Below are 144,179 nucleotides of genomic sequence, written 5' to 3' on the forward strand. Positions count from 1 at the left end.
CTAGTGCAGTGACCAGGACACATACCCACATTCGGCTTCCCACCCACAGACACAGCCAATTGTGTCTGTAGGGGCACCCGACCAAGCCGGAGGTAACATGGGGATTCGAACCAGCGATCCTCCATGTTGGTAGGCAACGAACGGAATAGACCACTATGCTACTCGCACACCCATATTATTATTTTTTTTTGTTGACAATGATATATCCCTCTGCATTTCACAGGGCTAGTTATAATAGATATTCTGGCCACGGTGTGCAATATAGTGACAATGTCAGTGACACCCGCTGAGTGACGATGAAAGGCCAACACAGGAGAGGAGACAGTTCATAAAACAATAAATCATCAATCATCAGTTTCACATCTGGACAGCATGACAGCTGAAAGCCCCTTCAATTCCACTCATAAATTAATATACTATGAACTCTGTAAACATCCAATCCTTTATTTTGACAATTTGATGGGACTTGACAAAAAAGAAAAAAAAATCACTGTCATTACACTAAAAGTTTTTCATTTACAGATAGTAAGGAGATCTTAGAGGACTTCAGTGCAGACATGTAGGACCTCCAAGTTGTCTTTATAAATAGAATTTATAGACTATGTTAATTTCTCCCATTCACACATTTTAAGCTTCAGTCTGGTTGTGGTGACTTGCAATATCTATTTAAGATGATCTAAAAGAGCTAGGACTTCAAAAAAAAATCCAGCTTGGGGAGGAGGGACTTCTGGGTTAGTACTGGGTTAATGTGTGGGATTATTGTTAAAAAAATCTTACAGATTTTGTTTGGATGTGCCTAGACTCCAAAGTGGATGGTTGTTGAAACTCTGCAGCTTTGAGAGTTTGAGAAAAAAATCTGAATGTCTACCAGGGTCCATGACAAGTTCAGTTAATTACAGAATCCAACTTGAGTGGATTTTATCAGCAGTCTTAAGCTCCAGCTCTATTCACAATGCAAGGCGGAGAGCTGCCATGTTGGCTCCGAGTGTTTGTGTAAAAGGAGGCAAGAGAAATGGTGTGGTCAGGGGCATCTAGGACATGGTGATCTGCATGGACTCCAGCATCTCCTCCACAGCCTTCACAGAACATTTGTTATCCTTGGTCCCACGACCAGCCAGCTGCAAAGATAGAGAAGGTATAAGAGGCAGGGACATACAGGGTGGCATCAATTCATTAAGTCTCCAAGTAAAGACATGGTGATCCAAACACATTTGGACACACACATACCCTCACAGGCCAGGATAACCTCATGCACCCATACCACACTTCAAACTGAGCAAAGACATCTCTGTACAGGCTAGACTATGCAAAACAGTATCAATATTCGGAGGTTTTTGACCATTGCCTAAATACCATTTCAGTCTAAAAAATGTTGTGTGTGTATGCCGTCTAACACAGGATGTGCACATGATGAGTCTGTTCATGGCCTCTAGTACCGTGCCTCTAGAACGCATATTATTCCACTAATTTCAGCACTCTGTCCACAGGGCCTCATAGGATTTGCCAGAGTATGAGACAGCAGCACACACAAGAATACCATTACTATCACACACGCACGCGTGCACACACACACTGCTCCCATCAAACTTTTCAAAATTGATACATAGGCATCCTCTTTGACCTTTTCTAGAGCTGAGACAAACTGCCCAGTGTTAGATAATAAGAAAAACCAGAGTTCAAGTTTTTGATCTCAGTATAGTCACCTGCCAGAAAAAATTGAAAGCCAAAAATCTTATATCAGTTCTTTGCCAAAGCCACTACAGATATCAGACCACAGCGTAAAGTGGACTATATTTCTAAACTTAGTGTCTCTGGTCTCTTATGTCATTAGGGCAGGAGACATAATTTCTTCAACTACTTTCATAACAAAGTTGAGAGCCCATTCATATTTTTAAGACTGAAGTATTCACAGCCATATAAGAATCAAACTGTGGTATTTCTTTCCTGTCTATCAATTTTCTTTGTGAGAACTCTTATTTAGGGCTAACTGAAATCTTGTATCCATGAGAAATTGCTATTTGAACAGAAAGCAAGAGGAAGCGCATCAAGAACAAGTATTAAAATACTGGATCAGGGAAGGAGGTAGCCAAGCAACATCTGCTGCTCTGCAGGGGCCTGTGGAGCAACTGCAGACCAACAAGGACCCTTCTGAGCACCACAAGGGGAGGCGGATTTGTGGGAGCATTCCAATTAAATCATTAAGAAAACAGGGCTTCACCCACATGGCTGGTAAGGGGGAGCAAATCTACATGTCCTACGAGGTGAGAGATGAAACTCCTGAGAGAGTAGTCAGTAGTTGCACAGCGAGACAGACATACATGTGCACATGAACACGCAAGGCCATACACATACATGCATACACATTCTCACTACAAGTTACAGACTAATGACTGGAAAAAAAAAATCAAGACAAAAATCATTCATGCCCCCTGCCACTAGCAAGACCACCGAAACTTCTTTCAAAAACCCCACATCAACATTCTCTACAACCAAAAGGACAGAAGCAAACTTAAAAATAAAATTTTCAAGGTAAAACAGCGTCCTTGCTCAAAAGTTGTGTTGTTTTTTGTTTTTTTTTTGGACCCAATGTATCTGCTCAGGCTTGTACATACAAGGTAAATACAGGAACTGACTATAAATGTAACCTATACTGAATTTCCATGGCAAAACGTTTTTCCAACTTTTTTGCCAAACTGCGACAGAGAGGGTAGTTGGCTAAGGTGTACAATTGGCTATGTTATTTCCAAGTGTGACTCATCCGTCCAGAGGAGGGAGGGAGGGTGTGTGTGTGTGTTTGTGTGTGTTTGTGTGCATGAGTGTTGGGGCAGCTATGATGATCGGTGTGTTTCACTGCACTGCCTAATGTGCCATTACCCCAGGCCTTGTAGTCAATTATCTCCTCAGCCTGAGGTGAGACCACCACATTAACTCCTGCCCTGCTTTACAAGAGTAGGAGCAGAGCAGACAACTCCACATCTATTTAGAGCCTATGATAACAGGGCTGTGACGCAGGGGGAACAGACTGTCCGTGACAGAGAAGGTAATCAGGGAATCTGCACAATGACGTGGGACAGAATGGCAGGCAATGTGGGGCCACTTTGGAGTCCCCTGCCTCTACTAACCACTCATCTTTCAGTCTTTTACATGTCAGTGAACCCCGCAGAGGGCATTTTTTTTTTCTTCCTCTGAATGGGCCTCAATCAGCTGTGACCTCTCACTGGTGTCTGCTCCCACTTGCACTCACCTGCCCACCACTTCTCATACTAAGGCATGACAATCACCAGGTACCAGGGCCCTAATAAAAGCGGACGACTGACACAAGCAATGCTTTAAAGGGGCCATCAATCAAGCAACACAAGCTCACAGCAACCTGCAGCTGCCTAGCAGAGGTCTACAATACCGTTCCGTTTCAAAGAACACACAGGCCATTTAATTAAGAGGTAGGGAGGGGGGAAAAAATGAAGGAGCAACCTTACACCTTGTCATTTTACCTTCTCTCACACAGCAATGACAAAACACATTTGTGTTCACACATACTACACACGCACACCAGAGCTGAGGTCCTGGTACAAGCCCTACCATTACTACACAAATCAAACACATGCGAGGTTGAGGACAAGGGACAGAAGCAAAGAGGCGGGACAGAAGTCATATCCTGTTCCCTGGATGATAAAGGTTGGACTATCTGAGGGTGTCGTCATCAGCGAGGGGATTTTATGCAAACCTTTTTCATTTTTAACTCAGGGGCTATTCTTCTGTCCCAGCCTGTGTTCTACGCAATCAGAATCAGTTTTATTTGGCCACGTATGTGTCGGCCTACTTATACAACTTATATATCTATATATAAAACTTTGTTAAAAGAAACACACAACGGAAGGGAAAGTATAGATATACATACATAATCCAGCGATTCATGTAAATTCTTTATGAGACAGTAACCGCAATCATCAGCTGTCAATAAAGCTTTATTGACAGCTGATGATTCCTTATGGCATGAAACAGGCTTGTACTGTCTCATAAAGAATTTACTTGACTCAATGGATTATATATATATAAAGTGGGGTTTTTTTGGAAACTGTCAATGGTGTTGATAAGAGTGCTCAACAATATATATTGTATATATAAGAACATCAGCTGTCAATAAAGTTACATGGGGAAGAACACGTTCTTTCTCGCGTAACTTTACTGACAGCTGATGATTGCTTATGGCATGAAACAGGTTTGTACTGTCTCATAAAGAATTTATTTGAATCACTGGATTACTTTGCTCCTTATTTGTTGAGCACTATCCCTACCAACACTCAACGGTAGGGATGGTGCTCAACAAATAAGGAGTAAATTAATCCAGTTATTTACTTGACTAACTGGATATTATATATATATATATATATATATATATATATACATTGTTTTTTTTCGGGTGGTTTGTGTCTTCCTCAGGCTCGGGTCCTCTACCTGCGCAGTATCTTAGCTGTACCTAGGACTGCACTCTTCTGGACAGAGACCTTGGATGTTGTTCCTGGAATCTGCTAGAGCCACGCTACCAGTTTGGGGGGTCACAGCCCCTAGTGCTCTTACACCCACTGGGACTACTGTGGATTCCACATCTGATCTAGTTCTTCCTTCAGCCCTTGGTTGCTTTTTTTTTGTGGAAATTTCTCCCTTTTTCTCCCCAATTTTTACCCGGTCAATTACCCCACTCTTCCGAGCCGCCCCGGTCACTGCTCCACCCCCTCTGCTGACCAGTGGAGGGCTGCAGACTACTACATGCCTCTTCCGATACATGTGGAGTCGCTAGCCGTGTCTTTTCACCTGACAGTTAGGACTTTTGCTAGGGGGACGTAGTGTGTGGGAGAATCACCCTGTTCCCTCGTTCCCCCTCCTCCCAGAACAGGCACCCCGACCAACCAGAAGAGGCGCTAGTGCAGGGACCCACTTCCCACATACCCACACCCAGCTTCCCACCCACAAACACGGCCAATTGTGTCTGTAGGGATGCCCGACTAAGCCGGAGGTAACACGGGGATTCGAACCGGCAATCCCCGTATTGGTAGGCAACAGAATAGACCACTACGCTACTCGGACGCCCACAGCCCTTGGTATTTCTCTAGCTGCTCACAGTCTTTCTTCCTGATGTTGCAGTCACTCGGGACTGCTACATCGATCACTACTGCTGTCTTCTGTTCCTTGACAACCACCACAATGTCTGGTTGGTTAGCCAGAACCTGCTTGTCAGTCTGGAATTTGAAGTCCCACAGGATCTTAGCTCTGCCATTCTCAGCACCTTTGGCGGTGTTCTTCCATTTGGACTTGGGGACTTCCAGTCTGTATTCAGTACAGATATTCCTGTACACTATCCCAGCCACTTGGTTTTGCCTTTCAGTGTACGCTTTCCCAGCTAGCATTTTACACCCTGTTACTAAGTACTGGACTGTCTCAGACACGTTTTTGCACAGTCTGCATCTTGGGTCTTCTCTGGTGTGGTAGACCCCTGCCTCAACCGATATAGTGCCGAGTGCCTCTTCTTATGCTGCTATAATCAGAGCCTCTGTGCAGTTTTTTCTAGCCACAGGTAGGATTTCTCTATCAGCCACGTCTTCTATCTATTGTTGGTACATCCCATGGAGGGGGCTTACTCATCCATGATACCGCCTCTTCTTCTTCTTCCCCACTCTCTGTCTTCTGCTGCCTGAGGTACTCACTCAGTAATTTGTCCTGGGGGGCCCTCTTTCTGATGTATTTGTGGATATTCCTTGTTTCATCCTAGTTAGTGGCTCTGACACTCACTAACTCTCAGCCCCAATCTTTTCGCTTATCGTACAGTCTCAGGCTGCTGGACTTCGGGTGGAACCCTCCGTGCATTGTGAGGAGTTTCCGTGTCCTGATAGATGTGGCCTTTAACTCCTCCTTTGGCTAGCTTATTATTCCAGCTAGGTATCTAATGACTGGTAGAGGATATGTGTAATGGCTTGGATCTTATTCTTCCCATTGAGATGGCTCCTCAGGACCTGCCTCACTCTCTGGAGGTACTTGGCTATAGCTGACCTCCTTGCTGTCTGCTCGTTGTTTCCATTTGCATGTGGAATACCCAGGTACTTGTAACTGTCCTGTATGTCTGTTATCCTGCCATCTGGTAATTCAACCCCTTCAGTCCTCACCACCTTTTTGTGTCAGTGAGTTTGTGTATGGTCTGGGTAGATTGTAAAACTAAATTGCCCTTCTGAGTTAAGTAAAGGTATCTGAATCAGAAACCTTTCCCTGTTTTTCCACCATTCAACCGCACTTTTCTAGTCTGAATATCACGATGTCGTCACTGTAGATCCTGGTGAGGTGGCTCAGCGAGTCAATGTCTCACCAATTTCTGGCATACAGCTTGATGTAATCCATGTATAGGAGGTGGCTGGTCGTAACTTCACTTCTGAACCTGTATCCATATGTACAGTGGATGTTCAATGTTTCTGGTATATTGCATGGGGACTGTTTCTGACACTATATGACTGTTTTAAGTGTTCATTTGAGTGATGGCCTGTGTAAAGGAACTGTTCTTGTGTCTGGTTGCTTTGGCATACAGTAGTCTGTAGTGCCTACCAGAGGGGAGGAGTTGAAACAGGTCAACGGGCTGTGATCAGGGTGTGATGGGTCTGCAATGATGTCTGTCCGTTTCCTGACTCTGGAGATGTACAAGTCCTGAATGGAGGGCAGGTTGGCACCAATGACTTTCTCTGCAGTTCTGACTGTCCATTGTCTTCCTGTCCTGTTTGGTGATCGATCCAAACCAGACAGTGATGGATGTGTAGGAAAAGACTGGATTATTGCAGAGTAGAGCTGAATCAGCAACTCCTGAGGTAGGTTGAACTTCCTGCGTTGGTGCAGAAAGGACATTCTCTGCTGGGCCTTTTTGATGATTTTGTCTGTGTTGGACACCCACTTTAGGTCCTGGGAGACTGTAGATCCCAGAAACCTAAAGGTTTCCACAGCAGACACAGTGCTATTGAGTATGGTGGTGGTAGTGTTGGGGGGGGGGGGGGGGGCTCCTCCTTAAGTCCAGTGTCATCTCCAAAGTTTTGAACGTGTTCAGCTCCAGGTTGTTATGACCGCACCAGAGGGCCAGCTGTTCAATGTCCCGTCTGTATGCAGACTAGTCACCTTCCTGGATGAGGCCAATGATTGTTGTTGTCTGCAAACTTCAGGAGTTTAACAGACGGGTCTCCATTCCACTTCCGCTGTGGGAAGATGGTGGTGCGAATTCAGATTTGCAGCTGCCTCACCCAAACCGGTGTGGGAAGATGGCAACGCGAATTAATGGTTGCAGCAGCCTCACCCAGTACCGTGCATGCAGTGTCTTTGTCCACGTCTGCGTTTAAGTTTGTGTCTTCATTTGATGGCTGGGAGAGCTGGATCGGCTGGGAGAGCTTGGTCTGCTGCATCCTGTGGGCCCAGGGACCATGGCCTTGCCTGGAGCTGCGCCCGAAGAGGTAACACCGAGGGTAGTCTGACAGGACGCAGAAGTGGGGCAGGCTAAGCTAACTGCTAGCCCATGCAGACTGGCAGTTCCGATAACACTGAGGGCGGTCTGGTGGCGACCTCGCCTAGTTTTGACTGTGTTTTATTGTCACCGTGTGGAGTGTGGGGAGATATGTCAAAGGTGTCTGGCTGGGGGAGCTAGTGTTGGATTGGCTGGGGGAGTCTGGTCTGCTGCATCCAGTGGGCCCAAGGACCACAGCCCTGCCCAGAGCTGCGCCTGAAGAGGAAACACCGAGGGTAGTCTGACAGGACGCAGAAGTGGGGCAGGATAAGCTAACTGCTAGCCCACGCAGACCGGCAGTTCAGACAGTCATCGGCTGGCGTTCGTTCTCCTGCACAGTGATTTTTTTTTGTTTAGTTTGATATTTGTGTTAAGTTTAGATATATGTGTTCTTGTAGTTCTTGTAGTTTTTGGATATGTGTTTTTGTCTTTGTGTTGCACTGCCGTGGGCAGTGTGTCCGGGTGCTGGATGTGATTTTCCCCAGCCTCACCCGCTGCCTCCTGTCTGTCAGGAAGTTTGTGATCCACTGACAGGTGGGGGCTGCTACAGTGAGCTGAGTGAGTTTGGAGTGGAGGATGTCTGGGATGATGGTGTTGAACGCTGAGCTGAAGTCCACAGACAGGACCCTTGCATATGTCCCTGTGGAGTCGAGGTGTTGCAAGATGTAGTGCAGTCCCTCAAACCACACAATGAACAACCATTAGTCAAAATTTTAAGAGCTGTTCCCTGACCTTTGTGAAAACCACCTAAAGATGAGAAAAGATGCTCATGTATAGAGTCACTCTCTCAAAGTGTCAACACACCCTTCATTCTCTTCTAAGAAGTGACAGTGTGCGGCAAAGAAGCTCGTCTTATCTCTCCAGAAGGAGAAGAAATGGAAAGTTGTGAGATGTAGGCTTGGTGGTACAAAAGTGAGCCACTCTCTCAACACGTCCTACCAAAGCTGGGCAAGAAGCCACTAATATAATACACTTAACTGTTTTAATATCCAAATAAAGTGCACATATGGCCCTTATGGCAGTAAAGATTTCTATTAAATATGCCTTTACACTCATGTTGCCAGGGCAACAACATAAACCATTTTAGCAGCCTGAGCTATTTCCTCTGTTTGCCTCCCCCAATTTATGACTCTCTTTCATTCTCCCCCTTTACTACACTTTCAGTTTCACTGTATTGTTGGTGACAGGGGAAGTGGAAGAGGACCCCTTGTTTCTGGGTAGAGTCTTGGATGCTAGGTCTAAGGGGTTTGTTACACAAGGGAGTTAAAGAGAATCCTCCAGTGCTGCATGACATTCAGGAAACATTGGGTGGTGGTGAAATTTTTCCACAGCCTTAGGAGAAAAAGGATAAGTCCTGAATGTAGATACAAGTAGCTTTCACATCTAAGGGAAAAGGAAAAGATGGAGTGCTACTAGTAGTTTCTAACCTAAGGTGAAAGGAGAAATGAGAGATAAAAAGGGGGCAAAGTAGAACGTTCCACTGTAGGAGATAGAGAGACACTTTGTATAAAGGTTATGGGGCAAAGCATTCAGGAAAGTACTGAGGATGGTAGGAGGAATGAACTAGCGGTGAAACAGGGGAAAAATAAATTTTTAAGTCAAAGCTAATGAACATCCATGTGTTACTCACCTTATAGGCTCTGTTTATTTGATTGGCAGCCCAGGCAGCATACTTCATATTGTCCTTCTTCAACTTGGCACCGACTTTAGGACTAGCAGCGATATGGCTTGCAGACTAAAAATGGAAAATGGAGAAGGGACAGGCTGGGAGTGAACAGGTATATTTTATCAAAACTTGATGAAAAAGCAATGAAAGTGAAACAGATGATCGCACAACCACTCTCAGTTGTGCCACTCTACCACTCACTGCAGCAAGGCAAAAAAAGAAAGAAAAAAAAAGAAAAAAAAAGTTTCTTTGGCCTGTTTCACAGGAGAAATCTGTTTATGGGGAGGAAAAAGTGAGTGTTTTAATACTCCACACGTAAAACCTCTTCCCTCCCCACCCCAATGTAAAGTGTCACTTAATGGTCCCTAATTTCTCTAACACCATTGACTGCTGGTGATGAAAGAACCTTGCATGGCTTGGAAAAGCCCAGCGCAAGGCCAAAGGAGCACCATGTGAATCATGCTCTCCGCCTTCCCAAACAGCTCCCCTCTGAACCACAAATCCCATGTCTTTCCCATGTTCCTACCATCATCTCCACACAGTAAACCCCAGAGGGCTTACCCAGCCTGCACTTCAAAGCCATCCCTGCCAACGTGCTGAAACTTTAACTACACACCAATCAACCTGGCCCTGTTTCTCTATAAAAATCATTTGGCCTCTGGATTTTTGGTAGACATCTTTCAAATTTTTTTAGCAAAAGAAACCTCAATTTAGATGTTAACTGAACCAGGCCATCCCTGAACACTGGTGTGCATGATCATGAAGGGGAATCCCAGTGAAAGTGTTGGAACTATCCCACAAGGCAACTGTGGTCAGTGCTACCAGGTCCTCTGTCAGACTGCAAGCAATCAAAAATACAGTGGCCACTCTGTCTGAGGAGTTGGGACCAGAATACTGTTACTGTTGTTGGAGATGTTTAAATTGGCCTGTCCCTTCACTGAACTCCCTGCACCTGTCAAGCTTTCCACCACCGAAAATAGCTGATGATCTGCAAAACACACACAGACAGAACTTTCACTGATAAAGATTCAACTTCCACCTGAATTTTCCATTAAAGACCTAAGTGCTAGTGGATGGCTTGTCAGGAAACCATATAGGGCCTGCTCTGTCTCCAGACGAACTTGAGAGTTAACAGAACCAAATGTCTCTATTTGACCCGCCCTGCTTCGGCTATACTATACATGCTGCCTACACCTATAAGCACTGTGAGTGGTTTCAGGGGGTTTTGTGCTCTCTCTGGGTATGAGGTGTTTGGACTACCTGAAGACTCCCAGCACAGCAGAGAGGAAACAGTGGGGTTCTCTGTGCTAGAGCGGCTTCCCTTTGGGCTATCCCGACTCCACCCTTTATTCCCTGTCCCACTCAAGTTTGTGTTCTTATGTCAGGGCTAACTCGATATGATGCAGTGGTGCTAATGAACAACATCCTGTTCAAACAAATATATGCAGATGAAAGAGCCAGTCAGCATATACTAAAAAGATCAAACTGGCATCCGGCTGTTTCAGTTGACACTGACAAAACTCTTGTAGCAGAAGCAGTCCTTTTCTCTCTTGCACTCTCTCACTCCATGACTACTTTATTTATTCAAGTCATAAACATAAAAAGGTCCCACCAAAAGGGTATTATTACTAAAATAGAGAGGTCCAGAGGGGCAGACTTTTCCAACGCTGGAGTTCACCATCTGAGTCAGCAGTGAGCTGACCTGTCTAAGAGCCCCTTTTTTGCTCCACACCAACACCAACACACACACACACACACACACACACACACACACACACACACACACACACACACACACGGTCTCATTCCACATACTCAGTAGCAAGCCTCAACCTTGACAAACCACAGGGTTAAAAAAAAAAAAGCTTTACTGCAGTACTTGTACATTTCTTTCCTACTCTCTACTTTTTTCTTGTCAAGCAACACACTACTCACCATGTACAGACCAAACAATGCCCTCATGTTTCGGTTGTTCAGCCTCAGTGCTTGGGCAAAATACTTTCTGGATAGCTCCAGGTTTTCCAGCCCCCCTTGAGTGTACTTCACCTGTGTGAGAAAGCATTAAATGCAGAAATAAAGCTATGCTGAAAGGCAGCTCAGCAATGACAGCATGACATCTGAATAAGCACTGCATGACAACCCGTATAAACATTTCTCTATTAATTTGCCTATATTGCCAGTGACGTTAAGTGTGGGGCCGCATCTCTTGGGTCAGAGAGAGGGACCTTTCACAGCGAGGTAACATTTATTCCACAGTTTGCCCCCCTTCCATGATGACGGACATCCAGACGGGTGCCTACCTCAGCGTACTGCTCACAGTACAAGTGATTGTGAGGATTGGTCATCATCAGCTCCTCCAGACAAAACGCAGCTTTTCCATAGCTGTGGAAATCACAATGTAAAACAGTGAGCAGTGTTAACATTCTTCAGCTTACCATGGGTGCAAATTTGAACTTTGTTCAGTTGTGAGGCAGTGGTTGAATGTACAGGTATACATAAATCTTTAGATACACATTTATATGGAAACCTACAGTGACTAAGGTTCAGTTGACTTTAAAAGTATATATTGCAGGGATCTGTGATGCTCCACCACATGACATTAAGTGTATTTACAGGCCTACAGAGAGGTTGTTGGGTCCAGACAGTTGGCATTGGGTAAGAGCCTATCAAGTGTGGGCATTCTCTTCCTTTTGGGGACGTTGGAGAGGAATAGAGGAGAGCAGACAGTGAGGATAAATCTTGTCTGTCTGTGTGTATTTTTCAGCCTTTAATGTGTAGTTAACAACCTTCTTGAGGTCAGCACTACAGTAAGGGCTGGCACACTATGCCCATACTCAGATGAGATCACTTCTCAGCAGACTGCTGAGCTGTTGACCTCACACTAATCTGCTGCCACTCCACTTCTAATACACAATTTCCCCTCCAGGGGACAAGTTTCAGAGAAGGAGAGATAAATCACTAAACAACAAAGCAATAAATTTCTGTACACCTAGCAAAGAGAGCTAGCTTTCCACCAACACTGCCTAATAAACACATCTAAGGTTAAAGGCCTTCCCTAACAGTAAGACCAGCAGTCGACACTTTGAGGACACTGTGATGTCCTTGATCTTTTTTTTTCTCCCCTTTGATTTTTTCCCGTTTTTCTTCCCAATTGTATTTTCTGGCCAATTTACCCCACTCTTCCAAGCTGTCCCGCTCTCTGCTCCACCCCCCCTGCCGATCCAGGGAGGACTGCGGACTACCACATGCCTCCTCCGATACATGTGGAGTCGCCAGCCGCTTCTTTTTGCCCGACAGTGAGGAGTTTCACCGGGGGGGCGTAGCGTGTGGGAAGATCACACTATTCTCCCCAGTTCCCCCTCCCCCCCGAGCAGGCACCCCGACTGACCAGAGGAGGCACTAGTGCAGAGACCAGGACACATACCCACATCCAGCTTCCCACCCGCAGACACGGCCAATTGTGTCTGTAGGGACGCCCGACCAAGCCAGAGGTAAATGTCCTTGATAATTTCATTGGTGATTTCTGGGGGTACTCTGAAACTAGGCTGGGTGTTTTTGCGAGAAGAAAGTTGGCCAAACACTACCTAACACAATAAGGAACCTATCAGCTAATTTAGAGTCTGCTGTTTTTGTCAGTTTAAGTACATTTACAGTGTTATGAGCTCAGGGAAGGTGGAACAAAGAAAGAAAATGAGATAAAAGTCCCTCTCCCCTATTATAAAGACTATCAGATGTGTGCAAGCGGAAACCTCAGCTGGCAACAGAGCCACTTCCACCAGCCACAAACAAGAGTCCTGTGTCTGAGCCCTACCTATTCTTCCAGCCGTCTAAGCACCCTGACTCCACTGCCACTGCCCTACATTACACGTGTTCCTTGAGCTTCCTCTTTACCATGGTAGTTTGAGGCAGTTGTAGCTACTACTGTGTCAGACTGTGTGAATTACATTTGTTTCTTTTGGAATTTGAAGGGGGGAAAAAAACCCTTCAAACCCCCCCCATTCCAATAACAAAGTCTAACTGCGTACAAGACAAAAATGGACTCAGAGCCCACAAATTATAAATAAATAGCATTTCTGGCTATTTATCTTGCAATCTTGAATGACTAGTCTCATTTTTGAATAGCATAATATAATAGGTATGATTACATTAACAGCTCATTCAGACATTTTTCTAATGTAGGGTGACACGTCTTAGCTGCTCCGTGCAAAGAAAACAAAGAGGGCAAACAATAGCCTTTCTAACCACCACTGGCATTCAGATTGTTTTAAAAGTATCACCTTAGAGGCTATTAATTACAGTCCTAATGTCAGCGCTGATGTTTGCCATAGCCTAACAATGGCTAACCAGACCTAGAGAGTGGTTTGTTTATTTTTGGCTCCCAGGGTGCTGCACAGTGAGGGAGGAGAGTTTATTTCTTCTTCTCCATCAGCCTCTGTTTTCTCTGGCTGAGGAGAGAAAAAGTGCCACCACCTTCTCCTGGGAATTAAGTAGCAGCCACTCCCTCTCTCCCCCTGTGGAAAAGAGAAGCGATAATGCCATGCTATCCGGAAGAGGAGGAGGGGGAAAGGGAGTTTGTAACCCTAAATAAAGAAAACAAAGAAAAGAAATTGACACGCCTGAATATAAGGGGCTGTGGGAGTGAATGGTGTGATATTAGAAGCGTTGGGTTAAGCTGGAAGATAATCCGCTCACCCCTGGATTTCCTCTGGCTGCTACAGCAATAAAGCCTCCCAGACAAAAGCATGAAATATCCAATAAGTAGCCTTCTCACTGTGTTAAACATTCCTGCTGCCAGTACCGTCATACCAGGGCAACCGGAGCCAGCAGGCACATATGCACAGCAACACACACACAACCAAAGTTCAACTAGAGATGCTGCTTCACTGACTCCAAAGCCTCAGACAATTAAGGCAGGATAAAAGGTGACACATACAAAATTATTTTTTCTCATAACGCTCCTCTGACTGACAATTCTCCCTGGCAACAGAGATATCAGTAGGGGGGCCAGGGGCTTTTCTCCTGCTCACATGTAGGAGAGGGGGCTTAAGACTGAAATCCTATTAAACTGCTCTGTGACAAACATGGACAGGGGTCCATTCAGACCCATGGAGGAGTTCGGCATTTTGCCTCCATCCATTGTGACCATCCAAGGGCCTTGTGTAGATCAAGCCATCAGTCTGATGTGAGCCCATTTACATCAAAGAGTAGCTAGTTGTGCTGCTTCACTGGTCAAGAAGATGTCTGAGAAGGTTTTTAGATATAGTGACCATCTATGATCAACTCGGGGTTAAACATTGAATCCATAGTGGAAATGTGATTACTCATGCTCGTTGATGTACAGTTCTGACAGTTCATGCCATGCTTCCTGGTCCCCGACAAACCTGTAAATAAAGAAGAAAAACATTGTTTGTTTTTTTTTTAAACTAAAAAGTTAAGTACTGTAAGTATTGATAAGATATTTTTTTTTGCGACACATACTGCCAAAATCCTAATCTAGCATATTTTATAATTCTTTTTGTTATAATGATATCAGAACACCAGCCTAGAGATTGTTTGCTGGCTATTTGAGGTACAGCTTGTACCAGCTCAATCCAAGGCAAACCCATCCTTAATTACTAAAAGAGTGCACTCAGTAGAGTGCAGATCTCTGCCAGGCTTATCTCCCCTTCTCCGGTGTTCGGACTTTGGCAAAAAAACAGCTGACGAGTTAGCACTCAAATGCGGTATACAACAGGTTTTTCAAAAGTTTTGAATTACCACAACCACAAGAGTTGGAGAGAGCACAAAAATGATTAGGCTGACAGGCCAAGTAGTATGCGAGATTAGCAGCGAACAGATTCATGCACATTATGAATGGAAAAAACAAGTGTTTTTCCTGCCATTATAAGACTTTTTCGCAGTGCCCACGTTGATTGAATGGGAAATATGGGGGAAAAATTTTTAATATGCAGCGCTCAAGCTAAAAAATATACCTAATAACAACATTTTGCCTGTCAGTCTGTGGATGAGCAGCCTCCTATGCAGACCCTCGCACGAATGCAACCAAGTCTAATATGAACTTGCACTTTCCAAAAATGCTATGTGACCATTTTAGTCCAACTCTAACTCTGTCTTTATTTTCATAATATAATAAAGCTGGGTAATTTGTTTATGCTTGCGCATGCGTGACTCACATCGCAACACTTCGTTTTGACTGCAACCTAGAGGAAGTTGTTCCTTTATAACTTTCACATTTTTTGGATTATCAAAATTCTTTTAATAAGTTTCGATCATGTCGCTGCATGATCGAGTTAACCGTAGCTTATGAAAATAAAGACAAGAGGTTATTATTGGTTCATCTAGTGCTCCTCCAGTTCTCCTGTGCTGAGGTAAATGATTTGCTGACTTGCGAAATAGGATCAACTTCTCGTTTACTTTCAAGACTCATACCTGAATACATAATGTTTTGACATTGTCGCCCGATCTAAGTCAACTGGAGATGTGAGCACACGGTTGACTTAGATCGGGCAGCAACAGAGTGCAGCACTGGTCAAGCAAGCATGAAGAGAGGGTGCGGCAGTAGCGAGAAGAAATGTTATTCAAAGGTTTTGAATCACTGCAACTACAAGAGGTTCTTGATCATACAGTCATAACTGCAAAAAAACAAATTTAGGCTGACAGGCCCAGTAGTACACGACATTAGCCGTGGCCTGGTGGGGATGAAAATAAGCTAGTAGAGGTACAGAGCGGGAGGCTCCAAACCCTGCTTGTAAAACACTCACTGCTCCAAATACTCATTAAGCTCGCGGATGGCCTCAGTGCTCTTTCCTTGTGCCTTCAGGATGGAGATCTTGCGTTTCCTTGCAGCCTGTGGAGCAACAACAACAGAAAAATAGGGACTCAGCTCTTCAAGTGAAGAGGAATGGTGTGGACATGCATGTGTGAGTGTCTATTTGGTGGGCAAAGCTGGAGAGGGGTGTAAAGATGCTGAGGTATTTTCTTTGCATCCAACATTAAGTATGACACAAAATCATCTCTGAATTTTAATAGAGGGACTGAGCACTTTGCTGCAGTGGTGGTGAAGGGTGGGGTCAGTTCTCTTAAAATCCCTTACGTGGAGTTTATTGATGTTGAAATTAAGAACTTTAAATCTATACAAGACCACCAGCACATTATCATTTATTGTTAACAGAAGCACTAGCAGAATTGGACACATATGAGTTGGTTTGTGAAAGCTGGAGTGAGCTTCCCAGCTGAGAGAGATGGGTTAGTCATTCACCATCTTAAGGGAAAAATAGTACACTACCCCAAATCAAATGCCTGCCTGCCTGCCTGCCTTGCATGCATAGAGAGCTGTACCAGCCTAACTGACATCAGCTGAAAATTGCTTTCCGTTTCGTTTTGATGTTGGAGTGACCTTAAGGTGGATTAGATTCTCATCAATCTGAATCAGAGTATTATTCTTGCTCCTCCAACTTTTCCAGACTTCCCCCGCCCCCTTCATCTTCTGGTAGTGGGTGAAAACCTAAGAGGAGGCCACTGCTTCATTGGAACTGCACTGCCTCTGCCACAGCCCATTTTATTTATGGACTGGCACTTGATTGAGTGAGGCTTCCTCTCTCCCACACTCATAACCAAAGCCATTGAGGGCTGTGCATGAGTCATGTCTAGGGGGCTGTAAATCTGGTAGTCCTATGACACCACCATCGCAAGAAATCCACTTATCCATCACAATCGGGACAAACCTGCTGGAGCACTGCCGCCTGGACTGATCACAGACTGAGCTACTTGCTGCCACCGCTGAGGAATACACACATGCAACAGAACATTTTCACTTTCTAATAATCTGCTTGAGCCAAATTATGTTGCACCTAATTCTGAAATAAATACATGAAGATAATGAAGAAAAAGAAGGAGATGAAGGAGAAAAGATTAAGAAGGAGGACGAGGAGGAGGGGTAACGTTTGAATTCAGTATGAGGGTGGTCTTTAGGCTACTTATCAGGGCATTACTAAAATGTGTTAAGTTATTATCAAGCAACAGGGAACATGAGAAGGTCAATTCATTACTTCCTTTTTTGTTACCCCTGGTTATAAAATGCAGATCCAGTCATTTTACAATGATGTTTTTCAACAGGACTCAATGCTATGTGAGATTCTGGAAGTTATATTCACTTCTTATTAAATTACAAGCATGTGGGTCCTTTCCTCATCCAATACCAAAAAGGGGGAAGGGAAAAAAGTGAGTCGAGATGAGCACTACAGTTATGTTGAATGTCGATATTTGCACTTGTGCACTCCCACAGTCAACCCTCCCGCCTCTTCACTCAGTTCTTTTTCCCAGATAAAGAACCAATTGGAGCTCAAAGCAACATATGGAAGTTGGTAGCCCCGGAGAGTCACACGGCACTTTATTAAACAAGGAGCAACTCCAAACCGCTCCCCTCGCTCTCTCTCCTCTTTTCTCTAACTAATGATCCAGAAAAACCTGGCAGTGGGTCTGATCCCTCTGTTGTAGTGATTCTTTTTTAATTAGCATCCTAAGGAGCCTTCAGAGTGAAGATTGGATTATTTACATCATCACTGGCTCTATGCTACGACCTAACACAACTTTCCTTTAGAATATAGGCCATCACATCAAGGCCCATTTCGGAGACATCTGAATTAGAAAGTGGAAGGAGACTTTTGGAATCAAAGCTCTATCTATTAATATTCAACTCCGTTTGGTGCTGGAACAACCCAACATTGTAGGATAATGGTTTAACTAAATTTGGGACTACATGCAAATGTATTTTGCCCTAAAATTTTAAATGGTAAATGCTTATAATTCTAGGTCAAGATTAGGATTCTCACTTACCTGTGAACTATTGAAGAAATGCTGGCTTTTTATAAAACCAATTGGAATAAAATGAGATGATTTGAATTCAATATCAAATAAATCACTGAGTTACTTAAAATCATTACTTCCTTTTAAGCAAATGTTGTGGACACTGCTAAATTCAAGCCTTGAAGAAGAAATAAAGGGGGGGGTGCATTTACGCAGGCAGATGAGAATTTCGCCAGATCATTGCTGTAGGTATTGGAACATAGCAAGCGATGGAAGGGCTAAGAGTTTGAAACATTTTTTGGACACCACTATGGCAAAGAAACCTTGAGCAATTTTTGTTGATTCAACAATTTTGGTTAATGGGTACCACATCTATTCCACAGCCTGTAATTACAACAGCTCAGTTTCCAATCTCTGCTCCACATGCTGGGATGCCTCACAAGCCCTCCTTGTGGTCGCCAATTTTCCGCCATTTTTCGGGCCCATCCCTGGCCCCGATCTAAAGAACATGCTGGCAGTCAAACTGGGAGGAGGTGTCCCAGTCTCACACAGGTGACCTAAATGATGTCACCACATCTTCACTCCATAACTACACCCACATGAGCCTGGACAGGGACTGTGAGGAAAAAGGTTGTCTATATGACACCCCACAGACATTTGACCTATTTGTTTTGCCCTACTGCCACTCCCAGGTTTGATGGACAGCCTCTTGTCTGGTGGGTGGGTTGAAGCCAACCTCCAGACACCGGAAATGGACCATTCCCTTTCCATAAACCTTCATGAAAACCTCATTTTGCCTGGCAACAACCTGGGCTTCACTAAAATTGCAACTCCAAGATTGCATGTGGACAGATTATTTGTGATACTGAACTCCAAGTCTCTATAAACTTGGTTTCAAATTACAAAAAGTTGAATCAGTTCAGCTGGACACAACGTTTAGTTGAGAGAAACGTTTCATCACTTGTCTAAGTGACTTCTTCAGTCTCAACTGACTGCAGGTATCCCCACCCTTATAAACAGCAGTTTGAATGGGGAATCAAAGAGGCCATCTATCTGAACAAGGAACGACCATCCCTGAACCGGGGGGGGGGGGGTTGCAACTATTCCCTAATCCTCTGTGAATAGTACACATGGACATTGTAACTCTAGTTAATGGTCATGGTAATTTGCATACGAAACTGATCGTTGGTTTCGGTCATTATGCCACTGTATTGTTTATAAGGGTGGGGATACCTGCAGTCAGTTGAGACCGAAGGAGTCACTTAAATGATTGATGAAACGCTTCTCTCAAAAAAACGTGTCCAGATCAACTGATTCAACTTTCTGTGGTTTCCTTACCTGGATTATTGAGCATACATAGACACTTGGTTTAAAATATCCAAACTATCCACCTGATTACTGGATATGCGTTACTTGAAATGCATTAGCCAAAAAAAAAAAACCCATTAATAATAACAACTAAATAAACTTGAAAAAATACAACTTTTCTGCCTGATCAGGAAATAACTCAACTAATCTGTCATCTTCCCAACAGCAACATTAACAGCCCAACATCGAAGTGGACAATAACAGCTAACAATCTAAGAGCAATAGCAGCATCAAGTAGAATTCAGCCATGTATGTTCAAACGGGCCACAGTTTCCAGTTTTCTTGAGGTTCAACCAGAGACTCTGCTGCCAGAAAACAGACAACTTCGCTCTGCTCAACCAGTCACTGACTGGCGAGTTAAAAGGCAGAAAGTACATGTGAGCTCAGGTTACATTGGCTAGTAAAAATACATAACTCTGAGCTGCACCTTCATTTCATCTTTTGATATCTAAGGTTTCCACTGTTTTATGATGCTTGCACATTTATCACAAACTTTCTCAGCATATCAAATATGCAAGTATTGGTAACAAACTGTCTTGCTGGAGTCTGGTAAAGACATCACTGACGCGGGTGTCTTCCTAATTCCTAACATAATGCAATGTGTGCAAGCAAGTGAGCTATCATTGAATCACTGTGGGTACTTAAATTCAATGTGTTCTCCATGCATCAGCGAAGAGGGCGATCGATGCTTCACTTGGTTGAGAAATTGCTTGCTTCAAATACATTTTTGCGACGTTTCCCATCATGATTTCCTTGCTTTGCACTCCAGTAGTCGTGCAACTCCAGGTGTCTTGAAGCGGACTCTGATTCTGACCAATGGACTCAAATGAGTCGAGTGCTCAACTCCATGTAATCTTAATTATGACAGGGCTAGGACAATAGATACAGGAAAGCAGTAGAATATCCATCCATCCATCCATTATCCAAACCGCTTATCCTACTCAGGGTCACGGGGATGCTGGAGACTATCCCAGCAGTTATTGAGCGGCAGGCAGGGAGACACCCTGGACAGGCCGCCAGTCCATCACAGGGCTGCCCCACACACACACACACACACACACACACACACACACACACACACACACACACACACACACACACACACACACACACACACACACACACACACACACACACACACACACACACACAAGGACAATTTAGTACAGCCAATTCACCTGACCTACATGTCTTTGGACTGTGGGAGGAAACCGGAGCACCCGGAGGAAACCCACACAGACACAGGAAGAACATGCAAACTCCACACAGAGGACGACCCCCAAGGTTGGACTACCCCAGGGCTGTAACCCAGGAGAATATAGCAGAGATAAAACCCATCAATGGGTTTTTCTACAGTTTAATTCCCCTTTTCAGTTGGTACCCAACTCATAGTGATATGATACGAACTTAACATGACTCGGGAAGCTCTCAGCCAGACATTTCTCCATTCTCAGCTGAGATGGATGACATAGCGCTGCAAACATATATTTTTCAGTTTAATTAAAGGCATTGATTTTTAAGGATTCTATTATTGTACAGTATTGTTGTGTGTATTGTTGTCTGTATTAATAACAAACATTTTCCAAAAGGTTTGGTGTGTTTTATGCATGTTTTTAATGCATATTCTATGCATGTTTATAATCCCGAGGGGTTGGGTTGAATGAGGTCTTATTTATGCACTTTTTGTGACATAACAGCTTGTGACAAATTTTTTTTATCATGGATAAACTATAGACCTACATAAATGCTCATAATATGCTCCAAATCCAAGACAAGGCCCGACAAAAGGCTGTGAAACATAAGTGCAGAAACAGAATACTAGCTCCAACAAATTTAAGATCTGAGATTTACATTTATAAGATTTATATTTATTTATACTTTCTTCCCTGTCATTTCTCAGTACTCTCATTCATTGAAACGAAATCTGCCTTCTGTATTCAACCCATCCTATAGACTAGAAGGAGTGGGCAGCCCAGTGCAGGGCCCAGGGACCAACTCTGGTTCCAAATTCCGTCAGCTATTAGCCCAATTCTATAACATTTTAAGATAACCTTTACTCATCCCCGAAGGGAAACCCAGGTTTTACAACTTGAACCTAACAAGAGTCAAACAAAGATACGTGAAAACACACATATGGCACACTGCCTTGTCATTGCTCAATTTAAAGTGTTCCCACACAGCTGAGGTCTTCAGCATTTTGTCTTCTCTTTAACGGCCTATGTGAACTGAAGCATGACGTTCACTGCTGTGAGTGAGAGGGATGTCAGGCGCCCAAGCTGAGATTGTATATCATACATCCACATTTTAACAGTGCAATTAAAAAGTATAAATATACAGCAAAAATATGCTGACAAAGTTTATTTTGCAGTTCCCCTTTATTGATAGCCTACATTTATTTAGCATAGCCTACATTTAGCATAGGGGAAGAAGAAGGGGAAAAAAACAAAACAAAAAAAAAACAGCACGACTATACAAATCCCAAAATTGAAAACTGAATACATACCCAATGAACGAATACCCGAATTGTCGAGTATACAGGTCCGGCCCTAACCCTTAACCACTCCAAACCTAAACTGCCTTAACGTAACTATCTCTAACCTAAAACCTAAATGTAACCAGCGATAACACCTGTGACATTATGCATCGTCCTGCAAACTGATCTATTCTAAATGGGAAATGACTCAAATGGAACAGGAAGCAAGAACCAGAAGTCCTTTAAAATAGGCACACAAGGCTATTGGCTGATGAGAAGTGGCTGCTCACTTGATCATATTACATCAGGTGCTTACTCATGACAAGCATCAGGGCACCGTCGAATTCTTCACATGGTAAGTGATCAAGTAGATGCATCTGCATGGAAGCTCAACTGGTAGTAGAGCGGGAACATATAAACAAACAATACAACTTCACCGTCCAGTATAAAACATTAGCTATGCAACGTACCTGAATACTTGAGACTACTTTACTACAGCAAATAACTATGTAATATAAATAATTATAGTCATCGAATAACTTTACATAAATCCACAAACCTAATAGCCCCATCTGACCATGGACACAGTGTCAAGCATCATTTTTTTTACTATCTGATGACAAGATTTGAATGTGGTGTTACACAGTTTGAGGAACTCAAAAGACACAAATAAAATATTTTTCTTCCATTTTGATCAGATCTAGCAACACCTGTATCACTTTGTCACGCCGTAAAACCATTTGTTGTGCTTTGAAAGGTCATCACTAAACAGGGCCGAAGTTCAAACTAGTTGAATTTTAAGCAGGGTACTGCAGCCTCTAGTTTGAGCCCTGTGTGTTGCTGGAGGGTAGCACTGACTGAAATGCTCTCCACATAGGGAAAAAAAACAGCTTAACCAGCGCCGAGGGATTTTGCCACTTATGTGTAAGCACCTTTAAACCATACTTTATATGCTAGCAAGTTGGGATGCCCTTGTGGATTATCTTCCAATGCCACAGCCATCTGCAGCAGTACTGTCACTGGCTTTGAGAATACTGTTTCACTTCCTTGAGCCAATCACCCCACTTTGTTTAAAGAAAAGAAAAAGCAGAGTTCACAGAGTTGAACAGTCAACTCCAAGCAAAGTCGACTCATCATTGTTGGGCAAGAGTCGACTCCGATTCCTTGACTTTTTGGAGTAAAAGAATTGCCTCTTTTGGAGTCAATTCCCCACCACTTCACTCCAGACTCCAGCATGGACAAAGACTTGTTAGGTTGGTCTATGTCATCAACTAAGTGTGTACTGTTGTCAGAACTGAGCATACGAAGAACAACCTTTAATTCAATAAATAAAATATTTTCTGCAATAAGATTTACTAATTTTCATCAGGAAAAGAATGGCAAAAGGAAGGGGATAAGCTCAAAATAAGGTGAACACAAGAGATTTAAACCTGCATTAAGTGATATTTCTGACTTTTACAGGTCAGATGGCAGTGCTACGGATATTCCATATACACTCACAGCTAAGCAGCCCCTCACCCCTCCCTTTCTGTCTCTTACAGTGGCTCAAGTGTAACAAACAATGTGCTCATGATAATGTTTGCAGAGGATTCAAAAATCGATGCCAATTTTGCTCCATTTCTACTGGATGTGTAAGTACACAGTTGCTTGCCAACATGTTTGCCTAAGAACTTGCTAACTTCATACATATTTCTATGTTATCCTGCTTGCTTTCTGTCCTCTCTGTGAGCTTCAACCAAGACTGCATTATGAACTTCTGAGTTGTGAGCACCGATTTATAACATGAGGAGATGCCAATTTTCAGGCTGGATAATGTCAACAATGAGCAGAAAATGGAGGTTAAGCCTGTCCCAGGATAAGGAAAGCTGTAGAATGGGGTGTCGATTCTTAGAGCGATAGGCAGTACAAGCAATCCTTTCACATTACAGGGAGTCATTTGATTGACTTTTATGTCAAAAATATCTCTGAATGCAGCTTTATGACCGTGTACACTTCCTGTTTACCATCGGAGCACTCTGTTATTGTCAAATACAGCATATCAATAGATGGAGAGTTAGCAACACACCAAAAACCCAAATAATAGAGTGTATGTATTAAAACTATTCTGTGTTTTAGGTTTTGGCCTAGTTTTCCATATTTTAATTGTTTATCAAGCTTCTTTGTTTCAGCATAAAAACCTTCATCAGAATTATGTCAAAATGTGTAAGTTTGAAAATCAGATAGGCCTAAAATATGGTAAACTCTGGCCACATTCTAACTCTCATTAATTATTTTTTTTCAGTTGCTGGTATCTCTATTAATAAAGTGACTGCCCCCTCGGCAAGATTATTGGTTCCCATTTTGCAACATTGTTGAATTCTGTCAGGATAATTTACCAAGCAAAATCGCAACACAATTCTGTCAAACTCAAACCAGTGAGGAGAACAGAGAAAACCCATTATGGAGAAATCTCTCATTTGGGATGACTAAAATGTACCTTCTTTTTTACAGTAAATAATATTTTCATGCAGGATTCTTCATCTTATAGTAAGAAGCTGATTAAGTTAATACAACCGAGGGCAACCTCAAAACTATGATCTGTATTTTAACGTTAACCTTTTTTTGTATTCAATTGTTTGATTAAGTCAAAGACTAATCTAAATTTGATGTATATCCATCCCAAAGTCTCATTCCTTTGTCAGCCAAAGACACTGTAAGAGGCACTGTAAGAAAGCTGACATAGCATGGCACTGCATGGGCCCATAGCACAATTTAACAAAGGTAACAATCAAAGAATTACTGAAAAACTATTAATCTTCACATATGTTGCCAGGTTGTGTCCAAGCAATCCTCTTTAAAAAAAAAATCTTTAAAATAATATCCATTGACTGGAATGTAGCCGAGTGAAAAGACTGAGGAGGTCTAGTCTAGAAAAACAAACAGCCCAATCCCTTTAATGGCTGATTCACCTATGCAGGTCAGTTTCAACAGCAATAGGAGGGCAAAATGAAAAGGCAGCCATTGCAAAGTGATTAAAAGACTGAAGCAGCATCAAGGAAGCAGTAGCTGCCATAAACTTATATACATAGGCGCTGCATTGTCTGCTTAGCCACATTGCTGTGATATATCAACATCACCACCATATTAGACCGGGCAAGATCCGCTAGTAAACAAATCAACCCAGTATCATGTTTTTCCGTGCTCATAGTCATGAAAATTAATCTACTGAATTGTGTCACGGAGAGAGTGACAGGCATGGGTGCAAGTCCATGAATACTGGGATGGCATCCAGCACTTTACCTGTGCCCCCATCCCCAATGTAAAATTTTGCCAAATCAGTATGCAGATTGACAAGATCATACCGGATTGGTCGAGGCCCGCTTTAACAACGGCTGCTATTGGTGCTGTGCCCTCACAGGGTACAGATGAAAACTATAAAATGTGCGGTGGCGACCCTTGAGAAACAGGGAAAATGTTGTGGTTCAGCCCTCTGGCTCCACCGTGAGGTCATGAAGCACATCTCCATCATCTGTCTCTGAAACACCAGGCACGTCTGCGTACGCTCTGAGAGCGTGGCGTAGACACAATCTACGACAATGTACCTGTCTACAATCTACAACCGCCACACCTGCTAGTGATCAGCTCATCACCAATCTACAAGACCCCAGCCAAGCCATTGTGTCGTCACCAGAACGTGCCTAAGCGACAGTCAGAAACGTTGTCTAGCCTACCTAGTTTACTCGTGCCTTCTAGTCTAATTGTCAACCCAAGTTTTTCTTCGTGTTTCCTTCATGTCTTCTGGTGTCTTGTTTAATCCTGTTTTCCCTGTCTCCTCAAGAACCCCTCAAGTTCTGCCCTCTCCCATAGACTCTAACCTCTCACTTGGAACTCCCAGCTTTTGTTTTGGCCCTCTAAAGGACTCACTCTTACCTCTTGGATCATGGACACCTTTGCCTGCAGGCACATTTCATACATTGGACACGCCATTTACATACCCCACCACATGTAGAGTAAATACTTACACATAGTCTAGACACACAACCCGCTGGTCATCACACATAGTTAGATACACATCCTACAAACAAGATGAACGCACCATACGCAATACACTTTAGTATTCTTATGTGTTTTCTTGTTTCATTTTGTTAATAAATCCGCCCTTCCGGCAAAAGATTCTGTTGCCTCTGAACTGCCTCTTTTGGTTCCACTCCAGCCGTTGCCATAACAGTATGTTCTTGCCATGATGGAACCTGGCAGTTCAGACGATTCAACGAGACCCAAGGTCCCCGCTATGATCACGACGGTCCAGCAACATGAAACTATCCTGACCGGCCTAACAGCTCAGCTCGAGACAGCCTTTGCCAAGGTTACAGCGAAGCTCAACCAGCTGGACAGAGCTGTAGCCTCCCTCAACATCAACGCCTCAGCTCAAGCTCCCGCACCTGCCCTCCAGTCCCCGTCAGGTGGCGCCTCCCCATAGCTCCGGCTCCTGATCACGACCCTCAGTCATGTGATGTATTCCCTGTAGCCCCCAGTTCTTCGGCAGCTCCAGATAGCAGGGAACCCAATCTAGCTAGTCTTAAGTCTTTCAAGGGAGATTTCAATTTATGTCGTGGGTTTATTGTTCAGTGTGAATTAGCATTTACTCACCAGCCTAGTCACTTCAGATCAGAAGGAGCCAAGGTAGCATTTATTACGTCACTGTTGTCTGGTAGGGTTGTTAAATGGGCCACCGCTGTGGTAGACCAGAATAGTGTGCTAGCCACTGACTATGTAGCTTTCTGTAGGGAGTTTAAGTATGTCTTTGATCACCTGCAGATGGCCAGGATGCCGCCACATGCCTTCATAGTATCCAACAGGGTTTTTGTTCAGTTGCTGACTATACTGTTGAATTCCGTATTTTCACCGCTGATAGTGGGTGGGGGGATAAGGCACTTCTGAGCGCGTATAGGCGAGGGCTTAGTGAGGCAGTCAAGGATAGGATTATGAGAGACAGACCCGATTCCTATAATGGCTTAGTCGATCTGGCTCTTATGATGGATCAGCGTCTGCACGAGCGGTTTAGTGAGCATAGTCAGCATTCCTCCGTCCCTCCTCAGAAGTCAGCCTCTGTGTTAGGTAGGTCCAGTAGCAGCCCTTATTCCCGTTTCCCGTGAACGCTCTCCAAATGTATCCCGTAGTCTCCCAGAGCTGCCTCCTGTCCCCTCTGTGTCCAGGGCTGAGGAGGAGCCCATGCAGGTGGGCTGGTCGCGTCTCTCCCTCGAAAAACACGACCAGCGGTTCGGGGACTGCCTCTGCTTGTAATGTGGAAAGTCTGGTTACTACATCCGGGGTTGTCCTACGCGCCCAAAAAGACAGGGCTTACTAGCTAGGGGAGTCTTAGTAAGCCTGACGACACTCCCCCAGAACAGGCCTACTCACAACAGGCTCTTCCCCGCTCTCCTCTCATGGCACCAACAAACTCTCACTGTCAGCACTCTCCTGGACTCTGGGGCGGATGAGTGTTTCATCAACGCCACTCTGGTCTGGCAGGCTGGTATCCCTCTCGTTCCCCTGAACATGCCCCTTACCGCTTATGCCTTGGATGGTCACTCCCTTGGGGCTATCACTCACAGTACTGACTCTCTCCGGCAATCATGTCAAGACTGCCCGGCTCTTTGTGTTACACGCTCCCATGTCGAGACTGCCCGGCTCCTTGTGTTACACGCTCCCACAGCCCCTCTTATGTTAGGTAGACCCTGGCTTGAAAGACATAACCCCCTGGTCTGCTGGGCTACTGGATCCTGGGGTGGAGTGTTGCATGCCATGCCAACTGCCTCCGGTCAGCTCCCTATGTCCAGTGGTCCCGAGCCTTCTCCCCCTGACCTCACTGGAGTCCCCTCCATCTACCACGACCTGGCCAGCATGTTCAGTAAGGAACACCCCCCCCCCCCCCACGGGTTCTCAGGCGCCGCGGAGCCCAGGTTGGGAACCACTGCTCTAAAAGACTCACTCTTCTCTCTTGGATCGCGGACCATGGACACCTTTGCCTGCACACACATTTCATACATTGGGCACACCATGTACATACCGCACCACATGTAGAGTAAATACTTACATATAGCCTAGACACACAACCTGCTGGTCATCACACATAGTTTAGACACACATCCCACAAACAACGCACTATACACAATACACTTCATTCTTGTGTTTTTCCTTGTTTAATTTTGTTAATAAATCCACCCTCCCGGCGGCTAAAGATTCCGCTGCCTCTGAACTGCCTCTTTTGGTTCCGGTCCAGCTGTTGGCATAACAGAAAAAGTGAAAAGAAGAAGAAGAACCGTGTCATGGAGCACGATTGTCCAACTTTTTTCATGCTACACAGAACTAAAAGTAAACCCATGCATTTTAAATGGAAGCATTTCTTAAGACTTTTTTTGTGCTAGACTGAACAACCTTTTAACCAATGCCTTTCAATTGGGAGATTTTCTTCAACTTTCGAAGGGGAAGCAACCCCCTTGATTCTACGTAACTGGCAACAAAACTTTTTTGTACTCCACGTAGCTCATAAACCCTTAAATATAAAAACAACTCATTGAAATCGGTTTAGAAATGTAAATGTTATAGTGATTTTTATCCAGAAAAACCGCAGCTCCCCCATTTACTTGTATTTGTTTACTAGCGGATCTTGCTCGGTCCAATGTGACAGTAAAATGACGTACGATCCAGTGGCCACTGCGGCGTCTATGTATATATATTTGTCTATGGTAGCTGCTGCCATCCACAGATCAAGATAAAGATGAGGGTTCATTCTTCTAGTCCACAGGAACAACAGGAGGATGGAGGGCATCAGAGCGAACTAAGGTTTATTGATTTTGCCAGCAAGGCCTCCTCTTGTTTGAAACAGACAGTTGACAATGTGCGGAATCTTCACATGGCATCCCACGAACAAATGTCTATGCTTTTGCTTCAAGCAGTTTGCCAGCTGAGAGAAAATGTTTAACATATCTAAAACAAGTCCATCTGTCAGGCCAGTGGAGGAAACTTGTGGTACATTGTCAGGGGAGGGACACTGCCAAAACAAATAGTGTCATGGTTTCTTTTGAAAACCCTTTAAAGTATTTATTTTCTTACATGGCCACATGTCCTTATGGAAACAATTAACATCAGGTACTTAAGTTTTAGGTTAATGGTATGGGATTGGCAAAACACTGGATAGGTATGGTTCTTCAAGTTATTTCACAGAAATGTTACCTAAATAGAGAGAAAGATACTGAGGAACACAAGGGAGATATTTAAGCAGTAAATGTTATTTGGGATAGTCTCTCTCACCTGCGGTAGGTAGGCTTTGTACCTGGAGCAGATATAGACAATAATGGAGGCGAAAAACCCTGTTCACTTAGAAAGAGGCATCCTAAATCACTGTCTTCGAAGACCAGATCTTTATTTATACTTTAGTTCCACCAAACATTTCTTCCCCCCCAGGATTTCTCCCCCTTTTTACTCCCCAATTGTACTTGGCCAATTACCCCACTCTTTGGAGCCATCCTAGTCGCTGCTCCACCCCCTCTGCCGATCCAGGGAGGGTTGCAGACTACCACATGCCTCCTCCGATACATGTGGACTCGCCAGCCGCTTCTTTTCACTTGACAGTGAAGAATTTCACCAGGGGAATGTAGCAAGTGGGAGGATCACGCTATTCCCCCCCAGTTCCATCTCCCCCCTGAACAGGTGCCCGACCGACCAGAGGAGGTGCTTGTGCAGCGACCAGGACACATACCCACATCTGGCTTCCCACCTGCAGACACGGCTATTGTGTCTGTAGGGACACCCAACTAAGCCGAAAGCAACACGGGGATTCGAACTGAGATCCCCGTGTTGGTAGGCAATGGAATAGACTGCTATGCCCCCTGGATGCCCAAAAGGAGTGTAACTTAACAAACACATTGCTAACACGTGTCTCAGCATATTTAAACTCTTCAAAAAGACAAGATCACAAATTGAAAGCAAGCTCAACCCCCCCCCCCATTTCTTACCGTATTGGTAGGGTCGTCTTGAAGAATTGCATCATAGTGCTTGTTGGCCTCATCATACCTTCAGAGACAAAAGAGAATACTAATTTGTTTTTTAACAATTATCATCACCAGTTGCGCAAAAAATGGTAAGGGGGAAATCAAGCAAGAGGACCGGGCAATGAAGTATCTGTATACAACACGGCAGGTTCCTACAATTACAGGGGAAATCAGCAGTGATCTAAAGGAAGAAATAAACAGTCATTACAGTTTAAGCTGCTGAAGAAACGGCCAACTCTGTGACGGGGTTTTACATATATATTTTTCCACTTCACAACGACTCATGAAATCAATACAAACAAAGCACTAAGATCAAAGAGTGTACATTCACTTGATTGTATCCACTCTGATTCACCTTTAAACAAATCAAAATGCTGTTTTTAACATTTGTCCAGCTCTGCAAGTTAGTGGTTGAGCTGCCCGTTTTTTGGCTTATAGAGAATAACCCCTACAACATATGAACCTGATAAGCAACTATAGCCAGCAGTGTGTTTTAAACTGTTGGAGTGAGCCCACATGATTCTGTTTAAATGGGAAGAGTTATGAGCTCTACATATCAAATCATAGGCGAACGAAGTCTGTGAAATAGGAGGCATATATACACTCACCGGCCACTTTATTAGGCACACCTGTCCAACTGCTCGTTAATGCAAATTTCTAATCAGCCAATCACATGGCAGCAACTCAATGCATTTAGGCATGTAGACATGGTCAAGACGATCTGCTGCAGTTCAAACCGAGCATCAGAATGGGGGAGAAAGGTGATTTAAGTGACTTTGAACGTGGCATGGTTGTTGGTGCCAGACGGGCTGGTCTGAGTATTTCAGAAACTGCTGATCTACTGGGATTTTCACGCACAACCATCTCTAGGGTTTACAGAGAATGGTCCGAAAAAGAGAAAATATCCAGTGAGCGGCAGTTCTGTGGGCAAAAATGCCTTGTTGATGCCAGAGGTCAGAGGAGACTGGCCAGACTGGTTCGAGCTGATAGAAAGGCAACAGTAACTCAAATAACCACTCATTACAACCAAGGTATGCAGAAGAGCATCTCTGAACGCACAACACGTTGAAACTTGAGGCAGATGGGCTACAGCAGCAGAAGACCACACCGGGTGCCACTCCTGTCAGCTAAGAACAGGAATCTGAGGCTACAATTCGCACAGGCTCACCAAAATTGGACAATAGAAGATTGGAAAAACGTTGCCTGGTCTGATGAGTCTCGATTTCTGCTGCGACATTCGGATGGTAGGGTCAGAATTTGGCGTCAACAACATGAAAGCATGGATCCATCCTGCCTTGTATCAACGGTTCAGGCTGGTGGTAGTGGTGTAATGGTGTGGGGGATATTTTCTTGGCACACTTTGGGCCCCTTAGTACCAATTGAGCATCGTGTCAACGCCACAGCCTACCTGAGTATTGTTGCTGACCATGTCCATCCCTTTATGACCACAGTGTTCCCATCTTCTGATGGCTACTTCCAGCAGGATAACGTGCCATGTCATAAAGCTCGAATCATCTCAGACTGGTTTCTTGAACATGACAATGAGTTCACTGTACTCAAATGGCCTCCACAGTCACCAGATCTCAATCCAATAGAGCACCTTTGGGATGTGGTGGACCGGGAGATTCGCATCATGGATGTGCAGCCGACAAATCTGCAGCAACTGCGTGATGCTATCATGTCAATATGGACCAAACTCTCTGAGGAATGTTTCCAGTACCTTGTTGAATCTATGCCACGAAGGATTAAGGCAGTTCTGAAGGCAAAAGGGGGTCCAACCCGGTACTAGCAAGGTGTACCTAATAAAGTGGCCAGTGAGTGTACATCACTTGTCATGTTAAATTAGGGGCTGGAGGAAGACTAAAAACTTTTCTATTAGGAGCACTCTGCAATGATGACAATTTAGTAGCCAAAACACAATGTCCCACCCATAACCTACAACAGACAGAAGCAACGCTGGTTTCTATTAACACTGTGCAGCCACACTTGCAGCACTGCCACTTCCCTCACATTCACTTTATTACTCAGCCACACTCTGGGAGATTTCAGATGGCACCAGGCAACCACTCATGGGACACTTTGATTTGCTTCATTTACTTAGAGATACGAGTATGTGCACATGTGTGTGCGTGCTTATGTGTACATCCACGCTCATCAGAGGATGAGAGGAACAGGTCCAGTTGTTTTATGTTGTGGCATTCAAGTAGACATCTATATACTACCAATTAAAATTCAACGTGCCATTTATTTAATAACAGTGCTGAAGCAATCGCCCTCAATTATTACATAAACTCTGACAGGACCGATAAACTAGTGATCATGATCTGGGTAAGAATGCCAGAAAAGCAATAAACCGATTGAATTACCATTACTTCAGCTTGGTAGTATACCCCTGTTTACCTTCCTTTCTCACGCCCTCATTCTAGGAACTTTTTATGAAGTGCAGACTTAAAAATAAAACACCCATGAGGTAAACCAAAAGAAGGGTTGAAATTGCAACCGCATGTCAATATTTACTGGGCTGAAAGACATACTTACAATGCAGGGACAAAAACAAAACAGGGGAAAGCATGGGTGGGTGAGAGAGAGAGAGAGAGAGAGAGAGAGAGAGAGAGAGAGAGAGAGAGAGAGAGAGAGAGAGAGAGAGAGAGAGAGAGAGTAAAAAAGGACATAGAAACCAGAAATGATTGAGGCACCCCCAGAATAACAGTGTGATCCAACCACTTCCTTCCCGGGAATCCCTCACTCAGGCTGAAGGGCCACAGGGCTACCCACTCTGAACCCTTCCCCTCTGCTTCCCCCAGTTTTCCAAAGGAACGGTGGGTGATCCAGTATAAACATACCCTGCCCCCTCCACACATACACACGCATGCATGCACACTCTACACCACACACAAAAACCATTGAGCTATTTAGGATCTGCTAACAGCCCCCCCCCCCCCCCACACTCCAGCTTCCAAAAGTCAAATGCATAAAATATTAAGGCTGTGCTTTTTCTCCCCTCACTTCCAGCTTTTGTACCATGAGGGCCCCGATGCTTACCTTTCCAAAGCTTCCAGCCGCATGCCCGATAATCGCTTCACTCTGTGGCTATCTGGAAACTGCTTCCTCAGTTCCTGTAGACAGGTCTGAAAGGATGTGGGCAGAGGAAGGCTAATTATAGTTGGCTTTAACTGACTTTTTCTTGTAGTGAGTTCTTACACACCTCTTAAAGCACCCACTATCCAAACAATTCACCTGCCTCAAGAATCCTACACACTAGCGTAACTATGCAATAATAAACTGACTCATCTGTTAGCCCAAATTATTAAAAACATGCATATATGTTTTCTGTTCAAGAGATATGATTAAAGGTCAAAACTATGGTTCTAAGCTAAGGATGTAGAAATCTGTAGTTACCATGGTACCCATGTTGGCACCCAACCCTGTTAATATAAGAATGATGGGGTGGATACTCCATCCAGCATGTTTTCTTAAATAATATTTTTATTGAACTTTGCATATATTTCACACATACAGACAAATAACAGCAATAACAACAATTAAACTAAACAATGAAACATGTAGTTACATTTTTCAAAATCATCAAAGGTAAAGAAACAACATTTCACATACTTCACATATTTAACAAGGAAATAAAACAAAAACACACCAGACAAAAAGACGGGAAAAAGTATAAGCACTCAACAACACACAGCAATTTCAAAATGGCCATGCACCTTGAAATCCAAGAAACTCCTACAATGGTTTCCACACTTTTTCAAATTCTCCTGTCCTTCCTCTGGTTATGTGTGAGTCAGTTCTCCAATACAATACAAGATGCCTTTCACCCATATATGTATCAAAGGTATTTCCATTTTTCTCTGAGACAAACCTTTAATTCTCCTGGTCTGCAGGAGTTCAGAGTCAATTAAAGTTTACTGTTTTGAACAAGCAATTAAGTTCTTTGGATGTTTAACTAAAACACACATTTTTGCTTGGTGAGGCAATTTCACTCCAACAATCTCAGATATAGTCTGACCAACGTTTTCCAGTATTTTCTTAATTTTGAACAGTCCCATACAGACTAAAGAGAGTACCCTTTTCTTCTAAACATGGAATAGAAGTATCTGGGAGGTCAGGGGACCAACGGTTCAGTCTGACCAGGGTCATCTAAGTTCTCCTTAACCATTTGTATTGTAATAGCTTCATTCTTGTATATCCTCTTAGAAGCATGTTTTTTTTATCATCTACAGTGAGCTCGAGTTAGCCTTTTTCCACACACACTTCAGAAAAAAACTGAGATGCTGGTCATTGGCCCTGCTAGACAGAGACGCCAATTTGATCATGTAACAATAACAATCAACATCTCTGTGATTTCACAAAGTGTAGCAGTCAAATTCTTGGTGTTACGTTTGATCCCAGCCTTTCCTTCGATAAGCACACCGGGATTTTACTCCTACCTAAAACGACCATGAGCAGTCAAAATGACGGCCAGTTTTGAAACTCCATATTCTGTCAAGATAAATACCCAGTTGAGATATTAATGCATTGCATATGTTAGTATGTCTGTTAGGAAACTACGGACGCCAAAATGAACATTTTAACAACTATAATATTATGTTTCAACAATTTAAACTTCAGAGAGACATGGTCGAACTTGAATAGCAAAATTGAAAAAGTGAAAATATTACCTGAAAAACAAAACGCAAAACACATATCTAACAAACATAACAAGGCCTATAATCAGGAACAATTTATTTGTCATTTCATATCATGTACTACGTACACAAAAGAAACGAAATTCTGTTTCCCCCAGCCAACAGCAGTGCAACAAACACAAAAAACACATATCCAAAATCCTCCAAAAACACCACCACCAAAAACATACAAAACAGCAATAAAACAAACAAACAAACAAAAAAGCCAGCAACACAGTCCACCCAGTGCAACACAGTCCAAAAACTCCACCGTCCAGAGAACGAACTCCAGCCAGGATGACTGTCGGAACTGCCAGTCTGCATGGGCTGGCAGTTAGCTTAGCCTGCCCCGCTTCCACGTTCCGTCAGACCACCCTCGGTGTTTCGCCCTCAGGCACAGCTCCAGGCAGGGCCGTGGTCCCTGGGCCTATCAGATGCAGCAGACCAGGCTCCTCCAGCCGATCCAACACCAGCTCTCCAGCCAGACACCCTCGACACACCTCTCCCGCACTCCACACGATGACACAAACGCAGACAAAAACACTGCAGTCGATGCTAGGGGAGGCCGCCATCAGATTGCCTGTGTTTCTCTCGAGCAGGGCCGTGGACTAGCAGTTAGCTTAGCCTGCCCTGCTTCCACGTCCTGTCAGAATGCCCTCGGTGTTTCCTCTTCGGGCCCACAGGACGCAGCAGACCAAGCTCTCAGCCGATCCAGCGCCAGCTCTCCCAGCCAAATGTGTATAAAACGTGTATAAAACATGAAATGTAAAAAAAGAACTGAAAATAACCATTGAAACAGTCCCAAAAAACGACCGGAACTTAAAAACTACTTGAACGACCGCGGACCGCCAAAATGACCGCCCACAGTTTTAAACTTTATATTCTGTCAAGATAAATACCCAACTGAGATATTAATGCACTGCATATATTATTATGTCTATTAAGAAACGACTGACACCAAACTTAAAATTTTAACAACTTTAATACTATTTTTCAAACAATTTAAAATGGCCGCTGTCCAACGCCTGTGGTAGTCATGGTACGTCTGAAATGACATCTGTAACCAGATGTGTTGGAAATAATAAAAAATCAAGTTTAGACTATTACTGTGCACTGGAGAACACTAGTGTGTTTCTAGGACAGAGCAACGAACTTCGCGAAGGAAATTATGTGACCAGCACACGTCATAAATAGTGACATGACGTGCACGATGATGCTCAAATTACACGTGGTCATTTTGACCGGTCATCAGTTTTAGGTAGCTCTTATCATACTTTTTTTGTGCAATTGATCTAAAACTAATTTTAATGCAAATATATGCAATTTTAGGACCATTCAGTGAGTGGCAGGTCTGTATCTTCCTTTTTTTTTTTCACGAACTTATTTAACTTTGAAAATCCAAAACGGTCAAAGTGACCGGCTTGGCCATTCTAGTGTTAAAGAAATCACCAAGAGTGCCTTTTTTCACTTGCATAACACAGCTAAAATTCTGTCTTTCTGTACATATCTGATGCAGAGACTCTAATACATTTTGTTTCATCCAGACTTGATTATTATTAATGTTCTGTTTTCAGATCTGCCACATGCTAGTACTAAGGGTCTTCAGATGGTTCAGAATGCTGCTGCTAGAATCCTAACTAAATCTAGAAAATTTGACAAAATCTTGAGAATTTGAATCCTAAATGGGCTTGCCACCCCATCAAAATTGTCTGATCTCCTTAAACTATACATTCCATCTCCAGCTCTTCGTTCTCAAAATGCAGGGCTCCTGTGTGTACCCAAAGCTAAAAAGAAGTCCGCTGGTGGCAGGGCCTTTTCCTATTGGGCCCTGTTCTTGTGGAATAACCTGTCTGCCACCATCAGACAATCAGAGTCTGTTGAGTCCTTTAAATCCAAACTTAAAACTCATCTTTTTGTCACAGCCTACAATTAATTGTCTTTAAGTTGAGTACTTCACGGTGGGTACGGCATGGTGGGTCGGTTTCTGTCTCAATTAATTTACCCCAAGCACTGTTCTGCCAATGAGATTATAGTGTATAGATTATTGAATATTACAAACTCTTCTCTTCTCTCACGTCTTTACTCTCTCTCTGAATGATGTCTTCTTCTTTTTCTTCTCCTGTGTGTGTGAATGGTGTGATGTGAGTCTCTCCCATGTGCACATGCAGTCTATCCTCCTCCCAGGTCTCCATGGTGAGGATGGTCATCACCTGGACACTGCTTGGCATCCTCTTCATCACATTTTTTATATATCTTATAAATCCATATAATTTTGTTATCCTGTTTCAATGTTATATCCTCCTCTCACTAAGATGTATATATATATATATATATATATATATATATATATATATATATATATATATATATATATATATATATATATATATATATATATATATATATATATATATATATTGGTCTCTTCTCCTGTGTATGTGAATGGTGTGATGTGAGTCTCCCCTGTGTGCATGTATAGTCTGTCCTCCTGTCAGGTCTATACATGGTGATGGTGGTCACATAGCTCAGATCCTGGGCTGTTCCAGTGGCATCTAGACGCTGCTTGACATCCTCCTCACCATATTCTTCATATATTTTATAATTCCATTTTAATTTTGTTATCCTCTTTCAATTGTTGTATTCTGGAAATTGTGTACACACAACATCCATTGCACATTGTCCGTCTTGGGAGAGAGATCCCTCCTCTGTTGCTCTCCCTGAGGTTTCTTCCTATTTTTTCTCCCTGTTAAAGGGTTTTTTAGGGAGCTGTTCCTTATCCGACACGAGGGTCTAAAGACAGGATGTTGTATTGCTGTAAAGCCCCCTGAGACAAATAAAATTGACTTGACCTGACAAATAGAAGAGATGTGAGGAGGGATTATCATCACACCCTCTCCTTTTCTGGCTTAGATGCAAAGTGAGCAGTGCGGTTCAAACCTCATGGCTAAAGACTGTTTTTTCAACAGCTAGACTAGCAGTAATTTGTTTTTCTCTGTACTCAGTGAGACTCTGTAAGTAGAATTAGAAGTAGAATAACAATATAAATTAGAGGTGAACAATTTATAATCACAATCCATTTTCTTCCTACTGAAATGAACACTTTAGTTTTCCAAACTTTTAATGCTGTAAATCTTGAACTCAAGCTATACCAAAGCAAATTAATTGCGAGAATAGTGCAGTTTAAATCAAATAAAATTCAAGCCCAACTGACATTTAAAGCATCCTTCTCTACTCGTTTTTACATTGTCTTCTTTACTAACATTTGGTACAGGGTGTCATAACATGGGGATGGTTGTGATGGGTAAAAATGGTTTCCAACACTGTTGAGCACATACGGCATTTCATGATAGGGACTTACCAAGGCCAAGTCATCCCGGCTGCAGTCCAGTGCTGCAATCATCACCTGCTCATAGATAATCCATACTGGGCAATGGTGACACAGAGAAAGGGGAAAAATATTTTCACAACTTTGGAAAAAATATATTGACCAGTAGATTTGTACCATCATATGTTTTTACCATAACAGCAGCACATCATGTTTTCTATTCTGAAACAAATCCTATGTGATGTACCAAAACAATAAAGAAAATACATTTCACCAAAGGTCAGTGGTAGCTCACATCTAAATTGTATACATTTCTGATAGGCCTATTACTTTAAATATTTTATTCATCAGGTCATCAGAAGGGTCAAATTATATTAGGTCTGCTATAAAGAATAAGGTAAGCAGTTCTATTAAAAAAAAAAATATATATATATATGCTTAGTGGAACCAAAAAAGCAGAACCAATGTTGCAGTTAATGTCGCATATGGTCTTTTTTTGGGGGGGATTCTTTTCCCCCTTTTTCTTCCCAGTTGTACTTGGCTAATTACCCCACTCTGCTGAGATACATATAAACCAAGATGCTTTCTTGATTATCACAGCAAATCAGACTATATTGGACTAAACACATGAACATACAGTTTAAAGAGTAACATCTGGGTCCGCGGTGGTGTAGTGGTCTGAGCATCGGCTTTGTGTCAATGCAGTTGCCCACTGGGGACCGGGGTTCGCGCCCCGGTCTCATCAGATCTGACTATGGCCGGATTCGATGAAGCAGCAATAATTGGCAACGTTGTCTTCGGGAGGGGGGGCGGAGTCGGCTTGTGTTCGTCATATGAATGCGTCTCTGTGTGTGTCGGAAAAAGCAGTTATTCAGCCTGGATTTGCCTTGTCACGGAAGTGGCGAGGCGTCTCCTTTGAGACTGCCGGCCGGAGACATGCAGTTGGCGAACACATGCAATACGAAGGTGGGTGCTTGAACTAAGAATAGGGAGCGATTGGCCACTAAATTGGAGGGAGAAAAAAAAGGGGGGGGGAATCAGAAATATTTTTTTAAAGAAAAAAAGAGTAACATAATAGCCAAGCTCAGACAACCCTTCCTCCGATCAAACACATATTCAGAGTCAGTAATTAATTGACTGTGGTCTGAAACAAAGATCTGATCCATGAATTAATTAGACCTATGCCATCAAGTTACTTCTATAGCTTATTTAAAGGCACAATTAGTAGGATTTGTCATTTGTAAACACAACATTCAAATTTAGCCCCTTCTCCCCAGTTCAACGTCACCAGAAGGCCACGCCCCTTGACCACAGTGTCAAGAACAGATCCCAGTGTACAGGCCAACTCCGTGTCACTTTTCATCGCCATCCTCTCTTTCAGTGCTCGCCAGCAGGTGAAAGCAAACCCCAGATTCACTCTAGTTTTGGAACGAGCTTTGTCCGCTTAGCATTTCACCTCACTAGATTTCAATTTTTTCGGTACTTGTTGTAGCTTCCTCTAGAATGCATGTTTACGATCTTGATGTGGCACCTGGTCACTACATTTTTATAGAGTCCCGCTGCCCAAAGATTAATGGCCAGAAACATGTCATACACAGCAAAATAAGACAAATAAGAAAATACAGGCAGTGGACAGGGTCTCTGCAGAAACAGACATTGCCACACATGTCTAGTGGTTCATAAGTGATGACTGAGAGGGATCATTTTTGTATGAGTCTATACACTGATTTTTAAGAAAATCCTACTCGTTCTGCCTTTAAGTGACAATCAAGCTTGCAATAATTCAGTCAATGCTAAATCCACTTGTGGTTTAAAGATTTTTTAATAAAGGTGCAAAGTAGACAGCATTGTTAGCTTAGCCTTCAACTGCAATAGCCTAGCTCTACACCAAATTAAGGATTAATTTGCCAATGCTCAAATAAAAAATGGTAATAAAAAGTTAATTATCATGGCAAAAATGATATTACCTTGCATCCTATAAATCATTGGCTGACCACTCATCACTAAATACACACACTAAACGATACTGCTGGAAGAGTATAGAGAGTTAATAAGAATTAGAGTGAGAAATGTTTCAAATATATAAAAGAAAAACATGTGGGCATACATTTATTGTAAGCTGTATTTCTGCTAATTTCATTTAACATGCTTGGTATTCATTGTTATTCAGGGAACAAGCCCTTAAATGAGGCTCAAGTTTCTAGTTCCTTTTTCTAGTTACTGAGACACACATTAGCTTAAATGCCACAGAAATGTTAGCTGACCATTATGTTCTAATTGGTTTATTGCTAATACAGCTAATTACAAATTTACTTCTTTTTAGATAGGCTAATAGTTTGGAAGTTTGGGACACAACCTAATTAAGTAGCTCCTGGCTTTTCAGAAGACCACTACTCTGACACGTTGGCACTGATTCAAAAAGAAAGAGCACAGACAATTTTACAATTACCCAAGCACATCTAAAGAGAAGCAAGGTAAGTATCATTCATTCATTTCTGGCGCTGATGAGCACGGGGCGTGCAGAAGGACTTAGAATCTATGGAGAGCAGCCCCCAGAACAGCACTCTACACCATTTTTTTACATTTTTTTTATTATCCACATAATCATGGATAATTAATTAATTTTGGACAATTAATAGCTGATTTTCAAACAAATAAATGTAGTTACAATATATTTTTTCCTTAATATGAAAATAAAACGAGTTAAAAAGATGAAGAGGACAGCCTTGCATAATATAACTTATTTCAGAATAATGTCTTGCATGTCTTTCACGTTCTACTGGATTTGAGCTCAACAAATCTTTAAGCTCAACAATGGACATTTGACTGTTTTGTGCATACAAACTTAACTGCAAATAAGTATTGCAATTGTGTGTACAAGCAAGCGTGAGCCCCTTTCATTGACGTCTTTGCACATTTCACTGGTACTTTGTGAACACCTGGGTTTACGTCTAATGATTTTTTTATTCAGTCGACTATAGGAGTGAGAGTAATTTATTGACTAATAACTTGGCTTCTGAAGTCAATTGTGATTCATACTGAAATTCAAACATGTCGGTTTTGACAACCAAGTCAGACCTAAACTGCCAAATAATTCATTAAAAAAAAGCACAATAAAACTCTAACCCCACCAAAAAACGAGGGGTTCTGCCAAAACAAACAAATGCCTCCAGTTTTTAATGACATTTTATGATACCAACTCTTGTTTTGATAATTGCCGTCTTGTTTCACAGCCAGTTTAACGGCTGGTTTCAATAAAACCATGGCATGTTAAGTGTTTATCTTCCTCTTTAACAACTGTATGAATCATAATGACCAGCCAAAGAAAGACAGTTTTACTGGGTAATTCATATAGGCAGCCCATTTACAAAGGAAACCTAAACCTTTGATTTGTTTATGCTCCATAAAACTGACTATTCCAATGCAAAAATCTTACAGCCGAGTAAAAACAGCTTAACACAATTAAAAATATTACTCTGCAACTTGCTAATTCGATTTTCAGTGTCTGTCATTATATCATGCTTACAATAGGTCTATAGCATTTTTGTCTTTCAATCTTTATTTCAGTATTTACTGAGCACACGTTCAGGTACAGATTATTGTCTTATGGCCTTTTAAGATCCTTATTTTTGGTTTTCAACTCATAAGGACCTGTGACTTGTCTGTCTGTCTGTCAGTCTGCATGCCTTTATTAAATAGACTGGCAACAAGGCTACAAGTGGTAGGACAAAAAAGCTTGGTGTTAATTTGACCTCACTCTGCTGCCAACACCCTCTGCAAGGCTGGTGCCTAATAACTTTCTACTTTTGTTACTTTGTATTGTTAACCCTGTACTGTTTTCATTGTTCCAAACGTCATCACTGCACACTGACTACACACCCCTTAACTTGATTTTTGTTGTTAATATTTTGTTGACCAGATCTTTTGTCATGGCTCCAATGAGCAGTAATAACAGCCCTATGTGACAACACTTTCTATTCAAAAGTTTAAAACAAATAAATAAATAAACACAAGAAGCTGCAATCACAATTTTAAGTGTTTTCTATGTATATGCTGTGGGGTTAACACTCCCGTTAGCATCCATAATATTGAACAATCTTCTTTGTCTCTGAAACAGCACCAAAATTGTCTCTATCGGTAGAACAATTTTGTGATGTCACTGGCGGAAACAATTACTGAATCACCATCTTTATGTGGCATTCCGTGGCATTTGCTGCAACAGCTCTATGTGGCATTGTTGTTTGCACTTTCTTTTATAATGTAGCTTATTTTAATGTAATTCAGCACAAGTAGCAATACAACAGAAAGTGTCAGCACTTTTGCACTTTTCTGCACATCCAAAGGAGTTGAATCAAGTGCAACTGGACTTGGTATATATCCGTGAAGACGTTTCGCCTCTCATCCAAGAGGCTTCCTCAGTTCGTGCCTTTCTGACTAGACAAAGCTAGTCTGACTGGCTGGTGATGAGACTCAGAATTTATCCTCTTTGGAATCGTTGTCAGAGCTATAGATGTCCATGGCTCTTTGTGTTCCGATGTTTACCAACGCCCGTCGCTAACAGAGCTATAGATATGAGTGGCTCTTTTGTGTACCGATGTTTAGCCGTGCCCGTCGTTATCAGAGCTATTGATATGCGTGGCTTTCCTGTGCTCTAATGTGCAGCCGCGCCCGTGGCCATCGGAGCTATTGATTTGCATTTGTTTAGCAGTGACGGTCGTTGGGGGTGTTAGTTTCGACTTCATTATTCAGTGGTCATGAGAGTCGTTGCAGCCGTTAGTGACCGACTGTTGTTCTTGGAGGCTAGGCTTCTTGAGTCTCCTGGGTAGAGATGAAAGGACGGCATTGTAAGCTGGAGATAGGTGGTGTCAGAGACCTCCTCCTCTGTTGAGGGATGGTTTTTCCCATTTCACATAGATGGCTTCCTTCACCCATCTTTCAAACCACCTATCTTCTCTGTCGACAATGTGTACATTGTTGTCCTCGAAGGCGTGTGTCTTCTCCTTTAGGTGTAGATAGACTGCTGAGTCTTGTCCTGAGGAGTTTGGCCTTCTGTGTTGGGCCATCCGTTTGTGTAGTGGTTGTTTGGTTTCTCCTATGTATAGGTCAGTGCAATCCTCATTGCATTGTACAGCATACACCAGATGGCTTTTTGGGTGTGTGGTACACGGTCTTTGGGATGAACCAGTCTTTGTCGGGGTGTGTTGATGGGTTTGAAGTATACCGGGATGCGGTGTTTGTTGAAAATTCTCCTGAGTTTCTCAGAGACCCCAGAAACATACGGGATGACTGTGCTCTTCCTTCTGTTCCTTTTCTCCTCGTTGCTCACCTGGTTGGTCTTTTCGGAATGTGTTGCAGTTTTCAAAAAGGTCCAACTGGGCCACATATCTGAACCAGTGGCTCTACGGTGTTCCTCTGAAGGAGTTCAGGGCCCTGTGTTCTACCTCTTCCATATATAAGTTGGCCACAATGGGCGATACTGGGGAGCCCATTGCACAGCCGTGTTTCTGTCTGTAGAACTGGCCCCTGAATTGGAAATATGTAGTGTTCAGGCAAAGGTCCAGTAGTTGGTTCAGATAAGTGGACGACACATGGGTCAAAATCCAAACACAAGAGGTGCAAGTGTTTACCAAACACATCAACTCAGTGGACAAGAACATTAAGTTCACAAGGGAAGACGTAAAGAACAACAGTTTGCCCTTCCTGGACTGTGACGTCCACATTGGGGTTTACAGGAAACCTACACACACAGACCAATATCTACTTTTCGACTCACACCACCCTCTGGAACACAAACTGGGCATCATCAGAACTCTGCAACACAGAGCTGACAATGTGCCCAGCAGCACTCAGGCCCAACGAGAAGAACACAAACACCTGAGGGGAGCTTTAAAAAACTACGGCTACCCCAGTTGGACCTTTGTGAAAACTGCAACAATGTGGAGGCTCCTGTCTTCCCCAATGTGGATGTCACAGTCCAGGAAGGGCGAACTGTTGTTCTTTACGTCTTCCCTTGTGAACTTAATGTTCTTGTCCACTGAGTTGATGTGTTTGGTAAACGCTTGCACCTCTTGTGTTTGGATTTTGACCCATGTGTCGTCCACATATCTGAACCAACTACTGGACCTTTGCCTGAACACTACATATTTCCAATTCAGGGGCCAGTTCTACAGACAGAAACACGGCTGTGCAATGGGCTCCCCAGTATCGCCCATTATGGCCAACTTATATATGGAAGAGGTAGAACACAGGGCCCTGAACTCCTTCAGAGGAACACCTCCGAGCCACTGGTTCAGATATGTGGCCCAGTTGGACCTTTGTGAAAACTGCAACACATTCCGAAAAGACCAACCAGGTGAGCGACGAGGAGAAAAGGAACAGAAGGAAGAGCACAGTCATCCCGTATGTTTCTGGGGTCTCCGAGAAACTCAGGAGAATTTTCAACAAACACCGCATCCCGGTATACTTCAAACCCATCAACACACCCCGACAAAGACATGTTCATCCCAAAGACCGTGTACCACACACCCAAAAAAGCAATCTGGTGTATGCTGTACAATGCAATGAGGATTGCACTGACCTATACATAGGAGAAACCAAACAACCACTACACAAACGGATGGCCCAACACAGAAGGCCAAACTCCTCAGGACAAGACTCAGCAGTCTATCTACACCTAAAGGAGAAGACACACCTTCGAGGACAGCAACGTACACATTTTGGACAGAGAAGATAAATGGTTTGAAAGAGGGGTGAAGGAAGCCATCTATGTGAAATGGGAAAAACCATCCCTCAACAGAGGAGGAGGTCTGCGACACCACCTATCTCCCGCTTACAATGCCGTCCTTTCATCTCTACCCAGGAGACTCAAGAAGCCTAGCCTCCGAGAACAACAGTCGGTCACTAATGGCTCCAACGACTCTCATGACCACTGAATAATGAAGTCGAAACTAACACCCCCAACGACCGTCACTGCTAAACAAATGCAAATCAATATCTCCGATGGTGACGGGCACGGCCAAACATCCGTACACAAAAGAGCCACTCATATCTATGGCTCTGTTAGTGACGGGCGTTGGTAAACATCGGAACACAAAGAGCCATGGACATCTATAGCTCTGACAACAACTCCAAAGAGGATAAATTCTGAGTCTCATCACCAGCCAGTCAGACTAGCTTTGTCTAGTCAGAAAGGCACGAATTGAGGAAGCCTCTTGGATGAGAGGCAAAACGTCTTCAAGGATATATACCAAGTCCAGTTGCACTTGATTCAACTCCTTTGGATAACCATGACCTGGATGAATGAGAACATTCACAGACACTTTTCTGCACAATTCTGATAGTCTCAGATATGCATAGCAGATGGTTAATAGAATGAGAGAATGCCCTATGACAGACAGACAGACAGACAGACAGACACATACATATATATATATATATATATATATATATATATATATATATATATATATATATATATATATATATATATATATATAAAGATAGTGCAGAACCCTCAAACCCCCAGGCCTCTGGTAGAGGAACCAAGCTCAAGGAAGACACACACCACCCGAAAAACGGTGAGAGGGAGACACAAATATATACATTTTTTTCGGAGGCCGCAAAGTTTGCCCAATCTTCACCAAACCAGACATAGATGATCTTCAGCCCAAGCCTCACAAAGGTTAGCAGATGGATTTTTGGTTTTTGAAACCATTCCTCCATCACTGCCAATCGAAATCAGCAGCAAACCCGCCCAACAGGAAGTGTTGGTGTAAATACATCAAAGCAACTCTTTGATGTATATGGACTCAGGACAACTTCCTGAGTGTGTGCAACAAATTTTGTGTCATTGTGGGGTCATTGGTGGGCGTTGCAATTAGCAAAAACAAATGTTTGCTATCAATGCTTACAGCCACGTGTTAAACATGAGCAGATCAAGTTTCATGGTGACTCTGCCATGGTGACTCTGCCCTGGTGAACTGCTTGGCCCCTTCATCGCTGCCTGCAGCTATATTTAAAAATTGTAGATGTTAGCATTTAGTTTTTAGTATTACTGAGAATCTCAGAATTTCTTAAGATTCCCAGTAATCTAAAAAATAAGCTCTTAGATGGTCTATAATAATATGTTGATTAATTTTCAGTTAGGCATACTTACTGTCATCTCCAAGTTTAGATCCATGTTCACTTATGAGCTCTTCACCAACATCCACAATTTGTTCACTGTTTCTGCAATTATCTTCCCTCCACTTACGAAGTTTGTCTCTCATCTCTGTGAACAAAATCAGAAAGCCATAAGAAAACTCTGTATCTCTACATAAAGTAAAGTTTAAAACCTTTCTGCTGGCACTCCAGGCAGTTCAAGGAAATATAATCTGCAAAACTACACTAACATGTACACTTCTGCTTACTTCACTTCTACCTCTGGTAGACTACTATCTATGCCCGCTCCAAAAGCAACAAGCTTTAGTCATGGATCTCTCTGACTTGACCCCAAAATGGTGGAACAAACTCCCTGCTTTCGTCAGAGCTACAGACTCGTTTGAATCCTTCAAGAAAGACCCAAAACCTTTCCACTTTCAGGCATACTATAATCCTTAAGTGGGTTCTAAGCAAGACTCTTTACATCCGACTTGCAAGTTGTTTATTGCTCAATAAACAACGCAGATGGGACCTAAGTGGCACTCAAAAAGAGGGGAAAAAAAGAACCATGCTAGTTAGAATGGTAGGTACATATGGTGATAAGGTACATACACCACTGTCAGCCAACTCACTGCCTACTATTTGATCAAGTTGGACAACAAATTGTTGCTGTTTTTTTTTTACTTTTTATTTCTGGGCATTTTCTTCATTACAGGAACAAGAAAAAAACAAACAACAAACAGAAAAAAAGAACGGAAAAAAATGGAACAGTTGTGTTTGTCTAGGTTATTCAGATTTGTGCCCTTCTGGGTATAGCATACACATAACAACAAAGCAAAGCAGCCCAGCTTTCAAAGCTTGGCTGAATTTTGTCCAATCTTAAAGAAACCTCAGTCCAGGGGTAACACTCAATTCTATGTGGGGCACACTTCATAAATGAGACCTTATGGAGCATCTGATGGGATTTAGGACTTCGGACTGAGTTAGACTTTTGCCATCAATTCATTCAATATACATTACTGCCTAACACTGCCTAATGCCAGATATAAGCAAAAGATCATCAGCTGCGTTTCAACTACTGGAAATTGTTTGGTAAGAGGATGAGCTAACTGGCTAATATTAGATGCTAATGCTTGCTTAAAGATGCTTGCAAGTAAAAAACATTAGGAATCAAAAACATCAGGAATAATTCAATGTAAACAGAAAAAAGCATGCTGTTTACATCGCAGATCTTGATACCCACTTCTGATATTTTGCCTACATTTGATTTTTTTTTTTTCTAAAATTACCCGTATCCAATTCCTGTGTTTACGCCATAACCCTCTGGTATGCACTTGAAACAACTCGCATATGTAGGCCTACACAAGAGTTGGGTCATAGATGTAGAAAGTAAATGACCACATGTGTAAACGTCAATCAAATGTTTAAATAACATGCAATTCGCAATGACCTGAAAAATTATTTGCAAATATCAGGGTGGTCAAAATCAGATCTGAAAATTTCTGATTCATTGTGATTTTTTTTTCCTGGTTCCTTCCACAGTCATATAATAAGTCATATAACACATATTTGATCTGTGCCACATGTAAGCAAAAAAATTATATATATATATATATATATATATATATATATATACACTCACTGGCCACTTTATTAGGTACACCTTGCTAGTACCGGGTTGGACCCCCTTTTGCCTTCAGAACTGCCTTAATCCTTCGTGGCATAGATTCAACAAGGTACTGGAAACATTCCTCAGAGAGTTTGGTCCATACTGACATGATAGCATCACGCAGTTGCTGCAGATTTGTCGGCTGCACATCCATGATGCGAATCTCCCGGTCCACCACATCCCAAAGGTGCTCTATTGGATTGAGATCTGGTGACTGTGGAGGCCATTTGAGTACAGTGAACTCATTGTCATGTTCAAGAAACCAGTCTGAGATGATTCGAGCTTTATGACATGGCGCGTTATCCTGCTGGAAGTAGCCATCAGAAGATGGGAACACTGTGGTCATAAAGGGATGGACATGGTCAGCAACAATACTCAGGTAGGCTGTGGTGTTGCCAAGAAAATATCCCCCACACCATTACACCACCACCAGCAGCCTGAACCGTTGATACAAGGCAGGATGGATCCATGCTTTCATGTTGTTGACGCCAAATTCTGACCCTACCATCTGAATGCCGCAGCAGGAATCAAGACTCATCAGACCAGGCAATGTTTTTCCAATCTTCTATTGTCCAATTTTGGTGAGCCTGTGCGAATTGTAGCCTCAGTTTCCTGTTCTTAGCTGACAGGAGTGGTACCCGGTGTGGTCTTCTGCTGCTGTAGCCCATCTGCCTCAAGGGTCGACGTGTCGTGCGTTCAGAGATGCTCTTCTGCATACCTCGGTTGTAAAGAGTGGTTATTTGAGTTACTGTTGCCTTTCTATCAGCTCGAACCAGTCTGGCCATTCTCCTCTGACCTCTGGCATCAACAAGGCATTTTCGCCCACAGAACTGCCGCTCACTGGATATTTTCTCTTTTTCGGACCATTCTCTGTAAACCCTAGAGATGGTTGTGCGTGAAAATCCCAGTAGATCAGCAGTTTCTGAAATACTCAGACCAGCCCGTCTGGCACCAACAATCATGCCACGTTCAAAGTCACTTAAATCACCTTTCTTCCCCATTCTGATGCTCGGTTTGAACTGCAGCAGATCGTCTTGACCGTGTCTACATGCCTAAATGCATTGAGTTGCTGCCATGTGATTGGCTGATTAGAAATTTGCGTTAACGAGCAGTTGGACAGGTGTGCCTAATAAAGTGGCCGGTGAGTGTATATATCGATAATTTTATTTATATAGCACCTTTCTAAAACAATGTTACAAGTGCTTCACAAAAAAAAACAAAAAAAAAACAGATAAAACCAGACAAGGCATGAATAAGAGCAAGATCAAATAAGAGTGAAAATAAAAACAGTAAAAATAAAAACAAATATCAAACATTTGTAAAAGCTGTAAATATTGAACTTGGGTCACTTGTACCGGGTGATCGAAAAGTACCCTTGGACTAACGTTGGGTAATGGAAATAGATCTATATTTCCGTATTTCAATTTGGTTTCACTCATGGATGAAAACTATATTTCCCTGCTTGGTGATGTTGGGCAGTTAAATAACTAATTTTGTTGCTTACTATGAACACAAATCCCCTTTGGTGTGGCTTATTATCTTCATCTTCTTTATAAACTAATGAGTCAAGAAAGTGGGCAACACGTAAGCCAGGTCTACTTGGTTTATAAACCTTCTAGCCTACAAGTAAGTATATCAAGCTAGACAAGATTTTAAGATATGGTGGAAGGATTAACTATCAATTCCTTAACTACATATTAATTTCATTTTTTACACAATAGTCTTTTTTTTTTCTTCTGGGTCAAAAAACAGCTGCCCCAACAGTTTAAACCTAATGCAACAGTTATAAATGTGCAGACTCAACCATCTTACCCTTTAATGGGTAAGATGGTTACTAGGGCTGGGTAAAAAAAAAATCGATTCATCAGTGCATTGCAATATATTTTTTCCCAATTCAATATCGATTCAGAAAATCTTGAAATCGATGATTTCCGTTGTAATGAAGCCCCACTCCATTCTGGGCGTAGTGTGATTTGTGTTGTACGGAGGCCCCACGGTCAAGTGGGGCCTCCCTACAACGCAAATCCCACTTGTTTATTCAACAAAATGGCGGCAGAAACGGGCAGTAGTAACGCTTTAAAGTCGGCGCCTACAACTTTAAAATCCGACGTTTGGACACATTTTGGATTCAGATGTAAAACCGGAACAGAGTTAGTCGATAGAAATCATGTCGTGTGTAAGCTTTGCGAGTCAGTATTAAAATACCGCAACAATACGACTAACCTACGCAACCATTTGAGCTGACACCACGCAGAAGTTTTGCAACCTGCAGCTAAAGCTAAACCTGTGGATTGCAAACAAATGCAGCTAGACAAATCCTTTGTCTGCAAACTACAGTCAAGCTTTGTGCGCGCACAGAAGATAACAGAGTCTGTGGCGATCTTCATCTGTAAGGACCTACGCCCGTACAGTGTCGTGGAAAACGAGAGCTTTAAGAAGATGGTACACACACTGGAACCACGCTACGCTACGCCATACCAACACGAAAACATACGACAGAAGTCGCCATTCCAAAGCTGTACACGGAGGTGAAGGAAGCCTTCGTCGAGTCGTTAAAGTCAGCAGAGAGAGTAGCACTTAGCACATTGTGTGCCTTTGTTTACATTTCAATTCAAACTAAGAGGAAAGAGTATTTTTAGTTTACATGCACTTTACTTTTTTCCATGTAATTACAGCACAGTTATGTATATTACTTTTGTGCTGCAAGTTCAGCTCAGGTACAATACTGTACTACTAATGTTTTATTTTCTATTCATTAAAGCACAATGAAATGGTAAAATACATTTTGGGGTCAGTTCGTTCTAAAACAATACAAATAATGCACACATTATTATATAACAAATATCAGAAGGTACTCAATGAATAATTTGGGTATTTTTGTCATCTACAAGTATTATTGAATCGATATCGAAGCATATTGGATCAATATCGAATTGAATCGATATCGAATCGAATCGTAGCCTTAAGAATCGAAATTGAATTGAATTGTGGGGTTCTTGACAATACCCAGTCCTAACGGTTACCTTATCCTTTAATGGGTTTTCAAACTATGGTAGATGTTTGAAGCATAGTTTAGCATTTGTAAGTTAAGTATAGCTGCCTATAGGGAACTACAGCAATACTAGGATGGCAATGGGAGGGGAATAGGTAACTGTGACATCACTGGTGTACATGCGTAAAGAGGACTGTGTTTCATGTTATGTTCAAATCAGCTGTTAACGCTAAACAAAGAAACTTGCTATTTACAATCTCATTTGAAAGAGAATGTATGTGCATAGTTGTACAATGCACAGCACCTCATTTACTACTCAACAGCTGGCCAGTATAGTCAGAGTCTACTAGCTATGGCATGAACACAGTCAGTAACGCACTGTAAGTCACAGTGCTTATTTTCCTTAATGTTAGTTTGGTTGTGTCGAGTTATGTGAAGTGATGCGCAACGCAGTCTGAAGAAAGTGGGGCTGATTAAAAGAGGGATGGGTGGAGGCCTGGAGGTGCAACACATTCTCATTCCTGTCCTATACCAACACCTTGTGAAAAGCTTCAGCATTTATACATCTTTATGAGGTAACACTGGGCATTCAGTAGACTCCAATATTAAAGATCCTGCAGCAGCGTGGGACGCCTGGAGCTTTTTTATCCAGTGGCAGGAAGCTTTTTCCTGGGATGGTTCAGGGCAATGTATTAATATTAATTACATACAGGTTTGGCAGAGTTAAGTTTAGGGTTAAGGTAAGGTGGTGGTTAAGCATCAAGAGTAAGGGTCATGTCCTGAGCTGTAGTAATTGCAAATGTATAAAGTTGATCAGCCACAGCATCAAGATGTGGGAAAAAGAAGTGGAAGCTAGGTTAAAAGGAGAGGTCATGATTAATAAGCAGCAGTATAGTTTCGTGCCACAAAAGAACACTATAGATGTGATGTTTGCTTTGAGAATGCTGATGGATAAGTATAGAGAAGGTCAGAAGGAGTTACATTGTGTCTTTGTGGGATTAGAAACCATATGACAGGGTGCCAAGAGAGAGGGTTTGGTATTCTATGAGGAAATTGGGAGTGGCAGAGAAGTATGTAAGAGTGGTGCAGGATAGGTATGAAGACAGTGGCAAGGTGTGTGGTTGGAATGACAGATGGGTTCAAGGTGGAGGTGGGACTACATCAAGGATTGGCTCTGAACCCTTTCTTGTTTTCAATGGTGATGGACGCAAACAGGCAGGAGTCTCCGTGGACTATGATGTTTGCAGACGACACTGATCTGTAGTGAGAGTAGGGAGCAGGTTGAGGAGAGCCTGGAGAGATGGAGGTATGCACTGGAGAAAAGGAATGAAAGCCAGTAGGAGCAAGATGGAATATGAATGAGATGAATGATGAGATGCATTAATGAGAGGGAGGATAACAGAATTGTGAGGATGCAAGGAGTACAGCTGATGAAGGCGTATGAGTTTAAATACTTGGGGTCAACTGTTCAAAGTAATGGGGAGTACAGAAGAGAGGTGAAGAAGACCGTACTGCCAGGGTGGAGAAGAGTGTCAGGAGTGATTTGAAACACAAGGTTACCAGCAAGAGTAAAAGGGAAGGTTTATTAAATGGTAGTGAGACCAGCTATGCTGTATAGTTTGGAGACGGTGGCACTGACTAAAAGACAGGAGGCATAGCTGGAGGTGGCAGAGTTGGGAGTGATGAAGATGGACAAGATTAGGAATGAGTATATCAGAGGGACAGTTCAGGTTGGACGGTTTTGCGACAAAGCAAGAGAGGTAAGATTGAGATGGTTTGGATATGTGTGGAGGAGGGATGATGGGTATATTGGAAGAAGGATGCTGAATATGGAGCTGCCAGACAAGAGGAAAAGAGGCAAGCCAAAGAGGAGGTTTATGAATGTGGTGAGGGAGGACATGCAGGGTGGCTGGCATGACAGAGGAAGAATAAGAGGACAGGAAGAGATGGAAACGGATGATCCACTGTGATGACTCCTAACAGGAGCAGCTGAAAGTAGTAGCAGTAGAGGTTAAACTTTCAATGAACCCCACACCATTTTTCAACCATCTTCGTGTCCACTGCTCAAAGGGTTTCCATGTCTGTAATGTCCAGCATTGGGATTGAGATCCCGCGGTTCTCAATGTAAATTTCGAAGGGAGCAGGCACTTTAAACTTTGTAGCGGATGGGAAGAGGAGGACAAATAATAAACTGTGGGTCCAAGGATTTAGCTAGCGCTAACCAGAAGCATGAAGACAACAAATGAAGTTGAAAAGAAGATAAAAGGTCATAGGGTGTCCAGGTAGCATTGCGGTCTATTCCGTTGCCTACCAACACGGGGATCGGCGGTTCGAATCCCCGTGTTACCTAAGGCTTGGTGGGGCGTCCCTACAAACACAATTGACCATGACTGCAGGCGGGAAGCCGGATGTGGGTATGTTTCCTGGTCGCTGCACTAGCGCCTCCTCTGGTCGGTCAGGGCACCTGTTCAGGGGGGAGGGGGAACCGGGGGGAATAGCGTGATCCTCCAACGCACTACGACCCCTTGGCGAAACTCCTAACTGTCAGGTGAAAAGAAGCAGTTGGCGACTCCACATGTATCGGAGGAGACGTGGTAGTCTGCAGCCCTCTCCGGATCAGCAGAGGGGGTGGAACAACGACTGGGATGGCTCGGAAGAGTGGGTTAATTGACCAAGTACAATTGGGGAGAAAAATGGTGGTAGGAAAAGAAAAAAAACACAAAAAAGCAGGTCATTACAAAACAAAAGCAAAGCAAGGAAAATCTGACATTTGCAAAAATAAATTCAGTTGTTACCGACAAAGATGGAAATGAACTGGACTGGACTGGACTGTTAGTTTTGACAAATGTGCAAAAATATTGATCTACAATGGCCACAAATCTGGCACTTTTGGGTCGAAGCAACATACCTGCTCCATTCTCTCTGGTTAAAGTAAGCCCTCCTTCAAAGATAATGCACTTCTTCATGCTCATATTGAACAAGATACTATCAAGCAATGTGTCACACTTTGCTGTAGAGACATTCGGCCGTATAACTTCATTGCTGGGAAAGGCTTTGTGGACATAGTTCAACGCCTTAATGCAGCCACTAAATATGGCAAATCTGGTGTAGGATGTTCTGCATCACCCACTTAAAGACACAGAAACAAAATAAAACCCCAGCAAAACAAACAACCAAAGCCAACAACACATGATCTAAAACAATAAGTAAAATAAATACTATGTAATTTTGCCCTAGAATAGGTGTACTTATTGTACTAGATAACTGTAATTATTGCACTAGTATGAATATAATTATGCACTAGAATGTAATTTCACTACGTTATTACCATAACGTACATTATGCACGTACCATGCATAACGTTCTTACATTATGCATCTCTTCATTTCTTTATTAATACTACAAAGTAAAATAATGTGTGTTCCCTGCGGGATGGGAGAGAACACAAAATCAATGAAACTTTATTGTGCAGGCATGAATGGTCAGAATTTTTTGCAGGAGCAAGCACCAGTGTAAAGGTCTGTTTAACCTACTGCAAAGCGAAATTTATGAGCGGCGCGAATGCATGAAAAGTCAGTGAGGCAAATGGGTGGATTTTATCACGGCAAAACTTGAAGCGTTACAAAATGGGTGAAATAAGCGTTCAGTTGAGTTAAAAAAAATTTCAGCTCGTGCGAACTAACACCAATCAACTTCAAGTAGGGCTAGAAGCCCCCCCCCCCTTACAGGCATCTTGTCAGTCAAGATGGAGGAGAAGTTGATCATGTCTCTGGTTGATACTATACATCCCAACTAACCGCCGATGCTGAGTCCAGAGGGACTTCTAAACACAGCCATGGCACTGACCCATGATCACAAGATAAGATTGAAAGATAACTTATAATGAACTTATGACTTACTTTTTAGTAGCGATGTGTTGGTGTGTTGGGGTGTTAATTCCGAACGAGTTAGCTCAATGAGCCGGCTCCTTTAAGTGAATGATGGGAGCCGGCTCCCGTCAAGCTGCTTTTTTTTTTTTTGTAAATTAATACAAGACAGAATAATAGGATGATCCTATAACATATTTGTTAAATACGATCCAGAAACATCTCACTTTGGTAATAACATTAAGATCCAAGCATGGTGAGACTTGTATGTTGCACCGGTCACCAAGAAACATAATTCCATTTAAATAAAACCTTGAACACAAGTGTAATAGTGTTTGATGTTTTTACATTAGTTATCATACATCATTTATTATACATAATTTGGCTCTTATTTCTGAGCCAAATGATCTGACTCATTAAAGAGAGCTGGAATTCCCATCATCATAATTTGTGTTGCGGTCCAGACGCAAGGCACTTCTCTGCCTGAGTCTGCCGGCAGGGTTCAATCAGCGCACTCGTTGAGAGCGCAGCCACGCACCAGAGGCTCATCGGAGATCAGCGCATCTGAAGCCAATCTGCAGCCAGCTATAAGAGAAGACACTGACGTGCAATTGGTGCCAGATTGTGCCATTTAGTACGGTAGTTACCCAGTAGATCGCTAGACACTTTGGCTGTGTTTTTCTCCTGCAATTCCTGCGTTGTGATTCCTGAGTCTAATTCCGTGTCTCTCTCCCGTTCTCCCAGAACCCCCGGTGCTTCTCGGGCTCCGTCTTCCTCACGTCCCGTGTGTTCCTCGGACCCCTCCCTTGTGCTCCCATACTGCCTCCCACCGAACCCCTTCTCCTGGACTTGCGCATCACCAGCGCGCACAAACACTCTCCAGTCATTTACATTCCTGCACACGCACCACACTCGCCCTGCACACAAACAGTCTTTTACACACCCCACATCCAGGACTCTAGTTGCACCACACACATCCCGCATTTCCCTTCCCTGAATATAAAGAAACGTGCCTACAGGCTTGACCCTGCCGGACCCCTGCACTGGTTCCTTTCCGACGCACAACAATTTGGCTATCTTCTATCGGGTCTAGCAAACTTGCTAGCTGGCAGCATTGGTGTAATAAAAAATTCTTATTGTGACATGGCATGACTTTGTTTGTTCATTTTTCAGGCAAGCAATCAGAACCGCACGAGGAAAGTGCATTCAGTTAAAACACACAGTAATACACAAATTGCAGAGACTCCTGCCTGATCTCGTTTGTCAACCTGTCTATCACCACTGCAAACAAGGGCTCAGAGCCGATCCTTGATGTAACCCCACCTCCATCTTGAACCCATCTGTCATTCCTACCACACACCTCATCACTGTCACACTGCCCTCATACATATCTTGCACCTCTTACATACTACTCTGCAACTCCCAACTTTCTCATACAATACCACACATCCTCTCCTATCACAGGGTTTCTCTAATTCCACAAAGACATAATGCAACTCCTTCTGACCTTCTCTATACTTCTCCATCAAGATTCTCAAAGCACACATTGCATCTGTAGTTCTCTTTCGTGGCATAAACAATACTGCTGCTTGCTAATTATCACCCCTCCTCTTAACCTATAGCTTTTACTTTTCTTTCCCATATCTTCATGCTGTGGCTGATCAACTTTACACCTCCGCAGTTACTACAGGTCAGGACATCACACTTATTCTTGAAAATCAGTACCACTATACTTCTTCCCCACTCCTCAGGCATCCTCTAAATTTACAAGATCGTGCTAAACAATCTAGTTAAGAACTCCATGCCATCTCTCCAAAACCACTCCATGCCTATCGACTGAGGATGCACAAGCCAATGCATTCTTTGTGCCGGTCCCAAGCCCGGATAAATAGGGAGGGTTACATCAGAAACGGCATCCTGCGTAAAACCTCTGCCAAATCAAATATGCATATCATAAATCTGATTTCGATACCAGATCGGGCAAGGCCCGGGTTACCAACAACTGCTACCAATACTGTTGGCCAGCAGGGTGCCAGTGGAAACTATACTACTGTTGGATGAAAGAAAAGGAGTGTTAAGGTTTGTAGAACGAACCCAATAGCGACAACACAAGACAAAGTAAAGCACCAACCTGGCAGGACTCGTAGAGGAGAGCCGGCCGGGCCTGGACAGAAGGGGGAGGCGCTTCAGGCGGAACTTGAGAATAGCTTCTTAAAAATGGGAAAACGTAAACTGCCCCCTTAATCCGAAAAGGAAAAAACGTAAACTGCTCCCTTAAAGTCCGAAAGGGAAAAAAACGTAAACTGCTCCTTTAAAGTCCGAAAGGGAAAAAACGTAAACTGCTCCCTTAAAGTCCGAAAGGGAAAAAAACACAAACTGCTCCTTTAAAGTCCGAAAGGGAAAAAAACACAAACTGCTCCTTTAAGGTAGAAGTCCAACCGAGTAATAAGATCCACAGTGAGAGAGGAGAAATTAGAATATCAAAAACTTGATCTCAACTAGGAAATCACGATGGGAAAATCCAATGGGGAAAACACAAAGAGAGTTCTTCTCCGAACAAGCTCTCAAGGAGAACTGACACAAGGGAATAATCAAACAAGCAAAAACACGGAGAATACTACAATCTGTACTCCACCGGGAGACACAGAAATGTCACAAAACTCGAGACGAAGAATTTACTCACGGGACTGTTCAGGACGAACTCGCGACGAGTTCTGGAAAGCAAACAAACTTATACTAGAGTGGTTAACGAGTAGGTAGGCTGCAGGTGTTTCAGACGCGCCCTTCCCCCGCTCTCATTGCTGGTTGCCAGGTTGGTCAACAGACCGAGCCCTAACAGTACCCCCCCCTCTACGGGAGCCACCAGGCGACCTGCCAGGCTTGTCAGGGTGACGGCGATAGAACTCAGCGAGCAGACCAGGGTCCATGATGAGCTGGCGGGATACCCAGCTTCGTTCCTCCACCCCATAGCCCTCCCAGTCAACCAAATACTGGAACCCCCGTCCCCTGCGTCGGACGTCCATCAGCCGACGGACCTTCCACTGTGGATGCCCATCCACAATCTCAGGGGGAGGCGGAGCTGGGGCCGGAGGCATAAGGGGGCTCTTGGAGACAGGCTTTACTCGGGACACATGAAAAACCGGATGGATCTTCATGGAGGCCGGGAGCTTAAGACGCACAACTGCAGGACTGGGTACTTCCTGGATCTCGAAGGGTCCAACGAACTGGGGATTCAGCTTCTTGGCAGAGGACTGAAGGGGGAGATCCTTGGTGGACAGCCAGACTCTCTGTCCGGGTTGGTAAGCTGGTGCTGTGGATCGGCGACGGTTAGCTCCTCGTCTGGCACGTTCCGTAGCACGGAGCAGCGCAGCCCTGGTGATCTCCCAGACACGACGACAGCGGTCCAGATGAGTCTGCACGGAGGGAACCTCCACTTCGGACTCCTGTGCAGAGAAGACGGGCGGCTGGTAACCCAGGGATGCCTCAAAGGGCGAGAGGCCGGTGGCGGAGCTGACCAGGGAGTTGACCGCATACTCGACCCAGGGGAGAAACTGACTCCAGGAGGTTGGCTTCTTGGCAGCGACGCAACGGAGAGCAGATTCCACACTCTGGTTCATCCTCTCAGTCTGTCCGTTAGTCTGCGGATGATATCCCGACGAAAGGCTGACCGAGGCGCCCAACCCCTTGCAGAAAGCACGCCACACACGGGAAACAAACTGGGGCCCTCTGTCTGACACAATGTCCTTGGGAAGTCCATGCAAACGGAAGACGTGGCTCATCAGGAGGTCAGCGGTTTCTGAAGCAGAAGGAAGCTTAGGCAAAGCCACCAGGTGAACACCCTTGCTGAAGCGATCCACCACCGTCAGGATCACTGTGTTGCCCTGAGACGGAGGAAGTCCAGAGACAAAATCCAACGCCACATGGGACCAGGGCCGACTGGGAATAGGAAGGGGCTGCAGCAGACCAGCCGGTGCCTGGTGAGAGGCCTTGCTGCGGGCACAGATGGTGCAGGCCATGACAAACTCCTTGACGTCCCTCCTCATAGTGGGCCACCAGAACCGTCGAGCTATGAAAGTGAAAGTGCGGTGGACTCCAGGGTGGCAAGCGAGCTGACTGGTGTGGCCCCATTTGAGGACCCGAGACCTCACTGAGTCCGGAACAAACAGTCGGCGAGGCGGCACGTTGCTCAGGGCTGGACTGGAGCGCAAGGCGCGCTTGACCACCGTTTCAAGGCCCCAGGTCACCACGCCAACGACCTTGGTCTCAGGGAGGACGGGACTTGGCTCCACCGTTACAGGTTCCTTAAGGTGTTGATGAGACAGAGCATCTGCCTTGGTGTTGCGAGAGCCAGGACGATAAGTCAGTGTGAAGTCGAACCGACTGAGGAAACTGGCCCACCGTGCCTGCCGACCATTGAGACGTTTGGTTGCCCGGATGAACGTCAGGTTCTTATGATCAGTCCAGATGGTAAATGGATGCTCTGCCCCCTCCAGCCAATGGCGCCATTCCTCAAGTGCAGCCACTACAGCGAGAAGCTCCCGATTACCAACATCGTAGTTCTCCTCGGCGGGAAGGAACCGGCGGGAGAAGAACGCGCAAGGATGAACCTTCTGGTCGGTCTCTGATCGTTGGGAGAGCACAGCCCCCAATCCGGTGTCCGAAGCGTCCACCTCAACTATGAACTGCCTCTTGGGATCGGGATGGAGTAGGACGGGGGCACTGGTGAACCTCTCCTTGAGCGACAGAAATGCAGAGCGAGCAGCTGGGGACCAGACGAACGGCTGAGAGGGGGAGGTTAGACGGGGGAGGGGTTCTGCTACAGAGCTGTAGTTTCGGACGAACCTCCTGTAAAAGTTCGCGAACCCGAGGAAGCTCTGCAGTTCCTTACGTGACTTAGGATCCGGCCATTCCACCACCGCTTTGATCTTGCGAGGATCAGCTCGAGTCTTGCCTCCCTCCACGATAAAACCTAAGTAGTCCACTGACTCAGAATGGAACAGGCATTTCTCAGCCTTGACGAACAGCCGGTTACGAAGGAGGCGTTCGAGAACCTGCCGCACGTGCTGGACATGCTCCTCGAGGGACCTGGAGAAGATGAGGATGTCATCAAGGTAGACGACAACGAATTGGTCGAGCACGTCGCGAAGGATGTCATTCATGAGTGCCTGGAACACCGCCGGGGCGTTGGTGAGGCCGAACGGCATTACCAGGTACTCATAATGACCACGGGGAGTCTTAAAGGCTGTCTTCCACTCGTCCCCTTTCCGGATCCGAACGAGATGGTAGGCGTTCCGGAGATCCAGCTTAGTGAAGACAGTCGCCTGGGTCAGGGGTTCGAGGGTGGAGCTCATCAGAGGCAGGGGGTATTTATTCTTGATGGTGATGTCGTTGAGTTGGCGATAATCAATGCAGGGTCGGAGACCACCATCCTTCTTCTTAACGAAAAAGAAACCAGCTGCCACCTGGGAGGATGAGGGTCGGATGAGCCCTGCCGCCAACGATTCTGAAATGTAATCGTCCATAGCAGCCTTCTCGGGAATGGAAAGGCTGTAAAGACGACTGCTAGGGAGAGAGGCCCCAGGACGGAGGTTGATAGCACAATCATATGGCCGATGCGGAGGGAGAGACTGAGCCCGCGTCTTGCTGAAGACCTCCCCGAGATCATGATACTCGGGAGGAACAGAGGAAAGATCGGGAGGAGGGGCAATCGGAACAGTCTGGACTGCTGGACCAGGTGCGGCCTGAAGACACCGGGCGTGACAGGAGGAGCTCCACTCCAAAATGTTACCAGACGACCAAGCAATGTGTGGCTCATGCTGAGCCAACCAGGGACGCCCCAAGATCACAGGAACTAAGGGAGACTGGATGACGAAGAACTGAAGGCTCTCCACATGGTTTCCAGCAATAGTGAGAGACACGGGACAGGACTGTCGGGTAACACTGGCCAGGCGGCGCTCATCCAGAGCAAAGGCCTCTATTGGCCTCTCCAATTCCTCACATGGAATGTTAGCTTGAGCAGCAAACGTAGAGTCCAAGAAACACCCATCAGCTCCCGAATCGATGAGTGCGCCTACAGTGAGCCGCTGGTCTGCCCAAGCCAGGGTAACGCTCACAAGATGGTTAGCCGGAGCAGGATGGCGGGAACAGGAAAGACGGCTCACTAGGATCTCCCGGGGTCCCAGTGAGCCTAATCTTTTGGCCGCGTAGGACACTCGCTGATCCGGTGTCCCTTAAGACCGCAGTAAAGACAGAGACCTGCCTTGAACCGGGCCTCACGTTCAGCGGGAGTCAGTCGTGTACGCCCAAGCTGCATAGGTTCCTCCTCTGTCACTGTCTGGGAGGAGGACAGGCTTGCCACAGGGGAAGTGGAGTGCGACGAAGAAGAGCCCCCTTCGGAAGCTCTGGATGGCTGAGAGGTAGAAACGGTTCCCCGTAGACCTCGCTCGCGCCTTCTCTCGCGGAGACGTCCATCGATGCGGATGGCAAGGCTGATAAGGTCGTCGAGAGAGGTAGGATCCTCCCGGGTGGCTAGCTGATCCCTGACGGCATCGCTGAGGCCCCTACGGAAGGTTACCCGAAGTGACTGGTCGTTCCAGCCACTCTCAGCCGCAGCCAGCCTGAACTCGACTGAGTAGTCAGTGACACTGCCACTGCCCTGCTGGATCCTGCTCAATCGGACACCCGGATCCTGACCGTACACTGGATGATGGAATACCTTCCGAAGCTCAGCCACAAAGTCATCGTAGGAAGAGCAGAAACTGGCCCCCATGGACCAGGAAGCAGTGGCCCACTGAGCAGCGCGGCCAGTCAGCAGGTTAGTCACGTAAGCAACTCTTGCAGCATCTGTGGTGAACCCCCTGGAATGGTGGGCGAAGACAAGCTCACACTGCATGATGAACGTGGCACAGGTCTCAAAGTTGCCATCAAAAGGCTTGGGATTGGAGATACTGGGCTCCCGGAAATCCGAAACATAAACGGTAGGATTGTCTAAGGCAACGGCTGCGGGCACTGCTGGAGGAGGGGCGGCCGGAACTGGTGGGACAGCTGGCTGGATGGTGATAGCCGCTGTGAGAGTTTGCAACTGCTTAAGAACCTCCTCTTGTTGGCTCGCGAGCGCCGCTTGCTGGGCCGAAAGAGAATCCACCGAAGCCTGGAGGGGTTGCACCTGAGCCCGGAGGCCCTGCATGGCAACAGCGGCCTCTTGTAGTTGCTGGCCGTGGGAGGCTGTAAGCTGAATCTGCTTATAGAGAGCAGCCTGGACAGGATTGGCGTCTAGGTTGTCTGGGTTCATAGTGAGGGCGAGTTCGTACTGTTAAGGTTTGTAGAACGAACCCAATAGCGACAACACAAGACAAAGTAAAGCACCAACCTGGCAGGACTCGTAGAGGAGAGCCGGCCGGGCCTGGACAGAAGGGGGAGGCGCTTCAGGCGGAACTTGAGAATAGCTTCTTAAAAATGGGAAAACGTAAACTGCCCCCTTAATCCGAAAAGGAAAAAACGTAAACTGCTCCCTTAAAGTCCGAAAGGGAAAAAAACGTAAACTGCTCCTTTAAAGTCCGAAAGGGAAAAAACGTAAACTGCTCCCTTAAAGTCCGAAAGGGAAAAAAACACAAACTGCTCCTTTAAAGTCCGAAAGGGAAAAAAACACAAACTGCTCCTTTAAGGTAGAAGTCCAACCGAGTAATAAGATCCACAGTGAGAGAGGAGAAATTAGAATATCAAAAACTTGATCTCAACTAGGAAATCACGATGGGAAAATCCAATGGGGAAAACACAAAGAGAGTTCTTCTCCGAACAAGCTCTCAAGGAGAACTGACACAAGGGAATAATCAAACAAGCAAAAACACGGAGAATACTACAATCTGTACTCCACCGGGAGACACAGAAATGTCACAAAACTCGAGACGAAGAATTTACTCACGGGACTGTTCAGGACGAACTCGCGACGAGTTCTGGAAAGCAAACAAACTTATACTAGAGTGGTTAACGAGTAGGTAGGCTGCAGGTGTTTCAGACGCGCCCTTCCCCCGCTCTCATTGCTGGTTGCCAGGTTGGTCAACAGACCGAGCCCTAACAAGGAGAGGGGGAAGGATTATCCAGAGGCAGCGGGAGAAGAGGAAGGGTAGGAGTATGGAGGTGGGAATTTGAACTTCGAATGTTGGCACTATGACTGGTAAAGGGAGAGAGCTGGCTGATATGATGGAGAGAAGGATGGAAGAAGAAATGGGGTGGGGGGTAATCCTGAAGGAAGTGTATGTCAAGAGTGTGCTGGAGGTGAAGAGAGTGTCAGACAGAGTGATGAGTATGAAGCTAGAAATTAAAGATGTGATGATGAATGTTATCAGTGCATATGCCACATAAGTTGGGTGGGAGATGGAAGAGAAAGAATTCTGGAGTGAGTTGAATGAAGTGGTGGAGAGTGTACCCAAGGAAGAGAGCATGATGACTGGGGCAGACTTCAATGGGCATGTCGGTGAAGGGAGAGGAGGGAATAAGGAGGCAATGGGTTGGTATGGTGTCAAGGAGAGGAATGTGGAAGAACAGATGGTGGTGGATTTGGCAAAAAGGATGGAAATGGCTGTGGTGAATACAAATTTCAAATTTAAGACAGGCACTGGGTGGTAGTGAAGAGTTAATAATAATAATAATGCATTTTATTTATATAGCGCTTTTCATCGAACTCAAAGACGCTTTACATAAATTAGAATAAACTTAAAAGCCAACACCAAAAACATGCAACACAACATAAATCAGACATGAAAGCAAGTCTGAAGAGGTGAGTCCTGATTAATTACTTGAATATTGGCAGATCGTAGCAGTGTCTAACGCGCTTGGGGAGGGAGTTCCAAGAGGAGGGGGCAGCAGGTCGAGTGCTTGGTCCTTAGTCTGCCTCAGATTAGAGGTGGATAAGAGGGCGGGGGGGGCATGAGAAGGCAATGGAGAAGAGGTGTGTCTTGAGACGGGATTGGAAGAGTGGGAGGGATTCTGAGTCTCTAATGATTTGGGGGAGTGAGTTCCAGAAACTGGGAGCTGCCCTGGAGAAGGCTCGGTCACCAAAGCCGTGGAGGTTGGACCTGGGGATGGAGAGAAGGGAGGCTGATGTGGAGCTGAGGGACCAAGAGGGTTGGTAGGGGGAGAGGGGGTCAGTGAGGTATGGGGGAGCCAATTGGTGAAGGGCTTTATAAGTGAGAACCAGGATTTTGTAATTGATCCGGTGGGAGTTGGGTAGCCAGTGGCGGTCTTTTTGGACTGGGGTGATGTGATGCCAGGATTTGGTGAAAGTTAAAAGTTGGGCGGATGCGTTCTGGACCAATTTGAGTCTCTTGATAGAGCTAGCACTGATGCCATAGAGGAGTCAGTTGCAGTAATCAAGGTGGGAGGAGATGAAGTCATGGATCAGTGTCTCTGCAGCAGGATGTGTGAGAAAGGATTTTATTTTCGCAATGTTGCGAAGGTGGTAGAAGACGGATTTACAATTTGGTGAATATAGGGCACAAGGGAGAGGGTGGGATCAAGGATCACACCAAGGTTGCATGCCTGGGAGGAAGGGGAGACAGTACTGCCATCGATGGTGAGTGTGAGGTTGATGATTTGGCTGAGAGTGGACTTGGAGTTCAGTTTTGTCACTGTTGAGTTTGAGGAGGTTTTGCTGCATCCAGACTTTAATTGCAGACAGACAGGAATCGATGTAAGGGAGGGGTGGATTGTGAGGGGATTTGGTGCCGAGGTATATCTGGGTGTCATCAGCATAACAGTGGAAGTTCAGGTTGAAATGGCAGAGAATCTGACCAAGAGGGAGGACACATATGATGAAAAGGAGTGGGCCGAGTACAGAACCTTGGGGAACATCTTGTGTGACTGTGGATGGAACAGAGGAGAGGTTGTGAAGTCAAATGAAGTGTGACCTGCTGGAGAGGTAGGACTGGAGCCAGCTGAGTATGATGCCTTCAATACCTATATCTTTCAATCTGGTGAGCAGGATGTTGTGGCTCACAGTATCGAAGGCTGCACTCAGGTCGAGGAGAATGAGGATGTTAAGGGCTCCAGTATCAGCAGAGGTGAGGAGGTCAGAGTACTTTCAGGAGTGCAGTTTCAGTGCTGTGGAGTGGGCGAAAACCGGATTGGAGGGGTTCAAGTAGGTTGTTGGAGTGTAGGTAGGTTTGGAGTTGTGTGGCGACAATGCGTTCCAGTGTTTTTGAGAGGAAGGGGAGGCTGGAGATTGGCCGGTAGTGGTTGAGGCAGGATGGATCAAGACTGGGTTTCTTAAGAAATGGGGCGACAGCGGCAGTTTTGAAGGCAGAGAGGACAATTCCATGGGACAGTGAGAAATTGAAAAGGTTGGTGAGGTAGGGGCATATGGCAGGGAGGCATTTCTTCAGTAGGGGGGTGGGCAGGGGATCAAGGGAGCAGTTTGTGGATTTTGATGAGCTGATGAGTTCACAGATAGTGGGGGGTGGGGGTTTGAGAGAGAGTGTGGGCGTATTAGAAGCATAATGGCTATAGCAGTGTGTCTAGATGGTTGCATCCTTGTGCAATGCTTGCTGGTACATAGAGTAGCTGTGAGACAGGCTCTCTGAAGAGGGAAAAAAACGTTTTCTTTGTAAATATGAGATACACCACAGCAGTTCAAGTTTTGAAAGACAATATAATCCATAAGTGCTTTCTGTATGTGCACACTGAGTGGCAAACATTCCCTATAAGATTTGGCAGTGGTTAAGTTTAAGGTTACTGGTGGACGGTGGTTAGCAAGGGCTGCCCTACACAGGTGCATAAGGGTAGCTTGTGCATACACATGCCGACGCCATGGAATTTAGCAAAGCTCTGATAGAGGACTCCCTGGGAATGAGAATGGGCTCAGAGGAGAGAACATGCTCTGTGTTTTCATGTAGATCCCTTATTGCCTGCAACTTCAGGGGCTGGGTTAACATCTGACAAAGACCACCAACACAGTGCAAATCAATTGCAGTGACATCTTGATGATGTTCCAGTCATTGCTCTCTAGCTGACTTACCTAAAGTTAAGCCCTTAGAAGATTATTATGAGAGTCTGACAGTCTTTTGCATTTACAGCATATCAGACTGTGCAATGGGATGAAAGAAAAATAAACATATCAGACAGCACTAACAGACTGTGGGACATGAAGCCGAGGAAGTCGTATAAAATGTTGAAGTAATATAGCTGTTGCTTCCCCATTCATTTTCCATGTGCGGTCTCAGTGGTGCTAAAAAGCCAGTTTAGGGGGACTGCTAATTATTGAAATTATCCCATACTGAACACCAAGCAATGCATCCTGGAATTAAAATGTTGTCACTGAAACAATAAGAATCACAGGAGGCGCTTGCACAATCTCCTTGGCATGAGACAAATGAACAAATGCTATGAATGTTAGTATGGCGTCCTCTTCTGGTTAGCTGAGGTAAATGCCTTGGCACACTAAAATTTGAGTCTGTTAAGGCGTGTTTGCGGGGGCGGGGGGAAACTCTACATGGAAGTTCTGTACAAGAGAAAATAATGTTTCACCATATAAGTGCTACTGCTTTAATGCTATCAGTGCTATCATTTGCGATCAAGAATTTTTTTTTTTTGGATTTCCACCCATTTTTCTCCCCAATTACATTTGGCCAATTATCCTACTCTTCCGAGCCATCCTGGTCGCTGCTCCACCCCATCTGCCGAGCTCGGGAGGGCTGCAGACTACCACATGCCTCCTCCGATACATGTGGAGTCGCCAGCTGCTTCTTTTCACCCGACAGTGAGGAGTTTCGCCAGGGGGATGTAGCGCTTGGGAGGATCACGCTATTCACCCCAATTCCCCCCCCCTGAACAGGCACCACAACCAACCAGCAGGGTTGGGTAACGATTGAATTTTATCGATTCCGATTCTGCTTAACGATTCCAGTTCTTATCGACTCCAAGTTCCGATTCCAATATGGTAAAAAAAAGAGGTCAGATGTTTAGATAACAAAAATATCTTTATTTTTTTAAGCATTAACTGAACATTAACAATTTAAATACATATAAGTAAACACCTCATCAAAGGAAAATACTGGTGTCCAAGCAACATATTTGTAGATATTTAGTAGTGGAAAATTCTCTAATCTCTCATATATTCCACCTGACAATGACAGTGGAAAGCAGTAACGGTTGAACCATTTGTGGATCATAACATTTTGAGCTTCTTGTTGCCTGTAAGATGTATGTATGTATGACTGCAAGAAATAACTCAACAGTTTTTCTTCAGAAAGATAAGCATATCAGCCTTTTCAGGTAGTACGTGGGATCTTTCTGGACAAATAGTGTCTCCAGCACTGGAGAAAACCCTCTCACTTGGGGGTGAGGAGGCCTGCACGCACAAATACGAAAATGTCACCTCTGATAGCAAAGGATATGTGATTCTGTTGTTCCACCACCAGGCAGCAGCGTCATCAGATGTCACGGTTGGTGGCTTCTCTTGGTATATCTGCAGCTCTCTTGTCAGTCTGCTGTTGGATGGATGTGGTGTTGTTCGATAATGATATTTTCATCTTCAGGTCATCTTCAGCAGCAAAAAGCTCCTCCAGTGGAGACATTATAGCCCTCTTGCAGGGAGGTGGCTGCTCCTCCTCTTCCTCACTCTCCTCAATTTCTCTTTGCTGTCTTTTCTCCTCTGACTGCACTGTTACACCATCTTCTCCATGGGCATGGTCTGTTGGCTGCTTGGACTCAGTCAGCTTTCCTGTCATCAACTTTTCCTTGACCCGGTCCCAGACAGTGCTGTCCTCCACTTTGTGCTTGAAACGTGGGTCTAGTGCAGTGGCCTCTTGAAGGAAGAGTCCGATGTCATCACCCTGGTACTGCTTGGAGAGGTTTTACCAGACAGCCTGCTTCAAGCTGGATACAAACACTGTGTCTCTCTCTTCTACAGTGATGTGCTTCTCCAGCTTCTGAAGAATTGGAAGGACCTGGCTACATGTGGAGCTCTTTTCAGATGAAATAGAGAGTGTGGATGTGAATAACACTCATCAGCTGGATGAACTCCTCTGCCTTTCAGAAATCTTCATACGTGAGTCGAGCAAGGCGGTCCCTCTCCATCCATGGGCTTTCTCAGACGCTGGTCTAAGCTGGCTGCTTGGATTACAGGATTCTGCTCAAGGAATCGTTCCAGCATCATCTTGAGGGAATTCCAACGAGTTCGAACATCCGGGATTAAAGAGTGTTGAGGCGGATCTATGAAACAAAGAAAATCACACATGGACTTAAAGTTGATAATGGACAGGAAATTAGATTAGTTTTTTATTTTAATTTTAACAGTTATTGTCCCATTCTGTGTGTGTGTGTGTGTGTGTGTGTGTGTGTGTGTATTTAAATGCATTAAAATTAATTAAATGAATTGCTGTTGCTTTGTGACAGACAATAAAGTTATCTTATCAATATGAGATCCAGTTTTTTTTTGGTGTAGTTAACTACATAGTAAGACATGACATGTATGTTATGTTACTTGCATTGTGTTGACAAATGTATTATTTCCTGCAAAATTTACGTAATAGTTCAGTTTAAATGAGCTGTCCTGTAAAAAGGTTAAATGAAGTGAACTGAGGGACGCTTACTTAGGACTTGTTGCTTCTCCCGGAGCACAGGCTTTGCCATGGATGTCCGCTTCATCCAGATTACAACATCCGTGATCTTGGCGGTCCGTTTTGCCACGGATTCCAGATAGTAAACACTTTGTGCAGCAAGATTTAGTGTGTCGGCAAAACAGCCTAGCTTTATGAATTGTAGCCTTTTTATTGCCACATCCATGTTTGTGGCATTGTCAAGAGTGGCAGCCACTATTTTATCCAACATGCCAAATCCTTGCAAGATGTCACTAATTTCTTGAGCCACTACTGGTCTGCTGGGATAGGCTCCAGCATCCCCGCGACCCTGACAGCAGGATAAGTGGCTTCGATAAAGGATGGATAGATAGACTGCCTTTGTTTAGAGTACTTTTTGTCTCATCTTTCCCTCAGTGAAATAGTGTGCTGTCACTGTAAGATAATGACCTTGAGAAATGCTTGTCCAGCTGTCGCTGGTTAAGGCAACTTTGCTAACATCACTGAGCTCAGATATAATGTTAAGACTTTTCCACTTTGTACCATGCAGGAATCAGTTGATTGCTCAAACTATCTCTGGAGGGAGGAGTATATTTTGAATTTAGGGCCCTGGTCATCTCTCTGCAAATAAAAATTCAACATGACAGTAACTGTTACTGCACAAGTAACCTATCATCATCAAACGTTTTTTCCGACTTTTTTTTTAAACCTTTCTTATCTAAATGAAGGGGATTTGACAACTGAGAACGGGTGTAGCCCTTTTACCACAAAAGCCGTTACCGCTCTGTGGAACTCCTCAGTTTTCTCTTTGGTCATACTTCCTTTTATTGCCAAAGAGAACAGTGTCTCACAGCTTGCTGTCTGAGTCTGACACACTCACAGTCGGGGACTGCAGGATGTCAAACACTGTACATTCTTTCAAAGATGCTGTGCGGCCTTAACTGCTTGGTCATATTTGAGGTGCAACCTGCCTTGCAGCTAATAAACTTCCCACATTTACTGCACTTAGCCTTACTGTCGCTTTCTTTGGCAAAGTACAGCCACACTTTGGCCCGTTTACCGCGGTCCATCTTTCAACCGGCTGCCGTGATGCTAGTCAAACATGCTAACCGCAAGCTCGTATCAAACAAATGGACATGGACACGCAGGCACAGTTGCGTTGATGCATAAGGTAGACAGGTCCTGACAGATACATAAAAAAAAGCCGGCAAGTCCTTACAGACATTACATTACATTACAGTCATTTAGCCGATGCTTTTATCCAAAGCGACTTACAATAAGTGCATTTAACGTAGGAAATCAGGAGAACTACTAGTCATCAGAGGTCATAAGTGCATCTAAACAAGCATCTAAGAGCAAAACCAGTGCTAAAGTAAAAGTGCAAGAAAGAGTTTTTTTTTAAATGAGTGAATACAATAAGTGCTAAGAATAAGTAACAGGGTAGTTCTTGAAGAGGTGAGTTTTCAACCTACGCCGAAAGATGGGCAGTGACTCCGCTGTCCTGACATCAGTGGGGAGTTCATTCCACCACTGTGGGGCCAGGACAGAAAAGAGCCCTGACCGGGTCGATCAGCAGCAAGGGCCTCTGAGCGACGGGGCAACCAGGCGTCCCGAGGCAGCAGAGCAAAGTGGTCGGGCGGGGGTGTAGGGCTTGACCATGGCCTGGAGATAGGAAGGAGCTGTTCCTGTCATTGCCCTGTAGGCTAGCACCAGTCTTAAACTGGATTTGAGCAGCTACTGGGAGCCAGTGTAGGGACATGAGAAGGGGACATATGTAGCTGTTGTTAGAGCTAAAAATTGTGTTTCATCATGGTTATAAATATGTACATATGATTTGATTTATTCATATATCATTTTGCAATACCTCTAATTAGATGGTGCTTAGTTGTTTACTTAACATTTGTAGTTGTAAATAACATTTGGCACAAGTGTGTCCTTGTAAGCAATCCCTTAAAGATACAGGTCTGCAAGGTCTTAAAGGTGTATGTGGCCAGAGAACAAACAGTTTTTGGTCACAGTGTGTTAAAAATAAGGTAAATATAATGTTTTCACTCCAAAAACTAATAGACTTTTTTGTGCTATATAAAAAGGAGCACAAGAAATTGTCTAATTGAGAAATGTTGTTTTGTTCAATAACCATTTAATTTAGACTTTAAAATTCATCGATAAGTAACCTTACACAGCAGAAATTAATCCTACAATTAGTCAAAAACTCTCAACATGAGGGATTATATGACCATTAATTTATTTGATGATAATTGATAAGATTTCTGTTGGTTGAATCAAATAAAGCATTGCTGGAGAGCACAGCACAGCCTTGGATTAAAAGGCCGATACTGTGGTTACCAATACATATATCAAAATATCTGCTTACACATGCAAAAATATGTTTAATTCAATTGAGGCTCATAATAATGATTTATTTGGTAAACTATAATACCAAGCCAAAACTAGTTTTTAAATAATGCTCCCTAAAATATGCCAGCATTTTGCTTGAAATTAAATTTTGGTAAATAGATTCTTGTAACTGTTAATTTAGACAACAACATTGTATATGATATGAGAATATCCAAATATCATCCCAATACAATACCACTGAAAGATGATCAATAAAAACACTGAATTACTGACCAGCCCAAAGTATAGTATATCAATATTAGTATATTAGTAGATAATATATTAGTATTGGAAAACATAAGTGTATAGTGTAGTAGTTACATTTTCGTATTAAGTAAATTGCATGTAATTAAAATTATTGTTATCATCTGTTGGTATAACATATTTGTATAATCTAATTGCATCGAACTGGCAGCTATTATTAAGTTCCCTTTGAAAAAAATAAAGAGATTTTACTCCATTGGGTCCAGCACGAGCTCACCAGGTAACTAACTCAACAGGTAAACTAGTTGTGATGGCTCTTGAATGTGTCTGACATGACACACACTGTACGGACATTCACACTCTTACCATGACTTCACGTCTTTTACCGAGACAACTCTGTTCGACTCTGAATCCAACCAACCTCGCCAGCAGTGACCGCCTACAAGATCACGGCACACTTCCGACATTGGCTAACTTGCTAGAAAGCTCAACTTCGTTGCCCTCAATGCCCTCCACCATGACACACACTGGACTATACGAGAATGCCAGCACAATCTGCAAGGGGCTTTAGTCAACTTAAGTTATTAATTCCTGACCACATTTTTGCCAACGACGTTATCCGATAAGCTCGCAACCCTGGCAACGTCACCTTATTGAAAGAAGAAAGAAAGCCACTTTATTTTGTCATAGTACAGTTACAATGAAATGTGTTTCCTGAATTTAACCCATCCTACTGCACAGTAGCAGTGAGCAACTGTGGTGCAGCGCCCGGGGACCAACTCCAGTTCTTTTTCCTATTGCATTGAGAGTATAGGGAGTATTAACCCTAACATGCATGTCTTTCTGATGGTGGGAGGAAACCGGAGCACCCGGAGGAAACCCACGCAGACACAGGGAGAACATGCAAACTCCACAGAGAAAGGACCTGGGACGGCCTGGGGTTCGAACCCAGGTCCTTCTTGCCGTGGGCCAACAGTGCTAACCACTGGGCCACCGTGTCGCGTCTACTTTAACATCCCATCCCACACTGTGGCTAATTAACCGGCTGTTAAAATATAAGGCTCGGTACAAATGACAAGGTTAGCTCTGTTAGCTCGTTTAGCTGCTAAACCAGGTTAGATGGCTAACACTACGTTAGCTGTTTAGCTCAGCTAGCGCCTAATGCTGTTGGTCTGATGTTCAGACAGCATTCGCCGCTCGCTTACGCTAACACGCAAGAAGGGAAAAATTAAGCCATTTTAAGCGATAAATAGTTCGATAGATAATTCAGGAAAAGTCCAACAAAAACCTTACCTTCCCAGCCGACATCGTACAGCTCCGACACCGACGCCATCTTTTTCTTTGACAACACACTCATACCACGTCATCTACAAGTTCCTGTTTGTGGGCGCGGCCTGCGTGACAGCTTCACACCTTTTTTCGCTGTTCAGAGGTCTTAAGATTGTTGTGAAGACGTTAAAAGAATTCTTTGGAAGTTCTGTGCCATACTATTATACATTGTGTGTTAGGGGATATAATTGAGATATGCTATGCATTTTGTATCGGCCACGGTATGTCACTGATGGGCACGAAAAGCACCTATAGAGCACTACAAAAGCACAAAGCTGTCAATAGTTATCTTGTACCCAAGTCAACAGATTTGTGTGTTAATGTAATACACGTGTATTTCTTCAATAAGGATGAAATTATTTACTCTAAAAAGTTAGGTTTTTTTTGTTTTTTGTTTTTTTAGGGAATTGTTCCTTATCTAATGCAAGGTTCTAATGACAGGATGTAAAGCCCCCTGAAGCATCTTTGTAATTCATGATGTTGAGCTATACAAATATAACTGACTTGACTTGACTCTCATTTTTCGATATGACACATAAAGCACTCTCAAATAGTTAGCGGATAAATCAATAACTTGACCTGAAACTCTGGTAATTTGTCCCAATACATGCAAATGACAGCTAGGGCTATGGTTTATGTGTTGTGCAGGCGATAAGGTTAAGGCAGGCCAACTATGGTATTCACTATCTACCCGATTTGTAATAAGATAAATCAGCACTTCTGGAGATATTGTGGTTAGATGTTCACATATCCACTTTAACCTTTTATCCTTACCTGGCTTATTGGGCATACATAAAGACATTTAACCATTTATGATCCAGTAGTCATCATACTCAAGTTCAAATAACATTTTAAAACAATTTGTCTCTGAAGGGTCTGTTGGGACCATATTACTGAGCCCAGAATACATTAGTTTCCCTATGAGAGTATGAAATGTGCTTACCAAGTACATCTGTCATTTCTTTTTTACAATTTCACCCCAGGGCATCTGTAGATCTCATCTTCCCTGTGTTTATCTTATGCACTCCTCACTCACCTCATCACACACTTGTTGAAGTGAACTCTGCTCAAACATAGTTGCAAAGACATTTCCAGAAACTGATGTCATCTCTAACGCTGCCCGTAGCTTTAGAGCCTATAGATACATATTATTCAGTAATTTTCTATCACAGACGGGAAGAGATGGGTATTTTTTTGCTGACAGACACTGTGACACATAATAAGATGGCGCAGTACCATCAGTATTGGACAACTACATGAGAGGAACATACAACATCATAACTACTGTCAGAGAAACAAATAATAACACTGAGTAGAATTTGGGTTCAATTCAGTTTTCAAGATCTGTGGACTTGTAATTTTCAAGTCTGCACATGGCAGTCAGTTGATATGTGGTTGGGTTTTGCTGGAACACCAAATACCAAAGTACCACATTAAAACAAGCAAATACTGTCCTTTGGGGTAAAGGGCTTTCCCCCCTCTGCCAAGATGCTACTAAAGGTCAGCAGCATGATAGCAACTTGCACTAATGACCAGACGTTGGGGCCCATCCCACAGGATTTCAGGAAAGCCGTCTGATAAAATCCCTCTGCACACAAGCTGTCCATAATTTTGTCAGCTTTCAATGCAGCTGGATCCGGTGGTAGTGAAAAATGTATTTTGACATAAGGGGGCTGTTTAGCTTGGAGCCACTTTTTTTAAAGAAATGTCACAATAAGGGAGATCATTTACAACCATCTGAAAACCCAAATTGCACAACTCTGTTGCTTACGTAGGTTTCCATGCTGCAGAAGTCCCACATATGGCACACAGCACAACCATATATATTTTCCCTTTCAGTTTCCATCCTATGAAAAAAGAAATGTTCCAGTAGAAACACATCACAGGAATTATATTTTGATTTCTGACAAAAGCAATCAGAGTTGGCAATCTCTAAAATTAACAGTTATGAACTAAAAATTGAGGTAAGGTTGAGGTGCTCTCTGTGGTTTTGAAATAGTTCCCGCTCCATCTAGATTTCTTTCTCGTTGGTGTTGTACCGTAAGTTGCGGAAAACGAAGACAGATACAATTAGCAGCAGCATTTGGCCTCCGCCCTCTGGAGCCAGCAGAGCGGTGTTTACTTTGAAATCTGATTAGGTCCCCTGTCCAACAAAGTTGCTTTCACTTCACCGTGAATAACTCTCTACAGATGACTTCAGCACACTTTGCCTCTGATGGTCTCCCTCCATTGCACCTTTGACCTCACCCATATCCTGAACGAGAAGCCCTGAGCAGGAAATTATGGCACATCACAATTAGGTTTCCTCACTCTCTCACTCTTCTCTCCCTTGTTTTCAGTGCCAAGAACAATATTCAGCCCCATGTCAGACCAGCCCCACGCTGGTAATTGACATTACTCACACAGCACGGAGCTTAGGATGTATAGCTCCCCAGACACCTCATGTAGTAGTGTCATTGCTCATTGTGGGCTGGAGTATTACCACATGTACTATATTATGTGCTGCTGGATTGGTTTTAATAGTCAATCGCACTCAATCCAAACAAGGATTTAGCATCACCATGGATGAGATTACCTCCAAAATACTTTGGCACGGTGTGTATGTTCATCCACATCTGCACATCTACAATCAATGCAATTAGATAGATATTCCATCAGGAGAAGTGATGGGAATTTGAAATTAGAAAACCACATCCCTTCAATTCACTATGGCTTTGAAGCTACAATAAATTGATTTCCACGTGCACAGTTATACACTTACATTCTGTCTGGTACGGATTACGATGAAGGTAAAAACATCAGATTGGATGGCCTCCTTTAAGTGTTTTCTTATGTAATTCACATTACCCTAAAGAGGCTGTTACAGTAGACCTACAGCATGTGTATGTAGCCTATTTGAATTTTTCAAGCTATATTCCTAAAGGTCTTCTTTTCAGTTTCAATTACTGAGACCTGTGGTGGTGATAGTGACTATAATGGTTGGTGACAAGTCTATATCCCAGGAAAAAAAACAGTCACCGGTGCCAATGTGTCAGTGCCACCACAATTGCTGTGCATAAAACATGATGCAGCGTGGGTGTAGTTATTGATGATGAAAGTCAAAGGTATTGCAACAAAGATAATTGTTGCTGAAGGTTTCAGACAAGCTTGATCTATCACATTTGCCTGTTAGCCACAACAACTTGGCTGCTTCTTCAAACATGCTAACTGCTAGCCCACGCAGACCGGCTGTTCTGATAACACCGAGGGCGGTCTGGCGGCGGCCTCACCTGGCGTTGACTGTGGTGTTTTTGATGTCGTCGTGTGGAGTATGGGGAGATGTGTCGAGAGTGTCTGGCTGGGAGAGCTAGGTCTGCTGCGTCCAGTGGGCCCAAAGACCACGGCCCCTGCCTGGAGCTGCGCCTGAAGAGGAAACACCGAGGGTGTTCTGACAGGACGTGGAAGCAGGGCAGGCTAAGCTAATTGCTAGCCCATGCAGACCGGCAGTTCCGACAGCCATCCTGGCTCGCGTTCGTTCCCTTATTTTTTATTTTTTATTTATTTATTTATTTTTGTTTGGATATATGTGTCAGTTTGGATATGTGTGTTCTTGCAGTTTGTTTGTTTGTTTGTTTGTTTGTTTGTTTGTTTTTTTGGATGTGTTTTTGTTTGTGTTGCACTGCTGTGGGAAACGGCATGTTCCTGATTTCTGATTCCGGATGATACTACCTGCCTTATCCTTCCACATTTGGCAGCTACAGTGAAGACATAAAATACTGTGCACCGCATAATTTCTTTCCCAGGAAAGTCTCACCAGACCATGACCGTTCAAATGAGAAACTACAAAAGTGTTCATGATTTGGATATTTGTGGAAGTTGCCTTGATTAAATATGGCAACAATAGAAAATATATTAAAGGACATTTGTTTGTATGTAAAACTTCAGGAATGTAGCTTTGTTTAAGAAAAGGCTTTGACATGATGCAACACTTTTGGATAACTCTAAACCAAATATTAAAATCAAAGTGGGAAAACGTGTCAGAGTTGGTGAGATTCATTCTATAGAAGAAAAGGAAAGAATTGCACACTCTAGTTCTAGATGCAATGATATTTAATAGACCACCGTTTAGGCTGAAACCTTGGTCTAGAACTAGAGTGTGCAATTCTTTCCTCTCTTCTATGGTTGTATTCCCAGAATCTGCACCTCGTAAGAAGAAATTTGGTGTGTGTTGCCCCTTTTTTCCAAATTGAGGTTCATTTATTCACAGCATTTTAAGTATTGTTCCAGCTTGAAATATCAGGCACGTCAAGATCCTTTCTAACGATCCTAATTCGAACTAAGGGTATAACTTGAGGTTTGCCATCCAGAGTAGTCAAGGGTCATATTCAGCCTACTTAATTGCTTTCCTCCAGTTACTGTATTTTGAGAGTTTTTTGTTTCTTTCAGGGGCCTCTGCTATGTTACATAAATATGAGCAAGAGACATTATTACAGAAATTCAGAATCCAGATGAACAAGAATAACTGAATCCCATCTCCTCTTCAATGAAGGCCCATAGCTAAACGGTATAATCTGGAGTTATCCGATTTCTTTTCTGGTAAGCCTGTCTATGACCACAAATTTGGAGATAGTACTGCATTCTCTGTAATGCCCTGTTTTCAGAGAAAATTGCAGAGGGAAAATTAAGTTATGCACTTCTTGAGGAATGAACTCAGGAACAGTGCAGGAAGAGGTAGAATTATTGGAGTTGAATATTGATCAGCTCCCGTGTTTGTTCTGTGTGATATTGCTGATGTACATATTCAATGATTACAGCATCACACAATTTCATATCCCAACTTATTCCAAGCACGACACTTGTGCTGTAGTTTGTAAGGCTGTGACATACTATATAAGACATGTGATCATGTGAGGACACACTCATGTTCGAGGAGTACTTGTCACTCCTTTGGAAAGCTGGCGTGTGTTCCACAGATGTTCAGCCATGGTTGGTGCTTTTTGGCACTTGCTGCAAATTTCTGGTATTTTCTAGCTCCCAGATTTGGTCGATAACCCTGATACCACTGCCACTGAGCATGACAGTGCTGAAGTCAGCATTAGGCTCTTAATCAGGAGTGTGGGCTGCTGATTTATAACCTGACACGCACAAGAAGCGAGGTGATGCATATCTGAAAAGTCTACAAAAAGATCATTGAAATTCATGTGAGATGCTGGAATCCACATTCAGGGAGTGGATGCTTGGCGGTGCGTTATCCAGTACAGAGACATTCGTCTTCAGATCTTGATTTATTTTTTGACAAATAGTAGAGAGAGGCCAATGGTGGGTGTCTTTGGCAGTGTCATCTCCTCTCCCCCTCTTGGATTCATTTGTTGACCAAGAAAGCTTTCAGGGAACTGGAGAGCTGAGGTTTTTCATGGAATCTTTGGCCCATCACTGTAGCCTTAAAGTTTATCCTATTAAGGCCCAGGAGTATTTTCTGCAAGACAAACACGTAAAATGATGGATAACTGTATTGCATGTTGAAATGTTTCAGACAGCATCCCTATATTGGACTAGGCTATACAGACACTTATATCATGTGTGGTCAAAGCCATCACAGCCTGTAACTGCCTTATCCTGTGAAAACACACAACGCTTTGATTTATAGGGACAGAAATGGTAAATGACTGTTTATATTTACTCCACATTTATGGCTTTTGTTTAAATGTCTGATAAGCCCAAAGCCTGGAGCTCTTCATTCATGGCCTGGCTGTGTGGGACATGGTGGGAGCTTCCCACTAGTTAGGTTCATTTTGGTTGGGTTGACCCAGAAGCACCTTGGCAGCAGTGGATTACAAAGTAGCAGAAATATTGCCAAGACATTCACAAACCCGACCACCGTGAATTACGTCCATGAAGAAGTTGACTCTGACAAACAACAACAGACATGTAGTAAGATTTAGGTTTATAAATACATAACCCTAAGCAAAATAGCAGAGACACAGAAGCCTGTCGGCTTCTGTGTCTACTAGAAACTAACTAAGTTTGCCGTAATTAGTTCTCCAGCACCTGGCTCAAATATTTCATTACATACTCACTGATTTTCAAATATGACATTTTCAGTGTCCACAGGTTGAATTAAGCCCTATTTCCTTTTTGGGGGTTTCCTCATGCTGTTTATTTCACTTATGAGTAATGTATTTCATACGTAAGATATCATTACAATGTGTCCAACAGGAAATTGCCTACATCCATCCTTATGAATTGCTATATTGTTTGTGACATTCACAACATGCCCGTTTTCTTAACCCTCCTGGCAAGCCATAGGCCTGGCTTTGCTTTTCTTTGAGGTAAAATTAAACGGGCTGAAAACCGAGTGGTTTCATTGGCCCTTTTATAGACCGTGTGTTTTGCAAAGTTTAGGACTTCATGTTGTCCAGTAGCTAAGATTCTCTGGAGATGAAAGATCACAGTTCCAAAAAAAAAAATGTAAAAAATCACTTGTGATCACACCGTGTAGTTTTGGATAAAACTAAAAACGAAACGACTTAAATGTCTAATTACTGAATACTAAGATATGAACATAAGTACATTACTAGGCATCCGGTAGAAAAGTTACAGTAACACACCTTGATTCATTATGAGCAGTGCTTTCACAAAACTCTTCAAATTCTAGAAAGCAATCGAATGCACTTAAAAGATATTTTGTAAAAGATACCGTTTACCTTTTCCATGTGTCTGTGAATGTTCTCATTCATCCAGGTCATGGTTATCCAAAGGAATCGAAAGCCTCTTGGATGAGAGTCAAAACGTCTTCACGGATATATACCAAGTCCAGTTGCACTCAATTAAATTCCTTTGGATAACCTTTTCCATGGTAAATATTCAGGGATTTTATTCAAGGATGTAATTGTGGGGATAAGTGATTTTTGTGCACATGTGGAGTGGATTGCTACTTATATTGTCATTATTGATTCTTTTCATAAAGCTGTGAATGATGTCATAGAGACAAAGTCCCAGATAATTTGAGTGACAAGTAAACAAAGATGCAAACTGACCACTACAGTGCTAAAATGATCATTTATGTTTTACTCCAAGGCTTTGCTCAAACTTTTTGATGAGCACATTGTAAGAAATGATTCTTCAGGTGCTGGGTTGTTTAACTTCCTCCTTTTTTAGGTTCTAAAGTGGGCTTACAGTAAGACCACAGCGACTGTGTGTGAAGCACCCGGCTTAGCGGCAGCAGCCACGGAGCGTGCTGCTGCTCATGACTCATTTCTACCTGCCGTCAGATGGGAGGGAGATGGAGCCTTCTCCGGTAACAAGGAAGCAATTGTTTGAGGCTTGAAGACAGCACCGCGTGGTTGTCAAGCAAACAAAGTACTAGTGAAACCTATTAGAGATGGGGCATTAAGTAGCTGACATTGGCTGTTCTTTTCCTGGTATGGTCAACACATGGGCATCTTTATGAGGCAGCTGCTGAAGGGAAGAAAAAAGGGTGATTCAACTGGACAGGGAAGGCATTATAGCTTTGCGGAAATTAAAAAAAATGTATTGGAAATTAGCTGGCTATTATGAGGGGAAATTTCACCAGGAGTGACTGTATTAAAGAGGCTCTATATGCCATGAAATGGTCTTAGTCATTTTAAACAGCCAAACGCTGTCCTATACAGTCTTTTGGTTCATTCCTGATGGAGAAATATTGGTGTGGTGTCCAGAGGGACACCCACTGTTTTCAAATTCATGGAGTTCCCTTTGACCATTTACACATCAGTATATAGATATTTATCAGAGTATACAGAATGTATACTGAGATTTTTAACTTTTAAACTCTACTGCTGTTTCCTTGTGTCCCTCTTTTTGTTGGACAAATTTAGGAGTTGCCAATAAGCCTCACTGCTCATTGTGCTTGCTTGTATGTGAAGTATGTGACAAATACAGCTTTGAAATCTTGAATTCTTGATCTGTTTTCATGATTTAACACCACAGTGTTGTGCAATATGTATTTTTTTCAAGAGTCACACTACTGATTAGTAAAGAACAATATATTTTCATTACATATTTTATCTTTATCCTTAAAGTCAGACTTAATGCAGTGTCACTTCTAACAGACCCTTCTTAGCATTTCCCTTTGCTTCCACTACAAAAAAGAAAAAAGAAAAAAAATGCAATTACTACGTTAATGTTCTTCATTTTGTGTAAGAATACAATAAGAACATTGTAACTGCGCCTCTTCAGAGAGCTGCATCTTTGGCCCATGAACGGGCCGGATGCTGAGACCAGCTCTGATTGGTCAGTCACACGCCTCAATGACGCATCTGTTTCTTGCTGCTGGTGAAGATGGCGGAGCAAGGTCCCCCTTTTAGGACATATATGCATCTGCTTTTTTCTTTTGATGGAGTTCCTGTCTGTTTCAGAGGTATGCTATTTCTATTCAACGTTTGTTACCCTCTCTGTTGTTTTTAGGACAAAGTGATAGCCCTTTAAAAGTCTTTAAAAAGCGCGCAGGATCTGCTCACAGTTAAGCCTTGAACTGTGGTAGATGGAGAAGCGCCCGTTTTATAACATGCAGTGGTAGGAGGAAGCTGTTGGGTGGGCGGTGTTGCCTTTCACGGTGTTATTTCATTGGCCAATTTTTTGACTGTCCAGTGGAGATACGCAAAGTGTTAAAATAATCGCGACATTCTTGTAACGCTAACTACCTCCCTCCCCCTCTCCCCCCTCTCTCATTCAATTCAGTTCAATTCAATTATGCTTTATTGGCATTACTGCATTAATTACAATGTTGCCAAAGCAGGTGACAGCAAAACAGGTCAACAGAGTACCAAAGAAAAAAAACCCTCTCTCTCTCTCTCTCTCTCTCTCTCTCTCTCTCTCTCTCTCTCTCTCTCTCTCTCTCTCTCTCTCTCTCTCTCTCTCTCTCTCTCTCTCTCTCTCTCTCTCTCTCTCTCTCTCTCTCTCTCTCTCTCTCTCTCTCTGTATATATATATACACACTGATAGGCAAGTTGTAACGGATGTACCGCATCTCGACGTTACAAGTGTGAAGTGTTTGATTCAAAATATCACTGGTGCAAGAGGACACAGCTCTGTGTGCGAGTTGGCGATTCGCATGTCTGATTTACTGTGTCAGTGGATTTGTACTTGTGCCTACTGTCAAGCAACACAAAGAGATTTGGTGCTAGTATGTTGTCAGCGACTTCCTTAATCTGAACACATCTCACCCTTTACTTACTGTCACTCCACACGGTATCTTGACCTTGCATGCATTTGTTTTGTGGCACAGATACATATGCATTTCCTTGTTGTCTTTAGTATCATCAGCTTTAACATTTATTTTGTATATTGTTTAGTCTTTAAAGAGTGTACTGACACATGAGGTTTTTCCATTCGCACGTTTGGCCGCCCCGGGTAGACCATGCCGTTGATTTGCGTTTCCATTACCAGTATTAACCAGTTGTGTCGGGCCAAAACGCGCCAGACCCGCCTCCAAGTGGGCAGCGTGACGTCAGGTGGGCTTCGTCCTACAGTGATTTAATGGGCGCCCGGGTAGCGTAGCGGTCTATTCCGTTGTTTACCAACACGGGGGTCGGCAGTGCGAATCCCCGTGTTACCTCCGGCTTGGTTGGGCGTCTCTACAGACACCATTGGCCGTGTCTGCGGCTGGGAAGCCGGATGTGAAGAGTAGGGTAATTGGCCGAGTGCAATTGAGGATAAAAGGGGGAAATATATATACATACATATATATATATATATATATATATATATATATATATATATATATATATATATATATATATATATATATATATATATATATATATATATATATATATATATATATTGTAACGTGCATGGATAAGTAGACACGTTGGTCCTTGACTACCGGGTCGGACCCTTTAGTCGACTGGCTAACGTTGTCGCTTGCGGAGCGGGAGATACGGGTTCGCTTCCCGGCTGTGGCGACGGTCTCCCAGTCTGCCCCCCGCATTCGCTACATTGGTGTCAGAAGTGGGATGGAGCGACCGTAAGGCCATCGGAAGCGTAGGCGCCCTGAGGCGTGAAGGAGCTGATATGCTTAAGCGCGGGGACGCGCTTCCCGAAGGAGGGGGGTAGTGAAACGTGCATTGATAAGTAGACACGTTGGTCCTTGACTAACGGGTCGGACCCTTTAGTCGACTGGCTAACGTTGTCGCTTGCGGAGCGGGAGGTACGGGTTCGCGTCCCGGCTGTGGCGACGGTCTCCCAAGCGACAACGTTAACCAGTCGCCTAAAGGGTCCGACCCGCCAGCCAAGGACCAACGTGTCTACTTATCAATGCACGTTACACTATATATATATATATATATATATATATATATATATATGTAACCTTTCTGGACTAGTGATTTTAAGTTCCTGTTATAAGCTGTCGCCACAGTATATGCCTTGAGCTCTTATTTTGAAGGCTGAAGAGAGAGCGGAAGTGCTGTACGCAGTGTTGTTGCTGTGGAGTTGTCTGTTGGGGAAGAATCCAAATAAAGTGGTCCTCGTGTGAAAGTGGAGCCTCCGTATTTGTTATTGTAAACTACTAATAAGACACGTTAGCCCCTAGCTAACGGATCTGACCCTTTAGCAGAGCGGTTAGTGATGTCGCCTTGTGGTGCAATACACACCGTTCGAATCCCGCACCGGGCAAGAAAATATCCGGTTATATTGGTGGCAGCGGTGGGATCCGGAAGTGTGCAGATCCTGAGAAGTCTCTTCGGAGCGCAGAATGACAAAGCGCGAGGCCGCGCTTCCGGGGAGGGTGACGACTGTAAACTACTAATTAGACACGTTTGTCCCTAGTTAACGGGTCTGACCCTTTAGCCGAGCGGTTAGTAATGTCGCCTTGTGGTTCAGTACACCTCGTATCGAATCCCGCACCGGGCAAGAAAATAACCGATTACAGTTGAATGAGCGGTTTGGAAAATGGATGGATGGAAAAAAAAGAAAGATGAAAAACTTCTAGATCCATTTCGTCATCCCGTCTCCGTTTTTTAAGCAGTAAGAAATAGAGCCATCCATCCATCCATCCGTTATCCAAACCGCTTATCCTACATAGGGTCTAATAATAATAATAAGAAGAAGAAGAAGAGGTAGATACAAAGCTAAATTGTAACTGCCATAGGTGCCTTTTTGCCATTGGCTGTCCAAGTTAAGTGAATACCACCAAGCTGAGGATGGTCGAAAAATCACTTTTATAGTGCTTGCTTTAGTAATTATCGTGATGTTAGACTTACTAGGCTGAAGTCGTCTGTCAGAAGCAGACACCAACCGCAACGAAATGCGACACTGCCCCGGTACAAATTACACCATAGCAGCACACAGTCTTAAGGGGGTAATATTTACATACACATTGGCCACAACACAACACTATGTCGCTCGCGTGCATAATAGTACAACCGCCTACCTAAGCAAAAAAAAAAAAAAAAAAAACCTACATGAACACCATACCTTGGCATTCGTCAGATAGAGTATGTACATACACATTGGCCACATTCACAACTCAGCACTACGCCGTGTGTGTAATAATATATATGTGCAGTTTTTTTTTTAGTCTGTCGTTTTTATTTATTTATTTTTTGATCGACCCTCCCCGTAGGTGTTCTACTTTTTCGGTATCAGAACAACCCGAACAACGCTAAAGAGGGCGCTGTTTTTTAACGTCATCGACTCAAGACGTGCGTCATCAATTAAAGACACACCTTCAAGCGGGTAGTGCCGACCGTTGTAATGGAAACGCAAATCCCAGCCAGGCTGGGCTGACGCGCCGAGTCAGATTGAGTCAAGCCAAGCCAGCACATGTGTATGAAAGAGTGGCCTACGCAGATAGTGCTTACACCGAGGAGCCAAAACATTATGACCATCAGCCTAATATGCTGCTAGTCCTCCTTGTGCCGCCAAAACAGCGTCGAGGCCTGCGGTATCTGGCACCAAAACATTAGCAGCAGATCCTTCAAGTCCTGTAAATTGCGAGGTAGAGCCGCCATGGACTAGACTTGTTGATCCATCCGACAGATGTTCAATCGGATTGAGATCTGGAGAATTCGGAGGCCACGGCAACACCTTGAGGACTTCATCATGTTCCTCAAACCATTCCCACACAATGTGTGCAGTGTGAGGGCGCACTATCCTGCTGAAAGAGACCACTGCCATCAGTGCCATTGCCTTGAAGGGGTGTACCTGGTCTGCAACGATGTTTAGGTAGGTGGCATGTGTCAAACTGATGTCCATATGAATTGCCGGACCCAGGGTTTCCCAGCAGAACATTTGCCCAGAGCATCACACTCCCTCCACTCACTGGCTCGTCGTCTTCCCACAGTGCATCCTGCTGCCATGACTTCCCCAGGTAAACAGCGCACACGTTAATAAAATAAAACGGGACCAGGCGACCTTCTTCCACTGCTCCAAGCAGCAGCATAGGCAGAAATCACAGTGTGGGTGGGCACAGAGAAAATCAGGTGGGCCTCGCCCGTCCAAGACTAATCATATTTAATAGGTTCTGAAACGCATATGTTAACCAAAATAGGCCATTACAACTATACTTGCCTGAATGCACCACAGTTCAATCATGCAAGTTTTATACATCATCAGAGGTAATGTTACAGGCACCAAGAGAAACATTAATAGCATCACATAGCCTGGTGCGATGGCTACATTTTCACACACACACACACACACAGAGCTGACAGACACAACAGCATCATTAATCAAGTGTTTGGATAGAGGTACACCGGCACCAACATGCTCAGTAACGTTAAACAAGACACTTGAACATAGCCTGGCACAGCGGCCACATAAACCTCACACTCACACAGACACACACGCACGCACGCGCACACACACACATACCACGCAGCAACTTCAGCATAAAATCCAATTGTACACCCAACAAAAACTATACCCAATAAGCAATAATATTGAAATAGGCAATAGGCTACTACTGTCTGAAATTGTACATTAGCTTACTTTTGATGATTACAGCAGGAGACGACGGGGCTTGGTGTTGAACACTGAAATTATTTCATTATAGTCCAATAATTCTCCCACTAAACCTTGTGTCCAGATGAACTGATTCAACTCTCTGGGATTCAGTCAGTCTTATTTCAAAGGTGAGCAGGGACAAAGAGTTCAGTCTGGGCTGAATTAGCAGCCGTGTATGTCATTACTACTTGGCACTTGAGGAGAAAGTAGTGCTGGAATAGGTGTCTGGGTTGAGAATGATGGCTGAACTTGAGCTGAATTCTCTTCCTCCTGCTCCTGACAACATCTTTTTGTGACCAACTTGAGCAAACTGCTTTGTTTGATTTTTATCTTAACCTACATTACAAACAGCTAGCTAGTGGAAAGTAGGCTTCCTCTGTGTAATGCATGGGGCTGTACACTGAGTGGAAGAGGAGGGGCTGCTAGCAAGCTGGCAGAAAATCTGACTTATCATCATCATATGGTAAACAAAAAACAAGAATTGTGTTGTTTTTATTGGTTGTGCTGTTCCCCCCCCCCCATTGATTTCAATAGTGTAAGAAATAATGAGGTCCTGGGATGACCCCAGGTCGTCCCGGGTCATCCTCTGTGTGGAGTTTGCATGTTCTTTCTGTGTCTGCGTGGGTTTCTTCCAGGTCCTCCGGTTTCCTCCCACAGTCCAAAGACATGCAGGTTAGGTGAATCGGCCGTACTAAATTGTCCCTAGGTGTGAATGTGTGTTTGTGTGTGGGCCCTGTGATGGACTGGCGGCCTGTCCAGGGTGTCTCCCCTCTTGCCGCCCTGAGCAGGATAAGCTAAGTGGTTTGGATAATGGATGGATGGATGGAAGAAATAATGAGAAATAATATTAAGATTTTGTTTTTAATTTGTAGCTAACTCATACATTTTGTTATGATTATGCTTGATGTGCCAGCTTGAGATTTTATAGATGGCATAGGCACACCCGGGCACACCCGTGGCTACACAGTTTGCTCCAAGGTCCAGTTCCGACACTTACATGCCCGTTGTAGCCATTTGACAGGGGTCATCATGGGCACTCTAACCAGTCTGCAGCTACGCACCCCCATACGCATGAGGGTGTGATGCACTGTGTGTTGTGACATATTCCTCCCGTAACTGTCATTAAAATGTTCTCTGACTTGTGCCACAGCAGACCAGATGGGATAGCCCACGTTGCCATCATGCATTGATGTGCCTTAGTAGTGCCCAACCCCCTGTCACCGGTTTGTGGTTTGTCCCTCCTCGGACCACTCTCAATAGGTACTCACCACTGACTGGGAGTACCCCACAAGCTTTGCTGTCTCAGAGATGCTCTGACCCAGTGGTCTGGCCCTAACAATTTGACCCTTGTCAAAGTTGTCCTGGTCTTTACTCCTGCCCATTTCTCCTGCATCCAACACCTTGAGTACAAGAACTGGTTGTTTGCTTGCAATCTACCCAGACCTTGACATATGCCCTTGTTTGGAGGTGATCAATGTTATTCGGTTCACCTGTGAGTGGTCACGATGTTTTGACTAATCAATGTATAAGTGACAGTTTGTGAAAATCAGCAGCTTTTGACCCTTCTGTATTCGCAAATGTTCTTAATGAATCTTGGCTTATATTATCGAAGCTGGTGACTTGACTGATGTAAGTGAGGTAAGACGGGTTTGCAGGTGTCGGCCTTGGTCAGTAGTTACAAGTGCAGCATCAAACCTCTACGGTAACCTTAGGTTTGATATGATTTGATTTGATTCTTTTCATCTTATTCATTGCCAACATGAAATAGCAGCTAAGAGAGAGCTTCTTGGTGAGGTGGGGCTTTTTGGGACCTTTTTCATAGCTCAAGTCATGAAAAAGGTCGATGGTTTATTATAATGTTTTGAAACATTTATGCCGTCTCAAACTTGCTCATTTATGACATTTTACAACATTTACAACAATCTTGCTCATCCTCCTACCCTTCTTCTCATCTGTTATTTAGCTGTTGACCCTTCCCAGCCCGCAGTGAAAGGATTTTTCTACGACTGCCATTTTCCCATTTTTGAAATCATGAAAAATTAGTTACGTGTTTGTGGATATTGCATATAAAACATCAAATAGGATGAAAATATATTTTTATATATTTTTATATATCAAAATATATAAAGATAAGTAAATAGATAAATGAATAAACAACAACAATAGTAACAACAATAATAATGATAGATAAAGAAATAAATAGGTGAAAATAGACCAAAGCCTAATGCTGGCGAGGGTCGACCACTTGCAACTTGTTTTTATCTTTTGAAAATGACTTACTTTGATACACTGTAGTATCAGTGTTGTGTAAGTAACTACCTTTGAAAATGTCAGTCAAAGACAAATGGAAGTAATAAATTGTTTAAGTGTCAAATGAAAAATGTAATCTTTGAGCAACAGCATGGTTTATGATGCTGAGGATTAAGGTAACATCGTGACAAATGGCAAAAATAGAGTGAAAGCATGTGAAGTCCTGTCTCCTGTTCAAAATGGGAGAGTTGGCAGCCACAAGACAACAAATGTTAAATGTCTTTATTTTCCTGCTACTTTGTAAGTGGCTGGCATACAAAGGAGACAACCAGGTTAACATGATCAATCAGCAATCTTTTCTCTGAGGTTGGGGTTTATATAGAGGTACAGCAATCATTAGCAAATTGCTTACAATTATCCTCTTTCAGCCTCTATCTTCCCTAGTTAGCTGACTTAATGCTCGTGTCTCTTGTCAGATTTGTGAGCTAGGAGCTGCAATTAAATATGACTAAAGCAACAAACGTCTACAATGAGAGATTCCTAGCCGTGTTAGGGGTATAGAAGGAATCATTTTGTCATGTCAGTAACATTTCAAATGTCTTCTTTTACACTCTGTGGGATTCTGTACTCACAACTTTAACAACTAGCCTTAACCCAAAGGGCATGATATGAGATTTATCAGTAGAAAACTGCACTTGAGACTAAATTAGGTGCATCCAGCCACAAAACAGCAAACCGCTATTAGAAAGAACTGAGTAGACTGCATATGTACTCATCTTTTAGTGTGCACAACCAGTTCCTTCTAATACACCGTACAAGATTTAGAATTTTTTTTGTGATCCCCCCCTCCTTTTTTCCCCAATTGTATCCAGCCAATTGCCCTATTCTCCTGAGCCATCCCGGTTGCTGTCCCCCCCCCGTCGATCCGGGGAGGGCTGCAGACTACCACATGCCTCCTCCGATACATGTGGAGTCACCAGCCGCTTCTTTTCACCTGACAGTGAGGAGTTTCACCAGGGGGACAAAGCACATGGGAGGCTCACACTATTCCCCCCAGTCCGCTCCCCCAAACAGGCGCCCCAACTGACCAGAGGAGGCGCTAGTGCAGCGACCAAGACACACACCCACATCCGGCTTCCTACCCACAGACACGGCCAATTGTGACCAAGCTGTAGGTAACATGGGGATTTGAACCGAGATCCCCATGTTGATAGGCAACAGAATAGATCACTACGCTACCTGGACGCCCCAGAATATTTTTTAAAAACTTGGCTGAAGTGAATGAATTTTCAGAGGAAGAACCTTAGGGAAATCTAACAAAATTCATAGTGAGGAGGAAGGACAGATATATACACGAAGGGGTGTTGATGAACAGTTCCTGTTTTGTTCTATTTTCTTCAGACTCTGCAAAGTGAAAAGACTTTTAAAAAGGCAAAAAATAGGCTAATGATTTCATTGGCCTCGTATTCATGGTGTTGGAGAAAGCAATCTGTTAAAATGGATAGAAAACCTGCACAGGAAAAGAAGGGAAATTAATAAACAAACAATAACATGTCGTTCTTCTGTTCTTTGCATGGTTAGTCAGTGATCACATCGCTCATTCTATTATAAACCACCTGCTGTGTCTCTCTTCACTGGCAGCGAAATGTGTCATCTTCTGCAGTCTTATTGCCGTTCATCAGCAGAGGAGCACAGTGGTTAAGAAAATAATAGGATTTAATAAGGAGTCTAACGGTTTAGGTAAATGACAGTTTATTAACAGCCATGTTCTGTATGAAGTTGATATGGGCTATACAAATAAAATTGACTTGACTTGACTTGTTCCTGTTAGACACATATTATGTAAATACTGCAATGGACACAATTTACATTATGAGAATGTCGTTCAAAAGTAATGTTGGATTTATTTGTTTCTAGACTTGGCTGTGGATGAGAGAGGCAATATTCTAGGTGGAATCTGTCTCTTTCAAGTTGTGTGAGTGTGACTTTAGATAATGCCTACTTACATCCTTATGTTCCAGTCCCTCTCAGACTGCATTGTTGCCTGGCAGTCTGTATGAAACCTCGTGGGGAATCTGCTTCATGGAAAGCTGGACCTCCTCACTTACACCACCAGCATGTGGACTTTGCCATGGATGTGTATGAGAACATCTTTCCTGACAAAGACACAAAGTAAGTCTACTTTCAACTACAGATTAATTCAGATATGATCAGACAAAACACAAATTATCACAGTATGTAGATAAGATCAAGGCAACAGCAGAATAAGAATCAGAAATCAGAATCAGAAACACTTTATTTGTCATTACATTTCATGTACTTGCGCGCATGAAATTAAACAAAACATTGTTTTCCCCAGCCTACAGCAGTGCAACACAAAGACAAAAACACATCCAAAAACTGCAAGAATTACAAGAACACATTTGTCCAAACTAACACATATATCAAAAAAAAAATCACTGTCCAGGGCCGTGGTCCTAGGGCCCACAGGACGCAGCAGAACAAGCTTCCTCAGCTGATCCAGCACTAGCTCTCCCAGCCATACACCTTCGACACACCTCCCCGCACTCCACACGACGGCACTAAAATCACAGTCAAGGCTAGGCGGGCACAGCTCCAGGCAGTGCTGTGGTCCCTGGGCCCACAGGATGCAGCAGACCAAGCTCTCCCAACTGATCCAGCGCCAGCTCTCCCAGCCATTAAACGAAGACAAACCTAGACACAGACATGAACAAAGACACTGCATGGATGGTACTGGGTGAGGCTACCCCAAACGTGAATTCGTGCTGGCATCTTCCTAAGATACTAAAAATAAGCACAAGTAGTGGAGGTGCCGAAGATTATACAGCAACATATTGATATCAACCTGACACATTGAAACTGATACAACAAACATATAGGCTGAAGCAGATATTTTATTGTTCATAGCCAGGTATTACCAGCATAGCTATTATACAACAACATCTGTATTGTTTACTCTGTATTAGTTGTTTCTACATATTTGACAGTGCTACAATATTGATCATTTACAATTTGTTTTATGGTGACCATATGAGAAAATTTTCACCTCATGTATTTACAATAGTGTGTCAGTAAAAAGCACATTTTAGATTTTCAAACATTTCCCCCCAAAATTAAATATTACAGAGATATTTTTGTTAAACAAAGTAACCTATTAATGACCACTTTTCAGATAAAAAACTTGATTACTTCATCGGTATATAGACCAGTAAGCTACATGATTAAACAAAGATAACAAGCAGTTGCTAATGATCATTTATATAATGATTTAATTGAACCAAACTGATTAAATATAACTGAAACAGAAACAGATGCAGAAGGAATCAAACTGGGCAAAGGACAACCAAACTAAAAAGCAAGAGTGTGGCAAATGGTTAACTTTCAAATCTTCAGTTCTTACACCATGGCAGAAGAGAGCATAGCAACAAGACACATGTTGGTCGTCCTGCATCAGCAAGGTCTTTCTCAAGCAGAAATTTTGCAGCAGACACGAGTTTCAAGATGTGTTGTCCAAGCTCTTCTGAAGAAGCCCAAAGAAACGGGCAAGGCTGAGGACCAGAAATGCCGTGGTCAGCCATGGAAACTGGGTGCAGCAGACAAGAACATCAAAAACATAAAATTGAGATCTGTTCGAAATCAGAAGTCCAGCAGTGTTATCAGCTCTGAACTCACAAAAAACCACTGGAACCCAAGTAGACCCCTCTACAGTCCAGAGTCTTGTCAAAAGTGGTCCTCATGGAAGAGATGCTGCAAAAAAAAAAAAATCCCCAAAAGTGTAAACAAAGCCAAGAGAATCAACTATGCACGAAAACACAAAGACTTGGTTGCTGAACAATGGCAGCAAGTTCTCTGGATTCTCAAGTCAAAATTTGAAATCTTTGGCTCAAACAGGAGGCATTTTGTCCGTAGAAGAGCTGGAGAGCTGTACATGAATGAGTGTCTGCAACTAACAGTGAAGCATGGTGGAGGTTCACTGCAGGTTTGGGACTGCATTTCTGCAAATGGAGTTAGAGATATGGTCAGAATTAATAGACTCCTCAGTGCTGAGGAGTATAAGCAGATTCTCATCCATTATGCAATACCATCAGGAAGGTGTCTGATCAGTCCCAGCTTCATTCTGCAGCAGGAAAATGACCCCAAACACATGGCCAAGGTCATAAATAACTATCTTCAGCGAAAAGAAGAACAAAGAGTTCTGCAACAGATGGTATGGCCTCCAGAGAGCCCTGATCTCAACATCATCAAGGCCGTCAGGGATTACCTGGAGAGAGAGAAGCAAGTGAGACAGCCAAAGTTTGCAAGAGGCTCTCAGAGATGCGTGGAACAACCTTCCAGACAATTTTCTTATAAAACTGTACAACAGTGTACCTAAGAGAATTGAGCAGTTTTAAAGGCAAAAGGTAGTCACCCCAAATATTGATTTAATTTAGCTCTTAACTGTTAACTGCTCTATTAACATTTTGTAAATTTTTCAATATTTAGAAACTTTAATTTTCTTTTTTTAATTCCCCCCTTTCCCCCCCAGTTGTGTCTGGCCAATTACCCCACTCTTCCGAGCCATCCCGGTCACTGCTCCATCTCCTCTGCTGAATCGGGGAGGGCTGCAGACTACCACATGCCTCCTCCGATACATGTGGAGTCACCAGCCGCTTTTTTTCACCTGACAGTGAGGAGTTTCACCAGGGGCACATAGCGCGTGGGAGGATAACACTATTCCCCCCAGTTCCCCCTCCTCCCCGAACAGGCACCCTGACCAACCAGAGGAGGCACTAGTGCAGTGACCAGGACACATACCCACATCCGGCTTCCCACCAGCAGACAGAGCCTGTAGGGTCTGTGTCTGTAGGGATGCCTGACCAAGCCGTAGGTAACATGGGGATTCAAACCGGTGACAGTAGGCAACAGAATAGACCGCTACGCTACCTGGATGCCCCTCATTTCATTATTTTTGAAAGCAACTTTGTTTTATGGAATTTTTTTTATATGTGCCTTAGACTTTTGCACAGTACTGTAGTTCAGCTATACGGGAGAGCAGAAACCAGCTAAAGCTGTAGACAAAAAACAGAACCCGATGTGAAGGTTATTGAGGATCAAGAGACCACCATACAGATAGAGTCAACTAGGTGAGTTTAAAACTTGCCTTTGTAATGTTACTGGTTAAGGCTTATTAGAATATGCAAGCATCTTTGATTTAATTTACCAGTTTTTTTAAATCAGTTTAAGTCCAGAATATTTTTTGAGAGTTGCGTGCTTTGTGGCCAAAACATATTTTCAGAACAGGTTCTAGTCAGGAGATAAATAGGCCTAATACCAAGAGTGAAGTTTTAGGATTTTTTTAAACTCAGGATTCTTGAATCAGAAATAGTCATGTCATTTGAAACAGTAGATGGCACAGCAGCATCACAAGGGATTCTTCCAGTTGAAGAATGTGAAATGACAAATGCAGTCTTTGGCTTTCAGTGAGCGAAGTCAGCAAACACAGAATGAAGGAGAGACAGACACAAGATGCTGTAGTCAACTTAATTAAGGTTATTTTGTTGTATGCAGTGATTGAAATAGTTTGGTTGTGTTCAGTCTTTATCCTTTCCTTTGTTTCCTGGCGAGAGTGAGCTCAGTTAATCAAAAGCATTTTTCATTTTCAGCCACTTTTCATTTCAAAGTTCTCAGTAATTTTTTCCAAGTTTGTTCACAGACGTTCTAATCAAAGCCAGTATTTTGCAGGGGTTATGATTGAACTGTAAAGCGAGATTTAAAACCTGATTATTGGTAGCTGCACATTATAATAATCTGATCATTTAGGGTTTTTTTTGTCAGTTTTCTGTCAGTCTACATGAAGGATAAAGTTCTCTTTTGGATAAGAGGTCTGTCTTTTTTGTTTAATGTTGTTTTTGATATCACTGTATTTGTAAAACAACACAAAACCCATCTAGAGTCACTGAACAATTCTTTCTTAAGTCTCACTGAATTATTGTTGCCCATCTGCTTGAATAATTTTCAGTCCAGTAGTGACTTTTTGACATGCACAGGAGAATCTTCTGTTGTGGAAAAGAAAAAATTTGATATTTGTGTCCGATCAACTAAATGTACAAATTATATTATAAGATTGTAGAGTTTATTAGGCTTACCTTTTACTGAACAGTTTGCCAAAATTGTCCTACCATACCTTTTTTGGGCAATAAGCAAAAACAAATCCTAAAGGTCAACTAACCCTAATTATCAGTCACTCAAATAAATGTTCATTCATTCATTCATTCATCTTCAGCTGCTTCTCCGGGGTCGGGTTGCGGTGGCAGCAAGCTAAGTAGGGCACTCCAGACATCCCTCTCCCCAGCAATGCGCTCCAGCTCCTCTTGAGGGATCCCAGTGCGTTCCCAGGCCAGATTGGACATGTAGTCCCTCCGGCGAGTTCTGGGTCTACCCCGGGGTCTCCTCCCAGTTGGCTGTGCCCAGTAAACCTTCAAAGGAAGAAGGAAGGCACCCAGGAGGCATCCTAATCAGATGCCCGAACCACCTCAACTGGCTCCTTTTGACACGAAGGAGCAGTGGCTCTACTCCGAGCTCCCTCCGGATATCCAAGCTCCTCACGCTACCTCTAAGGCTGAGCCCAGGCACCCTACGGAGGAAACTCATTTCAGCCGCTTGTATCAAATAAATGTACCATATGAATTTATCTATAAACAGTCGGCCGTTATCAGAAACACCGGTTTATGATCCCTATTGGGCTGTAAACTAAGTTGTAATTTGTTTGAATTTGTTAAAGTGATGAAAACCACTTTAATTTCTTTCTTTTTTTTCTCTGCGGCACATGGCCTCTGGTTCCTTAACTTTTTTAGTGCAGAAGGTGGCAGTAATGTTGTGCAGACATCTTTTTATGAATGGTAGCCACTTGATGGACATTTCAGCAGCTGTTTTCTTCTAAATCCATTTCAGTGTTGGCGCTGGTTAAACATTTTGAATATTTCCTAATTAGAAAAATGTATAAAAAAAAACACACTATTCACTAAACACCTTGTTTCCCAACTTGTTTTCCACTTGTCGTTGCTGAGAGATATATTTTTTTTTTATATACTTTATTAATCACCATGGGAAAATTATGCTCTGCATTTAACCCATCCTAGCTGTGTAGCTGGGAGCACTGGGCAGCTGCCGCACAGTACCCGGGGACCAACTCCAGTTCGTCTTGCCATGCCTTGATCTGGGGCACAGACAGGTGTATTAACCCTAACATGCATGTCTTTTTGATGGTGGGGGAAACCAGAGCACCCGGAGAAAACCCACCACAGACACAGGGAAAACATACAAACTCCATGCAGAGGATGAACTGGGATGACCCCCCAAGGTTGGATGACTCCCAAGTTTGGACAACCCCAGGGTTTGAACCCAGGACCTTCTTGCTGTGAAGCAACAGCTCTAACTAGTGGGCCACCGTGCCGCCAAAATTGTACATATGTACAATTTTTCTTTTGTATTCACCTTCAATTAGTGATGCTAAAATATATATTTTAAGGAATCAGGAACAATTTATTGTAATTTCTTTAATGTTCTTGCGTACACAAAAAAAAACGAAATTCCATTTCCCCCAGCCCACAGCAGTGCAACACAAAAGACAAAAAACACACATCCTAAATTTCCCAAAAACAACACCACCAAAAACATGCAAAAATAGAGAGAACAAAGCAACAAAAAAAAAATGTTCCAATGGTGCTCTCTAAGTGGATGGTAGGGCGGCCATTGGTCCTAACAGATCTTCCAAACCAAGGTGTTCCTATGTGCATGCTATACAGTGGGCTATGGGAAGCATAGCTATGTAGGCTAGTCACTTTGGGAAGCAAGTCATTCTGGAGCTGCTGGTCCCTCTGTGAAGGGCTTGAATCAGTAAGGTTTGGTGCCCAGGCCTAGTTTAGGAGTTTATCTTGTTCATCCTTCTTCAACAATCGACATTCCACCATTAGTTTTATATACGAAACAGTACAAGTGTGATTTATGCCATGAGCAATCATCAGCTGATGATTGCTTATGGCATGAATCAGGCTTGTACTGTCTCATAAAGAATTTACTCACTGGATTATTTTGCTCCTTATTTGTTGAGCACTTTCCTTACTGCTGAGTGTTTCTTTTAACAAAGTTTATATACACACACACACACACACACACACACACACACACACACACACACACACACACACATATATATATATATATATATATATATATATATATATATATATATATATATATATATATATACTCACATTCATATACTACTACTGCTACTTTTACCTGCTCCCGTTAGGGGTCGCCACAGCGGATCATCCGTTTCCATTTCTTGCTGTCCTCTGCATCTTCCTCTGTCACACCAGCCACCTGCATGTGCTCCCTCACCATATCCATAAACTTTCTCTTTGGCTTTCCTCTTTTCCTCTTCCCTGGCAGCTCCATATTCAGCATCCCTCTCACAATATACCCAGCATCTCTCCTCCACACATGTCCGAACAATCTCAATCTTGTCTCTCTTGCTTTGTCTCCAAACCATCCAACCTGAGCTTTCCCTCTAATATACTTGTTCCTAATCCTGTCGTTCTTCATCACTCCCAATGAAAATCTTAGCATCTTCAACTCTGCCACCTCCAGCTCCGTGTCCTGTCTTTTCATGAGTGCCACTGTCTCCAGACTATATAACATAGCTGGTCTCGCAACAATTTTGTAAGCCTTCCCTTTAACTCTTGCTGGTACCCTTCTATCGCAAATCACTCCTGATACTCTTCTCCACCCACTCCACCCTGCCTGCACTCTCCTCTCTCCTGCACTCCCCATTACTTTGTACAATTGACCCCAAGTATTTAAACTCATGTGCCTTCATCACCTCTACTCTTTGCATCCTCACCATTCCACTTCACTGCCCTCCCTCTCATTCACGCATAGGTATTCCATCTTGCTCTTACTGAGTTTTGTTCCTCTTCTCTCCAGTGCATACCTCCACTTCTTCATGCTCTCCTCCACCTGCAACCTACTCTTGCTACAGATCACAATGTCATCGGCAAACATCATAGTACACGGAGACTCCTGCCTGATCTCGTCCGTCAACCTGTCCATCACCATTGCAAACAAGAAAGGGCTCAGAGCCAATCCTTGATGTAATCCCACCTCCACCTTGAACCCATCTGTTTTTCCACCCGCACACCTCACCATGGTCATGCTTCCCTCATACATATCCTGCACCACTCCTACATACTTCTCCGCAACTCCCGACTTCCTCATACAATACCACAACTCCTCTCTCGGCACCCTGTCGTATGCTTTCTCTAAATCTACAAAGACACAATGTAACTCCTTCTGACCTTCTCTATACTTCTCAATCAACATTCTCAAAGCAAACATTGCATCTGTGGTGCTCTTTCATGGCATGAAACCATACTGCTGCTCGCTAATCATCACCTCTTCTCTTAACCTAGCTTCTATTACTCTTTCCTAAATCTTCATGCTGTGGCTGATCAACTTTATACCTCTGTAGTTGCAACAGTTCTGCACATCACCCTTATTATTGAAAATCAGTACCAGTGTACATCTCCACTCTTCAGGCATCCTCTCACTTCCTAAGATTGTGTTAAACAATCTAGCAATCTAGTTAAAAATTCCACTGCCATCTCTCCTAAACATCTCCATGCCTCCACAGGTATGTAATCATGACCAACTGCTTTTCCACTCTTCATCCTCCTCATAGCTGCACTCACTTCCTCCTCGCTAATCCACTGCACATTTGCTCACATTCATATATATATATTCATATGTATGTATTATATATATCTAATAGTATACTATATTATAATATATATATATTATATACATATATATGAATGTTAGCAGTATATTTATATATATATAATATAGTATATTATGTATATCTATATATCTATATATATCTATATATGTGTGTGTGTGTGTGTGTGTGTGTGAGCAAAATCCACAACATGCTTACCATCACTATCGCGAACTCGTGTATAATTACACAAAGCTTAGGACACAAATAGAACTGCAAAATAGAGTTGGGATGAAATGATTTCGATGGACCATTGTGTGCTTTTTTTCCAAAGCCAGAGAGTCTCAAAGTCTGTACTCAGAGATCAAAATTGATTTTATTCACCAGATGTTATAATTTGTTAGACGTAGCAAGCATAGATTTGCAGTAGCAAGCATAGATTTGCAGTAGCCAAACCAAACATTATAAACAGCCCATCAAACTACTTTAAAATTTGAAGGGACTTTATTTTGTTCACAATTCTTGATCTTGACCTGAACTGGAAAAATACACCTGAAGGAGGGTCCAAAGAACATAATGTCGACTTCAGTTAAATGGCTTTGAACTGCAGGAAATGTCTTACTTTTTTCCCAGGGATGGACAGATGCTCTTTGACTATTATGACAGAGAAACACAACATAAGTTGGCTTACTTTGCTGACATCTCACTTCTCCACTGCATTTCCCATGACTCCTATGTGAACCCATGGTTGTTAAGGGTATAGTGGGAGTGGCTGCTCAATCAGGGAGATGCAAAAATTACTTCCCAACAAACCTTAACTCATTTTCAGGGTTTGTAAGGCTTGCAGAAATTCTGCGGACATTTACATTCTGTGGTGAATTGTTAAGAATAAACGGGAGTAGCTCAGAACTCATGGATGAAGCCGCAAGAATGCCAGAGGGTTCTATATTTGGTGTTTGGCTTACTTACCCTTCCTCCCCTCCGATGGTCTCCTCCCACTCCGGTATCCAGCTGACCTGCACCCTGTCCTCAGTGCACCTCACACACACCCCAGGCTCAGGGCCCCTCAACAGACTGTGGGAAAGGTTTGGGCGGCCTTGAGCATCTGCACCCACTGCCTGTCAGAGCTCCACTTCATCCAAGTGAAGGGCCTTGGCTCACACTGACATCAGCACACTCTTCTCTGACTCGCTGGACAGCAGGAAGGACATGTAGATACAGGCAGATATGGAGGCCCGAAATGATATCTGTATACATGTAGATGTATAGATTAACTTGTTTGATGTGAGCAACCGTGTCGTTTTTGTTACACACTGAATAGAATATGTTAGCTTTGTGACCTTAGAATGGATGCACTTGTGCCCGTTTTGTAGCGTACTACTACATACATGAAATAACAATAATATTCAATTTTTACTTTGCGGTAGGCCTTTACAAGACATCTAAGTTGTGTTGTATAAATGTCGACCTTGCCATGCATTTACTTGACAATATGGTTCCATAATTGCACTATTCGCTTGCAGATATTGGCTTAAACCGACTTGACTGTGAAATATTGAAATTGCCTACCACTTGTTGATTGCGTTTGCCAGATTACTTTAATTTCTCAAAAGGCCAGCACTTGCATAGAGGAGAAGAACACTTATCAGTAATTGAAAGTGAAAAGCTTACGTCACCCCTTGTTGAATTCCCAGCACGTCTTCAGTATTAGGTGGTGGCTACTGCTCTCGTTCTTGAGCAGGATCTTTTACTGGGCCAAGTGATCAGCAGCAGACTTCATAATCTGTCTTTAGTCCTCTTGCCTGGCAGGCTTCAGTAGAGTGCTTATTGATTTGAAAGCTGTGGCCAGATACTGTCACGATTCCTGGGTTTATGGTGTGCAGAGGATACTAAAGTTACTGTAAAGATAGTGATGCCCTACTCTGTTTTATCATGAATGTTTGTGATCTAGCAAAACTGCAGTACTTGTTTTTCTATTTAGCAAATTGTTTTCAGAGGGAGCCATTTCAAATTTATTGTATGGAGACTACTTTATTGTTTTTCCTCAAATATTTCAACCAATTTCTGAACCGAAGTTCAAATTATGACAAACAGGTTGAAAAACATAGAGGTTACAGGGAGAAATAAATTGAGTCATTTTCAGGAGTTTAAATATGAGAATCAGATAATATCCATCCATCAAGATGGCGGAGTCATCAAGATAGTGTCAGGGATAGTAGACTCGGTACAGTATTAGTACTTTCTTTGTTTTGGTTTATTCTCTGCGTGTCCGGTTACTCAAACCTGATTACTTTCACTAGAGAAGAACTGCTTGGCTTTAGGCAATTAACTCCAGATAGTTTTTCACCAGTTTTCACAAAACCAGAAATTTTTTTGAAGATCTTAGTTGGAGGAACAGCGGCTCTCTGTGGGACATGGAGGCGATGCAGACGGGGGGAAGCTTGCTTGAGCGCTGCTGAGTCTCCAATAGCAGGGATTTCGATCTTCACTCCCAGCATATTAATTGTCCCACCAGGGAAAATAACACACTGGAACATCCATCCATCCATTATCCGAACTGCTTAATCCTGCTCTCAGGGTCGCGGAGATGCTGGAGCCTATCCCAGCAGTCATTGGCCATCACACAGGGCCGACATACACACACACACATACATACATACACACACACACACACACACACACACACATTCATACCTACGGACAATTTAGTATGGCAAATTCACCTGACCTGCATGGCTTTGGACTGTGAGAGGAAACTGGAGATCTTGGAGGAAACCCATGCAGACATCGGGAGAACATGCAAACTCCACACAGAGGATGACCCGGGACGACCCCCAAGGGTGGACTACCCCGGGGCTTGAACCCAGGACCTTCTTGCTGTGAGGCAACCATGCTAACCACTGCGCCATCGTGCCACCCCACACTGGAACACTGCTATACAATTCTTAAAGATGCACATTGTTTTGTCCCCTGGGCAGCTTTGGGTCACTCTGATCACTGCTTGGTTCATCTTATTCTAACCTACCGGCAGAAACTACGATCTGCAAAGCCTGTGGTTAAAACAGTGACGAAATGGACCAGTAAAGCAAAATAGGAACTGCAAGACTGTTTTGACTGCACCGATTGGAGTGTATTTGAAGCTGCAACTGGCAACCTGGATGAACTAGCTGACACTGTGACATCTTATATTAACTTTTATGAAGATGTTTATGTACCTACCAAGACCTTATGCACATACAACAATAACAAGCCATGGTTCACAGCCAAACTAAGACAACTTCGTCAGGCCAAGATGGATGCCTACAGCAGTAGGGATAGAGCCCTATAACAGCAGACCAGACATTTACTGACAAAGGAGATCAGAGTAGCTAAAATAAGCTATACCGAAAAGCTAAAAAACAGGTTTTCAGCCAATGACCTTGTGTCAGTGTGTAGGGGCCTGCAAGACATCATGAACTACAGAAGACCATCCCCCATGCTGAGGCAAACAAAGACCTGGCCGACGACCAGCATGTCTTCTATTGCAGGTTTGGGAGAGACAAATTCACACCCTGCACCCACTTCAGCCCAACGACAACAGCCCCCATCACACCTCTGACAACCCCCCTACTCCCCCCCCCCCGATACTCAGGCTGCACTCAGGATACATGTAGAGGATATGACCCAGCTTATTTAAAGACAGAAAACCAGGAAAGAACCGGGTCCAGATGGTGTTCCCCCATCCTGTTTTAAAGCCTGTGCTGACCAACTGGCTCAAATCTTCAGGCAGATCTTGAACATATTCCTGGAGCTGTGTGAAGTCCCCTCCTGCTGCAAATGCTCCACCATCATCCCAGTTCCAAAGAAACCCTCCATCACAGGACTGAATTACTACAAGCCTGTCGCGCTGACATCTTTGGTCATGAAGACTTTCGAACGATTAGTGTTGGCCCACCTGAATAACATAGGACACTTGCTGGACCCCCTGCAGTTTGTCTACCGGGCAAACCGATCGATGGATGATGCAGTCAACATGGGACTGCACTACATCCTGCAACACTTGACTGCACAGAGACATATGCAAGGATCTTGTTTGTGGACTTCATCTTGGTACCACCATCATTCCAGAAATCCTCTTCTCCAAAATCTTCAGGCTCACTGTATCCCCCGCCATCTGTCAATGGATCACCAGCTTCCTGACAGGCAGGAAACAGCAGGTGAGGCGAGGGGAAATGACTTCTGGTATATGGACAGTCAGCACTGGTGCTCCTGAGGGTCGTGTCCTCTCCCCACTGCTCCCCTCCCTCTGCACCAATAACTGCACCTCCAAGGACCCAGCTTTTAAAATTCTGAAGTTTGTAGACAACACTATGGTCATCAGACTCATCCAGGATGGTGACGAGTCTGCATATTGGTGGGAGGTTGAGTGGCTGGTGCTCTGGTGTAGTCAGAACAGCTTAGAGCTGAACATGCTCAAGACTCTGAAGATGACAGTGGACTTTAGGAGACACGCCTCAGCACTGCTCACAATATCCAACAGCCCTGTGTCAACTATGGAAACCTTTAATTTTCTGGGAACTACCATTTCCAAAGACCTGAAGTGGGAGCTCAACATCCTCAAAAAGGCCCAGCAGAGGATGTTCTTTCTGCAGCAATTGAGGAAATTTGGTCTGCCACAGGAGCTGTTGGGCCAGTTCTACACCGCAGTCATTGAATCTGTCCTGTGCACATCCATCACGGTCTGGTTCAGAGCAGCAACAAAACAGGATAGGAACAGACTGCAGCAAACAGTAAAGATAGCAGAAAAAAAATCATTGGCACTCCCCTGCCCACCCTGTAGGATTTGTACACCTCAAGAACCCGGAAACACCCAGGTCACAGTCTATTTTAACTCCTACCCTCTGTTAAGCACTACTGTAGTGGAAGATATTAATAATTGCATGCACAAGTGTTGAACGTTCCAAAAGCACTTTACTGACACTTCAGTTTCAAACAAAAACAAGGTTTTAACACAAACTATTGTTTTTTCCTCTCTAACTGCATCATCAGAAATCGCTCACTAAAGGCACTAATCAAGCAGGAAGTAGTATTCTGGCAGAGATGCACTTCAAAATAAATGTCTGTATCATGAAATAATTCAGCAAGGATTTCTCATGTAAATATGCTTGTTAAACATAAGCATATTTTAATTAACTTATTTACTTATTAATATTCTTATTTGCCATTTTAATTCGCAACAGCTACAGAGCAATGGGCACCAAAACCACCAGACACAGGGATAGCTTTTTCCCCCATGAACATTTAACAGCATGTTTCAGAAATAGATACTTATTATGTAAATATGACACTTTGTAAACAGCCCCTTCTAGTCAAGCTGTCTCATATCTACATATCTACGATTTGCACTACCTCTTTAAACCAGATGTGCAATACAAATGTATAACTGCAAATACATATTTCACTGCTCTATACTGGTTACAGTTATTGCTGCTATTGTTGTGGTTGTAACATAGCTACATAATATAGTATGTAGTTGTGAGGTGGATAGTAGGTGAACATAGTATATTTCTGGTACATAATACAGTGTAATATATTGGGAGTACACACACATATATATATCATTGTATATGGGCATGATTGGTTGTGGAGTTGTGGTATAGTATAGTGTATGGGAAATATAGTATATAAGCAATATGGTATGATAAATGGGCATAGGTTGTTGATTAATCAACCATAAAAAAACCTCTGTATAGTACCAATATACCTGTTGTTCATACATGCTTGCTTCCAATGTCCTGTTGTTCCATTTTATTTATTCTGTTTGTTCTTTTTTTTGTTTTCTTTTTCTCTTTTTTCTCTCTTTTTTGTGAGTGATGTCTGCAAGTGCAAGAAGCTGCTGAGTACCGGAGTCAAATTCCTCGTGTGCATAGACACACTTGACCAATAAATATAATTCTGATTCTGATATCATAGTAGGCTTTGCAGGGTAAGATAATTACAGTTCACAGAGAGCACTGGCAGTATTCTCATTACACATGCGTACTTGTTTCCTTTATGAACAAAGGACTCATTGCCTGGGCTCTGACATTTGTGGCTTCTCTCCCACAGGCCCCTAGAAGTGAGTGAAAGCTGAACTACATAGGGAACAGGCAAGGTGCAACAGGAGTCTGAAGAGTGCTGCCTCTTAGAGGACTGGAAAGCCCTTTTGTGGCATTGGTGGTTAATTCAGTGAAGAAAGGGGAGTGTGAGCCACAATGGTGTGTTGTAAGTTTAGATAACCCTAAATCTTGGGAATGGACAGTCTATATAACCTCTTAGTTTTGGAGAATGTGCCACCATGGCTTTAGAGGTGTATTTCTTAGATTCTTGAGAACCACATCCCTGAATTCAGTTTGACTTTAACATTGTCTTACTTTGAATATTTAACTTTCATTCTGCTTTACTCTTGGATTACCCAAGTAGACATTAATCATGCCTAAATTTTGAAATTTTCATTAAAATTTAAAGTGTCAAGTATATTTTTTCTTCCTTCTTATAGATCTAATTTTAACAGGAATTCAGCCCCCCCCTTTTCTCCCCAATTGTATCCGACCAATTACCCCACTCTTTCGAGCTGTCCCGGTCACTGCTCCATCCCCTCTGCCGATCTGGGGAAGGCTGCAGACTACCACATGCCTCCTCCGATATATGTGGAGTCACCAGCTGCTTTTCACCTGACATTGAGGGAGACATCGCGCGTGGGAGGATCACACCCTCCAGTTCCCCCTCCCCCCCGAGCAGGCACCCTGACTGACCAGAGGTGGCGCTAGTGCAGTGACCAGGACACATACCAACATCCGGCTTCCCACTCGCGGACACGGCCAATTGTGTCTGCAGGGACGCCCAACCAAGCTGGAGGTAACACGGGGATTTGAACAGGCGATCCCTGTGTTGGTAGGCAACATAATAGACCACCACGCCACCCAGAAACCCCAAGAATTCTACTTTTATTTTACTCAAAAACAGCTTCTTTCCACAAGCTGTTGCCCACCTGAACCTGGCTACCCACTGAATGTCTGTAGATATGTTTAAATATTTTGTACTCCAGCTCTCTTTTAACTTATTTTTAGCTTTGGTCTTCATGTGTGTATATCTTATATTGTGTTTGCTGTGTTTGTCTGTGTCTGTCTTGCACTGATTGGTGAAGCCACAGCCCTCATTTCATTTTGCCTGTGTGCCTTCACATTGTTTTTAATGCACATTGTTTTTAATGACAATAAAAATTGAATTGAATTTATTCCAATTTATTAATTCAACATATAACCTCTGTGTTCACGCACAGCAAGTGTTGGCAAGTTCATCCCTACTGAGTTCATCCCATCATGACCGATTCAGCCTGCTTTCATAGTTAGTAGTTCCCAAGTGTCGCTCACTTGTCTTCTTGTTTTTGTTTGTCTTTGGTTCAGCATCGAGCCTTGTGGTGAAGCAAAATACTCATGCCAAACCCTGTCTTGAAAGAGCCGGCAAGAATTGAATCAACATTTTGTCTATTCATTAGAGTATAGATTAAGACCATCTTTTCCTCTTGGTCTAATTGACATGTGATACTCTACTGTTGGGCCTCTTGTCTCGTAGACATCGTTGACTCTATCCTAGTCATGCACGTTGATGGTGCTGGAGTGTCCACAGCTGAAATGCTTGGCAAAAGCTCTGAGTGATGATGAGCCTTCTTCAGTATAAAAAAAACCCCTCTTAATCCAAAGCAGTCGGGTACGTCACATGATGGATTGTCAAACTGATGTGCTGACATCTGTAAAGGGCAGACACACATCCCCCATATGGGATCATGAGTCATTCACCCAAGCCTTTCTATTTCACCCCCTTCCTAAAGAAAGAAAGATTAGAAACCATGTCCTCAAAAGCCTGCAACAGATACACCCCCACCTCTCGAACAGCAGTTGTTTATGGCTTTGCAGCTCGGTCTAAATAAACCAAAATTGCTTGAACTGATGTATGTTGTTCGAAATCCAGCCTTGATTTTTTTTTTACCCCTCAAACCGTTGGACCCCTCATTTTAAAGTCCAGCCAGAACAGCCTATGCAACTAGATATTGGTCGCTACTTTGACAATGCAAGAGGCTTTGTACAAGCGAAGGGGGTGTAGAAATGGATTTCATCAGTGGGAGCCTTTATATCATGCTCCGCCTTGTCTCTTTTTGGTGTTTTGCAGACCTCCCATCTTCACAGGCCCCTTGTCCCCCTCCCTCTTCTGGGAGAGGTGAGGCTCCATAAGTCATTTAACGTGGGAAAGCCAGTCAATTAAACCAAGGAAACCAGCCTTGCAAAATCCAGGCCTCAGGTCCTGTTACAGTGCGGGCCACTCGAAAAGAGCAACTTATTCATATCATCACTTAAATGCAGGGATTGGATGTTGAGAATAAAGATTGAGTATCCCAACGGATCCCCAGCACAGTAAATTTATTGTTGCTGGTCAGTCAGCGAAAATGTGCCCATTTCACAAACCAATGGAAACTTAAGGTAACTGCTGGAAAAACCCAGGTAGTGAAACTTGTCTAGTGTGGCCACTCTGTGAAAGCCAGGCAGTGTGTGCAGAGGGCTGCCATAATGACCTGGAGGTCAGCCAAATGTAGCAGTCAGGGACTTCCAAGAGGAGGAAAAAAATAACAAACAAAACACTTGGAGAGATGAAACAGTGACCTTTACATGGGGAGTGCAGCGAAATGTTTCTCTCACTACTACAATGGTGATTCTTTACTAAGTGACCTCTCTACTTAAAAAAAAGTAATTGGAAAAAGTCTAAGTAGTGTTCTGTACTGGGAATTTTTTTGTTAATGGACACTAACTCTCTCTGTTGTGGCGTGCCACAGTAGACTCTAACTTTTTCCCGACACGTCATTCTTCCAAATGAGAGTTTGTTGAAACATTGTAAAAGACAACATCATTTTTTTCCTTCCTTCATAATTTCAAAATAAAAAAATAACCTTTTATCTGATAATAGAATTTGTCTCCTGGCTGCAGGAGTTCCAGAAGAAACCCGATCTTTCCTGGCGTTTCTTCTACTCGTGGATCTGTTGTGTCTCACAGGCCACTCGACAGTCGACGGGGGTGTGTGGTTAGGGTCGAGGTTTTTCTGGCCACACAACAGATGCCCACCCTGACTTCCTGCTTGACTCATGTCACTGCGTCTGGTGTTTGGTCTTATCATGAGCTGCTGCTGCTGCTGCGCCACAGTTTCCCAGGAGCCTCTGGGTGCAGCCTGATGTCCACTGTGTACTGAATATCATACTAGCTTCAGAGGGATTTTGAACCTGTGTTTGATTACCTGGTTATTATTATTTTTATTTTTTTTGTTTGTTTGTTTTAGCTCTTTTTTTGAAGATGAAAAACAGAAGCCAGCATCTCTTTCATGGTGATTATCCGTACAAAGGTGTATCCTGTTAGCTTCAGTTCATATTTCAGCTCAACTTTCTCGTGATAATGAAAGAGCTGCACAAAGGCTTTGTAACTTAATTCAGCAGGATGTTTTTTTTTTATTTAAGGTCATGGACAGGGATAATTACAGTTATAATTAACATGTTGGAAATGACCTCGTTTTTTGAAAAGTGACCTCGTTAGTTAAAAAATGTTAACATGGATTATTTCATCTTTAATATACACGAATGAAGTGCTGCATGAATATGTTCCTGGCAGAGCCTCAGATCTATACACACTCTTCCAACTATATGAATATGAACATGCACACACTCATGGCTAAGCAGTGTTGTGTGTAAATAGTTCTAAACTATATAGAATAGTCTATACTGGAACTAAGACACTTCAATAGCAACTACTAAGCATTTGCTCAAACTACATCTGTATCAACTATATCTTTTTAATTGTGCTTTCAGCCAGAGTAACCCCTTCTACTTTCATTAATTAGCTCTTCATTGGCTGTTAATTGATCATGGGTTCTGTTTGTTTTAATTTAATCAATTATATCTTGAATCATTTCATTCTGTCATCACATTTCTTTATTTTTATTTCTGTGTGTTTGCTTTTATCATTACTTTTTTATCTCTGCACTTTAATGTAAAGCTCATTGCAATTTAATGTGCAAAATGCGCTATATTAATAAATATTGATCTATTGATTGACTGACTGACAGTATATATTATGGGGTTATTGATCAGGTTAGGGCCAGTGAAGTTTAAGAGCCTGACAACCAGCTCAGCACATTTCTTGATATTTGTTAATTTATGAATTTGTTTGTCAGTTTCAAGCTTTCAAACATTGTATAAAATCTAAACAGAAAGACTTGTGCTGGCTTGTACCAGGTTCACCAGTGAATGTCTAGAGAAATACATAAAGATGAAGCTCTCTGTCTATCTCGGTTTCCCTCTCCCTCTGTCTATCTCTGTTTCCCTCTCTCTCTGTCTCTCTCTGCCTTGTTTATCTGTCTCTCTGTCTCTTCCTCTTCTCGTTGCAGCCTTGATGATCAAAGCTCTCAGACATGTTTCACCGACCAGCAGTAGCAGCAGCAGCAGCAGCAGCAGCAGCAATGGTGCACTTCATTACAGCGCTGTCAGAGAGGCCTGAGTGTTTTCACAAGGGATTTTTCATGAGGTCACTGCAGAGTCAGAGGAACTGTGGATGGCTTCCCCCCCTCACTAGATGCTAGGTATGCCTGCCTGTCCTATACGTACCCTTCACACTGATTATTATTTTTCCCAAATTGGTGTGAAAGCTATTTTCATGACACATTCATTCCATTATCCAAACCGCTTATCCTGCTCTCAGGGTCGCGGGGCTGCTGGAGCCTATCCCAGCAGTCATTGGACGGCAGGCGGGGAGACACCCTGGACAGCCTAGGGACAATTTAGTACGGCTGATTCACCTGACCTACATGTCTTTGGACTGTGAAACCAAATTAATTACCAAAATTAATCTAATATATTCTATAATATATCATATGCTATTTTTTTAAACAATTCAAACCTCAGAGAGACATGGCCAAACCTGAACAGCAAAGCTGAAAAAGTTAAAACACTACCCGAAAAACAGAACAGAAAACACACATTGCCAGTCTAACAACTGCAACAAAGCCCACAAAATGTGAAACGCAAAAAAAGAACTGAAAATAACCATTGAAACAGTCCCAAACAATGACCAGAACCTAAAAACAACCAGAACAACCATGGACGGTCAGTGATTTCATGACACAGTTTCAGATTTTTTGGGGATGGAATCTGCAAGATTCTATACTACATGTCCAAAAGTTTTATTGACCATGTTGCTGATATGCATCTGAAAACGGTCCTGGTTGCCTAATGTTCTTTTACATTAATTGCTATGGATCTGACCCATGTTACCATGTAGTGATGTGGTACACTGGTGTCAGACAGACCATCTGACCACCTCATAACTTTTCAACCTTACTGCGTACTAAAAAGTTAGTGGTCAGTTTCAGCTAGACCTGATAAGAATGGGTAAATTTCTATTCTTGGGTGGCATGGTGGCCCAGTGGTTAGCACTGTTGCCTCACAGCAAGAAGGTCCTGGGTTCAAAGCCCTGGGTTATCCAACCTTGGGGGTCATCCTATCTCTGTGTGGCATTTGCATGTTCTTCCCATGTCTGCAGTGGGGTTTCTCCGGGTGCTCCGGTTTCCCCTACCATCAAAAAGACATGCATGTTAGGGTTAATACTCCTGTCTGTGCCCCTGACCGAGACATGGCAAGACGAACTGGAGTTGGTCTCCGGGTGCGGCATGGCGGCTGCTCACTGCTCCTACCTACACAGCTAGGATGGGTTAAATGCAGAGAGGAATTTCCCCATGGGAATTAATGTATATCAAAATTAAAAAACCAAACAAATCCAATTGAAAACTGACAGGGAAATATATTTTTTGTTGTATACACTGCACAGGTTATTGTTATTCAACTATTTATTTTCCATCTGCACACTTTAAGACTTTCAGCACTAGCCTAGCTCAGTATAGATTCCAACCAAATGTTTTAGTGCTAGCAAATTGTTCAGACATCACAGTGACACACATGCTTCAAATATGCCTCTACTTAACTGTGGTAATCTGAAAGGATCGCACAGTATGGTCATCTGCAATGCGGTGGTTGTAGTATCTCAAAGTATGGTAAATTAGGTTTTATAAGAAGCTAAACAGTCTTTCATGATCCATTTCTCTTTTTCTGTCAAGCCTCATTCCCTTAGGATGACATAATTTAATTCATTTATCCAGTATAAATAAGAGAAGTGACTGCAGTGCCACTGAGGCCAAGCAAGTGGTGGCAACAGCCTGCTCTCACTGTTTACTGACGCAGATGTTATTGAAGACTCTGTCAAGCCATATGAGGCAGACCTTTAATCAGTATTTAGTCTGCCAAGTAATGCAGAAAAACTGTTGTTTCATATGTCAAGTCCTCTGTTCCAGCTTTTAACAAGTGGTCCATGTTGTCTCTTCCCTAGGTCCCATCCACAGACAAGAATCCTTTGAGCTCTCTGTGGGGCAAGCTGGCCTATGAGATCCTGATGCAGAACTGGTAAGCTGCCATGGAGGACCTAACCTGCCTGAGGGAGACTATTGATAACAACATAAATGCCCCACTTCTCAGAATTTGATACCACATTTAGATTCCCTTACATAGACCCATATTGACCGCTTCACTTTGCAGCACAGCGCTACTGCGGTTGTTTTTTTTCCTCCTACCGCCCCACATTTACTCATCTGACTACTTAAGGACTCGAATTTGAGTACTTAGTGGCTCAAAATTTTTGATTGATGGCCTTTTAGGAAGGCAAGAACGTTGCTGATCCTTTTTTGAGTGTGTTATTGGTGAATAGGACTGTTTCCATGTTGTCATCGCAACACATTGAATTATCATTTCAACTATTTAGCCAAGCTACTTAGTTTTTCTCTTTCTCTCTACCTGCTCACTCTCCCTTTCTGTCCCCAGCAACCTTTCCTTTATACTTTCTGCCTTTTTCCTGTCCAACATCTCAGTTCACCTTTACCGTTCCTCCAGCAGAGGACATGGCTCATTCATTAGTCCCTGTTCATCTTTTTCTTTTTTCTTTTTTCTTTTTTTTTTTTTGATCCCTCCCTCCCTTTTCTCCCCAATTGTTATTTTTTTTTACCAATTTACCCCACACTTCCGAGCTGTCTCGGTTGCTACTGCACCCCCTCTGCCGATCCGGGGAGGGCAGCAGACTACCACATGCCGATACGTGTGGAGTCGCCAGCCGCTTCTTTTCACCTGACAGTGAGGAGTTTCATCTGGGGGACATAGCGTGTGGGAGGATCACACTATTCCCCACAGTTCCCCTTCCCCCCCCGAACAGGTGCCCCAGCCGACCAGAGGAGGCGCTAGTGCAGCGACCAGGACACATACCCACATCCAGCTTCCTACCCGCAGACATGGCCAGTTGTGTCTGTCGGGACGCCCGACCAAGCCAGAGGTAACACGGGGATTCGAACCGGCGATCCCCATGTTGGTAGGCAACGGAATAGACCGCTATGCTATCCAGATGCCCAGTCCCTGTTCATCTTCTTCAACCATCTTAAAGGCAGAGACAACAGTATCAAAGTCTTCCTGTGTGAGCCAAAGTACCTAGCATGCTCTGCAAAGTTGATCAGCATCAGTATTTTTTTTACCCAGATGAGAGCTGTCAACTCCTAACAAAATGAAAAGTAAAGATCCACAGTTAGCTCTTGGACATTCAAAGGAGCAGTGCTGAAGTTAAGACCTATTGGATGTAAACATCAGGTTAGTCCATATACAACTGACTTTTTAGCACTCGCTTGAATTTGAGGAAACAATTTACTCTAATAATGTTTTGGGGGGGGGCGGGGCTCCTTCGTGAACCCTGCTGGTATTTTTAAAGTGGTTTCAGCCTATGTGTTTTTGTGTGGTCTGTTTACTCTCCAAGCTAAGAAGGAGGCCATGTGTATTGCAGATTACAAACTCAGTACACTGTGTTAAAATTTACACACCACCTATTTTGATGTTTTTGCTCCCTTCCCCTGTTCTGATTGTAGGTTTGTGTAATTGAACAGATGATTGGGCTCCACCGACAGTATGACTGGCCGCCACAACACAGCACATTGGGATGTCTGGTTCTTTGAATTTTACTCAGTTTTTAATTTTATTGTGGATGATGAAGAGAGGCTGCCCAATAATTACTCATGAAAAGCTCACCCAGCCATCTGTGTGGACAAACTGAGGTCTTTTTGTGTGCTTTGCAGTTTCACAGTCTCGAAACCTCATGCTTACCCAGTGAGGCTTGGCTTGGCTTAGCTGTTGTCCCCATCTCTTGACCATCACTTCCGTTGGCTGAATTCAGTGACCAACAGTTGGCCTTCAACTCCACATTTGACCTTCCTAACCTCTGCTGTCAGCAGATGTTGCCTGAACCCTTGTTTCTCTGCTAATGGCAGATTGTACCAAGTTCAAGTACATCTACCAAGGAAATGATGTCCATTAACAACCTATGATTCAGGTGCAAACTAGACATCGATACTGTGGTAATGCTTCCAAAGCATCCCCTCTGCATCTCTGTCACTTGCTCTACTTGATTTTACCTCTGCAGATTGACTGTGAAATTGGAGCTTGTTTCCCCGTGTCTCTGCCTGGCTTTCTCATAGTTACATCTTTCCACCCGATCCCTTTCTCTCATGTGTTCCCATCGCTCTGATGTACTGATATTTCTGTTTTGTTTGGCAGGGTGCACACAAAATGTTTTGAACAGGGGAAATGTATACTTAATAGTTAATACCTTGCATGGCAGCCAGATATTTAACTATTGGCACAGTCTGGTCCACATTGTTCTTTAACGAGTTAAACAGCCACCCACTTTGGCCAGGTCTTCTGACTGGCATTCAAAACAACCAGCCACCGCCTGTTGTTTTGGCGTGACGTTTAGCAGCAGTTAAATCTGAAATGGTGCTACTAGAAAAATAGACCCACATGAAACTTGTCGTCGCATACAATGAGTCAACCATCTCAAAGTGAGAAGTTCTTTGTTTTGTTTGCTGACTTTTTATTTGATTGACATTGCAGATAGCCAATGAGAGTGGAGCCTTCGAATTCTGGTGACTACACATTCAAGTCAAGAGTTTTGTTTCCATCCAAATGTTATGCAATAACAATAATAAGCAAGTTTCCAAAAAGTTGGCAAACGAAAATGCAAATTGCTGTGTTTTCACCAACTACTGTTGTGTGAATATTCTAAAGAGGGCGCAACAAGATTATTTAATGAAAAGAGCATCAGCGAAACAAATTGGTGAGATAGCATGTAGTTGTAAAGTGGTCATAAGAAGTATTTATCAGTTGTCCGTACATCACTCTATTACATGCAGCCTAGAGAGGCTGAGGAGGGCATGCAATGGCTTATTTAATGAGTGCTGAAAGGACTTGTAGCATCTGGGAATGCTGATGCACCAAACAGTTCTTGGAGATAATTGTGCAGAGGCATTTCACTTTCCAGCTTTGGGAAGCGGGTGACACTTTTCGTCATCATTTATTGGAAAACTGTTTCAAAATCTGATCATCCTTGATCGCATTTTCTCCTCATTGACAGGCCAACTTTTCCCCCTCAGCCAAGTGTAACAACGTTTTTGCCTTATTTAAGCATTTTTTTTCAGAATAGCTGGATTTTCAATTCAAGTTTACTTATGCTCAAATTCAAAGTGCACATAAAAACAGGTGGATGGAAGCCCACTTACATACTTGAGGTGTGGCCTCATAATACTGTACTTATCCTACATTTTCTGGCCCTGCACCACCTTCAGGGGCCTATACAACAGTGTTGATGTTCCAAAATTAAGAAAAAAAGATTAGGGCTCCTGTTGGGTACTACTCCCCCCCCCCCCCCGCAAATCTCAGATATGGTGCCATGACTCATGCAGAATAGCTTGCCATTGGAGCCCCTGTGGAGAGTGAGTAGGTGTAAGTTAATCAGGAACACAGCTTGGAGCGTTGTGGTCTGCTGCGGAGTCGAGCAATTACAAAGTGAGGGGAGGGAAGTGGAGGAGCGCGGTCCTCTAAACCAGGTGGATGAGCACTATGCCACACAACCCGCTGCTGTTTTTAGGCCTGACATCAAAACTGCCACTGGTTCCTTTTCCCTTTAATTGTTCTAGAAAATTTAGACGTTGTCAGTGCTCCCTTTCCATCCTGGTCCCGCTGTGAGCACCATGTGTTCGCCGGCCCTAGTCTCCTCTGGAGAGCAGAAGGGGGCCTGCTGATCATGTGAGGGAAACTGCACTTCCCCCTTTCAGATTTCATTTGTCCAATGGAGATGGAGTGGAGAGCTGAGGTTCAAAGCTCGATATCGAATTAAGATCAAGAGGGATTGTCCCAATCAATGTCGGTTGATCAAACGCTTCAATAAGATAAGTGTTATATGTGTAGATACCTCAAATGTTGTTCACAAAGACTGTCTCCAGAGTCAGAGCAGGATTAAAATCAGCCTGTCCCAGGGCCCTCTCCCTCATGCTCAGCCCGTAGCCAGTTGACCTGTGGTTGAAACACAAGTCCCAGATGGATAGAGTTTCAGCTACTGGGCAGGTCCTTGCTCACTGATCTGTATCTACTGCCCACCCCCCACCCCTCCCTCACATAGGACACTATTGAAAGAGACAGTTTAAGCTCAGACCCATGTCCCACAGAGAATGCCATTTTAGAACACTTATCTTTTAAGCTGGAGAACGTGGTTCTCCACTCTATATGTCAGCAGCCCTAAGAAGCAGTCAAAATGTTATGTTGTGTATTCTAGTAAAGGTCGTCTTTGCTTACATGGGTCTGATGATGCCCCTTTTCTTTGAGATATTTCAATGCCATCCAGAATGCGTGCCTTCACATATTGCGTTACTTTACTACAGCAATCATTGCTAACAAGGACATCCATAAGTGTTGGCAGGTTCTTAAAGACCTTGTGAAGGTCATATAGCAGATAAAGCTCTTTTTTTTAATCCTGTAATGTTTTTCACTTTACAGGGTATGTGCAGTTATCAGGTTAATGCTTCCAGGCTTGGGGTTTCATGTAGCAAGTGAGGGACTGACCATGCTATTGCCAGTAGAATTGGTAATAGTTACTTCCAAGCTCAGGGCGAGTTTACTGGGGTTTGGGTCCAAGCTGGAGAAGTCTTGAAGCCATTAATTTTGATGAATGGTAGTTCACTGTGTGATTGTAGTGTACCAGTGCCTTCCCCACCAATGACAGTAGCTTCTTCAGAGATCAATTGCTCTGAAATCCAAATAAGTGCCGTCTCAGTGGGTTCCTGGTAATCACAAAAACATGTGTTCACTGCTCTCACCCTGCTCAGTGGCCTTAGGTCTTTTTAGGACTCTTCCCCCAAGGAAGGGGTAGTTTAGAATGTGTGATGTTACCCAAAAACTACTATGTGTGTTTGGCAATGGTTCCCCCACCATAGGTACTTTGATTATGTAATTATCATTGTTCTTTACTTGGCAATCTACTGAATTAAGGTCGTGAGGTTTTTTTTTCTGATATAAATGAACACACTCATATCATAGACTCGTATCAAGAACTTTCAGTATGAACACACACACACACACACTCACTCACACACACACAGATTGCTTTATTTATTCCAACTGAATTGAATTATGAATTACAAAGAAATTGAATATCAGGAGTTCAACATGGTTTAACAGTATTTACACATTGGGGTGTCCTGGTAGCGTAGCGGTCTATTCCGGTGCCTACCAACACGGGGATCGCCGGTTTGAATCCCTTTGTTACCTTCAGCTTGGTCGGGCGTCCCTACGGACACAATTGGCCGTGTCTGCGGGTAGGAAGCCGGATGTGGGTATGTGTCCTCGTCGCTGCACTTGCGCCTCCTCTGGTCGGTCGGGGCGCCTGTTCGGGGGTGGGGACTGGGGGGGAAGAGCCTGATCCTCCCACGCGCTACATCCCCCAGGTGAAACTCCTCACTGTCAGGTGAAAAGAAGCGGCCGGCGACTCCACATGTATTGAAGGAGATGAGGTAGTCTGCAGCCCTCCCCAGATCGGAAGAGTGGGGTAATTGGACAGGTACAACTGGGGAGAAAAAAAGGGGGGGCCAGTATTTACACTTTTTTTCCCCATTAAAAACAAGGTTAAACATTAAATTTGCACTCTGTGACTAAACTGGTAAGGAAATATTTTGTGTCATGGCATTCATGTTCGCAAACATTTTTACCTTCACCCAAAAAGTTACTGTTACAGTGTCTGTGGAGTGCCTGTAATTCAACTTTGATTTCAATGGTGCACAAAGGAAACTGAGGGAATGTGATTCAATGAGTACCAGAAGTTTTTTTTATTTTTTTTTATTAATGTTCTTGGAGCGTTGTTTTGGAGGTGAATACCTTTTTCCCAGAGCATAGTGTGAAACATACATACAAACTCCTCTTTTGCTTAGCGTCAGTGTGAATCCAGCTCAGGGTGACAAATGATAGTTTGGGCCTTCTATCATGCTGGGTGATATAGAGGTCCTCTTAGAAGCCCTATGACTCAACGGCATTGGTCAGAATTTTACTACGGCCTGTAATTGTCCATCAGGCTAGTAGTTAACAGTAAAAGCTTTATAAGCAAAAGCCTCTGCAGAGGCGTGCAGACACTCATTTTAAGAGGGTGGTCTGTCATAGAAGATCCATTTAGATCATTTATTTCCATTTTGGTTTGTAATGGCTCAATGGCTCATACCATAACATTTCTAACTGTGGTGCATGAGCTAAGAATGGAATAGGAGTTGTGTACTTCTCTGTACGCTGACGGCCCAGCTGCTGTGAGTATGGTGTCATCCACTAACTTAGGACGACCTTACACTGTAGCCATGTTTACATCCAAGTACTAAGCACGTTTCAAGAAAACTATTGAAGAAATTAAAATGCTTGTCAGGCACATCTTAAACAGCTGGTTTTAAATGAATATATAATCTCCATGTCTACTGGGCACATCAAGAACATGTGTTCAGAAACATACAAGATAAAAATCGAGATTGGTGTATAGGAATTATTTGTCAGAGAGAAATAAAAAAAAATGTCCCCCTTAAGCAGGTGTAAAAAAAAAAAAAAAACCTTGCAAAATTGATTTATTGTCCCCGCTTAACAGGTTAGGTTTTTAACTTTTGTTAATTATCTGTCAACAAGATTTCATAAAAATAGAAATCTTGGGAAGAGTCTACACCACATAAACTTACCATTGATTAATTCTCTATGGTGAAACATTGTATGCTTTTTGAGATATTTGGCTCTTTGTGAAAATCCCCCAAGTGTTGGAGAGGACTGATAATGTTACAATTCAATATAAACAACTGTGTCCACCTTGTAACCACCTTGCCCACATTTCTTTTTCAAGCTATTACCTGAAATTATGGTATCTATCTATCTAGCTAGCTAGCTAACTGTCTATCTGTTTATTTATTTTATTGTATTTGGTGTTTACAATGAACCTGTCCTATTTGCAACTTCAACATTTGCATAAGAACAGCTTGATGAAAACACAGCTAGTTTGACTTTATAGCCAAGTCTGCTAGTCTAGTGGATTGAGAATAGCATTTAGGATGAGGGGCTCAACTCTCACTTGGGTCATTTATATGTTAAAAATCAATATGCTGGGCATCCGGGTGGTGTGGCGGTCTATCTCGTTGCCTACCAACGCTGGTATCGGCGGTTTGAATCCCCATGTTAGCTTGGTCCGGCTTGGTCAGGCATCCCTACAGACACAATTGGTCGTGTCGGCAGGTGGGAAGCCGGATGTGGGTATGTGTCTAGTCGCTGCACTAGCGCCTCCTCTGGTCGGTCGGGGCGCATGTTTGGGAGAGGGGGGGGGCGTGATCCTCCCACGTGCTATGTTCACCTGGTGAAACTCCTCACTGTTGGGTGAAAAGAAACGGCTGGCGACTCCACATGTATCAGAGGAGGCATGTGGTAGTCTGCAGCCCTCCCCGGATCAGCAGAGGGGGTGGAGCAGCGACTGGGATGGCTCAGAAGAGTGGGGTGATTGGCCGGGTATGACTGGGGAGATAAAAGGGGGGAACAAAAAAAAATGCCTATGACGCTTAAAGGTTTTTGGGACTGTAGTACATGGTGGACCCTGAGGTATCATGTCCAACAAATGCATATGTGGTAGACCAATTTAACCAATAAGGCATGGTGTGAAAAATGTTCAGGCCTGTATCTTGACAGCAGAAGAGTATGTTTGATGTCATGCCTGCACAGTATTAAATGGTTATTTACCAACAATTCTTTCATACATTAACGTCATTAATAGTCAAGTCAAACAGAATAGAGGTCAGATTTTGACAGTGCAAATGGCTCTAAGATCCGATTCTCCAACATTTTTTTAATGTTTAATGTAATGTCTGAGTACAATAATGGCGTTTTTTTGCCATTGCCAAAAAATAAGGTCTACTTGGGAGACTGAAATTTGTGGTGCCATAGAGGTGTAATTGGTTTTGTAGTTACAATCTAAAAATGTGTTGATAATTTACTTACAGAATTCTCAATATGTGATTTGGTTTCTGTTCTCAGTTGCTTCATCTAGTTTTGGCTTTACAACTTTCGAGGTTGTTTAATTGCATGCATTGCATTTGATCTCAGTCAGATTTATGCTATAATAGTGCAGAAATTGAGGTAATCAATCATGTATGGCAATTCACGTGTTGCACTGATTGATGAGGATCAATTTAGGCCTCCCGATAAGCTTCTTGAGAGCCCGTCACTAGATAGCAATCAGATTTAGAGGCACAACAGGTGTGCTAATTGGTGTTATGCTTAATGTATATTCTGTGAAACCCAATCTCTCACTTCATTCTTTGCATATGGACTGCAATTAAGTTTTCCCAGATGATTTGGTAATTTGGACCTGCAGAGAAATAAAAGACTAAATGTGGGGCTTTTTAGTCCCATTTTCATCTTTTGCTTCTTGACTGTAAACGTCCACAATGAAAAACATCTGGTCTGAGCCAATGGCTCTTTCACAGGAGTAAATGTTTATAAATCATGTCAGCGGTTTACTGAAGGTTCCATTTCATTCTAATCTATTTTTAAGCTAATATAAAGAGTCTGCCGCTTTCCAAGTCACCATTTTACAAATGAGGAAGTTATAACCAAAGTCATTTGCGCAGATTTGTTTTTACTTAGTTATGCCCTGACAAAATCTGTGCTTGGTCAGAAAAGAATTCTAAGTACGGTCCCAGAGATAATGAGATTTTTCCTGTGCATAGTATGCCTCCAGGGGCCATCTCAAGATGATGACATGCACTACCAACAATATTAGGGCTGTATCCTATTTCAGCTAAGAACATGACACACGCCCTCAATCACTGAGCTTGTTAAACACTTGCACGCACTTTTAAAAAACTCTCTGGTTTGGTCTTGACCTTGCTCCACGGGGTTCTGTTTACAGAGACTCTCCTGCGGTTAAAACAGATGCTCATCCCCACTGCTTCTCAGGTTTTAGCTCGAGCTTTTCCAGGTGCTTTTGGCCCTAGCCCTTGGTCTAGCCACCTTTCAGTCTTATCACAGTAAGCCCAGTTACACAGATGTGCCCCCTGGTTGAGTGCGCAAGATGATTTAGCAAGGTGGGTGGTTGCACACAAAGGTTTTACTGCACCTTCAATGCATTACCTGTGATGGTCTGCAAACATTTTCACAAAGCAATAAAGACAAGAGTCGTTTGAAGGCAATAGAGCATTTTTTTTGTCTTTTCTTCTGAGACGAGGACAGATGTACTTAGAAAATGCCCATCACTCCAGGGTTACTGTGATGTTTCACAGAATGTGGAGTGGTGGTGAAGGTAAATAGACACCCCAGTGGAATGAGCTCACATCCCTATTTGTGTTGTAATGCATCAATTTGAGGTAATTGAGAATTCAAAAGAAAAAATAAGATACTTTATTGGCCTTGTGAGTGGCACTCACATATTTACTGATTGCTGTAATGGCTAGATATGGAGGATTATTTTCAGCTCCTCTGTCTTCAGTTCACTGTACCTTTCACAATAGTTTTGAGCATAGCCATTCAAAAGTGGGGGTAGTTAGGTCGAGTGTTCTGTTTTGGTTGGAAATGTTTTTTTTTTCCTCTTCCACTCCACCCCCATTTACAATCGCTGTCAGATGTCAGATGCTTGCATGTCAAAGAATGAAAAGTATAGGCCTACCTATACTTCAACCCTTCAGATTCGGCACAAACGGCCTCCAGAAGCCCCTTTCAGAATTTGTTTGAGTTTTGTGGTCAGAATCCCAGATGACAGTAATTAGGGCACTTAGCTGTTCAAAGTTTATCAGCCTTAGATAAGCATTGTCATAGCTGAAATGTGCATTCCCTGATAGCAGCATGTAGTTGGGATTTCTTCAAGCAGAACTTTGCACAGATAGCAGCTTTCCAAGCTTAAGCAAACAAAGAATTCTTAGAGGACTTTTCGAGATGGAGGTCTCTGATGTGGAATAGTCCTCAAAGGATACTGGGAACACAGCAAGCATTGTGGAATGTGTGCATTTCACGCAATGATACCTCAGGGTGCATATTTGGGTTATGAATATTTACAGTAGATGAAGTAGATACACTGTCCATGTGCTGTTTGGAGGAGTGTCCATGAGTCCAAGCAAAACTATAGACCTCAGTAACACTAGCCACAGGTGATAAAAAAGACTACATGAGAGTCCTGCTCTCATCCTTGGGTTTATGCATACTGGAAGGGCTGATGTGTTGTCTAATGAATGGAGCACAACTTAAGAGTTTGTAAGTTGGTGCTATATTATAGTAGATTTGACACAGCACCACTGGAGATAATGTAGGGTGATAGGTCACCGCCACTAGTGGCTGGCTCCATTCTCATGTCCTCGTCTCATGTGGAGGCGGTGGAATTCAAAGATTTGTGGTTGATTCGGAGAACCCTGATTGCCCTGGGATTATTATTTTTTTCTTACAGATGGGACTTTCTCCTTGAAGGCTTTTGGCAAAAGAAATTGCTTGATCACTTAAATGTGGCCAGGATGGACCTCCCTCACCCCATTCACTCTGACTGTATCCCAAAAATGGTGTTTTGTGTTGTGTTTTAATTTGACTTGGATTTCAGTGAAGTGAGTTTTCCCACAATTGAATCAGACATGACTCCCTAAAAAGGAGAGAGACTGAAACCTCCAATGCTGCGTTTATATGGCTCTCCAGGGCTACTCAGTCAAAAAGTCCAAGCTTGATTGCCGTAATGAGTCTCTGTAAAGCTCTAAACTCTGTCCATATCTAGTTTACCCTCCTGGAAACTTGCAGTGTTTGAACAGAAACACTTCAGTTAGCCCATACATAGACAGAAATGACTCAAGTATAATATTTGTGGTAGCATTATGAAATCTATTTTCTTTCTCCTTGGTTCTTGTGAATGACCTTTTCACAGTGGGGAAGAGGTCACCTCTCCCCAGATTTTGAAGAATACCTACTTCTTTATCTTTTTTTTGGGGGGGGGGGGTTTCCACCTTTTTCTCCCCAGTTGTACTTGGCCAATCACCCCACTCTTCCAAGCCGTCCCGGTCGCTGCTTCCCCCCCTCTGCTGATCTGGGAGGGCTGCAGACTACCACATGCCTCCTCCAATACATGTGGAGTCGCCAGCCACTTCTTTTCACCTGGCAGTGGGGAGTTTCACTAGGGGAACGTAGTGCATGGGAGGATCACGCTATTCCCTTCAGTTCCCCCTCCCCCCCGAACAGACACCCCAAACGACCAGAGGAGGTGCGAGTGCAGCGACCAGGAAACATACCCACATCTGGCTTCCCACTCGCAGACACAGCCAATTGTGTCTGTAGGGACGCCCAATCAAGCCGGAGGTAACACAGGGATTTGATCCGATGATCCCCATGTTGGCAGGCAATGGAATAGACCACCATGCCACCCGAACGCTCCCACCTCTTCATCTTTGAGACCTTCTGCAGAATACACCACTATATCAGTATCAGGCTGGTCACCTGATCTTTCACAAACATGATCATACTAACAATACATAGTTATGACAGTCCCTCTAATTCTTGATATTCTAAGGACTTGTTAAATTTGCCTTTAAACTGTTGACATCTTTGGTAGCAGAACCAAGACCAATAAAAGTCTATAACAGGAAGTAGCTGTTATCACCAGTCTTGGTCCGAGACAACAGGCAGAATGTAAAGTCCAATGGCCTTGTTTTTAGTGAAGTGGTCCTCAGATAAGACTTTATTGCCTCTTCCTCATTGCAAACTCTAACTGCTCCTGGATCTCCACTTGTCCTGCTCCCTAAACGTTTAAGACCACCTGGGCAAAACCAATTTCTATTCAATCAGGGAGAGGTCGAGGTCTAGACAGCTTTAGACATTTCCAGCTGCTGTAAGGCCCAGGCATGTTTCAGCACCCTTTCTTTGGGTGAACAGAGGTCAGGGGGTTCTGAAAGACTCCACTGACCCTAGTTCAAAATACAGTGTTGTTACATGAAAATTAAATTGACCTTGGATGGCCACCAAAACCAAGAAATTTAGTCAATGCTAATTATAGAGAACCCAAGGAGGGAGAGAAAAAAAAAAGATTATAGTAATTGTCTGCAATTAAGAGGGATTATAGGATTTGGCTGACTCTTTACATCAATTTCAGAGAATTACAAATATAAAGTTGTGTCTGGGAGAATCCACCCTTCCCAGCTATCTGTCCTCTTCTTTATATGAGTTGATTTATATACAGCATGCCTTAGTGTTGATGTTATATTGACTGATTCATAAGAAGGCCTCTTATCGTGATTGCCCCCTTATTTTTGGAAGTAGATGGTCCTGAGCTTCAGGAAACACATACAGTACATATTACACTGCATCTTGGGCACATCAGGCTTTTTAAAACTTTGTAGGCGGGCTTGCAATTTAAAAACCCTACCCTGAACATATGATGCTCAATGAATAGGGGAATGAATTTCTTCTCTTGACATGAAAATGATTGCATTGACTGTTATGTGGAGTTGTGGAGGAGGTCTGTAGTCAAGGTTGAACCGTGGAACATGATCAGGCTCTGTTGAAATCTCCAGTTGCATATTGTCTGGAATTGATTAGGAGTCCTGGTTCTTTTTGGCAGTCTAACTGCAATTGGATCCATTTACTTGTCAGAGACCGCAAAGGTTAGTGGTAACAGTGAAATAGGAAGTTGAACGGTGATTTTTCTACTTTTCACCTTTTTTCGGTATATTTGAGCCATTCTTTGTTGAGGTTTCTAAAGCAGGAGCACACATTGTGGACACAGTCAGGGATTTCCATGTTTATTTTTGGTGTTATGACATTAGACAGAACATGTCTATTTTTGACAAACGCCCAAATTCCAAGTCATTAGTCCTCTACCCAGAAGCCCTTTTGCACCCAAGCATTGACTCAGATGAATTTGATGCCTGTTTTTAATGAGGCCATTTCTACAGCTGTTGGCCACGATGGTTTCACAGATATTTAGCTCGCGTTTTGCCCACGGCATGAGACACAAAAGTAGGCCAGAAGTTGGCGTATTGGAGTTATTTTATGCAGTGAAGGCTTATGTAAAAGTAACTATAGGCAATGAAAATGGGACCTTGTGATTCAAGCCTGTGCTCGTAATTGCATACACACACATCCTTTTGTCTAGACTTTTGAATGCCCTGGTGCGTGTTTCCAATTTAATTATGTTTTCATTGTTTGTTTTACGGCTTTATATTCCCTTACTTCCTACACTGATTTGCCAGTGGCAAGACCTTACTTTCACCTCAAATGGCACACTTGTTTCTTGACATTTTAAGTAAGTGCTTGAGACGTGGTCATTTGGCCCCAGCTGCACTTGAAATGGTGGGCAGCGAACGGTTTTTCCCCATCACACGTTGCATTTGTCCACAAAGGCTCACTGCTAGCTGGAAGGACTGTGTTGTGTTGTGTATTTGGATGTATAATGGAAGATCTTTCCACCTCACAATTGAGTCATTAGAAAGACCACACGGTCATTTCGGTTTCCCCGAAAAATCAATTTTACCCCAAGCTGAAAGCGAGGTTGATCCAAATGGCCTGGAATTTCCAAACGCTATCATATGTTAGTGTTTAACAATGCATTCATTTTAGCCCAGATATGTTAAGAAGGGGGCTACTTTTAAGATGGACCCCCCCCCCCGACCTTCTCTCCTCTCTAACCTAGCTGTACCCCCATGCCTGACCTCTCAGTCTGGGTGTGGGCTTGGTATTGAGACACAGAGGAGTCCCGTGTAGCCTGCAGTTGAAAGCTCAGGAGCTGGAGTATGTGAGGCTCCGACATGGAGTGATCCCCTCCCCCAAAAGGAACAGGGCCATGGTTGTGTAAAATAAAACCAGCCATGGAGGCTGTCTGCTTGGCCGAGGGATGTCAATAGTGTAAGTAGTGTAAATCCAGCCCACTCCCATGTCCCGCTAACGTCGCCTCAAGTCTTTTGCTCTCTTTCCCCTGCACCTCTCTTTACTCTATTACCATGTTGTAGAGCTAGCTGTTAGAGACCTGTCTCAGAAGAAACAACAAGAAAATAGGTCTATACTAAGCTAACTGCTAGCCCATGCAGACCAGCAGTTCTGACAGTCATCCTGGCGTTCACTCTCTTGGACAGTGATTTTTTTTTTTTTAATTTTATGTTGGATATAAGTGTTTTTGTTTATGGTGACAGGCATGGGTGCAAGTCCATGAATACTGGGATGGCATCCAGCGCTTTTCCTGTGCCCCCGTCCAGAGGGTTAGTGGTTGTGTCAGGAAGGGCATCTGATGTAAAATTTTGCCACATCATTATGCGGATTGACAAGAACGTCATCGGTGCTGCGCCCTCACAGGGTACTGATGGAGACTGACGAATCTGCTGTGGCGACCCCTGGGAAACAGGGAACAAGCCGAAAGAAGAAGATGATATATGTGTTTTTGTAGGTTTTTTTTGGATATGTGTTTATGTCTTTGTGTTGCACTGCTGTGGGCTGGGGGAAACAATGTTTTGTTTCATTTCACGTACGCAAGTGCATGAAATGAAACGACAAATAAATGTTCCTGAGTCCTGATTCCTGATACTAGTAGACAGACGTCCTTGCTTGTAGGGAAGAGTTGCCAGATTTTCCCCTTCATAGATTAGATTACAGGATTTTTGCTGGTTCAGGCCCAGGGTTTACACCTGTTGGAGTATTCCATATTATTATTAGTCCTCTGGTATGCTGGAGAAATCATGCATTTGATCTTTTCCTTTGACCTGAACTTGACTGACATGTGTCCCTGCTTCAACCAAATGGCCAAGCAAAACACTCAGTACCCCTCAGCAATCACTGATCACATTAATCTGCACCATCACAACATTTACCTGTATTTTGCCGTTGATGACTTGAGGGATCTGTGTCTATGTGTGTATGAACTTTGTGTGTGTGTGTGTGTGTGTGTGTGTATGGACTTTGTGTGTGTGTCAGGACTGGACTGAAATGGAGTGTAACTGCAACCAGGCGATGACTGTTGCCCCTTCAGTTTTCTTTTTTTTGTTTGTTTGTTTTTCTGCACTGCTACTGAGCAGGGTACGTAATGTTGTCGAATTATTTTCCCTTCACATTTCCACTTTGTTCAAACAGTCTTGACGGTCAGATCGGTTTTTAACTCTCACTGCACCATTTGACACGGATGAGCAGCATTTGCAGCCGCGGACGCTTACCACAGAACGTGGCCTTACGCTGAAGCGAGACGCTGCCCAGCCTTCCTGGTGTTGACAATGTCACTCTGTGATGTCAGACATGTGTTAACCATCACAACCTCAGCTCACGTCATTCGACCGCCTACTCTTTCTGCACTCATAAGGTCCCAAGTAATGGTCTATAAGAGCAATTTCTTTGCCATGTATGATTTTCCACACGTTTCTGCTGTGCCTAAACGTAATCAGCTGTCCGGCAGAGCTAGCGGAGGAAGGGGAGGGGGGTATTTGTATGAGTGACAGGTTGATCAGCTTCCCTCTGGGCTTCTTTACTGTTGTGTTGAGATTCACATGAATCAACCTCTAACTGGTGTTTTTCTCCCCTGTTAGCCGCCTCCCCCATCACTGCGTTGTGGTGAAAGTGCTGATAGATCATCTGCTGTCACTAAGACACCGGACCCTATCTTTTCTATTTGCTGCATTCATGTGTTTTTTCAGGAATCAGAAATCAGGAACTGTTATTTGTCGTTTCATTTCATACACTTGCGCACATGAAATGAAACGAAATATAGTTTCTCCCCAGCCCACAGCAGTGCAACACAAAGACAAAAACACATATCCAAACGACAACTACAAAAAAATACAAAAACACACATATATATATATATATATATATATATATATATATATATATATATATATTTAAAAAATCCACTATCCAAGAGAGCGAATGCCAGGATGACTGTTGGATCTGCCAGTCTGCATGGGCTAGCAGTTAGCTTAGCCTGCCCCGCTTCCACGTCCTGTCAGACCGCCCTCGGTGTTTCCTCTTCGGGCGCAGCTCCAGGCAAGGCTGTGGTCTCTGGGCACCAGATGCAGCAGCCCAAGCTCCCTCAGCCGATCCAACGCCAGCTCTCCCAGCCAGACACCCCCGACACACTTCCCCACACTCCACACGACGACACTAAAAACACAGTCAACGCTAGGCAAGGCCGCCGCCAGACCGCCCTCGGTGTTATCAAGACTGCCAGTTTGCATGGGCTAGCAGTTAGCTTAGCCTGCCCCGCGTCCGCATCCTGTCAGACCGCCCTCGGTGTTACCTCTTTGGGCGCAGCGCCAAGCAGGGCCGTGGTTCCTGGGCCAACAGGATGCAGCAGACCAACCTCTCCCAGCCGATCCAGCGCCAGCTCGCCCAGCCATCAAACGAAGACACAAACTTAGACGTGGACAAAGACACTGCATGGTCAGTGCTGGGTGAGGCCACCGCAAAAGTGAATTCGCACCACCATCTTTCCACACCGAAAGCGGGTGGGGAGATTTTAATTTCAATGACCCTCCCACACAATGATGTCAATCTTCCATAACAAGTGTTGACACAGTTTGAAAGAGGAGACTGAAATGAGTTTATATGTGAAAACTGTTAAACGTGTTTGGGCAAACACTGTCACAATTAAGGCACTTTTAAACTGGTCTCTATGAGAAAGATATCTTACAGTGAAGTCATGGCCAGAGAATGACAATTTGAATCATCTTGCCAACACTAGCAATTGTAAGATGCATCTATGTGGACCCATAGCGTGAGAAGTGGTTTGGTCTGGCCAGATTCTAGCTTACTCACTAGTCTGCTTTACTTAAGGAAGCTCACAAAATGTGATTAATGGACCAGGAAGTGATAATTAGTGGGGTAAATTGCTTTTATATAGACCTCATAACCCCTGTTATTTTGCGCGCACACACACACACACACACACACACACACACACACACACACACACACACACATACACAGAGCACTAAGACTATATGTACTTCCAAATTAGTACTTGTTTCTTAAAGCATGTGTGTTAATAAGGTTCGTTCAAAGAGGGAGTGTGTGTGTGTGTGTGTGTGTGTGTGTGTGAGAGAGAGAGAGAGAGAGAGAGAGAGAGAGAGAGAGAGAGAGAGAGAGAGAGAGAGAGAGAGAGAGAGAGAGAGAGAGAGAGAGAGAGAGAGAGAGAGAGAGAGAGAGAGAGAGAGAGAGAGAGCTGGATGTTGTGCCTTTGAGATGAGAAGTAGGGCTGCTCCAGTAATTGTGGCCAGTGCAGCATTGGAGGCGAGGATATTTATTGGTCTCTTATATGAAATGGTGGGACTGGGGGTAGGAGCAGGAAATGTGGGGGAGCGGGGGGTCTACATGTGAGTATGAAGGGGGTCTAGTTATTTTGAAAGCCGCAAGGGAAGCCAGCTGCGCTGGGGAAGGCTTTGGATCAAAGAACAACAGTTACCCTTCCACTTCCCACTCTGTGTTGTGACGCATCCACGGCCCGCTCTGTCAAAGAGCGGCTCAGTTTGCAACCTGGCTTTCATTTTGAGGGACAGTAGCTGGTCCCAGACGTTTGTGTCACCACTAGTTGTAGAGACCAGGTGGAGTGAATGAGTGTGTCCAAGACAGGAGGACATCAAAGAGTACAAGGGAAGTAGCCAGAAAGTCCTTAAAACAAGGGGGAGTCCCACTGCTTCTAATTGAGTCAGTCTTACAGGTCTCTAAATCATGCTGCTTTCGTGTAAGGCCATAGTGAAGCTCAGTCTTTTGCTATTTTGGTTGATTAATTTTATGACACCATCATTTGGCACCAAATGTACAACATCCATCATGGTTTAGTATTACATAAAGTAATAAAGTTACAAGGCACAATTACATATTTCATGTTTGCATCATGGCGGCACGGTGGCACAGTGGTTAGCACAGTCGCATCACAGCAAGAAGGTCCTGGGTTCGAGCCCCGGGGTAGTCCAACCTTGGGGGTCATCCTGGGTCATCCTCTCCTCTCTGTGTGGGTCATCCTCTCCTCTCTGTGTGGAGTTTGCATGTTCTCCCCATGTTTGCGTGGGTTTGCTCTGGTTTCCTCCCACAGTCCAAAGACATGTAGGTCAGGCGAATCGGCCGTACTAAATTGTCTGTAGGTGTGAATGTGTGTGTGTGTGTTTGTGTATGTGTGTGTGTGTCGGCCCTGTGATAGACTGACGGCCTGTCCAGGGTGTCTCCCCGCCTGCCGCCAAATGACTGCTGGGATAGGCTCCAACATCCCCGTGACCCCGGTTGGGATAAGCAGCTTGGATAATGGATGGATGTTTGCATCATCCATTACCATTTTAAGCTACTTAGACACTGACTACCTTTACCTTATATCATCAGCATACCCTCGGTGCTCTTGAGAATATGCACCTTCGCTAAACAAATATGAGCCCATGCTGCATTTTCTGGGCAACGTGCTGGTCTAGTGTGTAGAAACGCCTCCGTACCCATTGCTGTACCTCTCAACCAGGTTAGAGGCTCATGGTTGTCTATCTCCTCTCCACAGGATGTTGGCGGACAAACTAACATGACACCTTGAGAGGCTGAAAAATCTACAGCTTTATCTACAACACCAGGCTAGATGCCAAGATCAACTCCAAGATGGTAAGACGTCATGTCTGCGTCCTCAGTCATTCAGCTAGGACCTGATTGATTAATCAAAGGTTCCCAAACAGCCTGAGTGTCTTAGTTCAGAAAAACAGCAGGGCAGTCTCAGTCACACACTCTTAATAGATGTGTCCTCTGTATGCAAACTGCAGTCAAGTCCGTCAGTCAGCAAACTGTATGCCATTGTTTGTGTGTTGATTTTGTAATTGAGGTGTACACTGTAAGGACTGTGTAACCATTAGATCCCCACCCCCTTTTGGGTCCCCTTTTTCTGCAGCTTCACGTTGAACCTGCATGTTTTGGCATATGCATCACAGCAGAAGTTCTCTGTAATCAGCAAATCATACCCCGTTCTTCAGGAATGACCTAGAATTATCTAGATGTGCCTAGATGTGAATGTTATCTGTGCAGCCACTGGTTGGTTTTTGTGAGGTTCTGTTTCTGTTTTGCCAAATGCAATTGGCTTATTGGTTCTCCTTGTGTCTCTACTGTCCCCCTTATGTCATTTCCAGGGTCACATGGTACCACTGAAATCACTGTATCGATGTACCAGCAAGGGACTGAAAAGACCAAGAGCCTCTCGCTGCGAAATCAAGAATCATTTTTTCCCACTGGAAAATTCTGGCTACAAATGTCGAGAAGAAGCAAACCAACGTCAACATGAGCTGAGTAATAAGACACACGTGCATAGACAAATGAACCTCCAAGCCCTTCACCAGAGGCCACCATCTTGCCCTTAGCTGATCACATCTCGACAAGGTGGACGTGAGCTCCGTGCAGTTCAAAGCTTCTCAAATGATCAGCTAAGAAGAACAAGGCTAAAGAATGTTGATGAACAACCATCAACAAAGGCTCTCTTTACACGAACTAAGCCAGTAAGAGCAAGTTTAACAGAGCTAACGCTTTTATCCTTTCATTGCCTTTCAAAGGCCTAATGACAAGGTAGATTCCAACACCGCCATAAAACTTGGCCCGAGCACAGTGACTCAGCTCGGCAGAGTAAATAAGGCGGACGGTCACACTAGCTTTTGGTGAACATTACTCAAAGCCTTGAGTTCCCTCCACTTAGGAGCTCGTACAGATGTTTGGCTTGGGGTCCAGTCAACCTCGGTGTGTGTTTTGATGTTGACCTTGTGTGTATGAGTGGTATGTAGACTGCTCAACAAGTACAACTACCCAGACTGTCATAATTATGCACGCACACAACCTGCGACCAAGCCCGGTCATTTGATCCTAGGGCAGGGCAGTAATTTATTATTATAGTTTAGTGTCTTACTGGTATTGGATCGGGATGACATTTGGATGTTCTTGTATTGCGATAGGCAATTTTGCTGTCTAAATAAATGATAACAGGGATCTACTACTTAAAACTTCTCATGAAACGAGGTCTGAAATATTTGAGGGAGTATTGTTTGAAAACTTGTCTTTGGTTTGATATTATACTTCACATTACTAAATAGTTCAATGTGATGAACCTCAGATAGGTTCTTTACCATGGTATTTCTGCTAATGTAAGCAGATATCATGATATAATATCAATATCATTTGCATTCCCTACGATTGTAACATGATAACGATATTTTCTATATCACACAGCACTTAGTTGATCCTTCATGCAACATCCTGCAATCTTAGAAGTTGGTAAAGAAAGCTCTGTGGTGTCCAGGTGGCGTAGTGGACGATTCCATTGCCTACCAGCACAGGGGATCGCCGGTTTGAATCCGCATGTTGCCTCTGACTTGGTCGGTGGGTGGGAAGCCGGATGTGGGTATGTGTCCTGGTCACTGCACTAGTGCCTCCTCTGCTCAGTCGGGGCGCCTGTTCAGGAGGGAGGAGGAACTGGGTGGAGTAGCATGATCCTCCCACGTACTATGTCTCTCTGGTGAAACTCCTCACTATCAGGTGAAAAGAAGCGGCTGGCGACCCCACACGTATCGGAGGAGGCATGTGTTAGTCTGCAGCCCTCCCCGAATCGGCAGAGGGGGTGGAGTAGGGATCAGGAGGGCTCGGAAGAGTGGGGTAATTGGCCAGATACAATAGGGGAGAAAAACGGGGGAACCCCCCCCCCCAAAAAAAAAGAAAAAAAGAAAGACATCTGTAAAAACAGGTCATCATGCCAATTTCCGGCCTCACTGTCCCTTTCTCCGGTGCAGGGGCCATGAAATCCATGAACTCACCACAAACTCTAAATGCTCCTTCTTTAACAGCACCGCTATTGAGTGGGTATCTTTTGATGTGCACAGTTCTTCTCCTCCCTATTGTTTGAATACCTGCAATGAGAGAGCTGCCATAACCCTGTGTGTAAAAAAAAGTGTACCCCTGCCCCATTAAGGAGGGATTTTTTTTTTTTGTAATTCAACAAAAGTGGCTGCAAACAACTCACAGAGCACCATTACATCCTGCTGTCCTCAAGGCTACAAATCACTTAACATCATGAGAGCATTTACTGAGAGAGCCATCTGCATGGGCTGCTGAGGGTCCCTGTCAGGCCCCACAGCTACCCTATGCCCACCAACAGAACACACACACACACACACACACACACACACACACACACACACACACACACACACACACACACACACGCTGCAAAGACGGAAAATGTCAGTGCTTAACTGCTTGCACATGTACACTATTTTTTTTAATGTTTCCCACAATCAACAACAAAGTGTTTGTTCTGATCAGACTTGCTGATCTAAAACTGGACGATCTAATGTTGTGTTTCTTTCACCTTTCAGACACAAGCCGGGGCAGGTGCTGAAAGTGGGTTGAGCAGTGGTGCACAGAAGATGGGCCTATTTTGTTCTTCTTTTTTTCTCTATGCGTCATTCTCATTCTACTATATCCTGTGTTTTGTCTTTCTTTCTTTCTGCCTCATAACAGGCAGGGTGCTTTTTAGTGTTTGGTTCAAGTCATCACTGATTCAATAAAAAATAACCTACAAAACCATTTTCACCCATGATTGCCTTATTTCTGGACATTACAAATGGCGATTGAGGTTTGAGTGGTCAGACTTTTTTGTATCGGTAATACTTGATGAAGTTTTAATGTGCGCATTGAGTCACTGAGAGAGGCATTTAAGACTATTCTGTGTGATGCGGCTCATGTATGCGCTGTAATGATGAATGGGTGTTTAGTCTGTTGGTTTTATGGTGTTTTTAGTGGTATGGCTCGGCTGTGGCAAGCCGGCAGTCTCACTACTGAGGGATTGGAGATGAAGGGGGCAAACAGAGGTGATGGACCAGTAGTTGCTAGTGGTCATACTCTGTCAGTCATCTTCCCCGTATGAGGACATGAGGGAGTCATAAAGAACCATTAGTCAGACGGACACAATCATTTAATGCCCCCCACCCCCCCAAACAAACACATACACACTTTTGACCTCCCAACTCAGCCTTCCTCTCTTGTCACATCTGCTAACAAGCCAGTCTTCAGTTTCTCCCCGTCTAAAGCATTCTTCCAACCCGCAGCAAAGTTAATTCATCATAATTAACTCTTACCAATAACCAAATAACCGTCAAAAAACACTTTTCACAACCAGCTAAACCCCATCCCTCATTCCTCTCTCCCAGTCAACTGTGTCTGATATTCTGCCTTTTACCAGGGACCGTCATACCTAGTCGGGTCCGGATCTCCTGGTTAACTTTTTAATTCTTGGAATTTCCAGCATATTAAACCGACAACCATCCGCGACAGGATGGACTAGGTCATGTCCGTTAAAGAGGAGGGAATAGCAGCTCCCCCTCATTGCTGCTATGGCACATGGAGCGCTGGGCCAAAACCAGCCCGATGCTGACGTCACCTCCACTGCTGCAGACTGCACCGGCCTGCCGCTGGGTGGGAGGGTGGGAATAAAGTGATTGGTTTACCGGCCCCCTTCTCCATGACACATCATGAAAATAAAAGTACTCTAGACCGAAATTATCACATTCACCTTACCAGTGCACTCTCAGATGTTGTTTTAGAGAGGAGTCCAAACCAATACCAGGCCTGTGGCTAACAGCCCTCCGACCGCAATGTCTGTCACTGCTCTCTGAATAAATAAATAAACAAAGTCAGGACAAAGGTCACTATCGGTTTTGGCAAGGAAACAGACATGGTTCTTTTTTTACATATTGTTCGAGGTTTTCCCCCCACAAAAGGTTTTTGCAAGCAGTCCAGTGATGAAATGGAAACTTTCATTTTTTTGAGTGTGTGTATATGTCTGTGTGTTTTATTGCTTTAGGGTAACACCCCCCCCCCACACACACACACACACACACCCATCTCTCTGTCTCTCTCTTTCCCGGGTGTCTTGTGTAAAGACCAGCGTAACAGCAAAGTGTGTTTAATTAAATGTTATGTGTTAAGATGGGTTTGCTCTGTGGGATAGAGAGGCCTACACTGTATTCTCTATTAAATGTGCTATACATCAAAAACACAGTTCTTGGTTTGTTTGTTTGTTTTCCTCCGGTTTTATAGCACTGATTTTTCAGAGAAACAAGTCCCTCACTCAAATGCACTGATTTATTGATTGCTTTCTCCTCCAGCGAAACATCGATTTCTTGAATAAAAGGTGCAAGGTGTGTGCGATTCGTTGCAAGCTGTCTCCTGGTTCACAACCAGTGCCCTGGAAAATGCGGCCCTAAAATATGACGACGCTCCGTGATGAAAATAATTTCCTGGAATAAATAAAAGATTAAGTGCCACACCTAGTGGTCGAAGGGGGTAAAGCATGTCCAACTCGGTTACAATTAGAAGTCGAGGGGCAGCTGGCGGACTGTGATGACAGCGGACCAGACATGCGCCAAACACGCACCGAGAGGAACCCGGTGCACCGGGGGTTTGTTACATCTGAGCTCCCTGCCCACATCAGAGAGACCCCCCGTATCGCTTAGACTATTCCTAATCCCTCGTTTCCTACTAAAATCACTGTCACTAAAGACTCCCCAGTGCTAACTTTGTCCAAAGGAGCATGCGTAACCGTCAGTGCACCGTTCTCTATGTCAAGAGGTGCACATCTGCAAACCCACAGGGGTATCGCTGTACACCCACGTTTGGGAAATGATATTGATAACTTCATTAATCCTTTTGATTTGGTGCAAACCACCGTTTACCAATTTATTTCCCTGTCCAGCCTATATGAGGTCTCTCGGGTCAACGTTCTGGTCTAATTTGGCCATCCGAAACGACTGCAGTAATATTCACAAGACTTCCTATTACAATTATCTGGTCTTCAACACTAATCACACTGATTATTGGGTTTATTATAGCCCAAAATAGGCAACAAAATAGAGGCGTGGTACTTTTAAATGACTCTGCCCGTCTCATTAGACACGTAATGAAGATACGCTTATCGGCCAAGGCTTCTAAAATGGCCTATCATGGCACACACACAAAAAGAGAGAGAGAGAGGGAGACGAGTTTGACGTCAGTGATGACTATACGTTGTTGGTTTTGATCCATATGTGATCTCCTTCAGTGTGGGGTCGACTGATGGGCGATCTTACTTCCAACAGTTCGTGATAAACGCCCACCCCGATATCCTTCTTAACTTTGCCCATGAATTACAGCCGGCTCACTCTCAGTGGCTGCGCTTTAGAGGCTCTGCACTAGGACCTCGGGGGTAACTCCGTACAGGGAGAAGCAAGGTAGGCTATGTCATCGTAGATATCTTAAATAATAAGAACACACACACACACACTCACACACACACACACCTACACACACACACACACCTACACACACACACTCTCTCTCTCTCTCTCACACACACACACACACACACGCTCTCTCTCTCTCTCTCTCTCGCTCTCTCTCTCTCTCTCTCTCACACACATACACACACATGCACGCACACGCACGCACACGCACGCGCGTACGCACACACAGACACACGCAAACACACTCTCTCTCTCTCTCTCTCTCTCTCTCTCTCTCTCTCTCTCTCTCTCTCTCTCTCTCTCGCTCACACACACACACACACACACACACACACACACACACACACACACACACACACACACACACACACACACACACACACGCACACTTCAGCGGGAGCAAATGGAGTTGGGAGAAGCAGTGCAGATCTAGAAACCTCCACGTGACGAGCGTGCGTCGGCAGCCTATATGAGAAAGCAGCAAAGCATCAGGACCAGTTGTAGTCTATAGCGCACGGTCTGACACACTCATCCAGAGGAGACACATTACACGCAGCCTCCATATCACCAAGTATACCTTTCCAAATCCCGAAAAGCGCTACAAGTTTGGGCTGTGGTTTTGGTGTAAAACAGGACGCGCTCTTTTTTTTGTTGGTTAGGAAACGCAGGTAAACGGAATAAAGTCCTCACTCTGCGCCCGGGTGGAAGAGAGAGATACCTCCGACCTCCTGTTCTCTGAAGAACAAGTTTTTTTCCGTGTGTGTTTTTATTTTTATTTTTATATATATATACACCAGAGGGATGCAGTATGTGCCTAACCCGCACTTGCACTCAGAAGGAACCTAAGTTGATTGGAGCGGAGTAGCAACTCGTTTCATTCAGGTATACTACCAGCATGCTGTTTCACGAAGCATCTGTAGTGCCACGACTGTTGTGAGAGCGCGGCGCACATTTGAATGCGGGCACCAACGCGGTGCCCTTTCATTGCCGTTAAAGGTCATTTAACACACAGAAAAAGCTATTCAACCGGCTTCTTCTCCCCCCTCCCCCACCCACCGTATACGGTGTTAATCTCGTTATACCGTTATCACAATAACCCCCCTCCTTTTGTCATCTTTTTTTCCCCTTTCCAAAGGACGCCGGTGAGTGAAGGCTCCAGCGCGCTTCGGAAAATGATCGGAAGCGACGGTGTGATCCAGTGTCGCATCTCCGTTGATGTTTGACACGTCGGGATCCGCGGAGACACTGGAGGACACTTGAATCGGAGAATCCATCTCAAGCCCCGCTGGTACTTTTTTCCCCCCTTCTCTCTCTCTCTCTCTCTCTCTCTCTCTCTCTCTCTCTCTCTCCTTCTCTCTCTCTCTCTCTCTCTCTCTCTCTCTCTCTCTCTCTCTCTCTCTCTCTCTCTCTCTTTTTTTTAAACTGCTGCAAGAACAAACAGCCGTCCAGATGCAGTTTCGACTTTTCTCATTTGCCTAATCATATTGAACTGTATGGAGTACAGCAACTGTCAGTCGCCGTCGCATCGCTGGAGGAGAAACAAAAGAGGTAGGCAGGCTCTCGACAAGTTGGCGTGTCGTTTCTGAATGAAAGGTTTCAACATCTCGAATGCATGAACTGGATGTTTTAACACGAGTCATTCACCCCCCCCCCAAAAAAAGAAAAATAAGTTACCCCTGATGCTTGATGAGCTTTATCGGTGTAGAAAGTTGCGTTGCCCAAAAGTCCTGTGCACTTTCTTTTAAATCACACATTGATGTGCTGCTACGCTGAAAGGCAGGGATTGTCAGATCCGGGGTGACCAGCCCCGGATTTCGATAAGGCAATGCGGGATAGCTGTCAATCACCAGATGAAAAGACTGCACGAGTTAGGATTTTTATTTATTTATTTATTTATTTATTTATTTATTTATTTATTTATTTATTTATTTATAGCTAATCAAAAATCAGGTAAATTTCAATCCCCTCGCTTAGCCACGATGTATTTGCGGGTGTAGGGCTGCGCGGTAACCCTCAATGAAAATATTGCCTCTATTATGTAACAATTTCAAAGCCTATAGCTAATGCGTAAAATGTGCGCAAAATTGGCTACGCGCCTGCCCACACGGCTAACGCTGAAATAAACTCGTGTACCTTCAGTGGACATAGCCAAGTTGTCACATAGGCTATTTGGGGTTATTTCACAATCCTGTTTGTGGCCCCAACTTCCCCCAAGAGTCGCTGACGACAAAAAAAGGGCTGCTGTATTGACTCGGATCAATTGGTTGGCAAAAGAGAGAGAGAGAGAGAGAGAGAGAGAGAGAGAGAGAGAGAGAGAGAGAGAGAGAGAGAGAGAGAGAGAGAGAGAGAGAGAGAGAGAGAGAGAGAGAGAGAGAGAGAGAGAGAGAGGAGAGAGAGAGAGAGAGAGAAGGAGAGAGCCGCGCTGGTGTGGATCGGTGTGATATAGAGAGCGCGCCGGCTTTTGGGAATGTGTTGTGGAGTTAGAGTGGGAATATTAGAGTGGGAATATTAGAGTGGGAATAGAGGAACAGAATCCCCACCTTTCCTCCTTGACTTATGAATTACCCATCTACAACCGCATAAGCTGCTTTTAATTGATCTCATAACAGTCATTAGGACACCCGCAAAAGGGCGCGGGTGGGGTCAGCCCCACAGTAAATAGCGGAGGATAAATGAATGGTCGCCTTGGTCTTCTCTGTTCGGGATCTCACCACGGTCCCGGTGGCACTTCGTTTGAGGTGCGCACTGGGCTATAGGGCTGGTTTACACGCACAGGCCAGTAGGGAGGAGAGGCTACCTACCGTCGCATAACTTATCTAAATTCACATGGGTGTGTGTGTGGGGGGGGGGGTGTAAGACAATCAGATCTAATCATGTATGCGCTGCGTGCCAAGGGGAACCTCCATATTCTGCAAGAGCCCTCCGCTGCCCATCTGCAAATAATCAGGCAATCACTGCGGGATACTGGCACACACACACACACACACACACACACACACACACACACACACACACACACATGGCTTTCTGCCCCCTGTTTTTTTTTCCACAGGGTTTTGTTATTTCAGATACTTAAGGATATACACAGCCATTTGGGTATGTGTGTTTTGATAAAATCACAGGTTTGTTAACTGCCAAACATCTTAGAGGGCAAATGTACCGTGGTACAGATAGCAAGCCTCAACATTGGGCGAGCGTTTATCTGTAAGGAGAAGGGTGTGTGTGTGTGTGTGTGTGTGTGTGTGTGTGTGTGTGTGTGTGACAGTTGTGTGGGTGGGTGGGCGGGTAGGTGTGTGTGGGTTGGGGGTGGGGTTTGAAGTGGAGGGGGAGGGGGGGGGTGAGATCAGGAGGTTAACTTACACATTTGACCCGAGAGCTGCTTGAGGTTGAGAGTACTATTCATCATCACCCCCGGCTCCCTCCAACTACCCCCAAGTTGGATGTTTCACTCGTCAAACTAATCCCATAAACAATAAAAGTGGGTTTGGGGGCGAGTATGGAGCTGGGGGTACTACAATTTGAGCAAAAGGCATTTTTCGTTTCTTTCTGTCATTTTATTGGTAGGATCATGTGTATGGGGGATCACCGGGTCAGGGATCTTGAGGGTTACCTGAACGTTTCTCCTGCCCCCCCCCCCAAGTCCTACGGCCAGCAAGCCTTTATGTACGGTACAGTCTGCCTGGCACACATGTACAGAGCTATGCACATCATTCAGGGGTGTTTAATCCAAGACTCATTCTATACTGAATCTGAATTTGGCTACTTTCCAATTCCCCGGGCATGACCTGTTCCTTGTATAACAAAACCTATCCTGCATAATTTGACAAATGCCTTTACCTTATGGATATTAGACGGGTAAACGGTGCCGATTTGTCACTTGTGCATAAAGCTGGATTAGTGCTCGAGGTGTAAGGGAAGTGCTGTGTAATAGCAGGATTATAGATGAAGAGAAACCTGCATTGGCACAGTGAAGGTTGGCATCTTTGTTTGGTCTCTTGCATAACTTGTCTTGCTCTCGTGTTGCACGGCATAACCTGACCTTCTCATTGGTTGTGGTCGTTGTTTCCTCTTTTTCTTTCTTTTTTTCCATATAAAACAAATGCCAAAACATATTAAATTTGCACCTCTTTACCCCCCGTCTGGCCTACCAGAAACGGGAAGTCGTGCCAATGAGCCTTGCTATGATATCATTGCTAAATACAAGGGTATTACTTTTCATTTTTATTCTCTGGCTAATGATGCCACCTGCTGACTACATAAAATCAGACTCAACGACCAACGCTGCCTGAAGGAACGGACCAGCGTTATGGGCCTGAGAAGCCCAGCCAAGCAGTGAGCGGATGATAGTATTCAGAGTACTGAACATGCGCCATGTGATACTTTCCACCGCCGCTTTCTGTTTTTCCTGTCTAAAGCGAAAATCTAAAAAAATTCAGCATAGAAATTCCCAATGAAGCGTCATTTTTTTCATCCCATGGAATCGTATTTATCCGTTTAGTTTATCGCTACGTCTGCATTCCCAACTATATTTTGAGGAAGTTTTAGACAGGAATTCCCCAATTTATGGGAGAAGTGTGATTGTTTTATGGTAAACGTTGCACTTGGGAACCAGGGAGGTTTCAGGATACTAGCTGGCCGATGGGAGTCAGGAGAAGTTGAGGTGCGTGGGTCTGGTTTTTATGGCCGCCTCCATAGGAAATAGTCCATCTACCCCATGTAGCAGTAAATGTCACTCATTACGTCAAACGGACGCAAGAAAAATAAAAAATACGACCATAAATTGTGCCCATTGACACAATCACATTGTGTGTTTTCAAATGAAAGCTGGTGTGGCGGTGTTTAACGGTGGGACTCCGGTTTAGAAAGTAACAGGTTGTGACAGTCAAGGGTCTAAAGTTTGAACAGCGATGTCGGAGAGTTTCACCCCCTAAAAACAGACTCGAGATCTTTTTTCCCCTCTCTTTCTCCGTCTCTCTCAGTTTCTCCACCCCCCACCCCCCCATGCTATGGAAATCAGGCCTTTATGTGCTGAAAGCTTACACAGAGTCAGAGGACTGTGGGTGTAAGTGTCAATGTTGGATCCTGGTACTCCAATGCAACATAATATGTTGATTACGTGCTAAACACTGGGGGGGGGGGGGAGCTCCAAGCTGCTTCTAAATCTGGCCTTCCAGTCTGCCTGTAAAGAGAGGTGAGAAGACACTACGAATAGCAAGTCTATTAAAAGGGCTTTTTTTGCGAGAAGCCAACTCATCTCTAAGTGTGTGTGTGTGTGTGTGTGTGTGTGTGTGTGTGTGTGTGTGTGTGTGTGTGTGTTTGTGTGTGCGCGCGCGCGTGTGTGCGTGTGTGTGTGTGTGGTTAGAACTGAAATCGTGTGATGTTTTTCCACAGTGTGTTGTGTGTGTGTGTGCTAGCACGTCTGAGGCGTGTTCAGCATGCAGCAGGTCCTCAGGGTACCGACTGGGGTGGGCTGATCATTTTACCGAGATGCGAAAAAGACATGTAAAGGTCCTCGTGAGGAATACTGCTAATCTGTCTTGGGAGGTCCGGCTGCTGGAGTATAGAGGCTGGGCTACTTTTTTTAGGAACAAGTAAAGCTGATTTAAGCAGATCAGTGGGAAAAAGCCAAATGTGAACAGCATCACCTGAGAGAGATTCCCGCTTGCCAAGTCCTGACCCGAGCTTCCTCTACCTCAGGCCCCATCAGCCCAGCTTCTCTGTGTGTGTGTGTGTGTGTGTGAGAGAGAGAGAGAGAGAGAGAGAGAGAGAGAGAGAGAGAGAGAGAGAGAGAGAGAGAGAGAGAGAGAGAGAGAGAGAGAGAGAGAGAGAGAGAGAGAGAGAGAGAGAGAGAGAGAGAGAGAGAGAGAGAACGATAGCGTGAGAGAGAGGGAGAGTTGAAAACCACAAGGGCCTCTTCCATCCTTGTCAGGGGGAGTGCTAACCTTCTCTCCTTTGAGAGAGAGAGCGAGAGAGAGAAAGAGAGAGAGAGCAGAGAGGGAGATAGAGTGAGAGAGAGAGAGAGAGAGAGAGAGAGAGAGAGAGAGACATAGCACAGGGTGCTCACAATTACATGCAGGTGCATTTTCACAATCTTCACAATTTTCACCCTAGCCAAGACACCGGACCCAGACAATGCACACATTCTCTGTAACAGCCCATCGGACCAATTATGATAGTGACCTGTCTTGGGGATTATCACGGCCATTTGGGTTTGGGGACAATGATTCACTTCTGTGCCGTATTGATAAATCGCATTAGTCTGACCCGGCCTTGAAACTCCCCGGAAAGACTAGCTCCTTGTGTGACCTACTAACCCATGCATGTCAGCCCGGCCCGTAGTGCAGCTAATGCTCCGAGTCACAGCAGTATCAGATGAAGCCCGTGAATGGCTCCTCAGTGCATCGGTGCCATGCAACACTGGTGAAAATCCCAGCAGAGGAAAAAACATGCAGTGGCATGAACTTTCTACTGGAGACAGACAGAGAGAGATTCTCCGGGCCTCACGGGACAGACAAAAACGTGAACTACCTCTTTCTGTTTTTCTTTGTCTCCCCCCCCCCCATACCACAGAAGTAATGTATTCACCGCTCTCCCCCTCCATCCACTAAACTCAATTAAGTTTAATGACTTTAGTTCGGCCAAAAGAGTCTTCATTCTCAGTTGGTGCTGTAGATTTGTGAACTAGATTCAATTACTCATTCTCCCGGCCGGCCGGTAGGTCGGCCGGCGCTTTGGGTGTTGCTTCGCGGATGAGCCAAGACTTCGAAGGATCCATTTTTTTTTCTCTATACGCAATTAACACGTTCTCGTTCATCACTTCACAACCGAGAAACTTTCGTTGCGTCTGGATTGGGTCCCATCTTTTTTGAAAGGTGGGGGTGGTGGTGGGGGGGGGTGTGTGCGCATGTGGGGGGGGGGTGTTCCCTTACCTCAATCATTGTCATCAGAGAATCCCATATGCAAGCAACGCTAAATGCCAAACAGATGTTTTCTTTCGGGCTACATTTTACCACACTGTAAATGTATGTTTTTCGGAAATACGAAATGAGATCAACCCATTATCCAAATCTTTCATTTTACGCTCCGTATTTCCCCGTGGTGATCAGAAAGTGCCGCACAGAAGACAAAAGAGACAGTGTCCCCGTCCGGACAGAGATGCGGTAACCCCGCCTGCTCTCTTCTCTCAGTTGCGCACTTCCTCCAAGCAATTACACCTTAATGCGCTTGCTTATAAAGTTACTAAATATGACCGGGCAATTTGGTACAATTCTCTCAAGTTTATTGGGCTGTAAAAAATCTAATATGGGAATCATTTCTGAGAGGTACACGTCAAACAACAACACAAAAGAAGCTTTTTTCCCCTTTTCCTTTTTTTTAAGAGTCGTGAAGAGGCTATGCAGGTAGGGAAGTGGCCTAGAGCCCCTCGGGCCTGTACTGACCTGTAGCTCCAGGCAGCTAACACATACACACACACACACACACGCACGCACGCACGCACGCACACACACACAGCTAACACACACACACACATGGCTAACACACAAACACATCTAACACACACAGCTAACACACACAGTTAACACACACACACATAGCTAACACACACACACACACACAGCTAACACACAAACACATCTAACACACACAGTTAACACACACACACAGCTAACACACACACACACACACTGCTAACACACACACACACATGGCTAACACACAAACATATCTAACACACACAGTTAACACACACACACACACACACACACACACACACACACACAGCTAACACACACATGGCTCACACACAAACACATCTAACACACACAGCTAACACACAGTTAACACAAACACAGCTAACACACACAGTTAACACACACAACTAACACACACACACACACACACACACACACTGCTAACACACAGTTAACACACACAGCTAACACACACACACACAGTTAACACACAGCTAACACATACACAGTTTAACACACACAGCTAACACACACACATACACACACACACAGTTAACACACATACACACACAGCTAACACACACACACAGTTAACACACACACACAGTTAACACACACACACACACACACACACACACACACACACACACACACAGTTAACACACACACACACACACACCTCAGAGAGAAGTCAGTGTGGAGCTGTTAAGAGGTAATGACATGACCATAGTAGGATTTTTAGTGTGTTATTCCCCAAAGAGCCTTTTAATTGGAAGTGTTGGTAATTACCCATTTCCCCAATGTAAGAGGAATTGCGTTTAACAAATAAGAATGTAACAAATCAGAGGGCGTTTTGCCTGGCAACCAAGACAATCCATAACTAAACTTTATTAGTCCTCTAAAGCATGACGTCAATCTCATGCCCAAATAAAGCTTTCCGGATTCAACCCTGTTTCAGCCCAATGCAAAAACGCAAAGGGTTGTAAAATATTTACCTTTACCTATGTCCAGCACTAATACTGACTCTTTTTGTGGGTATGTGTCCTGGTCGCTGCACCCGCGCCTCCTCTGGTCGGTCGGGGTGCCTGTTCAGGGGTAGGGGGAACTGGGGGGAATAGCGTGATCCTCCCATGCGCTACGTCCCCCTGGTGAAACTCCTCACTGTCAGGTGAAAAGATGCGGCTGGAGACTCCACATGTATTGGAGGAGGCATGTGGTAGTCTGCAACCCTCACCGGATCGGCAGAGGGGGGGACAGCTCGGAAGAGTGGGGTAATTGGCCAAGTACAATTCAGTGAAAAAAAGGGGGGATCCCCCCAAACCCCCCCCCCCCCCAAAAGCAGAGAGACTGGCAAACAGAATCCAAAAATCCTATTTATTTTTGCTATCAGTCAAAAGTAAATGGAATGAAAGCCCCAAAATGACAATAACACATCAGAGGTCTATAGCCCTCCCTTCACATGTCTTGGATGTACGCATGGGACGTACAGATTTGGAGACATAGCAGGATGTGTTCAGGGTCAGTGTTGTTGCTATGAAAAAGGCCACGTATCTGTTGTTGTACCGTGTGTAATGCCGGTGTGTGTTCCTCTGTGTGAACGCAGACTAGTTATTACTTTGCATCGATCTGCAAGGCCTGGAAACTGGAAACCAGGAGGCCCCCAGAGAAAATGCTTCGCCGTCTACAGGAACACACTCCGGCCTACACAAGCACACGTGGAGCTGCACTCGTGCGTTTGCACACCAAGACGGAGACTTTTGTTAGATGCTCATGGACATTTTGCATCCATTTCTGTCAGGGTGGCTGCTGTTCTAACAACAGGGAGGCGTGGGGCTGTGATCTGGAGAACAGGACTCTACCCCCAACCCCGTCCCTTAACACTCGACAGATGGACAAGCCCCCCCCCCCACCTCTGTCTGCTTTTATGGGACCTCTAATTATGCTTACATGCCACATCAAAATGAAGCTCAGCATGCCATACCTTTGGTATGGAGAGGAAGTGAGCTGGTCAGATGCAATAAACCATCTCTCTGTGGAGCTCTCCTGTAATTTGGGGGACCCGCTGTGGACATGGTGAGGTAAAGGTGGAGTTGCTGCCACCCCCTCCCTCGCTCACAGCCTGTCCGGTTGCACTGCGTCCCTCACAATGTTTAGTCTTCGGAGGTGTCAGAGGGATGGACGAATTCATGTTGCTGACAACGCCAAATAGATGCTGAATGCATTCAGTGATTCCCGAGGCAACACGAGAGCTTGCCTTGCTGCAGTTGCTTTACTACAACATGCCCAAGAGGTTGTTCAACTGTGCAGCAACAAATATCAAAAATGTTAGGTTGCGTGCGTAAAATATTTTATTAAAGTTTTCTTTTTCTTTTCCACTTGAGGTTGTGACATCTTTGGACGTGGCCTAGGATTGGTCTGTCCAGGAGCGTTGAATGTTAAAATAGATAATGCTCATTGTTGATTTAGGAAACAGTATTTGTGTTGAGGCTGGGTTTGTTCCTCCGTCTCTGTGGTGTGAGGAAGGGAAGGCCTCATGGCTGCCTGCGGAGTGCAGAAGCACCCAGTGTGTTTTTAATCAGGCACAGGGCTGGTAGTCATTACCAGACCCCAATGCTGAGCTCATTGTCTCTCTGACTCCCTCTGTGATGAGAGAGAGAGAGAGAGAGAGAGAGAGAGAGAGAGAGAGAGAGAGAGAGAGAGAGAGAGAGAGAGAGAGAGAGAGAGAGAGAGAGAGAGACAGACAGACAGACAGACAGACAGACAGACAGACAGACAGACAGACAGACAGACAGAGAGAGACACAGAGACGGAGAGAGAGACACAGAGACACAGAGACACAGAGACACAGAGAGACAGAGAGAGAGACACACACAGAGACAGAGAGAGACACAGAGACGGAGAGACAGTGAGAGAGACAGAGAGAGAGAGCGCAAGAGGAGAGAGAGACACAGAGAGAAAGACAGAGAGAGAGAGAGAGAGAGAG

The 144,179-nt window shown here is 43.8% G+C and overlaps 2 protein-coding genes and 1 non-coding gene across 3 annotated transcripts in view; 1 reads left to right on the plus strand and 2 right to left on the minus strand.

The window, feature by feature from the left end:
* Positions 1–428: 428 nt before the first annotated feature.
* emc2 (ER membrane protein complex subunit 2) lies at positions 429–72,052 on the minus strand. The gene is made up of 11 exons (XM_056285900.1): positions 72,006–72,052; positions 46,030–46,143; positions 37,908–37,972; positions 32,913–32,998; positions 29,835–29,892; positions 15,953–16,038; positions 14,513–14,572; positions 11,492–11,573; positions 11,127–11,237; positions 9,156–9,260; positions 429–1,118 (listed from the first exon to the last, which is right to left on the minus strand). Exons 1-11 carry the CDS (start codon positions 72,043–72,045, stop codon positions 1,032–1,034), a joined length of 894 nt encoding a protein of 297 aa, XP_056141875.1. The 5' UTR covers positions 72,046–72,052; the 3' UTR covers positions 429–1,031.
* Positions 72,053–135,173: 63,121 nt separating this feature from the next.
* The window catches only part of rspo2 (R-spondin 2), a 69,320-nt gene continuing 60,314 nt past the window's right edge, over positions 135,174–144,179 (plus strand). Inside the window, 2 exon segments of the mRNA XM_056286871.1 lie at positions 135,174–135,195; positions 135,198–135,272. Coding sequence (XP_056142846.1) covers positions 135,174–135,195; positions 135,198–135,272 — 97 coding nt within the window.
* LOC130118743 (U6atac minor spliceosomal RNA) lies at positions 139,589–139,688 on the minus strand. Its single transcript, XR_008810797.1, has one exon. It is a non-coding gene; the product is annotated as a U6atac minor spliceosomal RNA (small nuclear RNA).

The sequence above is a fragment of the Lampris incognitus genome, chromosome 9 (genome assembly GCF_029633865.1).
Source record: "Lampris incognitus isolate fLamInc1 chromosome 9, fLamInc1.hap2, whole genome shotgun sequence".
NCBI classification, from domain to species: Eukaryota; Metazoa; Chordata; class Actinopteri; order Lampriformes; family Lampridae; genus Lampris; species Lampris incognitus.

Excerpts from the sequence above, each read along its gene's own strand:
- emc2 (XM_056285900.1), bottom strand. The coding sequence starts at position 72,045 with ATGGCGTCGGTGTCGGAGCTGTACGATGTCGGCTGGGAAG. Across the intron at positions 16,039-29,834 it reads AAGACGACCCTACCAATACG|GCTGCAAGGAAACGCAAGAT; the intron begins GTAAGAAATGGG and ends GTTGCTCCACAG. Across the intron at positions 11,574-14,512 it reads CTGTACATCAACGAGCATGA|CTATGGAAAAGCTGCGTTTT; the intron begins GTAATCACATTT and ends TGATTTCCACAG.